This window comes from Panthera tigris, chromosome A1, assembly GCF_018350195.1.
Source record: "Panthera tigris isolate Pti1 chromosome A1, P.tigris_Pti1_mat1.1, whole genome shotgun sequence".
NCBI lineage: Eukaryota > Metazoa > Chordata > Mammalia > Carnivora > Felidae > Panthera > Panthera tigris.
Window position 1 is genome coordinate 88,644,433 of NC_056660.1, and position 144,179 is coordinate 88,788,611.

General features: G+C 41.5%; 2 protein-coding genes and 1 long non-coding RNA gene across 15 annotated transcripts; 1 reads left to right on the plus strand and 2 right to left on the minus strand.

Annotated features, from left to right (window-relative positions):
* Nucleotides 1-29,576: 29,576 nt before the first annotated feature.
* Nucleotides 29,577-49,831, minus strand: MGAT1 (alpha-1,3-mannosyl-glycoprotein 2-beta-N-acetylglucosaminyltransferase). Of its 6 annotated transcripts, none has more exons than XM_007083046.3 (3): nt 49,715-49,831; nt 48,165-48,596; nt 29,577-32,196 (listed from the first exon to the last, which is right to left on the minus strand). In XM_007083046.3, the coding sequence occupies exon 3, from the start codon at nt 32,071-32,073 to the stop codon at nt 30,730-30,732; it is 1,344 nt and encodes a 447-aa protein (XP_007083108.1). In that variant the 5' UTR covers nt 32,074-32,196; nt 48,165-48,596; nt 49,715-49,831; the 3' UTR covers nt 29,577-30,729. The 6 variants fall into 6 exon arrangements, with proteins under 6 accessions (XP_007083108.1, XP_007083106.1, XP_007083104.1 ...); XM_007083044.3 differs by having other exon boundaries at nt 49,712-49,831; XM_007083042.3 differs by lacking the exon at nt 49,715-49,831 and adding an exon at nt 49,446-49,564.
* A 142-nt stretch (nt 49,832-49,973) lies between these two features.
* Nucleotides 49,974-75,613, plus strand: LOC122237346. 2 transcript variants are annotated; one of them, XR_006215787.1, is made up of 3 exons: nt 49,974-50,274; nt 66,229-66,394; nt 75,449-75,613. It is a non-coding gene; the product is annotated as an uncharacterized LOC122237346 (long non-coding RNA). The 2 variants fall into 2 exon arrangements; XR_006215788.1 differs by having other exon boundaries at nt 49,974-50,239.
* Nucleotides 75,614-88,083: 12,470 nt separating this feature from the next.
* ZFP62 (ZFP62 zinc finger protein) lies at nt 88,084-100,799 on the minus strand. 7 transcript variants are annotated; one of them, XM_042981547.1, is made up of 4 exons: nt 100,493-100,552; nt 98,870-98,976; nt 92,887-93,175; nt 88,084-91,955 (listed from the first exon to the last, which is right to left on the minus strand). In XM_042981547.1, coding segments are annotated over exons 3-4 (2,784 nt in total). In that variant the 5' UTR covers nt 92,888-93,175; nt 98,870-98,976; nt 100,493-100,552; the 3' UTR covers nt 88,084-89,172. The 7 variants fall into 7 exon arrangements, with proteins under 7 accessions (XP_042837481.1, XP_042837489.1, XP_042837496.1 ...); XM_042981555.1 differs by lacking the exon at nt 100,493-100,552 and adding an exon at nt 99,822-100,482; XM_042981562.1 differs by lacking the exon at nt 98,870-98,976 and having other exon boundaries at nt 100,493-100,509.
* Between the last annotated feature and the right edge of the window lie 43,380 nt (nt 100,800-144,179).

The window sequence follows — 144,179 nt, forward strand, 5'->3', positions numbered from 1 at the left end:
CAGGCAGATCAAGGAGGTGAGCTGGCTCCCCTCCCCCCTGCCCCTGGCTACAAACAGCCAAGCACCAAACTCTGGGATAGGAGGGCTATTCTCCTTTGCGATATCTGATGCTTATGGCTGGTAGTGAGCATGGGACTGAGTGGGAAGCCGACACCTGTCCCTGAGTGCTTTCTTAGTAAATTCCAGCTGCAAGTCTCCTAAGAGTGAATGAAGAGGCAGTCAGAAAGACAGAAACAAAGGGAGAGGATATGACTGCAGCCAGAACCAAAAGGCATTCAATATTTCCATCAAATGTGAATGCAATCATGTGGAATGGAGATGTTTATCTTCATTTCCCCTAGGACCACCAAAGAAGCCAGCTTCCTGCCAATATGTCTGGCCCAGTCTCCACACAAGCAGCTATCGACATGACCCCTTCCAAAGCCCTTATGCTCTGGATGTCTATGTAGTCCTGAAACTAAAAGGTCAGGGACACTTTGGCTCCACCGGTCCCAAAGTCACACGGGCTGGACCAATTGGACATCTGCAGCTGGATATAGTAGTCTGAAAGACTGAGTTTTTATGGACCAGAAGACAAAACTTGATGGATGAGAAAGCAACATCACGAAAGTGGATGCACTGAGGGCCAGAGTTTTTCACGTTCAGAAGAGCCTGACCAGCACAATGAATTCATAATATGTCTTGGTTAGGAATCACAAGAACATTTGGATGTCCTTTGGAGCCCTGTGAGCAAGAAGCCCACATTCTCCCTTAAGAAATAGAGTGGGGTGGCACCTGGGTGGCTCAGTCGGTTGGGTGACCAACTTAGGCTCAGGTCATGATCTTGCGGTTTGTGGGTTGGAGCCCCACATCAGGCTCTGTGCTGAATGCTTGCTCTGAGCCTGGAGCCTCCTTTGGATTCTGTGTCTCCTTCCTTCTCTGCCCCTCCCCCACTTGTGCTCTGTCTCACTCTCTCAAAAATAAAGAAACGTACAAAAATTTTTTTAAAGGAAATAGAGGGGAAATTTGGCTTTTGGTGTCCATCATATTAGTAGAGAGGGGCAACACTGGCTGTGACATGTGAAGAATGTGGAATGTGAAGAATGATTATCGCATGGAAATGTGATAATCAGATTGTGGGAATTAGGCCTCAGTGTCTATTCAAAAGCATTGAAAAGTTATTTTTAGCAACATGGCGGAGAAGCAGGGGGATCCATATGTCACACGTCTCTCAAACAAAGAAGTGTAGAAGCCAAAGGACTTTGAACTCCAGAGCCTGGGAGGAAAAGAGACTGAATCTACTAGGAAGAAAATTGGAAATCTGGAAAAAAGATAGGTGGGTAACTGCGAACTGGGGGAGATAAAAAAAAAAAGCCCACGTGGGCAAGGAGGGGAGGGACCCCCTTCTGCGGAGAGACAAAGGGAAGAGAAAGAGCAGCTAGGGAAGTGCAGGACCTTAGCTGAACATGAGAAAGACCTTGGTCTGAGCCTGAGAGGGATCTCTAACTGTGGGGCTTTCTTCGGACTGGGGCCGGCTCCCTGTTCGTGCACCTGGGGTGGAGGGGAGCCAGCCCTGGGTGCGGTGGTAAGCCAGAGTCCTAGTCTGCAGCTGGAGAAAGTGGCTCCCTCCCTGGAGGGCTGCATGACAGCACAGAACCTGCCTGCATCCGCCACCCCAGATTGCAGTGGCCCGGCTGAGGTCTCAGTCTGCAGGAGGATAAGGCGGCTGTTTCTCTGGAGGGCTGTGGGAAAGGACAAAGCCTGCCTGCGTCCACTACCCCGGGGGCTTGCGGTGAGGGAAGTGGCTCTCAGTCTGCAATAGGAGAAGTCAGTCCTCCCTGAAGTGTGGAGGCACAAAGCCAGCTGGGACCACATATCGCCGCACTGAGAGGCACTTCCCCAACACCAGAGCGCATGGAGTGAGACTTTGAATCCTAGCCAAGCGCGGGTCAGGGGAGTTGGTGGAGCGAGAAGTACCACCCCGCCTGCGCCCACGGCACAGTGAGGATGACTCAAATGGAGTCCACCGGCTCCGGCTCCGGCTCCATGGAGAAGAGACTGGGAGATCACCATTCCCCCCCTCCCCCCACCACCAAGGCGGGGCCTCAGGGAGCACTCCCAGGCCCCATAGTGGAGGTGGGTTTAGAATACACCAAACCACACCCCCTTGCACTGGATAACTGCACATCCACCTGAATAGCACAGACCCTGCAGACAGCTGTTCCCGACAAGCGATGCAGCATTGCCTGGATTAACACTAAGCCAATTCTGGATACATAGATATATTCTCCCCCCACCCCATTTCTCCTCCTTATCTCTTCCCTCCCCTAGGCACGTTACTCTGGTTATTGGTCTGTCTAAACAGGCATATTTAATCCATTGTCTTGATACATGTTCTACACCTCCTTCTTTACACTCCTTTCTCTCTCTCTGGGATAATCAAGCCATATAGTTTCTCTGTCTGAGTAATTTTATCTTCGTTTCATTTTCCCCGCCTCCTTCTTTATTTTCCTTTCTATTTATCTGGATTGAGCCTTTTAATCTCTCTGCCTAATCAACATTTATCCCCCCCAATCCCCCAGCCCCGCTCCTGTTATTTCTCTCTTTGTATATGCTCTTACATCAGCACTGCCTCCACCCTCTTCTTTACTTGTAGTCGGTGTTTTGGGGATTTTTGTTTTTAATATTTAGGTTTTTGTTTCTGTTTATTTGTGTTATTTGTTTGTGTGTTTTTGTCTCCTGTTTGTCTATCTGTTTTCCTTTACAGGGCTACTCCAAGGAACAAGTCAAAGCACACCTTGTGGAGGGTACAAAATATTACTACGAGTAGGGTAATAAAATAACCAAATTCACAACATCAGAGAGCAAGTAACAATGCCTGAAAAAACACTTCCTGAAGGACCAGGCTCTAGACAGTGTATGACCCTCCTTTCATATAGCAATGCTCACAGGTGCAGAGCACACAAGCTTTTAAAATGCATAAGGGACAGAAAACTAGGCAAAATGATGAAATGGATTAATTCTCCTCAAAAGAAACTCCAGGAAGTAGCGACAGCTAACAAATTGACCAAAAACAATTTAAGCAATATAACGGAACAAGAATTTAGATTAATAGTCATAAAATAAATCACTGGGCTTGAAAAAAGCATAGAGGACACCAGAGAATCTATTACTACAGAGATCAAGGGACTAAAAAATAGTCATGATGAATTTAAAAATGCTATAAAAGAGGTGCAAAATAAAATGGAGGAGGCCATAGCATGAATTGAAGAGGCAGAGAATAGGTGAATTGGAAGATAAAATTATAGAAAAAGAGGAAGCTGAGGGGCGCCTGGGTGGCGCAGTCGGTTAAGCGTCCGACTTCAGCCAGGTCACGATCTCGCGGTCTGTGAGTTCGAGCCCCGCGTCAGGCTCTGAGCTGATGGCTCGGAGCCTGGAGCCTGTTTCCGATTCTGTGTCTCCCTCTCTCTCTCTGCCCCTCCCCCGTTCATGCTCTGTCTCTCTCTGTCCCAAAAATAAATTAAAAACGTTGAAAAAAAAATTAAAAAAAAAAAAGAAAAGAAAAAGAGGAAGCTGAGAAAAAGAGAGATAAAAAAAATCCAGGTATATGAGGGGAGACTTAGAGAACTAAGTGATGCAATCAAATGGAACAATAACCATATCATAGGAATTCCAGAAGAAGAAGAGAGAGAAAGGGGCTGAAGGTATACTTGAACAAATTATAGCTGAGAATTTCCCTGATCTGGGGGAGGAAACAGACATTGATCCAAGAGGCACAGAGAACTCCCTTCAGACATAACTTGAGTTGATCTTCTGCATGACATATCATAGTGAAACTGGAAAAATACAAGGATAAAGAGAGAATTCTGAAAGCAGCTAGGGATAAACATGCTCTAATTTACAGAGGTAGACCCGTAAGAGTAGTCATGGACCTATCTACTGAAAGTTGGCAGGCCAGAAAGGAATGGCAGGAAATCTTCAATGTGATGAACAGAAAAAATATGCAGCCAAGAATCCTTTATCCAGCAAGCCTGTCATTCAGAATGGAATGAGAGATGCAGGTTTTCCCAAACAAACAAAAACTGAAGGCATTCATCACCACTAAACCAGCCCTACAAGAGATCCTAAGAGGTATTCTGTGAGTGAAATGTTGCAAGGACCACGAAGTAACAGAGACACCACTACAAGCATAAAACCTACAGACATCACAATGACTCTAAACCCATATCTTTCTATAATAACACTGAATGTAAATGGACTAAATGCTTCAACCTAAAGACATAGGGTATCAGAATGGATAAAAAACAAGACCCATCTATTTTCTGTCTACAAGAGACTCATTTTAGACCTGAGGACACCTTCAGATCGAGAGTGAGGGGATGGAGAACTATCTATCATGCTACTGGAAGTCACAAGAAAGCTGGAGTAGCCATACTTATATCAAACAAACTAGACTTGAAATTAAAAGTTGTAACATGAGATGAAGAAGGGCATTATATAATAATTACAGAATCTATCCATCAGGAAGAGCTAACAATTATCAATGTCTATGCACTGAATACAGGAGCCCCCAAATATATAAAACAATCACAAATATAAGCAACCTTATTGATAAGAATGTGGTAATTGCAGGGGACTTTAATACTCCACTTACAGCAATGGATAGATAATCTAGACACAGGACCAATAAAGAAACAAGGGCCCTGAATGATACATTGGATCAGATTGGCTTGACAGATATATTTAGAACTCTGCATCCTAAACCAACAGAATATACTTTCTTCTCGAGTGCACATGGAACCTTCTCCAAGATAGATCACATACTGGGTCACAAAACAGCCCTTCATAAGTATAAAAGAATTGAGATCATACCATGCACACTTTCAGACCACAATGCTATGAAGCTTGAAATCAACCACAGGAAAGTCTGGAAAACCTCCAAAAGCATGGATGTTAAAGAACACCCTACTAAAGAATGAATGGGTCAACCAGGCAATTAGAGAAGAAATTAAAAAATATATGGAAACAAATGAAAATGAAAATACAACAATCCAAATGCTTTGGGATGCAGTGAAGGCAGTCCTGAGAGGAAAATACATTGCAATCCAGGCCTATCTCCAGAGACAAGAAACATTCCAAATACAAAATCTAACAGCACACCTAAAGGAAACAGAAGCACAACAGCAAAGACACCCCAAACCCAGCAGAACAAGATAAATAATAAAGATCAGAGCAGAAATAAACAATATAGAATCTAAAAAAAAAAACAGTAGAGCAGATCAATGAAAGAGTTGGTTTTTTGAAAAAATAAACAAAACTGATAAACCTCTAGCCAGGCTTCTCAAAAAGAAAAGAGAGAGGACCCAAATTGATAAAATCATGAATGAAAATGGAATTATTACAACCAATCACTCAGAAATATAAGCAATTATCAGGGAATACTATGAAAAATTATATGCCAACAAACTGGACAACCTGGAAGAAATGGACAAATCCTAAGCACCCACACACTTCCAAAACTCAATCAGGAGGAAATAGAAATTTGAACAGACCCATAACCAGTGAAGAAGTTGAATAAGTTATCAAAAATCTCCCAAAAAATAAGAGTCCAGGACCAGATGGATTCCTGGGGAATTCTAGCAGACATTTAAAGCAGAGATAATACCTATCCTTCTCAAGCTGTTCCAAAAAATAGAAAGGGAAGGAAAACTTCCAGACTCATTCTATGAAGCCAGCATTACTTTGATTCCTAAACCAGACAGAGACCCAGCAAAAAAGGCGAACTACAGGCCAATATCCTGATGAGTATGGACGCAAAAATTCTCAATAAGATACTAGCAAATCGAATTCAACAGCATATAAAAAGAATTATTCACCAGGGATTCATTCCTGGGCTGCAAGGCTGGTTCAATATTCACAAATCAATCAATGTGATACATCACATTAATAAAAGAAAAGATAAGAACCATATGATCCTGTCAATCGATGCAGAAAAAGCATTTGACAAAATTCAGCATCCTTGCTTAATAAAAACCCTCAAGAAAGTTGGGATAGAAGGAACATACTTAAACACCATAAAAGCCATTTATGAAAAGTCCACAGCTACCGTCATCCTCAATGGGGAAAAACTGAGAGCTTTCCCCCTGAGATCAGGAACACGACAGGGATGTCTACTCTCACTGCTGTTGTTTAACATGGTGTTGGAAGTTCTAGCATCAGCAATCAGACAACAAAAGGAAATCAAAGGCATCAAAATTGGTAAAGATGAAGTCAAGCTTTCACTTTTTGCAGATGATATGATATTATACATGGAAAACCCGACAAACTCCACCAAAAGTCTGCTAGAACGGATACATGAATTCAGCAAAGTCACAGGATACAAAATTAATGTACAGAAATCAGTTTCAGTCTTATACACTAATAATGAAGCAACAGAAAGACAAATAAAGAAACTGATCCCATTTACAGTTGCACCAAGAATCATAAAATACCTAGGAGTAAACCTAACAAAGATGTAAAAGATCTGTATGCTGAAAACTATAGAAAGCTTATGAAGGAAATTTTTTGGAACAGCTTCAAAAGAATAGGTGTTAACTCTTCCTTAAATATTTAGTAGAATTCCCCTGGAAAGCCATCTGGCCCTGGACTCTTATTTTTTGGCAGATTTTTGATTACTAATTCGATTTCTTTACTGGTTATGGGTTTGTTCAAATCTTCTGTTTCTTCCTGTTTCAGTTTTGGTAGTGTATGTTTCTAGGAATTTGTCCATCACTTCCAGATTGCCCATTTTATTGGTGTATAATTGCTCATAATATTCTCTTACTATTGTTTTTATTTCTGCTGTGTTGGCTATGATCTCTCCTCTTTCATTCTTGATTTTATTTATTTGGGTCCTTTCCTTTTCCTTTTGATAAAATTAGCTAGTGGCTTATCAATTTTAATTCCTTCCAAGAACCAGCTTCTGGTTTCATTGATCAATTCTACTGGTTTTTTTGGTTTCAGTAGCTTTAATTTCTGCTCTAATCTTTATTATTTACTGTCTTCTGCTGGTTTGGGGTTTTGTTTACTGTTCTTTTTCCAGCTCCTTAAGGCATAAGGTTAGTTTGTGTATCTGAGATCTTTCTTCCTTCTTTAGGAAGGCCTGGATTGCTATACACATTCCTCTTATCACCACCTTTCCTGCATCCCAGAGGTTTTGTGTTGTGGTGTTATCATTTTCATTGGCTTCCATGAACTTTTTAATTTCCTCTTTAACTTCTTGGTTAGCCCATTCATTGTTTAGTAGGATGTTCTTTAGTCTCCAAGTATTTGTTAGCTTTCCAAATTTTTTCTTGTGGTTGATTTTGAGTTTCATAGCATTGTGGTCTGAAAATATGCACGGTATGATCTCAAACTTTTTGTACTTCTTGAGAGCTGTTTTGTCTCCCAGTGTGTGGTCTATTCTTGAGAACATTTCATGTTCAATGGAGAAGCATGTATATTCTGCTGCTTTAGAATGAAATGTTCTGAATGTAACTGTTAAGTCCATCTGGTCCAGTGTCATTCAAAGCCACTGTTTCCTTGTTGATTTATTGATTACATTATCTGTCCATTGCTGTGAGTGGGGTGTTGAAGTCCCCTACTATTATGGTATTACTATCAATGAGTTTCTTTATGTTTGTGATTAATTGATTTATATATTTGGGTTTGGCGCATAAATGTTTGGCGCATAAATGTTTACAGCTGTTAGGTCTTCTTTGCGGATAGACCCCTTAATTATGATATAATGCCCCTCTTCATCTCTTGATACAGTCTTTATTTTAAAGTCTAGATTCTCTGATATAAGTATGGCTACTCTGGCTTTCTTTTGTTGACCATTAGCATGATAGATCATTCTCCATCCCCTTACTTTCAATCTGAAGGTGTCTTTAGTAAGTGGGTCTCTTGTAAACAGCATATAGATGGATCTTGTTTTCTTATCCATTCTGTTACCCTATGTCTTTTGATTGGAGCATTGAGTCCATTAACCTTTAGAGCGAATACTGAAAGATATGAATTTATTGCCATTATGTTGCTTGTAGAGTTGGAGTTTCTGGTAGTGTTCTCTGGTCTTTTCTAGTCTTTGTTGCTTTTGGTCTTTATTTACTTGTTGTTGTTGTTGTTGTTGTTGTTGTTGTTATCTTTTCTCCCCTCAGAGAGTCCCCTTTAAAATTACTTGCAGGGCTGGTTTACTGGTCACAAACTCCTTTAATTTTTGTTTGTCTGGGAAACTTTTTATCTCTCCTTCTATTTTGAATGACAGCCTTACTGGATAAAGAATTCTTGGCTGCATATTTTTCTGATTCAGCACACTGAATATATCCTGCCACTCTTTTCTGGCCTGCCAAGTTTCTGTGGATAGGTCTGCTGCAAACCTGATCTGTCTTCCTTTGCAGGTTAAAGGCTTTTTTTCCCTTGCTGCTTTCATGATTCTCTCCTTGCCTGAATATTTTGTTAATTTGACTATGATATGCCTTGTTGATGGTCGGTTTTTGTTGAATCTAATGGGAGTCTTCTTTGTGCTTCCTGGATTTTGATGTCTGTGTCTTTCCCCAGATTAGGAAAGTTTTCCACTATGGTTTCCTCACATAACCCTTCTAACCCTATTTCTCTCTCTTCCTCTTCTTGGCCCTCTATGATTCTGATGTTGTTCCTTTTTAATGAGTCATTGATTTCTCTAATTCTTAAATCATGCTCTTTTGCTTTAATCTCCCTCTTTTTTTCTGCTTCATTATTTTCCATAAGTTTGTCCTCTATATTCTGATTCTCTGTTCTGCCTCATCCATCCTTGCCACCATGGCATCCATTTGAGATTGCAGCTCAGTTATAGCATTTTTTATTTCATCCTGATTAGACTTTACTTCTTTTATCTCTGCATAAAGGGATTCTAATCTATTTTTGACTCCAGCTAGTATTCTTATTATCATGATTCTAAATTCTGGTTCAGACATTTTGCTTGTATAAGTCCCTGACTGTCATTTCTTCCTGCTCTTTCTTTTGGGGTGAATTCCTTCATTTTGTCATTTTGAAGGGAGAAAAAGAACTAATGGGGTAAAAAATTAAAATAAAAAATTAATATTAAAAAATATTAAAATTAAAAACTTAAAACACACACACACACACACAATCGAATAAATGATGCTATATCCTGGGTGTGGTTTGGTTTGGGTGTTGAAAGGGGCTTGATAGATTAGAGAAAGTAGGGAAAGAAAAAAAAGGAAATCATTTGAAAATTTTAAAAAATGAATACACTGAAGTAGACTAAAATGAAATGATGGAAGTAAAATAGAATTTAAAAAAATTTACACAAAAGTTAAAAATATAGTAGAACAAAATTAAAGAAAATTTTTTTAATAAATTGAAAATAAAATTGAATTTTTTCTCTTTCTGTATTCAAGAAAAAGAAAAGAAATGAAAAAGAGAAAAAAGAGAAAGAAGAAAGAAAGAGAGACATTGAATAGATGGACCTGTGAACAGAGTGAAATATGACTGAAATTACTTCGTTTTCCTCTAGAAGTCCAACTATGAAGAACTTTATAGTCCATAAACTAAGCAGGTGGAGAGATTTGTGTTCCTGAAGAGCGAGGTTGGCCCAGATGGACAGGGCTAGTGTAATGGCTCCACTCTCCACTAGATGGTGCTGCTTAGCTTACTGTGGTGGATTGTTGTGGCGCTTGTAGGTGCGTATGCACATTCGTGAGAGCAGTGAAAATGGCATCACCCAGCTACCCAGTCTCTAGTATCAGAACTCTGTTCTCCCTGATCAGCAATGCGTACCCTTCTTTATCTTCAGCTTCTGTCCACTCCCTGCTTTTACACAGTCCATGAACAAGTCCCAGGCAACACCTCCCTCCTGAGTTTTGTTTCCGATGTGGCTGTTTTTCCCAACCCCTTACTTCTGAAGGACTGCGGCTTTGACCCATTCTGTCCCTCTGCCAAGGGTCTCACTGAGCAATGGCCAGGTGCCGGCCGCACCCAGGAATGTTTGCTTGTCTGTGCTGCTGCCGATGCCCAGAGACTGTGGCTGGGTGCCAGCCCACCCCAGAAAAAGTTCACAAGATAGTTAAAAGCAGCATTTCAGGAATTATGGAAAATCACAACACACATCTGGCACCAGGCTATACCCTCAATGACCTTGTTCCAGCACCAGTAGATGTGGTTGTTCTCCCGGGTCCACTGGTGCCTTCCCTTTGGGGTACCCACACAGCCTCTACCAGGTGTCCTCCCAGCAGGGAAACCACCTCTCCCCATGTGGTCTGAAGAACCCAGGACTCCACTCTCCTCCTGGGGATTCACCCTTGCCACCAGAGCACTGCCAGGTATCAAGCTGTGGAGTTTCAGTCTCTGCGCTCTCCTGTTTCTAGTCTTAATGGAATTTAAACCCTCTCACTTCTCCTTTCTCCCTCTTAATTCAGTCCCTGCAGCTGTTTCCACGTTTCCCCTTTCTCTCCAGCTGCTTTTTTTGGGGGGTGGGGTGCTTTTCCCATATTCTCCCCCCTCCCCGTCTCTGTCCTCTCTCCCATGCAAAAGCAGCTCCCTGCCCTCTGTGGCTTCTCTCCTCCCAGTTTACCTCTCCACACTGTGTACCTGCTGAATTCTGTGTTTCAGGTTGTGCAGATTGTTGTGTTAATCCTCATATCAGTTTTCTAGGTGTGCAGGATGGTTTAGTGTTAGTCTGGCTGTATTTCATGGATGGGAGACACACAAAATACTTCCATGCTGTTCCACCATCTTGGCTCCCCCCTCTTTCCATTTCTCTTTTTTGGAACACTTTGAGAATAGTAGATATTAACTCTTCTTAAGTGTCCGGTAAAAAAAACCCTGGGAAGCCATCTGGCCCAGGACTCTTATTTGTTGGGAGATTTTTGACAACTGATTGAATTTCTTTGCTTGTTATGGGCCTGTTCAAATTTCCTATTTCTTACCATTTGAGTTTTGATAGTTTGTGAGTGTCTAGAAATTTGTTCATTTCTTCAAGATTGTCCAATTTGTTGGTATATAATTTTTCACAGTATTTTCTTACAATTGTATTTCTGTGGTGTTGGTTGTGATCTCCCTTCTTTCATTTGTAATTTTATCTATTTGTATCTTCCCTCTTTTCTTTTTGAGAAGTCTGGCGAGGGATTACCAAATTTGTTTATTCTTTCAAAAAACCACCTCTTCATTTCATTGACCTCTTCTGTTCTTTTCTTGTGTGCGGGGCGGGGGGGGGAGGAATTCTACATCATTTATTTGTGCTCTAATCTTTATTTTCTTTCTTCTGCTGGCTTAGGGCTTTATTTGCTGCTCCTTTCTACCTCCTTTAAGTGTAAGGTTAGGCTGTGTATTTGGGACTTTTCTTGTTTCTTGAGATAGGCCTGAATTGTAATGTATTTTCCTCTTAGGACTGCCTTTGTGCATTCAAAGGGTTTGGACTGTCTTGTTTTCATTTTCACTTGCTTCTATGTATTTTTCAATTTCTTCTTAAATTTCCTAGTTAATCCATTCATTCTTTAGTAGGATGTTCCTTAACTTCAATGTATTTGAAGGCTTTCTAAATTCTTTCTTGTGTGGATTTCAAGTTTCATAGTGTTGTCACCTGAGAATATGTATGGTTTGATCTCAATCTTTTTGTACCTGTTAAGGGCTGTTTTGTGACCCAATATGTGATCTCTTCTGAAGAATGTTCCATGTGCATTTGACAAGAATGTGTATTCTGATGCTCTAGGATGAAATATTCGGAAGATATATTTTAAGTCCATCTGGTCCAATGTGTAATTCATAGCCATTGTTTTCTTGTTGAGTTCCTACTTACATGATCTGTCCATTTCTGTGAGTGGAGTTTTAAAGTCTCTTACAGGGGCACCTGGGTGGCTCAGTCGGTTGAGCGTCCGACTTCGGCTCAGGTCATGATCTCACAGTCCGTGAGTTCGAGCCCCACATCGGGCTCTGTGCTGACGGCTCAGAGCCTGGAGCCTGCTTTGGATTCTGTGTCTCCCTCTCTCTTTGCCCCTCCCCTGCTCATGCTCTGTCTCTGTCTCAAAAATAAATAAAAACATTTTAAAAATTTTTAAAAATAAAAAAATAAAGTTTTTTACAATTATGGTATTATTATCAATAAGTTTGCTTATGTTTGTGATTAATTGATCTATATATTTGGGTTTCCACATTGGGGGCATAAATATTTACAATTGTTAGCTCTTCCTGATCAATAGACCACTTAATTATGATATAATGCCCTTCTTCATCTCTTGTTACAGTCTTTGTTGTAAAAATCTAATTTGTCTGATATAAGTATGGCTACTCCGTCTTTATTTTAGCTTCTATTAGCATGATAGATTGTTCTCCATCCCCTCACTTTCAATCTGCATGTGTTCTTAGGTCTAAAATGAGTCTCTTGTAGGCAGCATATAGATGGATCTTGGTTTTTTATCCGTTCTGAAACTCTATGTCTTTTGATTGGGGTATTTAGTCCATTTACAATTAGAGTGATTATTGAAAGATATGAATTTAATGTCATTGTGTTATCTGTAGAGTTGCTGTTTGTGGTGATGCTCTGGTCCTTTGTAATTTTTGCTGCTTTTCCCTCACAGAGTCTCCCTAGAATCTCTTTCAGGGCTGATTTAATGGTCAACAGGCTCCTTTGGTTTTTGTTTTCCTGGAGAAGTTTATATTATATTCTTTATGACAGCTTTGGTGGATAAAGGATTCTGGCTGCATATTTTTCCTATTCAGCATATTGACTATTTCTTGCCACTCTCTTCTGGCCTGTCACGTTTCAGTGAACAGGTCTGCTATTAACCTCATGAGTCTACCCTTGTATGTTAAGGACCATTTGTCCCTAGCTGCTTACAGAATCTCTCTTTATCTTTGTATTTTGCCAGTTTCACTATGATATGTCATGGTGTTGACATGTTTTTGTTGATTTTGAAGGGAATTCTCTGTGCCTCTTGGACTTCTATGCCTGCATCCTTCCCCACTTTAGGGAACTTTTCAGTTATAATTTGTTCAAATAAACCTTCTGCCCCCTTTTCTCGCTTTTCTTCTTCTGGGATTCCTGTGATACAGATATTGTTTCATTTCATGAAGTCACTTAGTTCGCCAATTCTCCCCTCATGATCTAGTAATTTTCTTTCCCTCTTTTTTCAGCTTCATTATTTTCCATAATTTTATCTTCTATTTCACCTATTCTCTCCTCTGCTTCTTCAGTTCTCACTGCCACTGTGTCTAGTTTATTTTCCATTTCAGGTATAACATTTTTTTTTAGTGATAAAAATTCATTTTATTAAAAGATATTTTCAGAGCTAACATTTTTTTAACCTAAGCTTAAACACTTTATTTGCTAGTCATTTGTTAAAATAGGAACCATTTTACAGGATATCAAGGTAAAGCATATTATTTATTTTATGAACCCAAAATACATGCTGAGTTTTCTTTTGCTCTATAAAATCATTAATATGTATAGATTATAATTCATAATTCAATTGTCATTTAATAGCATTGAATTTCTATTTTATACTATCATGACTTCAACACACGGCAGTTTTCTAAAATGTGCTCAAAGTGGAGTGTATTTATATAATAGATGAAATATTATAGCTGTTATGGTGATTGGAATTGAATAGATATAGTATATGTAAAAAGGAGGGGTAACAATTTACAGTCATTTGATGTTGGTAGAAGCATTTTGATTAATATTAGTACTTTTCTTTTTTTTTAATTTAATTTTTTATTTTTTTTAATTTACATCCAAATTACTTAGCATATAGTGCAACAATGATTTCAGGAGTAGATTTCTTAGTGCCTCTTACCCATTTACCCCTATCTCCCCTCCCACAACCCCTCCAGTAACCCTCAGTTTGTTCTCCATATTTATGAGTCTCTTCTGCTTTGTCCCCCTCACTGTTCTTATATTATTTTTGTTTCCCTTCCCTTATGTTCATCTGTTTTGTCTTTTAAAGTACTCATATCTGTGAAGTCATATGATTTTTGTCTTTCTCTGACTGACTAATTTCACTTAGCATAATACCCTCTAGTTCCATCCACGTAGTTGCAAATGTCAAGATGTCAATACTTTTGATTGCCGAGTAATACTCCATTGCATATATATATACCACATTTTCTTTATCCATTCATCCATCGATGGACATTTGGGCTCTTTCCATACTTAGGCTATTGTTAATAGTGCTGCTATAAATATGGGGGTGCATGTGTGCTATAAATATGGGGGCTATTGTAAATAGTGCTGCTATAAATATGGGGGTGCATGTGCTGCTATAAATATGGGGCTGCACGGGGTACAGCACACCTGTATCCTGTGGATAAATGCCTAGTAGTGCAATTGCTGGGTCATAGGGTAGTTCTATTTTTAGTTTCTTGAGGAACCTCCATACTGTTTTCGAGAGTGGCTGCACCAGCTTGCATTCCCACCAACAATGCAAAAGAGATCCTTTTTCTCTGCATCCTCACCAACATCTGTTGTTGCCTGAGTTGTTAATGTTAGCCATTCTGACAGGTGTCAGATGATATCTCATGGTGGTTTTGATTTGTATTTCCTTGATGATGAGTGAAGTTGAGCATTTTTTCATGTGTCGGTTGGCCATCTGGATGTCTTCTTTGAAGAAGTGTCTATTCATGTCTTTTGCCCATTTCTTCACTGGATTATTTGTTTTTTGGGTGTTGAGTCTGATAAGTTCTTTACAGATTTTGGATACTAACCCTTTATCTGATATGTCATTTGCAAATATCTTCTTCCATTCTGTCCGTTGCCTTTTAGTTTTGCTGATTGTTTCCTTTGCTGTGCAGAGTTTTTTTATTTTGATGAGGTCCCAGTAGTTCATTTTTGCTTTTGCTTCCCTTGCCTTGGGAGACGTATTGAGTAAGAAATTGCTGCGGCAAAGATCAAAGAAGGTATAGCATTTTTTAATTCATCCAGTGAAGTTCTTAGGTCTTTGATCTCTGCAGGCAGGGGTTCTCTTGTGTTTTCTATGCTTTTTTCAAGAGCAGCTATTAGTCCTATGACCATTATACTAAATTCTTGTTGAGATATATTGTTTATATCTGTTTTGAGCAGTTCTCTGGCTGTGATTTCTTATTGACCTTTCTTTTGGGGAGAATTTCTCCAGCTTGTCATTTTGGCTGTTTCTGTCTTTTCCATGTTTTGAAAGTTTGCTATGTGTCTTGCACCTGAGAGTACTACTATATTAAAAAGGGTCTGTACACTGTCCAGGGCCTGGAACTCCAGGAAGTGTGTCTGGTGTATGTTGCATTCATTCTGTTGTTGCACTTTGGCTGCTCTTTCTCACTGGTCCGTCCTCTGCTGAGCTCCTCCTTGCTTGTAGTGGTGCAGTGTTCAGACCTTTAACTACTTGTGCTTTGATTTGTTTGTTAAAGTAACCCTGGGGGGGAAAGGATGGAGGAAAGCCTGATTCCGTAAAAAGAGAAAAAGGAAAGGGGAGAAAGGAAAACCAGAGAATCAAAAAACTATAAGACTTATTCCAGATAAAAAGAAAGGAAAATAAAGAAGGAAGAGAAAAGATGGAAAAAGAACAAAATAAAAATGCCTGATCAAATATATATGTATATATATTTATATAATAAGAATTGACAAAAAAACAAATCAGAAACTATGAGTCTGATTCCAAAAGAAAAAAAGAAGAGGGAGGGAAACAAAAGAAAAAAAATTTTTTTTAATTTTTTTAATAATAAAAAAAAAGCCCAGTTGTCTGTTGGTCCCTGGGGCTGGTGGCTGTGCTGGTGTGGAAGAAAGACTGGCTGAGTTTGGTCAGTCAATCTTGCTCCAGCTCTGGTAAATAAGCAGTTGCCAGGCATGGAGGGGTGGGGTTTGGTGTAAGCTTGTCCCACCTCCACTGGGGGTCACTGTGCTGCTCTCTGAAGTCTAACCCTAATTGGCGTTGGAGGGAAAAATGGCCTCACTCCGATCTCTTATCCCTGGATTGGGGCTCTCAACCCATACCATTCAGGCAGCCCTCATAGAATAGCAAGTGTGGCCTGCTTGCCCTGCACTACAGTTATCCTGCACCTTCCACTTGGCTTTCAGCTGGGAGTCAAAACCTCATGTCTTAAAGGCCCCCACACCACACAGACCCTTCTCTCTTTATCTTTGTATTTTTCCAGGTTCAGCATCTCAAACCTGCTGATGAAAGACTGGCACCTGCTGGGTCTTTTGTCTATAGAGAGGCAATAACCACTCTTCCCAAAGTACTCTGGGAGGGGGTCTGGTCTCTCCCAGTGCACTACAGAGATCTCTACCCCAAGCTATGCACTCCAGGAAACAACTCCCTCCTCCCCAGAACAGTGTGCCAAGGCTCATCTCCGGAGAAAGTTGCACACTTTCAAACCCTCCAAGTTTCAGGTCCAAAGGATGTTTGCCAAAAAGAACTGGCACTCTCCATACTTCTCATTCCCCAGTCTGTGGTCCAGAGAGGTTTTCCTCTTGTGCTAACTCAGTGCCACATTTTCACAACCCTTCTTTCACTCCCCTATGTCTTTCCACTCCCCTGTGTCTTTTCCCTCCCCTCTGTGGCTATGATGTTTTATCTCCCCCAATTCACATATATGCACCTTGATCCTGACAGGCTATCTCCCTCCATTTCTGGAGATCCTTCTGCTGCTCTGCAGATCGATTTCCTGGGTATTCCAAGTGATCTGACTGCAATACACCCATGCTTAAGGGAGAAGGAAATTCCAGGTCTCCCTACTTCTCTGCGATCTTAACTCCCTCCAATCTATTTTCTTTCTAGGGACCTGCTCCATCTGTCCTGAAGCTATCTAGAACCCTACTTTAAATCACCTCATTAACATAAACTCAGGTATGATTGAAAGGGGCTCATTTTGAATAACAAAAGACATTCCTATCACTCAGGAAATTCCAAGGGTTTTAGGAGATTCATGCCTGGAGACAAAAAGACCAAATGTATTTTTGTCTTATAACACAGAGAGTTAAGTTTCCCATCCCTCAAGGTATTGGCTCCTATTCTAAGCTTCCGTGAAGCCTCAACTGTTGCCAAATCTTACTTGAGGACTGAGCATGAAAGAATGGAGTAGAAAAGGAGGATTTCTGTACTTTTCTAGAGCATCGGGAGCTCCTTTTCTCATCCATGAGCCAGAACTAAAGCGTTTCTCTTGGAACAGGTCTGTACCCAGTGTCTACTTTCTTAATTGATGGCTGCTTTTAAGGTGACTATGGTTGGTGTTTATGCTTACTCTCTAAAAAAGGTTGTATCCTAGTTCTAAAAAGGTGTACCTTTTTAGATTATATTTTAAATTTACATGAGAATTTTGAGGTTTTTAGGTAAGTTTAAAGTTGAACTAAAATTCTGTTCTGGGTAACCAGCTATCACCAGGCTCATTAGGCTTTTCACCTCTACCTACAAATCTTCTCAATATTTTGCAACATAGATGAGTTCATCCTGTAAAGATTGTTCATAAGTAGCTCATCTGGTTTGGGGCAGGGGACAGCTAGCTTAAGTTCTCCTTGTTAGGTTGTTCTAGCTAATTCATTACACAAAAGGGACCATGGGTAATCTTTGCTGTGTAGGGCTTTTAATTTTTCTTTCATCTTTCCCTTATGATACTTTATAGAGCCAAGTTAAATTTCTATCTCCTATACTTTTAAGATTTAACTAAATGTTTTGATTTATTATCCTATATTAGTTGAATTTATAGTTGTTTGGACTAGTTTTGGCTCAAGATGGTCAGTTTGATATGAAATCTTCTGTCAGCCAGATGCTTTATTTAAGCTACATCTTGTTTATCCAAGCACAGTTTCCTGTATGCTTACCTTGTTACGACTTGTCTCCTCTTGTGGTTTTTATAGTTTGAATAGGTTGTCTTTGAGTTTTGTCACTTGAGGAGGGTGATGGGCAGTGTGTGTGTGCTTCATGGCCCAATTCAATTGAGATCTCCATTCTCAATTTACTACTAAATCCTCCTTTAGTTCTTAGTTTCATAAGGACTTTCGTGGAAAATATTCTAATGTAGAATATGTAGCGCATTACTTCCCACCTCATAAGTTACACCTTGACCTAACTTTTTTATGTTAAGATACTTGTGCTTACTTTTCTTCCTTTTTAGGGTTTGCTGAAGATGGCGGTATATACACTGGATTAGCAAGAGGTATTGAGGTTTATTGATTATAGAACAGGCTCCTCTAGGGGGATATAAAGCACCGCCAAGTCCTTTGTGTTTTAAGCTGTTGCTAATAGTTCTCTGGTGGATAAATTTGTTTGGCTAATTATCTAAGTTTAGGGCTAAACATAGTGGGGTATCTAATCCCAGTTTGGGTCTTAGCCATCCTGTGGTCGGAGATATTAAAGTTACTTTCGTGTTGTATTTTTATGTTAGCTGTAGCTTTTTACAGCCTAGTTAACATTTAACTTTAGTGTGGGTTTTCTCTATAACATGCTTTACGCGGTAGGTCTATTAGTTCGGGTTAATCGTATGACCGCGGTGGCTGGCACGAAATTTACCAACACTTGTTTAATATGGCTTAGTCAAACTTTAATTCTTGGCTTAATTTTTATCACTGCTGTATCCCGTGGGGGTGTGGCTAAGCAAGGTGTCATGAGCTGCAGCAGTCATGTGATTGATACCTGCTCCTTTAGATCATTAATGATTTAGAGGGCATTTTCACCAGTGTGGGAGGCTTGCATGTGTGATCCTATTAATATGGATCCTATTAATATGGAAAGGCTAGGACCAAACCTTTGTGTTTATGGAGTCTGGCGACTCATCTGGGCATTTTCAGTGCCTTGCTTTGTGTATTTAAGCTACATTAACAGGGGGTGTTGGGTTAGTTAGTTGGTTGATGGGGTTGGTTGTGGGAGAATATTGCTCAATGGGGACAAATTAGAGCCCAAGGTTGCATATCTATAGAGAGCTGTGGATCGAGGTGTTATACTGGTATTTTATACTATGATTTTGGTGCATTTATAAGTTTTCATACTTAGGCCTTATGTTTTGATGCAGGTTTAGTCTTGTTTTTGGGGTTTGGCAGGGGTTGTAGTACATTAAAGTTGGAGGATAACAGAAGGGGGAAAATAATGAACTCAAGGTTAGTTCCAAGTACACTGAACTTTGCTCTTCTTCCCTAATCTGCCTATTTACTTTTTAGTGTTTTCAAGTAGCTGGTAAATGCAATTTGTCCAGGCTTTATAATTGTGTTCAGCTCTCTTAACTCTGTCTGAAAGACAGAATAGAGGCAGCTCATTCCATGTTACCCTGAACTGGAACCACCCTTGAATTTTATATGTATATATATGATTTTTTTTCTGATAAAGTTCTTCATTATTACTATTATCCTCCCAATAGGGGCTTTAATGCACTTTAATTACCCAATAACTCCTTCCCAATCTTATTTATTCTTCTTGAATGTTAGCTTAACTCAATAAGATTATTTAAACACATCAATTAGTAATTTTACATTAAATTTACATTACTTAAATTACCTCATTTAGTAATATCTATGCTCACCACTTCTTTTCATTCTATGCCTTCTTTCTGTAATTATATTCCTTCTTGCCAGAGTACTATCCAAGATAAAGCCAGATACAAGTTAAAAGTTTTATTCAATAATAGATTTTGAAATAGGAAGGAGGGTCCTGCATGAACTGATTTCAACTTCACCGAAAGAGAAGGCTGGAAACTATTTAAAGTTCAGGGTGTGTTATGGGAAAGGCGGGGAGAGGTAAGAAGAGCAGTTAGTCCATGTGGGTAATCCACCTGGATTTGTCAAGTGGCACTTATCCAGAGGAGAAAGAAGTTCTAGCATGTTCTAGCATGCTTGCTGACTGAGCTCATGAACTCAGAGCTCATGGCAAATCCTACCTATTTATTCTCTAACTATTCTATTAAAAAAATGTATCTGGTAAAAAAAAAAAAAGTACATTCTGAAAAGATCCTTATCATTTTACTAATATCAAGTATATTTGTATATAATAATGTCTATTAGTGTTTTGTTGATTTAACAAAGCACTCATCTTCAATCAAATTAAGAACTTCTGTTTATCAAAATCACCACTGAGAAGGGAAGCCACAGACTAAGAATATATATGTGCAGTAGGTATAAACAACAAAGATGTTGTATCCAGAATATGTTTAAAAATTTTTTTAACGTTTATTTATTATTGAGAGACAGAGAGAGACAGAGCATGAGCAGGGGAGGGGCAGAGACAGAAAGAGGGAGACACAGAATCCGTAGCAGGCTCCAGGCTCCAAGCTATCAGCACAGAGCCCGATGTGGGGCTCGAACCCACAAACCGCAAGATCATGACCTGAGCTGAAGTCAGACACTTAACCGACTGAGCCACCCAGGCACCTCCAGGATATGTTTGTTTAAACATTTATAAATCAAAAGACAAACACCCCATTTTTTAAAACAGGGCAAAGATTTGAACACTTTCCAAAAGAGGATATCCAAATGGCCAGTGTATGAAAAAGCTTGCATGGCCTTATCCATGTCTGAGTTCTAAATGTTGCAAACACAACTCACTTTTCATGGTTTTGACCTGCAAATTTATTTTTCCATCCTAGACCTCTCCTCTGAGATCTTTACCCATAGATTAGACTTACTCGCTGGATGTTCACATAGGCAACTCAAAATAAAAATTGTTCAAAGGTGGGGAACCTGGTTGGTTCAGTTGCTGGAGCATGAGACTCTGGATCTCAGTGTTGTGGGCTCAAGTCCCATGTTGGGTGTAGAGATTACTTAAACAAATTTTTTTTTAATGTACAAAGGTTAATTCATTATCCTCACACAATTCATTTCTCAAATTTTCCCCATAACTCTAAACGGTACTTCCTTCTATTTACCTGCTCCTGCAAGAAATCCAAGAGTAACCTGCTGGTTCATGGTTCACCTTTGATATGCATTCTCCTCTTCATCTTTAATAATAGAGTACTACATCATGTTTTATTTGTGTGTGAATTAGTTTATCTATCTATAATATAATGAACACTGACACAAGAACTACATATTTCTAACAATTTACATATGTGTATTGTACCCTGTCCCGAAATTCTGCACTGTCCTGTCCCCACACCAAATACCAATTTTTATCAACGAAATGTCTATAAAAATTACCTTAAAGTGGTTTTGGTTTTCCCTGATAAAGTAATTAGGGATAACTTCATATATTTACAGGCTAAAAACTTTTCCTCTTTTCAGAATTACATGTGTCATGTCTTTTGCCCTTTTTCGACTGGAAAATATGTTTGAATACTTCTGAATCTGTAAAAGTTCTTTATCCTTTGTTTTAATCCCTGTCAGTAATATATATTACAATGGTTATTTTGTAGCTTGTGACTTGTTTTTTTTTCACTTCTTAAAGGCATATTCAGATGACTACATTTAATTTTAATGAGGGATCTGAGACCTGTCTAGACCGGGCTCATTTTTATTTCCACATATTTGGAATTCAAAAAACTCTGTGTGGACTGGGTCAGGGAAGTTGTTTGGGACCCATTGAAAACTGGTATGACATTGTGGGCAGTAGCAGAGGTCAGATACTTAAGAGGGAAGTTATTTAGCAGAGGGAAGATGACAGCAGGTCCTGGTTAGCTTAAATGGAGAGCACTGTGAGAGATATCTCTTCTAGACATCACATCTTGGTTCTCTGGATGACCAAAAGAGCAGAGAGCTCAGTACTGTTACACATTCCATAGCAAGAGGTTCTGGAGACATTTGGGAAGGAGCTGTCTGAAGTAGAAAAAATGAGGCAATGAGAAGACTTTTGGCCAAAAAATCTGAGAGCGATGTAGTTGTAGTCCTATCTCTTCATTGGACTTCAGCCCGCTCTAGATTGATGCTTCCAGATTTGTGATCTTCAAATGCCTCCTTCCCTCTTTCACTCCACTCACCACACTCCTATCAAAGCCAAACTATCCCTTAAATTTCCCCTGCTAGAAAGAGTATGACAGTAAACCTTGAAATTTACTTTATTCATTTACCTGTAAAATCACTTCAGTTCCTGTCTCACATGGGATGGAGGCAGACAAGGTAATTAAATATGAGCTCAGTGTGATGGCTATTTGGAACTTGAAAAGAAACAGGCTAAATACTGAGTTGGGAAAGAGATGGAGAGAAGTGATATTCTTTTTATAAATCTTATAGAGACCTTGTTATATAAATGTGAATACTTGAATATGCTAATATTCAATGAGACATAAGTTGGTAGATAAAAGAACAAAAAAGTGAAATGAATTTATTCCAGAGGACCCAGGAGGTGCAAAGTATAAACAAGACCTGACTGGGGGCACCTGGATGGCTCAGTCAGTTAAGCGTGTGACTTCTGCGCAGATTATGATCTCACAGTTTGTGAGTTCGAGCCCCATGTGGGGCTCTGCGCTGACAGCTCAGAGCCTGGAGCCTGCTTGGGATTCTGTGTCTCCCCCTCTCTCTGCCCTTCCCCCACTTGTTCTCTTTCTCTCTCTCTCTCAAAAATAAACATTTTTTAAAAAGCCATGATTAGAGAAAAAGGGATAAAAAGGATGAACCAAAGAAGAAACAGAAAAAGAATCTAAGAAAAAGAATCTAAGAAAATCATTAGTTTGGTCTGGGAAGACAGGTGTTTGGAACCACACATATCTGTCATCCTGGAGTGGAGAACTGCCATGGACTGGACTGGAGCCTGTGTCCATCATTTTGGGCCTCAATTCAAGGGAGTAATATAGTCAAAACAGGCAAGTCAGACTAGGTTTTCGAGGTGAGGCCTCTCCCAAATCTTGATAAAACCCCCAGGTATGGGGCCATGGGGCTCTGTTCTGCAGTTTCAGAAACTCAACTTTCTTCATTCATCCACAAGTAAGGAGTCTGAGGAGTCAACAACTCAAACCCAGAAGAGACTATGTAAATCAAAATCCCAATACCTGACAATTCACCCAGCTGTCAGTAGAGGGCACCCCTGCCCAAGAAAGACCAAATTCAGAGAAGAAACTTGCTCAACAAACCATCAAGTTAGTTGGTTATGGGTAAACTTCGTTTTCTTTCCTTTTTCTTTTCCTTTCTTTTCTTTTCTTTTCTTTTCTTTTCTTTTCTTTTCTTTTCTTTCCTTTTCTTTTCAGATCTAGAAGAGTTTATTTTGGAGGAGTGTATTATTTTCTATTTATTTTTCTATATTTTACAAGACCTATACTATGAGTATATATTACTTATATGAACAGGAAAAAAAGGTTATTTGAAAATAAAATTCATTCATCAACTTTCTGTCAACTGGTACAGAAAATTATATGTATTTGTCATATGACAAATATTAATTGTCCTATCATCTATATGAGACTTCTTGGTACTTTGTCTTTCAACTTCTCTGGGTTTGAGAATTTTCATAATAAAACTTTGGGGAATATCTTGAATATAAAATTGAGAAAAGTTTTGGGAGAAAAAAAGATTCACATCGATTAATTCAAAGATCACTTCTATCTAAATAGTAGAACCAGTCTCTTAGATAATGATACTCTCACTCCTAGTATTGATGAATAAATGCTTTAAAAATCTTATTCTCAAAGCATTTGTTTAAAAATTCCCTTCTGATTACATAAACTCTTCTAACATTTCAATGACAGAACATAGTACCTAAGCATACTGGGTAATATTGTCACTTGACAAATTACCCCAAAACTTAGCATCATAAAACAACCATTTGATTTTTGCTCACTATTTGTGGGTCATCAATTCAGAAAGGGTTGACAGGGTAGTTGTCAATTTGGGTGTCCCATGTAGTTACACTCAGATGCTGGCCAGAGCTGCAGACACCTAAAGGCTCCCAGCTGGGTATAAAAGATAGCTCACTCACATGGCTGTGCCTCTCTGGCAAGGCAGTTTCAGGGTCCATTAGACTTCTTACATAGCAGGTCTACATAGCTTGTGGCTCCAAGCTTGAGCAGTCCAGCAAACCAGGTAGCAACTGCGTCCCTTTTCATGATCTGACCTCACTCCTGCTGCATGGCTTTATGGGGGCCCAGCTGACTGATCCAAAAGTGTGTTGCTCCTAGTATTTTCCTCTGGGAAGGCATTGAGGGCTTGAGTGAGGCCTGATCACCACTCACCTACTCCATTTGGGGCTGAGGGGCTTCTCTTTTTTTCTAAATAGAAACTTTGAAAAATAAGCAAACACTATCTTCAAGAAGGGGTGTTTGACAGGTTTTGCTGTATTGCTTGTGCCCAGAGAAGGCTGACCCATCTTACATGGTAAGAGAAGTTTTAGGGGTGCCTGGGTGGCTCAGTCAGATAAGCGTCTGATTCTTGGTTTTGGCTCAGATCATGATCTCATAGTTCATGGGATCATGCCCTGCATTGGGCTCTGTGTTGACAGCACGGAGCTTGCTTGGGATTCTCTCTCTCTCTCTCTCTCTCTCTCTCTCTCTCTCTCTCTCCCTCTCCCCCCCCCCCCACCCCTCTCCTACTTGCACTCTAAATAAATAAATAAATAAATAAATAAATAAATAAATAAATAAGTTTTAGCTGAACATATAGCTGCCACTCTGTTTCCTTAGTCTCTCCTGAAATTTGGGGAACAAGAGCAAGATCTTGTGAGTGGGAGATGAAGGAAGGTCTTATACACAGATTCTGGGTTTCATTCTAAAAAAAAAAAAAAGGAGGCTTGTCTTCTTCTCTTTTCCTCCTTCCTGACTGGAGCCAGAGCACCATCTTTGGGAGCTGGGAATCACGTGTTGAAGACAGTAGGATGACAAATGAAAGACACTCTCTGGTGGGTGTGGACATGCTGTAGTAGCCCAGAAACACCACTTGGATTTTTGAGCAGGTAAGAAATAGACCATCTTATTTAGGCCATGATCATGTTGGGTCTTTTTCCAGCTGCCAGACTAATACCCTATCAGATAAAGGTCCTCTACTTTTAATACAGGTGTACAGTGCATCTCTGGAGACACACAGATCCTTGAGTACATGGCTTAGGCAATGGTCACAAGAATGTAAATCACTTCTCCTTCCCTTAGAAAGAAAGAGCGATAGGAATAATAACAAAGAATGGGGATCAGTCAGAAGGTACCAGGCCCCTTTTCCTGGAGGGTCTCCCACAACAGTGCAACCAGCAGGCAAAGGGGCCAGGAAGGATGTGAGGTATACACTCTCAAAACACTAAAGAAAATATCTGCTCCTTTGTCAATAAGCATTTCTGGGGTGAAGTGGCCTTTAAGAATTTCAGATGTCATGTGTGACCCTGGGAAAGCCTAGTCCCCTTAAGCACATTGGTCATGCTTCTCACAGAATCCGCTAGGATTAGGGCCCTAGGAGTCTTAAACTCTGATCCTCTCTGGGTCAAGGCTCCTAATGCACTCCTCAAAACCTCCCCATCATCCTGCCCTCTCAAATCCTCTCTGTCACTGTCACAAGTTCATTCTTCCAGGCCTAGGGTGTGCCAGAAGCCCTGAAATTTCCCACATTGTCACTGCCTTTATCCTTAGAGGAATTATAATTTGATTCTGCTGAATAGTTACTTTTTCCAGCAGACTGGTATGTCTGTGTGATCCAGTTCTGGCCAGGGAGCTGTAATCAGGCTGTTGCTGACTTCCAGGAACACTGCATCAAGAATCCAAAGAATCCACCTTTTGCCCTTCTTCTTTTCTCTTTCTTCCTGCCTAAAATGTAAGCATGATGGCCAGAGCTCCTGCAGTCAGAGTAACACCTAGGAGGGAAGCATCATGCTAAGGAGTGAGACAGAGAGACAGAAGACACGGAAACTACCTTGCAGCCTTACACCACCTAGCTCTCACTTACATAAGGTACTGTGGTTAGACTTTTCTGCTGTAAGTAGCTAAATCAAGTTCAATATACTGTCTTATCATTTTAGAATAAAGAGCCAGATTTCAAATGAGCTGAAGGGACAGTGGAAGGGAGTAACAGCCTCAGGACCACCAAGGGCCCTTTGTCTCAACAGCTATGCCTGTATCACTCTGCTTCCTCCAGATGCATACAAAGGGGAACAAAAGGTAGGATCAAAGATGAAACTGGGTAAAAGAGAGCACCAGAGATGGAGATTTCTCTAGGACTTGAACTGTTGCTTTCACACATATTAATCTTCACAATCAACCCAAAGGGAGGCACTAGTGTCCTCACAGGAAGAGGCTCTGGCAGGACAGATGGCTGATCCAGAGTCCAATGTACAGGCAGTGAGCCAGAGCTGGGTTCAGCTTACATCCTTCACATGATAGGACCAAACCACCAAGCCACATCTTCCTGCCTCAAAACAAAAGATGTGGCACTCCTCTCCTCGCCTCTGCTCCAAGTATAAATTCTCTGTGACTTGCCCAGGTTGGACAGAGGGTAGATAGGAGGACAGATGGAGGTTCAAGGGCCCCACTGGAGGCAAACCACTGATCTCTACAGAAATCCTGCCAGGAACCCTGAAATCCATCATTTATAAAGATAATTAAGAAAAAGGGGAAATTATTAAAATTATGGTGAAGGTAAATATTTGACATGGCTATGATATAATATATAGGGTATATATGTGTTTAACTCATATAAAGCTAAATAAATATTTCTGTATTTCTATGGGTTTTATTGATCAATAAATGTTTTATTTATTTATTTATTTATTTACTCACTTACTTATGCAAGAAAGAAACCTGGTATGTATAATGTATAAACAGAGGTGAGGGGGAATGTGGAAGTGTGAATGTTTTTATTATCTGCTTTCTGATTTTTCTGAAATGAACATGTATTGTTTTTGTAATTAGAAAAAAAGTAAACTATACCTTTCATTTTAAAAGGGCATTGTATCTGACATTAAATACAGACCCTTCCAACCCAGCCAGGGCCCCAGCCTCAGACCCTGCTCCCTCTCCTAAGTCCTCTACTGTGCCCTGGTCCCCATGTACCACCTCTAGCCTTTGCCCCTTAGCTCTGGCAGGATTCTGAACACACCTGTGTGGGTCAATTGAAAGCTCAGGGAGAGCATGGTCAGAGACCATCCATTTGTCCACACTGAAGGTGACTCACCCCACAAGTGATGACCCAGATGACCCAGGATGACCCAGGATGACCCAGAAAAGAGAGAAGGCTGTTAAAAGTAAACAATAGATCCCAAATGGAGTCAGTTGTGCTAATCCCATGACACCAAAGAGGGCTTAATACCAAACCTAACTGCAGTTTCAATCTTCCCCATGAATGTAATCTTAACCAGTTTGGAATTTCCTGATCAGCACTGATGAGGTAATCTAAATAATAAGATCCTTTTGTTCCCCAAAGTGAGGTGACTTTGCCCCCCCAATTTTTTTTTTTTTTTTTTTTTTTTTTTTTTTTTGGTTTATGACTTCCTTGTCCTGCCTTTAAAAACCTTCCCTTTCTATAGCCCTTTAAGAACTTTCTACTTGCTAGACAGGATGCTGCCTGATCATGAATCATTCAATAAGGCCAATTAGATCTTTATAAGTTTCTTGAATATCTGTTATTTAACAAGAGCAAAGTCCAAGAGACTGATGGAGGGGAGACTCACGGAGAGAAGGCAGAAACAGCGGTTCTTGGTACCAGGAGCAGGAGGATGGCATGAAATGGAGGAAGGACTATGGGTCACAGGCAGAGGCAGAAGTGCCAAGGCTAAGGCCAGTGGTGGCCTGGCCCAAGCAGCTGCTGGGCCCACATGCACACCGCATCCCTGTAAGGCCTTCTGTAGGCAGCTGAGACCCCAGATGCCACTCGGGCAGACCCTCCACCTGCACAGCCTGCATTGGCCATACCAGTAGGTCACTGGCTGTTTCAGGGAGGGCCTACCTGGCAGGGGAGCTGCAGTGAGCTAGATGAACTTTTTGGAATTACCTTTAAATCTCTGAACTCAAAGTTAATCCTGAAACATTTAATACATGGTACTTTTGTATTTGGTAACATCCCCAGGAAGATCATGGTTCTTTTTTTTTTTTAAGTGTATTTATTTATTTTGAGAAAGAGAAAGTAGGAGTAGGGGAGGAGCAGAGAGAGGGAGAGAGAGAGAATCCCAAGCAGGCTTTTTGAGGTCAGTGCAGAGCTGGATGTGAGGCTCAAACTCATGAACTGTGAGATCATGACCTAAGCCAAACTCAGACGCTTAACAAGCTGAGCCACCCAGGTGCTCCAGAATCATGGTTCTTAATGGATAGCAGCCCTGCACACATGAACCACACCTGAAGATGACCAGAAGAGGAACAGGACCAGGGATCCCTGAAAGTTCTCCTTGCTTCAGGAGAAACCTGAGAAATCAGTCTGTATCTTTAAGACTGGCATCTCCTCTGCAATCTCTCCCAGAGGGCTGCCACTGCTCATGCTACCAGCCCAGGCAGATTGTGTGCTGCTTGCCAGGACGTCCAGTACCATCCACCACTCTGGGGCCTGAGGGAGGAGGCCAGAGTACAAAGGAACCTGAGAAGACATTCTTGGAGGAAGGCAGTAAAGGATATAAAAGGAACAGTCTAGTATTAGGTGATACTTAACAGCACAGGCCCTAGTCAAATCCACCACTCCATCCTGACCAGGTGGGTGATTTGGGGCAAGGGAATCTCTATGTGCCCATTTCGTCACCTCTAAAACAGGAGCAGTTCTTACCACCCACAATTGCTTTGAGGATTAAATGAGTTGATATTAATCACAGAGTGCTCAGAACAAGCCACCTGGTGAATAACTGTTTAATACATTTAGTGCTAAGAACATGGAGTTTGGCAGCCAATGTGTTGTGTCAGGCAGGATCCGGTGCTGCACTGGTCCTCTTTTCCTATCTGCAAATCATGGATAATGAGCATCTCCCTCCCAAAACAGAGTTAAGTAATCCATCTAGGAGCACATGGGAAGACAAAACTAGTTCTACAAACATCTGAAAGTTTAAAATGAATGTCTGACCCTGGTTCCCATAGCACACTCCACATTCCTAAGCCCAGGAAAAAGGCGGCCAGAGTTGCTCCCTTTGTGCCCAGGTGACCCCATTCACTCCACAGCTCACATGTGTAAAGCTCCAGAATGGTATCTGTCAGCAAAGCCACCTACTCAGGGTTTTAAATCCACTAATGAATCATTAAAAAAAGTAAAAATAGTGAAGAACAGAAACTCTCAATGTATTACACATAAGTTTTAGGAAATGTTTATCAGTTACATGTATATTGTAGGTGGCAATAAAAGGCATTCTCACTGGGATCATGGTCAGGACTCTGAGTGCCACTGCCAGAGCTTACCTGGTATCAGCTCTGCATCCAGAGCTCAGGGCCAGGGCCAGGAGGATGCCCAGGAAATGCATGACCACCAGGGGGCACCCAGCACACAGCACCCACTCTGTCAGGGACTGCCAGGGTTCTCAGGCCAGGCTTTCAGGCTGACAGCAAGCTCAAGCCCACCACAGGTTCACAGCCCAACTCCAGAGATTAGCAGCAAGGGAACTGTAGCCTCAGACCCTCTCCACCTCCATGCCTGGCCTTTCTTTCACACCCAACCCTCCCAGCTGTCATCTTCCGGTCATCTGCTTTCCTTCCTTTAGCTGATCCATTTCCTCTTGCCCAACCAGCCCTTTCCCTCAGTCCCTATTCTCCCTTCTTTTTCCTCCTTCCTCTAGCCATCACCTCTCCACCCCCTCCTCCTGTGCTAGGACACAAACACATACACACAGTTTTTCGGACAATTTAGCCTTTATTTTTGAAAATAATTCTGTAGCTTCAACTTTCTTCCATGAACCGAGGTCAGGCCAGAAGCAAAAACACACACATTGCTCTCCAACTTGCCATCCTCATCCTAATCTGAGCAGATAAGGATATGCCCCGGAGACAGCGGAGGGAGGCAGGAGCCATCCTGCTTGGCTGTTCTACCTCACCCTGGGAAGGCCACCAGAAACCACAACCTTTAGGGAGGAGCCTGTGCACCAAACCCCAGGGGAAAAGGGACACAAGGAGCTAATCTCTCTTCCACAAAGCCAGCATGAACCTCCTAGAGCAAAAGGGAAGGGATCAATTTTTAGAAAGGTCAGGATCCAGGAACAGAGTCTGTTTCTTTGAGGCAGGATGAGGGAGGTATGTCCCAGCACACCAAGGCTTTCCCCCTACCACCTTTCCCCCAACTTCTGCAGACAAACTGAGGAGACGTCTTGCTTTCCCCCTTCAACTTCTCATCTTAGAATCACAAATTGTTAAGCTGCAAGGAAAGAAGAGCAGAAAGGAGGTCAGGGATAAGGAGAAGGGTAGAAGAGAAATAAGAGTAGGTGGCAGTAAACCCTGAAAGCCTAACAGCTCCACCCAGACTCTGATGATGAAACCCCTTTGGTTAGTTTCATTTTGGCCACAGATAAGTCCCCTTTTCAAATAACCCAGCAACCCCTCAAATTGGGGGAAGGTAGGGGTGGGGAGCAGGTATAGGAGGTGAGCTCACACCCTGGCTGGAAGAGCCGGGACAGGGGAAAGAGAGCTGGTCAAGAGAACTAAAGTTGCTCACCTCTCTGCAGATGCTCTAGGAGAAAACCTGGAACATGGAAGTCTATGGCTCCAACATGCCCAAGTCTCTCCCCTACCACACGGTGGTTTCTTGCTTAATACTGCTCGACATATCCCAGGAAGTTTCCCCTGATGTGATCCACCCCCCTTGAGAATGGGAGAATAACCCTCACCTTATCCTCTGTGCTTCTGAATGCCACTCAAAAAAAGAAGAAAAAAAGAAAAAAAAAGATAAATGTACCCAAGAGAGACACACAGAGAGGGCGATGCAGCCTAAGGACACGGTCCCATCTCATCCCATGATATGGCAAGGAAGGAGCCCAGGAGGAACAGGCACCGCTAATTCCAGCTAGGATCATAGCCATCCCAGGTCTGTGGGGGAGCCAGGTGGACACGGCGGCCCCGGAATAGGAAGCTGACAATGCCCCGGTAGCCAGCCCTGGGAACACCAGACTTGAGGTCATCCATGACGCCCAGGGCTTTGGCAAAGGCCTTGAAGCTGTCCCTGCCTGTGTACTGCACCCGCACCTCCCCCAGCTCGTTCTGCTCACTGGTCCTCACTTTCTCCACCTGCAGCAGGGGAGCCCCATAGACACGGGCAAGGAAATCTCGGTCATAGGTCTCCTGCCGCAGATATGAGAGATCCAGCTGGGTGAAGGGCACGAAGTGCTGGTTCAGTTTGATGAACTTGAGGTGCTGGTCAAAGAACTGCCCGTGGCTTACACCCTTGCGGCCAAAGGTCATCGTTCTGGAGATTTCAGGTCGCACACAGGCCCGGCCCTGCCGCTGCTCAGGCCTTCGCATCCAATCATCCCAGAAGGCCCTGGGCCACTTGGGCTCCAGCTCGGCCCAGAGCTCAGCCAACAGCAGCCAGCCCAGGCCAGGAAAGAAGTCTGTGCGGTAGAGCAGCTCTGGCTTGCTCGAGTCCACCATCTGCTCCTTGCCATTGTCATTCCAGGCAGACACACACCAAAGGGAGGGGTCAGCCTTCAGCAGCGGGTAGGTGGCCTGGAAGTACTCGAAGAAGTCTGGCGCCACCTCCAGGTCATCCTCCACCACCACAGCTGCTGAGAACTTGAACCTATGGAAGACCTGGCCCAGTGCCCAGCGGTAGTGCCGTGCAATCTTATAGTAGCCCTGGAACTTGCGGTGGTCGGGGGGCACCGCAATGTTGCTCAGGTCTGGCTGCCGGATATGCGTGACAGCACTGCCATAGGAGGCGATGACCTGGGCTGTCTCCTCGTGCCCGCAGTCCTGGCTGACGATTATGGGGAAGTGCTCAGCCGAGGGCCGGTAGTGCAGCAGCTTGTCCAGGCAGCGCCGGACAGTGCTGCGGTCACAGGCAATGACCAAGATGGGGATCACGGCTGGTGGTGAGGACACAGGCACACGCGGTGGAATGGGTGGGGCAGCAGTGGGCACCCTCCACCTCTGGCTCCACCGAGCATGATGCTCCCTGATCTGCTGCAGCAGCCCCCTCTGCCTTTCCAACTCCACCTGCGCGTCCTCGGCCAGGCGGATCACCTCGCGGGTGAGGCTGGCGGGATCATCATCCAGAGAACTGTCAGAGGGCAGCCGGCCAGGCGCTGGGCGTGTCCAGAAGAAAAGAAGCAGCAGGGCATTCCAGGCCACAAAGAGGATGGCGCCCCACAGCACAAGCCCTGCAGACTGCTTCTTCAGCATCCTGGCCCCCGAGGGGGTGGCAGGCAAGGGTGGGGCTCAAGGCTGCCCTTGGCTTGCCTAGTTCACTTCCACAGCTCTAGGGATGCTTTCTCTGGACCTCAGGATTAGGAAGCAGCCATGCACCTGAGAAGACAGAGAAAACCAATCTTCATCACAAAAGCATGGGGCTGTCCTAGGGGGAGGAATGCAGGATGGGAGAGGAGGGAGCCCAGGAGGTGGACTCCAGAGCTCTCTTAGAAAAGAACAGCCCATCTCCTAATCTGGGATGAATGGGGAAGGACAACATACTCTCCTCACTCCAAAAGGAGTCCATGTGTCCTCAGAAAAGCAATGTGGTTTGAAGGGAAAGTAGAAAGTGATGTTGTAAAGGAGGAAGCAAGGGAACCCCACTTTCCCTTCCATACCTGACAGATTTCATTTCCATCTTCCATCCAGAGTTTAGGGGCAGGAGTGGAGGGGAGACCATCTGACTCTCATTCCTCAAATCAAACTGCTCAATGATTATTGATTTAAAAACTCTAATATCACACCTCTGGGCTAAAATCAACACCCTACCTAAAAAGGAAGCACTAGAGACATTCCTACAAAGGTCAGGGGCAAACTAAGCTGCCCACCATGTATATGACTAACATTCTGCTACAGGGATCAGCCAATGTGAATGGGCTACAGAAGAAAAAAGCAGAAGTGGAAAAAGAAACATGACTATCTCTATTTATTGCTACTGTAAGAATATGCCTGGAAAACTGTAGAGAATTAATGATAAAACCACCCCAAACAACTGAATAACTGAGCAAAGTAGCAGGATATAAACATTAACATGCAAAAATAGGCTTCAGATAAACAAAAAATAACTCATTAGAAGAAACAATGGATGAGAAAATCCTATTTACCCTAGCCATGAAAATGATAAATTAAGAATAAACTTAAGAAATATTCAAAACCTACATGAACAAGATGATAGGTCCTGAAAGACACAAGAGGACTTAATATCCCTTGTTCTTAGTTATGACACCTCAACATCATCAAAATCTGAATAAAAATCAATTTTCTGGGAGCTAGACAAAATGACACTAAAGTTCATGTGAAAAAAATAAACATACAAGATCTAGAAAAATAATGAAAATGAGGTGTGAAAAAGAGACTAGCCCTACCAGCCATTAAAATACTACATATTACACAGCTTCTATAATTAAAACTATGTGAAAAATAAACTCAAAATGGATAAAGGACCTGAATGTGAGACAGGAAACCATCAAAACCCTAGAGGAGAAAACAGGAAAAGACCTCTCTGACCTCAGCCGTACCACCCCCAAAGGCAAGGGAATTAAAAGCAAAAATGAACTGTTGGGAACTCATGAAGATAAAAACCTTCTGCACAGCAAAGGAAACAATCAACAAAACTAAAAGGCAACCAACGGAATGGGAAAAGATATCTGCAAATGACATATCGGACAAAGGGCTAGTATCCAAAATCTATAAAGAGCTCACCAAACTCCACACCCAAAAAACAAATAATCCAGTGAAGAAATGGGCAGAAAACATGAATAGACACTTCTCTAAAGAAGACATTCGGATGGCCAACAGGCACATGAAAAGATGCTCAACGTCACTCCTCATCAGGGAAATACAAATCAAAACCACACTCAGATATCACATCACGCCAGTCAGAGTGGCCAAAATGAACAAATCAGGAGACTATAGATGCTGGCAAGGATGTGGAGAAACAGGAACCCTCTTGCCCTGTGGGTGGGAATGCAAACTGGTGCAGCCGCTCTGGAAAACAGTGTGGACGTTCCTCAGAAAATTAAAAATAGACCTACCCTATGACCCAGCAGTAGCACTGCTAGGAATTTACCCAAGGGATACAGGAGTACTGATGCATAGGGGCACTTGTACCCCAATGTTTATAGCAGCACTCTCAACAATAGCCAAATTATGGAAAGAGCCTAAATGTTCATCAACTGATGAATGGATAAAGAAATTGTGGTTTATATACACAACGGAGTACTATGTGGCAATGAGAAAGAATGAAATATGGCCCTTTGTAGCAACGTGGACGGAACTGGACAGTGTGATGCTAAGTGAAATAAGCCATACAGAGAAAGACAGATACCATATGTTTTCACTCTTATGTAGATCCTGAGAAACTTAACAGGAACCCATGGGGGAGTGGAAGGGAAAAAAAAAAAAAGAGAGAGAGAGAGGTTAGAGTGGGAGAGAGCCAAAGCATAAGAGACTCTTAAAAACTGAGAACAGGGGCGCCTGGGTGGCTCAGTCGGTTAAGCAGCCGACTTCGGCTCAGGTCATGATCTCGCGGACCGTGAGTTCGAGCCCCGCGTCGGGCTCTGTGCTGCCAGCTCAGAGCCTGGAGCCTGTTTCGGATTCTGTGTCTCCCTCTCTCTGACCCTCCCCCATTCATGCTCTGTCTCTGTCTCAAAAATAAATAAACGTTAAAAAAAAAAAAAAAAACTGAGGGCTGATGGGGGGTGGGAGGAAGGGGGGGGGTGGGAGGAAGGGGGGGGTGGGAGGAAGGGGGGGGAGGAAGGGGGGGTGGGAGGAAGGGGGGGTGGGTGATGGGTATTGAAAGGGGCATCTTTTGGGATGAGCACTGGGTGTTGTATGGAAACCAATTTGACAATAAATTTCATATATTTAAAAATAAATAAATAAATAAAACTATGTGATAATAGTAGGTAAATAGATTATCCAAAGGAATACAATTTAAATTACAGAAATAGATCCCAAAACATATAGAAACCTAATATACGATACAGGTGATATTTAAAATTACTAGGGCAAAAAATGTCTTATTAAGAGTGTAATAACAACTATATAGCTATTTGGAAAAATAAAATTACATCTGTGCAAAAGAATAACTTCCAAGTGGATTAGAGATCTAAATATAAAAAATATAACTATACAAGTGCTAGAAGAAAATATGGGTCAATTCCTCTATAACCTGGGTAGGGAGAAAGGCTTTCTAAGTATGATTCAAAATCTAGATGCAGTAATAAATAAAACATTTTTGCATGATAAAAACACCATTAGCCAAGTCAAAAGACAAACTGGGGAAGAATATCTGCAATATACACACAAATATACAAATAAAAAGCCAATACCCTAAGAGACAAAGAACTTTTACACTGAGGAGGTAAAAAGCCAAAACTCTGTCTTTAGACAAGGGCAACTCACAAAAAGATACTGAAATGGTCCTTACACATATGAAAAGATATTCAAGTTCACTTATAACAGAAAAATGCAAATTAAACTATATTAAGAATTTCTCACCTATCAGACACAAAAATTCAAACCCTTGTCCTTGTATTAAGAGTGTCAATTGAAAGACACAAGTTCTTAATTTTAATGATAATCAGTTATCAGGGGTTTTTATCTTTTATGGATCATGCCATTGGCATTGTATCTAAGAAATCTTTGCCCAAATCACAAATATCTTTCCTTGTTTTCTTTTTTAGGTTTTATAGTTTTAGGTTTTACATTTAGGTTCATTTTGAGTTAATTTTTGTATATAGTATGAGGTATGGAACTAATGTCCTTTCAGAGCATTCTGGCAGTTTGTTAAAATGCTAAACAGAAGACAACCATACCACCAAGTCCACTCTTATATATATAGTCAAGAGAAATAAAAACACATGTCCATACAAAAATTATCTGGAATGTTTTTGCAGCTTTATTCATAATCGCCAAAAACTGGGAGAAACCCAAAGGCAATCAACAGAGGAATATGGATAAACAAATTGTGGTTTACCTGCAAAATGGAATAATATATAGTAATAAAAAGGAATAAACTACTGATACACACAACACATGGATTAATCTCAAAATAACTGTGATATGTGAATGGACAAAAAAAGAGCACATACACTGATTCCACTTAAATAAATCTCCAGAAAATATAAAATAATCTATAGTAGCAGAAAGCCAATCGATGGTTGCCTAGGCATGGAGACAATGAGGACAGTGAGGGGAGGTATCACAAAGGAACAAGAGGAAACTTTGCGGGTATGGATGCAATTTATTCTATGTCAATTATACCTCAATAAAACTTTTTCTTTAAAAAAAAAAAGGCAATATTGGGTTAAATGACAAAATTGGAATATAGACAAAGTATCAGTGTTGATCAACTGAGAGCCATACTGTGGTCATGGAAAATAATATCCCAATTCTTAGGTAAATTAGATTGAAGTAATTAGGAGAGCCAAGAAAGCAACTTCTCAAATGGTTCAGAACACAAATATCATGTATACAGAGAGAGAGAGAGAGAGAGAGAGATCAAATGCATCAAAATGCTAATAGGTGAATCTGAGTAAAGGGATTAAAAGTGCCCTTATACCATTTTAATTATTGCACCTTTTTTGTAAGTTTGAATTTATTTCCAAATAAAGTTTCTTAAAATCGATATGGGGACATGGCCCAAAGTTCTGACTAGCTTTGTCCAATATAGCCCAAGTTAGGCACATCAGTAGGGGCAACTAAAACAATCCCTTTGTCCTGAACTCCCTAATCATTCAATGACATGTATCACACACCTGCTGTCTGCCAGGCTTTGGGAAGGGACTGGGACACACATCTTACAAGAAAAAGGCATGGTCCTACCAACCCTCTCACTCTATCAGAACCCACTATTTGGAAGAATCTACCACACCCTCCAATTCCCAGGTAGCTGCCATAACAATCCACACAACTCTGTCCCTGGCCTTCCCACTTCTGGTCTATACCCTTCACATCCTAAAGCTTCAGGTATGTGCCCTCTTGTGCCCTGCTGCTCTGCCAGCTACCCCTTGCCTCACAGCCACCAAAAAATCTGGGCTTCTCTGCTAGTTACCCTTTGCCTCACAGCCACCAAAATCTCAGATTCCAGATCTCATCTCTGTACTTCTGGGCTCTTGAGCAGGCAGATCCAGTGTTAAAGGACCAAAGTATTGATCCTGAAGGGTCTCTAAAGGAACCTAGATTCTGTCTCCCTTCTGGGGGGACTACCCCAGTCCCTGCCAGCACCACCACCACATGTTGTCCTCTGAGAAACCATCTACCCCACAACTCCATAGCACCAGTCTCCTCAGAAAACTCAGGTCCATTTCCGTTTTACTGTATCATTAAATTCCCATGTTGTCAGTGCTCATATACAAATCAAGGTTTCCTAGAAAAAGAGAGAGACAACAGATTTCCAGTTTCTTCCTTGCTGCCACAATGTGGTCCATGTTGGAACTTTCCCTCCAATCTTACGGCCAGGATTCCCTATCCCCCAAATAGGGAGGTATTTCTCCTGTCTCCTAACTGACTAGGCAGGAAAAGTCTTTAGATAAAGGGATGGAGGAAGGAAAAGAGACTGAATTCTATCATCTGAAATGTTACCTCAAGGCTGGAGGAGCAGAACCATCTCTGACTTATCCATGAGCCACCTCAGACCAGCAAGCTCTCAGACTGGTGTAAAACCCCAAGGAACACCATCCTCACAACCCTGCAGATGACAAGTAAAAGCCTTCACTCTTCTCCAGACATTGGGAATTAGGTGGCCCACATCCACTTCCAGAGGCCTCTGCTCACCTAACCTTCTAAGCCATGCAGATCAAAGCAATTTTCTCAGTCCCTCAGAGGACTGGATTCTTAGCAAATCTGTAAACATTAAGAGTGGCTGGATAGCCCACAGGAAACCGCTGTTCCAGTCCAGTCCAGGCCTCTACTTTAGCCCTCAGGCCTTAGTTTGCCAGACTATGACCATTTTTTCTAAATTGTAAAACAGAACTTGTTCCTCTTTCCATAAGAGAACACAATACCCCTATTCCCAGGCTCCACTGCTTCTCTACACAAACTTACCCAGAGTCCCAGAGCAGTTTCCTACTGCTTCTCCACATATCTCCAGGACAGGATCCTCTGCTCTATATGGAAGTTAATGAATGGTGTGTGCATACACAAGCACATGCACTCCCCAGGAGCTGGCTGTGACTGAGGGGTGATAAAGCACCAAGGGCCAGCCCAGCCTGTAGCCAGCAAGCCCACACACTCATCCAGAAAGTGCCGCTCTCAGTCCTACCATCAGGAGTAACAAGGGCAAGCCAAACAGCTCAGGGCAATGTGTGGTACCACCCCATGTTTTTTCACATCTCTAAAACTCAATCTTCTCACCTCTAATATGGAAATAATAATAATAATAAGATAGGAATCAATCACTGGGTTGCCGTAAGGATTGGGTGAGATAATCTGCGTCAAGTATTTAGAACAGTGCCCAGTTGTGATATAAATGCTAACCACTTATTCCTCTGTTCCCTCTCTAGCTGGCTGGCTCTCTTTGCTCCACTCTACTACATCCTTCTGGGCTACAAACACATAAGCCTGCCTCAGGGCCTTTGCACGTACCTGTATGACTGGTCTGATCTTCCCTCTCTCCTTCACTTGGTGTACTCTGACTCATGTCTCTGCCAGGGAAGGTATCAGACAATATGAAGTCTATCTCCCCTTCACAAACACTGACATCAGTGCAATCTCTTGCTCAAGATCTATAAAGTTCCCTCAGCTACAAGCTATTCAGGATGGGACCAGCTCCTCCACTGCAGCCAAGCAGCTGTGCTAGGATCTTGGACCATCAAGAGATTTGCCGATGACCTAAAAAGTGACTATTGTGTGGATGTCACTCACCCACAATTCCTTAACTGCCATTCCCAAGCCCAAAAAGCACCAAAAAATTGAGTTTTCTACACTCATTTGGCAGTAAAACCTTTGGTGAAATCTGATGTGATCTAATGTAAGACTATTTATAGCATTTATTTATCTCATTTAGTGAGACTATTTATACATTTTGCCACAGAAACCAAAATGTTGGATTATGGTGTGCTGTTCCACATTTTATACTACATCATAAACGTACTAGATCATCTTTTTAAAATCCAAAAAAATCCTGAATTCTGAAACATATCCAGCCCAAGCATTTTAGAATTATGAAAATGTAAGAGACAGCTACTCATTCACTGCCATAGTTCCATTTCAAGCCCACAAACCTTTAAATTGAACCCTCTTTCCTTATGAAATACTGTTTTAAGCCTGAACTCTTGATATAGTTTCTCAGCTAGTTTACCCATCGCTAATCTCACTTCCCTCTAAGCAACCTTCCCAAAAGCAACAGAGCATCCTTCTTAAAGTGCACACCTCGTCACAACACTAACCTGCCTTAAAAACCATCAGAAGCTACCACTGCCCACAGAAAACTCAAATTCATTATGACATGCAAGGCCTTCACAGAAAATTATCTCAAACATCCTTTTTTCAACCTCACCTCCAATCCCTAACCCTATGAACCCCACACTCTGGCTTCAGCAAGCTACTTACTTCCCCCAAAGAGTACACTTGTATGCGCTGCAGTCTTTGCTCCAGCTGTTCTTCATCTTGAGACATTACCTATGGCCCCAGTGCAAGCACTCAACACATCCATAACATCCCAGGCAGAGCCAGCCAGGCCTTCCCACGACTACACTCACACCACACTCTCTCCACACCTCCTGTTTCTCCCCTCCACACTGTAACAAAATCTGTGGTTGTGCTTACATGCCTCTCACCTTACTCCTTAGGAAAAAGTCTCTGTGACCTCTAAGCCTATTACAACTCTTGGCACATGTATGAGGTTCAAGTGGCTAGATGGGGGACTGCTTGCATTATTAGCTAGATCAGGGAGAAAGAAGACCAAATCAGCAGCACAAGACTGAAGGATTCCATTTTCCAAAGATGATCACCACATAACCCATCCCACATGCTTTTCTTACAAAGATGTAATGCCATTCCTCCCACTAGAGGTGGGGGAGATGGGGTCTATGTTCCCTCTCTTTGATCTGTGACTATGGAGAAAGTAACCATACATGATTTGCAAAACTAGTCCATGAAAGGCAATAGTTTCCACCTGTTGCTCCTGAGATGCCTGCTGTTTGAATGCAGCCATAATGATTAGAGGAAGCCCAAGCCACATGGACAGGACACCTATAGGTATTCCAGCTCACAACCCAAACTAAGGTTCTAGTAGACAGCAAGCATCTGAAAGGTTTGATCCCAGCCCTGGCCACATCTGACTTCAACTGCATAAAAGACCATGACCAAGAACCACATAGCTAAGATAGGAATAAAATGATTCTGTTGTTTTAAGCTTTAATATTTTGATGTGATTTGAGATACAGCAAAAAGTATCTGAAATAATGAGTAAAAGAGAATCTAAGTAGCTTTGATAAGCACAGCCCAGTGTTCTTCCTGTCCTCTGTGCTCACGCCCCAAGTCCAAGTTGAGGCCTGCCTCAACTCATATTCCTTTCCTTATTAGAAGCTATTGTTGAATAAAAACATTTAATGGCTTAAATCAATAGCAATCATTTATTCTCTCTCATAGTTCCAACAGGTCAGGAATTTGGACAGTGAAGCATAGAGGAGATGACCTGTCTCTACTCCATGATGTCTAGGACCTCAGCTGGAAGACTCAAAAAGCTGGGGCCTGGCTTAAAGGCTTATTCTGTCACATGTCTGCAGGTTGATGTTAGCATGGTTAACTGAAGTGCTGGCTGCAACACCTCCACGTGGCCTCTTCACGTGGCCTGGGTTTCCTCTGAACTTGATGGCTGGGTTCCAAAGATGAGTGTTCCAAGAAAGAGAGTAAACCAGGTGAGACTATATCCTTTTCATGATCTAGTCTTGGATCACTTCTGCCTACTCATAGGTCAGAAGAATCATGACTGCCTCCCCATACTCAAAGGGAAAAAACCACAGATCCCACCACTGGTGGGTGAGAACAAAGTCCAACTGTAACAACAAGTGGAATGGGATATTGATGGGGTGACTATTTTGGGACAAAACAATCTGCCACACCTTCCTTTTCTAAAATAGAACAATAGTCTTTTTAACCCTGACCCAAGTTCCTGAGGTTCTGTTATTAATGACATTTGCCTGCAAGGCACAGAAATCAAAATTAGTTTTGATTTGCTAGAATTTTTACACTCTTTTAGCCAAGTGACACATCTGATCCACACTACCAAGTACAAAGACATCTGCACTGTGGTGCAAGATGAGTGAGCATTTTGGGTGTATAAAACCCTCAGCAGGCTATAAGCAGATCCCACCAATCCCTATGGGTCTCAATTTCTTCCTCTGAAGGACTGCCTAGAAGCTGTGAGATCCCTAACACTCTGATTCCATGGTATTACCTCTGTAGCTAGTCCTCCATCTCTGGCAAAAATATCCCTTAAACAGCAGAACACCGGATAGTCAACTTCTCTTTGTGAGCAATAATGGAGAAGTCATACTTAGATTTAAAAAAGTATGCAAGTTGAAGGAATGTTGACAGGCTTTCCCTTCTATCTTTATCTTGCTTAGTATGTTAAAAAGCACTGCCTAAAAAACCCAAAGGATAGAATACACCACAGATAATGGAGACCAAACTGAATTTCATTATGAGCCCTCTGCTAGACTCTTGCATCATGTATAAGGCTCCATAATTTCACAAGAAATGAAAAGAAGTCAGAGAAGATACACTAAGTAATTCAAGAACTTACAGAATAAGACCTAGGAGGAAGGGATGCGGGTTATTCATCCTGAAAAAGAAAACACTAAAAGTATGATGTTGGTGTAGCAAAAAGCATGATGGACTGGGAAACCAGGTAACCTTGGGCAGGTCACTTGACCCACTTGTTCCTTGGTTCCCATAATTTGAACAGGGATAGAGTTGATTTGGCTCTTCTCCACGTTCCCTGGTTTCTAATGATGAAAAGGACAGCAACAATCTCCTCAATGTCCCAAACAGGAAATTAGTTTAACTTGTCACATAGGCCATTGAGGTTAAACATAACTACAATACTAACTCTGAGAGAAGGACACAGAAGCAGGAATCCAGGAGAGCACAATGGTCTCCAATAATGGGGTCAGACAGGGGTGATTCACAATGAGAGGCAGACTCGGGATGTAAGCATCTAAGAGAAAAGGCTCCGTGGTCTGAAAACTATTACAAACGACAGAAAATAAAGCTGCATCTCTCATTTGGGGACGACCTAAAGCAAAGAGTAATTAAACAGGCCACAGGATCAAGGGTTAACCAAGGTGGAGCCTCACCCTGGGGCTCACTGTTCAGTACAAACACAGATCAGCTGGCCACACAGCCCCTCTGCTCCACAGTTTATAAGATTCGGGGGAGAGGGGGGGGAAGGCCTGCACGTCTCAGGAGGCCCCAACTCCACACACGTGAGCTAACAGGAGGAAAAAGTTTTCTTTCCAGTTTACGTATTTTCACATTGTGTCAATTCTTCCTGGAGGCTGAGGAGAAAGAACCCTAGTGGAAGGGACGCTGGGTGGGGATTGGGGAAAGGCCACCTCCCATTGCCGCTCCCCAAACCCTCTGCAGCAATCCCACCCCCTCTGGCCGTGCACCCACGTACGCCCTAAGGCCGAGTTTCACAACCGCTTCCCTCCCGGTGGAGCCTGCCCGCCCTCCCTCCAACAGCTGGAGGCCCGGATTCCGAGAGCGGAACGCGGAGTTCGACTTCCCGGCTAGAGAGGGGTGCGCGACCGAAACCCGGGGCGGGCCGGGCCAAGTCCTCTCTGAGGCTCCCGGGCACCAGGGCTGTCGGGGAACACGAAGTGCTCGGAGAGGAGCAGCTTCTCAAGCCGGGACCTGAACTCCTGGAGCGCCCTCTCCACTCCCGCGGGGCCTCCTTCAGTTGGACCTCCATGCCCTCCCTGGGACAAGCCTCAGAGCAGACAGACGCCGACGTTTCAGGCCCCTACTCACCAGGTTCTCCCAACTTCCCGGCCCTGAACCTGGACCGCCCCGGGGCGCGGGGAACAATCCCGGTGCCCCGGCGCGTTCCAGGCGCTCGCGCGGGTGCCGGCGCCGGCGCCTTCCTCCCGGCCGGCCCTTCCTACACGAACCGGACCCGCCCGCCGGGCGAGCAACGTGGCCCTTCCCCAGTAAGGGCGGGACGGGGAGGGCCGAGGGGCGGGACCGGCCTCCCTCACTCGCCAGCGGCCCCTTTTTCCCGGGCCCGCCTCCTCCCTCCGCCCGACTCTTAGCAATCACCCTGGATTTCCTCAGAACTTGATGGCTGAGCATCCCAAGTTTTCCGAGGTTCTGAACTTCAGGAGGCCCTGTGTTGGCATCTGTTACCACAGGGACCTTCCCTTCTCCCAATCGCAATCCCACGGGTCCCCACCCACACCTTCGGACCCCTCCAGTGGAGACGTCTGGAGTCTTCCCCTTCGCAGCCCCAGAGCTTGGAGCCTCATGGAATTGAAGGGGAAAGCCCTGGCTAAGGTAAGGCCAGGCAGCCGGAGGGTGCGTTCACCAAATCCAAGGCCAAGCGTCTGGGGCCAGCTCTCAGCAACCTGCTCAACGCTGGCTTCCGGGAAGGAGGAGTTGGGGGCAATAGGTCACAGGGTGGAGGGCTATGAGAACAAAAACCAGGGTGCCAAAAAGGAAGCCAGAGAGGAAACACCTGCTGCCAAAAGCAGAAGAGGGCCAGCTGTTGTTTCTTTTCTTTTTTTCTTTTTTAAATACTTCCATTTTGTTGTTTTTTTCCTTTCGAGGTGGGGAATGAGAGCTGTTAGTTCTAAGTACAAGAGCAGAGACAGACTTGTTCCTGGGGTAAGAACCATCAGACCTAAGGAGTAAAGGACTTAATCACAGGATTTTGTGGTAGCCCTGTGAAAGGGGGTGAGGGAGCACCCTGGAAGAGCCTTGATGTCTGTATCTGACCCTGGGAAGTGAGGGTGGAGAACTTAGAACTACTGGCTACTCAAGCACATGACTTTTCTGAAAAGGACTGAGTCCAGGGCCAGCCCTACCATGTGACCAGGACACACTCTGCAGGCAACAGGCCCTCCCCCCAACCACTTCCCTCCTGTGTTCCAGAGCACATAGCAGGCAGAAACTTAGCAGTGTGTAGTTACTGACTGATTTTGCTAACTTGTTTCTACATGAAACTAGGAATTACCAGGGCTCTCGGAGAAACAAAAAGGCAGGGCATGCCCAAAAGGCACCCCATGCCTGGGGCTGAAGAAATAAACCAACTGCACAGAGGCCTCCTCATGAAGGACCCTCCTAGAAGCTCTGAAGAGTGTACATTAATCATTCTATTCTTCAGATCAAGAGTGTGAATATCAAGGGTAAGTGACAACCAGCTGACAGTTGCAAGACCTAGTGAGGAGCATGGCCATGTTTTAAACCCAGGCATCCCTGCCTCCATAGCTGGCACTCATTCCTTCCTATCATGCTCCCTTGCTCTGAGATGGCTGTGTGTCCAACAAGACAAGTGCACAGTGGGGCAGGAGGGAAGTCCTGGTAGAAGCAATTGGAGACTAGCCTGAAGGAGCAAAGTGAGAAAAGAGCTGACACCTGAGAGGCTGGACATGCGTGTATATGCACGTGCGCGCGCACGTGTGTGTGTGTGTGTGTGTGTGTGTGTGTGTGTGTCTAAGGATTCCAGCTGAGCTGATTTCATGGACCATGGTAGGAAATGCAAGCCCACGCTCATGTGCCAGCCAGCAGCCATGGTCTCTGCACTTCTGCCCTCTCTTTGTTTTCCTCATGAAGGGAGTTGGGGAATATGGAAGGCCTACACACTCACACTCCATGTCAAAGTAAGAAGGAAAAGGATAATTCCTAAAACTGTAGAAAGTTGGGAAACACTGGTTTGCAGATCCAAGATATCAGGAACTAAAATCACCCTCCAGGACAAAGGACACAGTGGGATGCTGAAAGGTAGGGCAGACCAACCAGCCCACGAGATGTCACATTCCCACCTCTAACAATAATCCTTCTCTATCTAAGGCAGCTCAATGGGGAAAAGAATGGGGGACTGTTTGTGCACTGTAACTCACACCCAGTGACTACTGTCCTTTGTTGAAATTCCAAGGCTCACAGGAAGATCTTAGGGTAGAAATTCCCCAACTGCAAAAGAACTGTCCCAAGCAGAAAGAGCCTGGTTAGTAAATTGGGATGGGCTGAATTCTTGGATGAAAACAAGAGAAAACATTTGGTATGAGAGGCAAGAAGCCAGGGTGGTAAGTGCCAAGTTGACCTGGGAAAAAAGGCCCAGGCTTTTGATGGACATTTCATGAGGAGGTACTATGGAGGAGATAAAGGGCAGAAATAAGGAGATAGGTGCCTGGATTCTGGGAAACTGGGATTCGAATATCTGAAAATGGAAGAAATCCAAAGATCTGGTCACAAGATAAGAGAAAATTAGAAGGGAAAATACTGTATCCTGCCCACCCCTACTACCTCCAAAAGAGGACTGGAGAGATAAAGAGAAGGAAGTGAAAATTATTCCAACTTCCCTCCCAGAAACCATGCCTAAGATATCCTGAAACTTTTTACAATTTGGAAAGAATTCATGCTCTGAACTTAAGACAGATCTTTGCTGGAAACCATCAGAAGAAGTAAAATCAAAGTTTTAAATCAGTGTTGTGTCTGTTTTTCCCTCTCCCCTTCTCACAACATTCCCACTCCCCATGGAGACCTAGAAACACAGCTCATCAAGATCAATGACCAGTCAGCAATGTCTGTGAAATGGAACTTTTGGTTAGCTCTATGCAATTCCTTTTGGAAGACAGAATGGTATAAATAAATTCAGTTAAAACACACACACAACTTTTAGTTAAGTCTATCATTAAGTCTTAAGGTCCTGGCTAAGTGGCCTGAGCATCCTGGTAACCCTATGAGAAGGCCAATGGCTGTCTCATGACAGGATCAGGCAGAGCACAGGACTAGTGCTTTCAGTGGAAATGACGGGAGAGGAATTCTGGCTCAGTCTAGGGAGGAAATATGTCTTACCAGAGAGGCTGTCTGAAAGGGCACTGAATTCCCCTCCCTGAAAGTTTACAGCAGAATCCAGATGGCCCTTGACAGGTCAGATGCTGTAAAAGCAGCACAGAACTGGGCAGGGGATTACAGGGTCTGCCTCTCCACACTTAGGCAAACCCTTTGTGCTCAGGACTTCTGCAGCTTCCCCTTACATACAACTGGGGAAATAATCCCTGCTCTCTCTTCCTCACAACAATGTGGTGATGGAAAACTGACACAATAGCCTGGACATTTCACATAACATCACTACAAACACAGCACAACTCTGTGGTACTTTAAGTGTTTCGAAGCACTCACAGGCCTTCCAGGTAAGAAGAGGGCTGCAGACGCATCCTGGGACCACATATCCCTTGCAAAGACTGGCATCAGGAATTTGCTGGGCCAAGTTGAAGGAGGTGACATGCCACCCTGAAATCCAGACCTTCTAAAGTAGAAGCTCGGCCTGAAAGGGGCTGCCCCAGAGAAGGAACAGCTCACTACTGGGGGAAGGCAGGCAAGAAAGAAAGGACAGGAAAAAAGAAACTAACTTATAAATACAGGATTTTCAGCTTGCAAATGAACCTAGTTATTGCCTCCAGCCCCCAATGAATGTGAGGTTCAGGTGGTTACACAGCCAGTAAGAGGCAAAGAGATGCTAGAAGCCAAGCTTCCTGCCCCACAACCAGGCCATTATACCCCACTATCTATCAAAATTCCCAACACATCTCCTTTCTGTTTGTTGTCGCTGTGAAAAGCAGGTATCTGGCATAGATAAACTGGAGTTCAAGGTAGGAAAGGGAAGGAGATAAGAAGGTAATTATGAACAGGTTTGCTTTAAGTGGAAACGGAGCCTGCAAAAATATAAAGGGCTAAGAGATAACAGTCTGAAAAAACTGTCATCTAAAAGAACAGGAGAGGGGCACCTGAGTGGCTCAATCAGTTAAGTGGCCACTCTTGTTCACCACTCAGGTCATGATCTCACAGTTCATGGGATTGAACCCTACATCAGGGTTCCATGCTGACATTGTAGAGCCTGCTTGGGATTCTCTTTCTCCCTCTCTCTCTGTCCCTCCCCTGCTGATGCTCTCTCTCACACACACAATAAATAAACTTTAAAGAAAATAATAAAGTGGGAAACAACACCTTCTTTAAAAAAAAAAGAGCAAGAGAGAATACCAGGATATGGCAAAGGAAGAAAAGGCCAGTACTTACTCCAAGAAATGGAGCTCAGTCTCCTAAATACACACTTGGCCCTTAGATTTATCTTTCCTCCACCCCTCTTTAATCTGCTACCTCAAAGAGGCACACTTATCATAAGTGTGGAGAACCCTGAGGGCTAGAATCCCTCAATCACCTTTGCCACTTGATGATTCAGGTATTGTTTAAGAGCAACAGGATGAGACATTCAGGGTAGGCTTTTAATTGAGGACATCCAAGGCTTTTACCAGTACACTAATTCAATAAAAGAGCAGAATTCCTAATTCAGAGGTTTTTTTGTATATAACAATTATGCAAGCATTATCAAGCAATGTCAATGGTATTATTTCATAAGTACATGGCCCTGGATACTTTCCAAAATCTATCATTTCGTTTGCTCCCTGTAACAACCTGTGAGGGACCTGTAAAGTTACTTATCTCCATCTTGCAGGTGAACAGAACACTGGCAGAGCTTAAACCAACATATCTAGGGTTGCACACTAAGAAAGCAAGAGCTAGAACAAAAATCCAACTGATCTCAAACCTGTGTTCTGTCCCTGTTATCTGCACGAGATTTCATGGTCTAAACACCTTATAGGGGGAGAAGGAAGAAAGACAACTTAGGAAGTTATCTAGACCATTTTCTACCCTCCCCCTCAAAGGCAGTTCTATTCAATTAGTTCCCCAATACACAGCAGCCTCCTTCTGCCTGGGTAATCCGTTCTAGTCTTATTTAGCCCTAAATGTGTTGACTCAGTGTTCAAAAGACTCTTATAGATAATCTAACCAAGCCTCTCTTCAGAAGCTGAAATTATTTTCATGTTCTCCTGGGCCTGACTTCACAATTGCCATTGCCTACAACCCCTTACAAGATACTCCTTCTGCCTGGATAAAGAGAGGCTGGGAACAGCCTCTCTAAGAGAGTGAAAGAGAGGTGAAGCTTCCTCTGTACCCATCAGAGTAAGGGTTCTCATCAGGCACTTCATAAATGGCAGCATCCCCAGACTTGCCCTCACTCAACATTTTCTGCACAAAAGCAGTAAGACACCAAGTGGGAAGTGAGACAAGAACCTTACCTTTCTTCTCTTCTCTCAGCTGCTCCCCTGGAGATCATCAAACCCCCTTCCAGTACTCCATTTCAAAAACTTTGAATCCCAAATCAGATACACCAAACAAAGTGCAGCTTCTCTCCTGTTATCCAGGTCCAAAGTCCATGGCTGAGTGGACTCTGAGGGGGAGGAGTCTGGGGGGGAAGGGGTATGTCCAGGCCCCTCCCCCCCCAATGCAGGGTTCAGTGTCCCTCCCAGGGGTCTGTTACATTCCTTCATTCAGCTGGCTTATTAAGCTCAGAGTCTGGTGTTGGGCAGATCCCAGGTTCTATCCCATCTCTTGCTCAGGGAAGGGAAGTCATCCACTGTGAGGACTGGCCTTTCTGTCTTCTGCTGGGGTTCATGAGAAGAAACAGGCCATAGAACCAGCATGGCCAGAAGGCTGATTTCAGTGTTAACCTGTGGAATATTTAAACATTGTGACACTCTCTAATCTATTATATGCCCAAATGGATTCCTAAGACTTCTTAACTATTCTTTTACTCTGCTCTATCATCAAAATACCAAAAGCACTAACAATGCATGTAGATGGTCTTCTAAGAAATATAGAAAAGAACATCCTCCTCCCAGCTCCTTCTTGTCTTGTTATTACCATACACTAATCTCCTACATCTCCCAAGCTTCTTAGAGTGTTCAGTGTTTTCATCGTCCAGCTCTCCCTGAATGAACTAAATCCATTCCAGACCTAGATGCTGGCACCTTCCCCATGCATTCTTTGCTCTTTTCCCTTCACCCTCGCCTCCCCCTCTGCATCCAAAACTGTGCCAGGGATGGAATTCCCAATCTCAGTCAAACTCCTTCCCGAGGCCACTGAGAGCACTCTCCTGGAACAGAGGCCTGAGTCCTGCCAGCAATAGCTGCACAGTGTTCTAATTTTGCAGTCCGGAAGCCCACCCGCGTCGCCCCCTCTCTTCTAAGTTTATTCTAAACACACACACGCGCGCTCACACACACACACACACACACACACCGGTCTCCCCCTCCCTTCTAAATTTATTACTAAACACACACACACACACACACACACACACACACACACACACACACACACACCCTTCCTTCCTGTAGGGGCGTGGCGTTCACATGAACCCCCCCGCCCCCAAAATTTAACTCCTCCCACCCTCCTCCTCGGAACCCAGTGCTCCGCATTCAATGAGGAAGGGAGTGACACAGCGACCCTCTCTAGACTCTGACACCCACCTCTCTGCCGCCCGGACGACCCTCGCCCAATCTGCGCTAAGTTGTTACCTGGATCCCTCCCGCCCGGTCTTAGCAGGAAGCCTCGGCCCTCCCGAGAGCAGAGTCCAGGCCCCAGGTTAGGTCCCGAAAGCTGGCCCAGGCCCCACCCCCTCGACCCCCGGCGGCCAGGCCCTCCCCTCGCGCTCCTTTCCCCCCCTCCCACCATCCGCCGCAGCCACTTCCGCCCGTCCTCCGGAAGTGAGCGAGAGGCAACTGCCACCTCCCCACATCCCGCCTTGTTCTTCCACCACACCCCCCTTGCTCCCGCCTATCACCACCGCCACCACAGGAGCGCGGGATGTTGGCCTGCAGGGTTTGAAGCTGTTCTGCAGTCACTGTGAATAGGACCGGAGACGAGGTGTGAGCAGGACCGAGTCTGGAAGAGAACAGAGATGAGGGCCAAAGTAGCTGCCCTGCAAGAAGGGGCGGGGCAGAGAGTCCGGCGAAGGGATGGGGCGCGCGTCACTTCGAGCCTCTTGGTAAGAAGAGCGCATGCGTCACGACGCCTCGGCCTGTCGCGAGAGTAGAAGCCGGTGGGCCTGGCGGGGTAGGACTTGGGCAGGAAGGGGGTGGGGCAGCTTGGCCCTGGTGCCCTCCTGAGGTCGCCTAGCAACAGCCTGCTTGACCTACGTGCTGGCAAAGGCCAAGGCAGCGCCCCTCTCCGGTCGTCCGTCCTCCCGGTGAGAAACAATTGAGGAAGCACTGAAGCCAGTATTAACCGTTCCAGTGCTGACAGCTCTGTGGCAGTACCAAAGTTTTATTTTGTTCATCGCTTACTTATCCTCGCTACTTCTCTCGCCTAGGTAGGACCTTTCATTGCGTCAAGGGAAAGAAAAGGGTAAGAATACTCTAAAATGAGTGCCCCACGCCTTCACTACAGCCTCCACGCACAGTGTGCGAAGCACTTTACATGGTTTGCCACCCCTTGCACAGCAGACAGGTCAGCCTGAGGTTGCACGACTTAGGATGTGGTAGAGACTGGACTCCCAGGCTGTAACACTACCCAGTACTGCCGCTATCACGTTCCACCGGAGACCTCTCCCCGAAGAAACATTTCCACTCCTGCGATGGACTGCCAAGTTCCAAAATTGCCCTGGTAGCTTCTTTTCTAAATATATTGACCTGACTTGCTCTTGAGTTCAACTTAAATCCAAGAGTAGCTACTAATTTTTGGAGTTCATATGTCATCCCCTTAATGACATGTTCTAGAATCTTGCCAGGACTATGAACGAATTGGCAGCCTGTTTTCCCCTCATTTTTTAAAACACTGACCTAAGCTTCCGTCTTCTGGCATATCTTATGAGATACTATGTTTTATAAGAAGGAATATATATATATATATATTTGGTCTTGGAATATATATATATATATATATATATATATATATATATATATATATATATATATATATATATTTGGTCTTTATTTCATTCCTGGCTCAAAGTTCCTAAAACCCTTGGAATTTCCTAAGTGGTAAGAGCACTAGGAGCATCTTTTGTTCTAATATTTGGCCCACTGACCGTGGTCCTGACATAGGGCTTGTGAAACTTGAAATTTCCTAGGTGATGGGAAAGTCCTTTGTTCAAAAGAAGCCGCTCTGGGTGGGCTCCTAGACAGCTCCTAGATGAGGGTTAGTTACTAGAGGGACAAGACATGATTCTGTGGAGATGGAAAAAGGGCTGAAAATGGGGTTACTGATTGATCATGCGTAAGTGATGAAACTTCCATAGAACTCCCGATAGTCAGGTTCCAAGAGCTTCCAGGTTGGTAAACACATCCATGTACTGGGAGACTGATGCACCCCAACTCCACTAGACAGAACTCCTGTAGTTGGCACCCTCCCACACCCCACCCCGTATATCTCTTCATCTGGATGTTCATCTGCATCCTTCATTATATTGGTGAATGTAAATAAGTGTTTTCCTGAGTTCTGTAAGCTGCTCTAGCAAGTAATTGAATCCAAGGGGAAGAGATCCTGGGAACCTCCGATTTGTAGCTAAGACAGAAGTTGTGGGAAACTTGGGGACCTGCTACTTGTGATTAGTATCTACAGTGTGGTCAGTCTCATGGGACTGATCCCTTAACCTGTGGGATCTGATGTAGCCAGCTGGTATCACAGAAGATTGCTTGGTGGGGGCGGGGAGGGGCAAACCCACTCATTCGGTGTCAGAAGTATCAGGAGTGAAGGGTTCTTTATGAGAAGGAAAGAAGACACATGAAAGAAAAGTCTGACTTGTTTGACTCTAAGCTGAATCCAAGAGGAGCTTTAGCTAATTTTTGGAGTTCATACGCCGTCCGTTTAGTGACATATTCTAGAATATTGCCAGGACTGTGGATAGATTTGCAGCCCCGGGTTTTTCCCCCTTTTTGAAAACTGGAACCTAGGCTCCAGTCTTCTGGCTTAGCTTCTATTCCTGTGATTTCTGCAGATTCCCAGCTGTAATTAATTTGCATATTTTCAGTACTGGGAATGTAATAATTGCTGGGTCAGGAGTCTTGAAATGATTTATTGGGAAAGACATCATCATACTATTAGAAACATTCTCTTTTTTTAACAATGTTTTAAATTTTCTTTATTTTGAGAGGTAGAGAGCAAGCAGGGGTGGGGCAGAGAGAGAGAGGGAGAGAGAGAATCCCAAGCAGGCTCCATGCTGTCAGTAGAGAGTCTGATGTGGGGCTGGATCCCATGAACTGTGATATCATGACCTGAGTGGAGACCAAGAGCCAGACTCTTAACCGACTGAGTAACCTAGAAATGTTTTGAAAACAAAATTTATATTGCTACTACATGCAAGCGTAATAGGTCCACAAATAAGTTCTTTCCCCAATTTCAAACCTACTCCATCCAGCTGTCTTTCTCATCTGAATTAATGGCAACTGCACTTCATTTACTCAGGCCCAAAGCTCAAGAGCCATCCTCATACCTCTGTCACATCCTCTACCCAATCAGATTTTGTTGGCTGTACATTCAAACTATACCTAGTGTCCAACACCTCATCATCCCCACAGCAACCTCCATCCCTCACCTGATCAACCAGGTCTCTCTGCCATACTCCCTGACCCCCAGTAATCTAATCTTCATACAACAGCCAAAGGGATCCTGGCATTTCTCCACTCAAAACCATACAGTGTCTCCCCAGTTCACTTGGAATAAAAAGCCTGAATCCTTGGCCTACAGAGCCAAACACCAACTAACTGCTGATTATCTCTGACCTGCTCTCCCTTTGCTTACTTAATCTGACTCAGGCCCACTGCCTTCATTGCTTTTCCTTGAACCCATTTCAGGTTCTTTGCACTGGCTGTCCCCTTTGCTTATAAAGCTCTTCTAGATATTTCAGATATTTGCTTAATTCACTTCCTTACCTTTTTCAAACTTTTTCTCCAATGTCACCTCAGTGAGGCCTTCTCTGACCAACCCATTTAACCCTCCTCCTCACTCACAGCAGTGCCAGTTTCTCTTACTCTGCTCAAGTTTTTCCATAGCACTCACTTATCAACTAACATATTTATTATGTTTACTACTTCTTGCCTGTCCACACCTGCTAGAATATAAGTTCCATGAGGGGAGCCATATTTGGCTGTTTGATTCCTTGCTGTATCCCAAGTGCCTATCTCTTAGTAGGTACTCAACAAACATTTGTGGAATAAGTGAACAAATAAATGAACTTGAACAACTATTTTCATGATAGAGTTTTCCCATCCCAGCCTTTCTCACCTGTAGATACATGACATAGTTATGGGCATAGTATACATTATTTTGCATTATTAATTTTTTCCATACCATAGATACTGTCGACATTTCTAGATATTTGTAATTAGAACCATTTTTGCTTTTTAAAGATACTCAGATTTTTGCATGCTTGTTATAACAGTCAAACAGTATAGAGTAGTGTCAAGAAAAAGTTAATTATCTCCCTTCCTCCACTAATCACACCCTGCTAAGAGGACTACTTTTAAATTTAGTGGATATCCTTCCAAATATTTTTCTTAATGTTTTATTTATTTTTGAGAGAGAGAGAGTGAGTAAGAGTGGGGGAAGGGCAGAAAGAGAGGGAGACACAGAATCCAGAGAAGGCTCCAGGCTCCAAGCTGGCAGCACAGAGCCCTACGCGGGTCTCAAACTCATGTACCGCATGTACCTGCGCTGAGGTCAGATGCTTAACCGACTGAGCCACCCAGGCACCCCCAAATATTTTCTATACACACATATAAACATGTAATAGGTACAGATTTTACAGTTCAAAGATAGGTTATGCCTGAATTATAACTGTATTTTCTATAACTCAAGTCACTTTTAATTCTAGGCCTTATTACCTCTGATGGCAAAAAACCTAAGTCTAATTAATTCAAGGTAAATGCTGACACTTTATGATTTGTTTATTTATTAATGTTCAGTTACAGTTTAATCCCAGTGAATTCAGAATTTATTAATGCCTTTTCTATCCTTTTACCCTCACATAATTACCTGTTTTTTAAAAATTATTTTAAAAGAGGGGTGCCTGGGTGACTCAGTTGGTTAAGCATCTGACTTCAGCTCAGGTCATGATGTAGCTGTCCGTGGGTTTGAGCCCAGCATCAGGTTCTGTGCTGACAGCTCAAAAATAAATAAACATTAAAATTGTTATAAAAGAAATGGACATGCATTACGGAAAAGCAGTAAACCATAAATAAGCAAAATGGAAAAAAAATCCAGAAGTAATCAAGCCTATATATATATTTATATATATATATATTTGTTCCATATATATATACATAGTTAGAATCATAATTAGCTTTAATTGCTTAATATTTAATATTTAATTGCTTAACATTTTTCCATGTCAAAAAATATACTTCTATGGCATTTTTAATGACTGCTTGGTATTCTATTATACAAATGTACCATAATTACAATCCCTGTTTTTTGTACATTTGGGTTGTTTCCAAATTTTCACTTTTGTAAAATTACTTGTAGCTAAATCTCTGTGGACATCCCTAATTATTTTCTTAGTATAAAATACTGAAACTGTTGTCAAAAGGTGCCCTCGTTATTGAAGGTTTTTGATGCTACAGAAGGGTGGCACTGCTTTGACACCAGTGGGCAGGATGGTCCTTTTCTCTACACCTGCCAACACTGTCTTTTCATTCTTTGTCATCTTTACCAACCTGATAGAAGAGTGGTTTTGTATTGCTTTTAAGTTATGTTCTCATTACTAGTAAAGTGGAACCTGCTTGTATACATCACTTTTGTGAATTGTCTACTTGTATCTTTTGCTCATGGGGACTCATCTTTGTGTCACTCCTTTGCTAGAACTCTTATATAATATAAAATAAAATATTGTTACTTGTGCTGCAAATATTTTCCCAGTTTGTTACTTGCCTTTTAAATCTATCTTTGTGCTCATTTGATATTGTAGAAGTCAACAGCAGTTAGGCCAGAGGTCTGGTCTTGCTGCCTATGCTCTGCGTTCAGAATAAATTAATACTTAGGAGTAAACTAGAGACTTTTGTATCTGTTTTTGCCAATGTGGTATAAGGAGTGAATAATGGGACAGGACCACAATCTCCACACAGAAGGCCACAGAATCCCCAGGTGAAGGAGGAGGCATTGGGGGATAATTTGTGTGTTCTGGAGAGCAGTGATACCCAATGCCTTCCTAGATTTTTGGAAATCTCAATTTTAAATGATCTGTCATCCCTATTTGTTATCCCTATTGATACACACGTAATTATCATACCATGATTCTTCTGTGTCTGGTAGAGATAATCCTTACCATGGGCATGTTCTATCTTTGTCTTCTCTCTCACTTTCTCTTTGGCCTGGTTGGTATTCTTTCTTAAAACATCCTCTTTAATGTCTGATTCATTAGTCACCATGCCATTCTCTAAACTCTACTCCCTTCATTAATTCCAGGAGGTGAAGGTGGACTTTTCTGGAACACTGAAGATGGATATTCCCCACCCCCTTTTTTGTGTTCCTTGTGGCCTAAAAAAAGACCCGGGGGGGGGGGGGGGGGGCGGGGGTCAGGAGGGCCAGAGTTGCACTGCAAATACAGGACTGAAGAGGATGTGACAAGCTCAGACATCACCATAGCTAAGTGTAAAGCTGGACTTTTTACAGACACTAAGGAATCCTAGTAAAACCTAGAATATTAAGCAGAGACTTGAGATGAAGGTTGGATGGCAAGTGGCAGACTCTGGGGATTTCAGTTCAGTCATGGGATGAATGCTATTTAAGTACACTTAAAACCATAGCACTTTCTTCATTTCACAAAGAAGGATGCACTCATCATCTTGTATCTGATTTTTCCATATTAAATTGTATTATTATTTTAATTATTTTAATTTTGAGCATTTCTCCCCAACTGGATTATGATCTTAAGGACAGAGACCTGTTTACCTTAAAACACTCATATATTTCTGTGTTTGTTTAATTCAGTTAACATTTACCTGCCAGCTCAGATCCTGGCTTCTCTGATTTCTGTGGTGGAAGATTTGGTTTCCTTTTCCAAGGTGCAGATAATGAAATCTATCCTTTACCCCTGGCAAAGTATTCATGAGGATCAAATGAAACCAAGGCTGTGGGAACTCATTGCTCATTTACATTGCTGCAAAGAGCAATGTAAATATCTATGGGGTTTAAAAGTTTACAGATAGCAATCAGAAAGTGCTAGCATGCTGGATCACATTGAGTTTTCATGGGAGATCACTTAATGCCCTCTCTATCTGAGAACAGAGAAAGCCCTGAGCACCTACCTTATCCCCCTCCTCCCTTACAAAGCTACTCCTGTTTCTCACCTGGACTGCCCCTTTCTCAGGGCTCTCAAAATGTGATTATGCCATAGTGAAAGCTGGTCTGCTTTTGAGTACCTTTCTTTAACAATTACAAGTTCTGACTACTTGGTTTGTTTAAAAAAAATTTTTTTTTACATTTACTTATTTTTGAGAGACAGAGCACAAGTGGGGGAGGAGCACAAGTCGGGGAGAGAAGGAGACACAGAATCCAAAGCAGGCTCCAGGCTCTGAGCTGTCAGAACAGAGCCTTATGCGGGGCTCAAACTCACAAACCATGAGATCATGACCTGAGCCAAAGTCTGACACTTAACAGACTAAGCCACCCAGGCGTCCCACTTGGTTTGTTTTTAAATCTGTGAATTTGCATTTAAACCATGAGCATTTGCTCAGGTCAATATTTCCTTAGACCAGCTCCATTAGTGAGAATTGTTTGGCTACCTCGTGAGTATAAAAAACCTTGGATCCTGATGCCAGGAGGGTGAGGTTTTCCTGTACTGAGCTCCACAGGTTATAGGGGTAGCTGGGAAGGAAGAAGAGATGTAGAAGGGAGGAGTCAAGGGAACACAGTCCAAAATAGTAGTGCCTTTTGCCTTCAGGATAGATCAGTCATGGGGAAAGAGGAGACTTACTCTCAAGAAAGAACAGAGAAATTTACAGGAAAAAACTGAAGACATTTCAGAAGTACTGAAGTAAAGAGTGTTTACAGGGATGTAAAATTAATCAGGAGTAGTTGCTTTTTAAGGTCATTTAAAGGGGGTAAGTGGGTCACCAGCAAGGTCTTAAAGGGAAGGAGGAGTAGTTCCTGGTTTGGGGTCATAAATGCCTTACTTCAAGCAGAACCAAGCTCAAACAGGAACATTCCTACTCCTTATAATCTAAACTGGTTTTGGTGTCAGGGTGCCTGGATTCTAAAGGCCCTGACTGCAGTGACCAGCTTTCACATACCCCAACCAAATCCTTTAAAGCTTCTCCTCATATAGGAGCAGTTGAAAGTACTTGGAAGAAAACAATTACAACTATTAACCTCAAACTATGCTATAATTATAACCTTATAATTCCTTTATCTTTTTTGAAATGGGTTTTATTATTTTTTTATTTCTATTTTTATTTATTTTTTGAGAGACAGCGTGCAAATGGGGGAGAGGGGCAGAGGGAGAGAGAGAACCTTAAGCAGGCTCAGTGCTCAGAGTCTGATGTGGGGCTGGATCCCACAACCTGACCTGAGTCAAAATCAAGAGTCAGACGCTTAACCAACTGAGCCATCCAGGCACCCCTGAAATGGGTTTTAAATTAGAATAACCATTTCTGATTATTGGAAACATTTTAAATAACTTTTAGTAATAATATTTATTAGTCATAAAAAGGAAAGGACATACATAAATCTTTCAAAAGTCCATCTCTGATCTTTTGCTAGATATGTTTGCTTTCTTATATGTCCCCTGGCCCCGCAATAGGCTACTTCAGAATAATGGAAGAATGTAAGTTAAAGGCAACCCAACATCCCAACAAATGCTCAGTAGGAATTGTCTGGAAACTGTTTAGGGAGGTGGGGGGAAGAAGCCACAGGCTTCTGGGAGTTAATCCTTTTCTGTGCCTGCCACCTCCCAGTTTTCTCACTGCTGCATGGCAGTTACCTCTGTGTTGTGTCACACACTGATTCATTCCTAATAGCTATTAAAGGACTGACTTTTTTAGGTGATTGACCCTCCTAAATAATCAGACCCACTTGAGGTCATGTCTGTGGAAATAATAGCAAGCTTGCATGCTTGCATTCTAACATGCCTTCTTGAGTGGGCAAAAAACAATTGGAATTTCAGCAGAGAATTGGGTGTGATATCTGAAATGGATCAGATATACTCATCTACAATTTAGAGTGAGAAGAATATTCCAAGAAAAAAAATTAATTTACTTTTTTCTGGGCTTTGACAATACCTGGAATATCACAGGCATTTCATTCCAGGGAACAGACCAGGGATCTTAGGTCTGAGGTACATGGAGACTCCAGATTCATCTCCTCTCCCTCAGCCTGGGCTGTACTTCTTCCTTCTCTTCCTCCCCCAAAGTCTTCAGAAGTCTGTTATCATCAGCTCAAATGCCACATCCTCTTTGAAACCTCAGTAGTTGTCAGTACTGATTCTTCTTTACCTTGTATTGGAATTCATTATGGTATAACTGTCTTACTCCTTTCCATATTCTTCAGTTACACCCAACCCCCAGCAGTATCTGGAGAGACTCTAGGGGAGTGTGAGTGGCTATAGGCTAGTCGTGAGCAGCCAGAGAGGAAACCCAAGTTTTAGTGAAGTACTATATGAAAATGCCGCCTGGGAAGGTGTGGTATCAAACTTAAGAAAGGTTAGAAGAGAGATACAAAATGTAGAAGATTTAACCTGATAAACATGACATAGTAAATGAGGCAGGACTTCTGAGCTAAAATCTGAGTGAAATTTACAGATTTCAGTAAACCAAACCCCTAAAAAGATACACAGCCAAGAAAATGTTAGAAACTAGGTTACAAACTGTACAAGTTTCAACCTAGAGGGCTAAGTTTGTTGAGTAATGGAGAATAGTATGGGCATTCTAAGAACAGTGCGGTGTTTCCCTATTAAAAATGTAAGGAAGTGCAACCTGAAAAGTAAGTACTGGAAAGCATGAGTTTAGGCCTGCGGAGAGACACTATGGCACAGCTGTGTCATGTACACTCAAGAGCCTGTTGCCTTGGGTTCATATGCCAGCTCTACCACAGAGCTCTGTGCTGTGGGCAAATTCTTAACCTCAATGCCTAAATTTCCATACCTGCCAAGTGGGAAATGAATAATGGCCACCTCATGGTATTCTTGTAAAGACTGGAGCAGCTGTCAGCAATAGTGCCTGGCACTTAGTGAATACAATATCTTGTTATTTTATTATATAAAATTTAAATAATCTAGTTGGTTATTTATTTGGAACAAGTAAGGAAACTTTAGGGATAATCTGATCATAGTTTCTGTGATTCCACAAATGATGAAACACAGTGTCATTATGTGACCTTTACAAGTCACTTCAAATGCATTTTATTATCTACTAGTCTCTTAGGGTCATCCCTAAATGGCTTTTTTATGTATTCAGATCTTGACTTCCAGTATGGTTCTTGAATGCAGGAACTTGTGTCTTAACCTTATGTGTTAAGGCACACATAGCAGAACTTAATAAATATCTGTGAGGTTTTATTTTTTTAATATGGGATTTCAAATTTATCCCAGGGTCAACCATTTAGACATTAACAATGATTAGTTTTGTTGTACTGCGTTTTTTAAACCCACTTGAAAAGACCCAGACGGCCCTGGCAGAAAGGTCTGGATAAGAAAGTGTTAACAAAGGGAAGGAAGACCCCAGAAGAAATTGTGGCATGGGCAGCATGTCTTGAAGCATCTTGGCAATCAGAGGGAGGAAGATGTGTTTATTAAAAAGGTGTAATGAAAGCAAAAGGAAGGGACAACAAGGATCATGGCCCATACTTTTCAACTCTCTCTGTCCACCTGCAGCCGACTCCACTTCATGTACTGATTCCACAAATGTGGAGCCCTGACCTCAGGCTGGTTACAGCCCAATGAAGAAACACAGCAAGCCTTATAACACAACACAAGCCATGGAGAGAGGCCCTGTAAGGCCCCCAAGCTCAAAACTCAGAGCCCAAGCTTTGACCAAGAGGTGAAATTTATTCTTGCCATTAACCAAATGTTATGGGAACAGCCAGAACAACTTGAATAGCAGGAGGTGGAGAAGATCCTAGCACTTCCCTAAACCATCCATTTGTGAGCAATTTCAAATAATGACCAATTTTTCTGGGGAGAGGAGTAAATGAGAAGAAAAACCAAGTCCAAAGGTCTTGATTCTGAGGGGATGAAGAGGCTTGGCCTGTGTGGACAGATAGTGTGCTTTCATGGAAAGGCAAGACTTTTCTTTGAGATATACAGGATTGGAAGCAGGGAAGAGGCTAAAGATGTAGGCTGGGGAGGAGTGGAGTGGGAAGCAATTCTCTGTCCTCCCTATAGGCCCTCCTTTGTGGAAAAGATCACTTGTAGAGATTGGAGTGGCTACAGGAAATAGAGACTGGGATTCTGTTGAAAAACTGGATAGGGATGGCGACTGTCCCTTTGTCTCTGAGCTAGAGGTGGCAGTGGAACAGCCTGTATCCCTGAGACTTAGATGCCAAGGTTCCAGGGTGACCTGAAGGTCAAGTGGACACAGCAGGAGCAGCATTTGTGCCACATTGTCTCCCCAGTGCCATGTCTAAGCAAGTGCCCACCAGATGAGAGAACCCTGCAGGGGGCTATAGGGTGAGTATCCAACAGTTAAAACTGAGGAGAGCAGAAGGAGACTGAGCCAAAATGTGCCCCCTCCCAAGAGCAGGGCCCACATGCAGTCCAGCCTAGATCTATTCTTAAGATTTAGGACATTCAAGGTAAAGGGAAACAAGGTGTGCAGCCAGCTGGATTCTCAGATACAATATAAAACACCCAGTTGCATTTGAACTTCAGATGAACAAGGACTTACTGTTATTGCATGGAACATACACTAAGAATATTCATTGTTTATCTGAAATTCAAATGTAACTGGGCATCTCGGTTTGTTTGTTTGCTTTGCTTGGCTAAATCTGGCAATCCTAGTGACATGTCAACATGCTAAGTGAACCTGAACAGTTTTGAAGATGGAATTAAAGCAGTAGGGGCAACTTCTATAAATAGCACTGAGTCCTCCAAGCTCCAGGGTTTGGTTACTGATTCTGAGGTGATAGTACCCTATCCAAGCACTGAGGCCCTCTTCCTTCTGGGAGCTTTGGGACAAAAAGAGAAAATAAATATTCTACACAGGCTAATTTGATTGATCAGCCAAAGCAACAGGCAATAATAGCATAGGGATTTCACACAGCCAGTCTTACAGATTGTGAATGCAGGCATGCCAGCATTTGGGGAAAGATAGGGTATAGAGTAGAGTAGGTTAAGGGGAGAGGATCAGAGTGTTTTGCCTATATTATGTCTCATGAAACTTTGCATCTGTAAGTGAATGTGTGTATACATGGCTAACAATATTTCTTACTATAGTCAGGGTCCAAAATGTTTGAAAACCACTGCTAACTAAGATGTTGTTACTTGCAGGATCGTATTATGAAAACTGTGTTGGATCCAACTGTGTTGGATCAACAGCCAGGATGAGTTTGCTTCACACTCACAGGTGAAGGTGAGCTTTGTCCTGTTCTGGAAAAGTCACCTTCTGGAACTACCTTACCTTTTCATGGAATCTGCAGTCTCTTGCATATATGGATCGCTAGTGCTTCATTTAAAGTGGAGTTCTTTCATTTTGCTGCAGTCACTTGCTAAAAACACACACTGGAATCCAGTATTGTACCCAATCTTGGGCAATAAACATAATAATGTAAATATATTATATAAATGCAATAAATAATATGGGACTAAAGGCACTGTCCAAATGCCCTTTAAAATTTATTTTATTTCCTCCTCTAAAAGGAAGGTTTTTGAACTTTAAAATCCTTGGATATGATGGGTCACCTGGGTGGCTCAGTTGGCCCAGCATAGGACTTCCACTCAAGTCATAATTTCATGGTTTGTGGGATCGAGCCTCACATAAAGCTTTTTGCACTGACAATGCAGAGCCTGCTTCAGATTCTCTGTCTCCCTCTCTCTGCCTCTCACCTGCTCACACTCCCTCTCTCAAAAATAAATAAACATTAAAAAAAATCCTTGGAGATTACCTGGTGTAATTCCTCAGAACTATCCCAAATGGTTTTGAAAGAGTCATTATTTCTCTCATGCAGTGAACATATTATGCTTTTACTTAGGAAGAGGAAGAAAAAATGTTTACAGTCTCACTTTGAACTTTAGAAAATTCCTGTAACAATTAGCTCTTGATTCAGAAATTATAAATAAAACTGTTTTATCATCCAATGTTACTGAAACATTGTGTCCTGTGAGTTTTAGTCTGTATTGTTCCAGGAATTTAATTTTTATGTTGCACTCTTTTGTAAAAAAAAAAAAAAAAGAAGCTTATAAATCCAAAGCCTAAATATTTATTGTCCTACACCAATTGCTCTGATCTCCAATGTCCCTCCAAATTTTTCATTTATCAATAGATGAGATGGATTTGCTGTGCTTTTTTAGTGGACAATACCAAATACACCTGGATCTGAAACTGATCCTGACTGTAATTTTGAAAGGCATATAAAGGCTTGAAGCTTCAATGTCTTTAGCTGTAAGATGGACATAATAAAAGTACCTAACTTGTAGAGCTGTTATGGGATTTATATGAGAGAATGAATGTAAAGTCTGGTGTGGCAGAGAATACTATATAATTCACCATTTCTGTTTCCTCTTCATGAATGTGAGACATATTTTCAACCTTCCTTGTATTGGTTTGGGGCTATGTGACTGGGCTCTGGCATGGGCTGTTTCCAGCCCTGGCTACCCAGCCTGGCTACCATAGAGGACCTATGTCCCAAGTCATGTATTAAACACAGGATAGTGCCCTAAACCACATAGGACTTTATGTAAGCAAGAAACCAACCTTTATTTATAAAGATTTAGGGTTTCTTTGTTACTGCAACATTGCCTGGCCTACCCTAATACACTTGATATATATATATATATATGACAGTAAATGAATTTCAGCATTTAAGGTATCTGTGAACCAGTATGGAACAATTCCTTGGATATATGTTATTAAGAAAAAAATCTAGACAAAGAACAAGAATATATAGTATTCTTCATTTTGTGTAAGAAAGAAGGAGCAATTAAAATATATATTTGACTCTTGAATAACACAGTTTGAACTGCATGGGTCCACTTATACATGGATTTGTTTTCTATAAATACAGTACAGTATAGTAAATCTATTTTCTCTTCCTTATGATTTTCTTAATAACCTTTTCTCTAGCTTACTTTTTTATAGGAATATAGTATATAATACTTATTATAGTAAGGTATTAATAGTTAAGTTTTGGAGGAGTCAAAAGTTGTATATGGATTTTCAACTACACGGGGGGGTCAGTGCCCCTAACCCTCGTGTTGTTCAAGGATCAACTATATCTATGTATTTGCTGATTTTGGCAAAAAGAAATACCAGAAAGGAGAAACCAGAAATTAATGAAAATGAAACAGAGTGGAGAGGATAATGCATGGGAGTGAGGCTTCTGTGACTAAATGTGTTGATGCAGTGTTGATTTTTGAAGCATGTATTTTATATACTCTGAAACAAAAGTACATCAAAAGGGAAATGCCTTAAGCCTGGACCTTAAAAGAAACTAATGACCTAATTCTATATAAAATTAGTTACTGAACCAACAATTAACGAAAAAGTTATTTTAGGTAATTTGAACACACCACTCTGACTATAAATACATTAATATTATTGGGAACCAAGAATTTTCAATATGAAAGAGAAAAGATAAAATATAAAAAGCATTTTAAGAAAAATGCTATTTAATAATGCCAATAACAATATGAACACACACACACACACACACACACACACACATACACACACACACACACACACACACACACACACACACTCCTAGTTGTGTTCCTGAAGAGCCCAGAGGCAATGGGTAGCAGTGGGCACAGCTAGGCCCCATATCTTGCAACTTCTGATGTAATAATTGGTTCAGGCAAGAATAATCAATGAGTACTAAAACCATCACATAAAAAGTAGTTAGGGGCGCCTGGGTGGCTCAGTTGTTAAGCATCTGACTTCAGCTCAGGTCATGAGCTCACAGTTCATGACTTTGAGTCCCACATCGGGTGAGCACGAGCTCTTCTGGGTAAAACATGAGCCCAGGTGAGCCCTGCTTCTCTCTCTCTCTCTCTCTCTCTCTCTGTCTCTCTCTGTCCCTCTCTCCCCCTCTCTCTGCCTCTCATGGGATTCTCCCCCCAGCCCCGCCTCTTGCTCACTTGCACTGTCTCTCTCTCTCTCTCTCTCTCTCTCTCTCAAAAAAAAAAAAAATCAATTACAAAAAATAACTTAAAAAAAAAAGTGGTTGGGCAATAGGATATTCCTATAAGGGCGAAGTACCACTCCACATATCATTACTAATTTCAAAGAAAAAGATGTTCCTTTGGTATTGGATACAATGTATGCCCATCCCCACAGATGCATTTGGCCCTGCCTGCCTTTCAGGACCCACTTGCCCTCCTGGGTAAAGAGGTCCCAATGATGGTTGTAAAGCTTCAGCCTCCATCTTGTCAGCTCACCTCCTACAATGATGGACATCTTTGCCTTTGGCAAGATTGTCATTACACCTGCCAGGTGCATAGAAGCTCCTATATCCAAGTCCAACACAGTGGAACCCACAGAAGCCCTGGCTTTCCCAGTGGCTGCCTGGAGGCATTGGCAACACAATCCAGAAGTACTATTAGTACACTGTGGGCTTTGTGCCAGAGAAGGACTCCACCCAGATGTAGTGGTGCCACAGAGCACCTCCAAAGATGTCCCACACGACCAAGTGAAGCTGCTTATGAAATCATGGCCAGCTTGGCAACAAACTACATTGTATTCATTTTCCCTCCCTTTCTGCCCCCGCCTTTTTTTTTTTTTTTTTTTTTGCATTCATATGATTGTACCTCTCATAAAGCATTAGCCTGTGAACTTTGCCTCTGTCTCTGTTTCCAGGCAGATACTTTTCCATGGAGGTTAGGCAGTCACTTTCTCAGCCAAGTAAGTCATCATTCTTAGCATCACCAGTAGTGGGAAAACCCAATGTACGACCATCCTCATGAGATGCCTCTGAAGTATTCCCAAAAAAAAAAAAAAAATTTAACCTAAACCTGATCAAGCCTTCAGACCTAACTTCCATTTTAAGGACAATACAGTCTTAAAAGTAAAAGTTAAAGAACCCCATCTGGAAGCAATCAGACAAATGAAGAATGTGTGACTTTATTTTTTTTAATGTTTATTTATTTTGAGACGTGAAGGAGTTGGGAGGGGTGGTGGGGGGCAAGCGGGAGAGGTCCGTGCTGTCAGGACAGAGCCCTACAGGGGGTTTGATCTCAAGAACCACAAGATCACGACCTGAGCCAAGATCAAGAATCAGACACTTAACTGACTGAGCCATCCAGGTGCCCCAGGAATGTGTGACTTTATATAAGTTACCTGGCCTGGACTCTTGAAAAGTCAACATCATAAGTCAAAACCAAACAGAAGTTAAGGTGGGGGGAGTTTCCAGATTAACCTCCAGATGGAATCCACAAATCTTGATTAGATCATGGGGGAATTGCATAGAAATCTTTAGGAGACAATTGGGAAAATTTAAATATGGCTTTGATATTAGTTATGATTATAGAATGATTATTAATTTTCTTAGGTGTGATAGTGGCATTGTGGTTATATAAGAGATTACCCTTGTTTTTAGGAGATTCATGCTGAAGTATTTAGAGATCATGATGTCATATTAATAACTTATTTTCAAAACTGGTGTGTTTTGGTATATGGGGAGAGGGGAGAGAAGGAGAAAAAGCAAATATGGTAAGACATTAACAACAGCTGAATCTAGATGAAAGGCATTTGTGGTTCTAGCCTTTCAATATTTTTAAGTGTTTTTAAATTTTCATAATAAAAAGTAGTAAGATAAGTACAAAAACCAAAAACAACAAACAAACAAAAACAACCTAAGTAAAATTTAGGATATATTTGTATTTGAAGAATTTTTTTTTAAGTTTATTTATTCTGAGAGAGAACACAAACCAGGGAAAGGCAGAGAGAGAAGGAGAGAGAGAATCCCAAGTAGGCTCTACGCTGTCAGCACGGAGCCTAACAGAGGGCTGGATCTCATGACCTGAGCCAAAATCAAGAGTCAAAATGCTTAACCAACTGAGCTACCCAGGCGCCTCATTTGAAGAAATGTTTTATTTTCCTCAGTTCAAGTAAGCAGCCACTACTTTATCAGGGACTAATTCATCTACCTCAAAATGGATATTTACACCTAAATTGCTGTGCTTTTGAAAGCTTTTTAACTCTTGAATATTTCCAGCAGTTTCCTGGGTAGAAGAAATTTGATGCCAATTCTGCACACCCAAATTCCTGGCAGATTAATCAGCAAGTAGTACAGAGAGCTGCTTTCTTTAAAAAGCTTCATTTATCACTCAAACTGTGAATGCTGAGATGCCAAGGCACTGTGAAGAAATGATCCTTTAGAGGTAAAGTTTGATTGATCTGGTATATGTATCAGTACTCTTTCCATGCATTCCAAATCTTGTATATAATGCAGATTAGAATGGCAGCTTTTTCTACAGTTATATAGGCAACAAACACTGATTAGCTATTAAGTATGGCAAAACATTTATTTCAGGCTTCTATTATTAGCACCACCCTTGACTCACAGAGAAAATTCTTCCCAAAGTTTTGGTTAATGTGACAGTTTTATTTGTTAAGACACAGTTTTCCTTTATCATCATTCTCCCACACAGAACCGACCCTCCATTTCCAAGATGCCTCCAGACCAAGGAGTTCCCAGTCTGTTCTCACCATTCCAGTTGGCCCCAGGTCAGCCTGTCTCTAGGGCTTCCGTCCACAATACAGTCCCAGGAAAATGCTTCCCATTACATTATGTTCATGCTAACTAAACTGGCTAGGCAATGCCCTGGACTTCTAAAGGAGTTCCCCACAGGATTGAGTTGTCTTTGCCCTGTCCAGGGAGGAACCCCTCTCATATGCACAGAATTCTCGCAGTACACTAACGTGTGTTCTTCCCTTTAACAGTAGAACTCCTCAGTTAAGGCTGAACTCATGACCACTGCATTAAGATTCTGCTGCATTTATGCTGCATAACAAGCACCCCCAAAATCTCAGTGGCCTCCCCCAAAAAAGCCATTTATTTTTCTTGCAGTTCAGCAGAGACAGCTCTGCATCAGTCCATGGACAGATTTAGGGTTGGCTTCACTTGTCTCATCCTCTGAACCAATAGCTTCCTGGGGCAGGCTCTTCTCATGCAGGGCGACAGCCATGCTAGTGGGGTAAAGAGAAACACAAGAGGCCACTTATGGCCTTGGCTCAGAACTGACACACTGTTACTTCTGCCCACATTCCCCTGGGCATCATTAGGGTATGGAAGTACTCTATACCATGAGGAACCTTGCCAAGCGCTGGGAGGGGAAGATCAATGGCAAGCAGATAGTGCAATCAACCTCAGCCTCCCTTATAACTTGGTGTGTCCTTGCAACTAAATTCTGGCCAAAGGGATGTGAGGGAAAGCAATGTGTGCAACTTCCAGGCCTTGTACTTGTAAGGACTGGACACACCCTAACTTTCCCCTGCCCATCAGCTGAGGACATGGTGGGGCTGCAGCAATCACCTGGCCCAGAGGTAGACAGCACAGCTGTCCCTCCAATCCTAGCTCTGGACTGTTATATGTATGTCATTTACATTGGTGGATTTTTGCATTGCTGTTATGGCTTCTGAGCACCCTGGCTAGTACAGCATCCATTCATTCTCTCAGTGAGTATCTACTGAGTGTCTTCTTTGTGACAGGCATTGCTCTAGGCCTGAGAGGAAGTATTAGCAGTCTGCATCTTGACTGTGGTGGTGTTCACACAAATCTTCACCTGTGATAAAATTGCATAGAACTAAATAACACACACACGAGTACAAGTAAAACTGAGGAAATCTGTACAAGATCTTTGGCTTGCACCAATATTGACATACTAGTTGTGATATTATATTACAGTTTTGCAAAGAAACTAGGTAAAGGATCTCTGTATTCTTTTATTTTTATGTTTATTTATTTTGAGAGAGAGAGAGAGAGGGAGGGGGGAGGGAGGGGCAGAGAGAGAGAGGGAGAGAGAATCCCAAGAAGGCTCCACACTGCCAATGCAGAGCCCAATATGGGGCTTGAACCCAGGAACCATGAGATCATGACCTGAGCCAAAGTCAAGAACCAGTCTTAACCAGCTGAGTCACCCCAGAATCTCATGGATCTCTGTATTCTTAACAACTGCTTGTGAATCTAATGATCTCAAAATAAGAAGTTAGAAAAAAAAAAAAAAAAGACTAGGACTTTGGTCTCTTTGTGCTTACAGTCTAGAATGGTATCAAAAGAAAATCCAGAGAGACTTACTTGGTATGAATATTTTATTGAGCCAGAAACAAACTATTTGCAAACAGGGAGACTTCAAACCAAAAGTGGGTATAGCTCAATTTATAGAGCATGAAGAAACACATTTGTTTTCTACTGTGATTGGTTACTAGAAACTGATATTCTTTTTAGGGTAGAAGCACAGCATAAACGTACTCATATGTAGTTGACTAGGAAGCTATAGGTTATGCTGACATGAAGAAGGCTTAAGTTTTGTTTAAGGTCAGAGTCAGCATTTTGGAAAAATCAGGACAGTTTTATGTTTTGATTACGTGACTAAGAGTGTTGGGCTAGAGGTATATTCAAACTGTGGGCTCCACTTTGGTCTTTCTTTAACCATGGGAATCAAAAGATTCAAAAATCAAAAAGTCACTGATGACAATCTCTGCATGGCAGCAGCCGCACTTCAACCATCCAGATGACAACAGTGTCCTGAAGTCTGCAGAGCACAATTAAATAAAAGAACTCAGGGCAGAGCTGCCAGGCAGGAGTGCTCACTTTGGACTGTGAAGTGAGAGAGATATAAAGTTCTTTGTTCTTTAAGTAGGGTGTCCATGTAAGTTATCATCAAACTGAGACACCTGTGAGAATAATCACGCTGGCACAGCTTGTGTAAACAGATCGTTTGGTTAGTCTATTTAAAAAAATTTTAATGTTTATTTATTTTTGACAGAAAGACAGAGCATGAGTGGGTGAGGGGCAGAGAGAGAGGCAGACACAGAATCCGAAAGGGTTCCAGGCTTGGAGCTGTCAGCTCTGACCTGAGCCAAAGTCGGACACTTAACCAAGTCACCCAGGTGCCCATGGTATATTTTAAAAACATTGTATCATTGACTCTCTTAGTTATAGCAGCCTCTCTTTTTCTAACTAATACGGAGACTAATGGATGCTGCCTTTGTCAGCACCAAATAGCGTAAGAGGAGGGAACCAATAAGCCCCAAATCTCAGTGAGTTAATTGTGCTTAAAAGGCTTTTTCTTGGGGCACCTAGGTGGCTCAGTCAGTTACGTATCTGACTTTGGCTCATGTCATAATATCACAGTTCGAGGGTTTGAGCCCTGTGTCGGACTCTGTGCTGACAGCTCAGCCTGCTTCTGTGTCCCTCTCCCTTTGCCCCTCCCCTCCTCATGCTCTCTCTCTCTCTCTCAAAAGTAAATAAAATTTTTTTTAAAAGGGTATTTCTTGCTCATACAAAATTTAATATGGTGCTGGTGGCCCTCCTCTATCTTCTAGTCAACTCATTTTGAATATGGACTTCCCAGATTGCTGGAACAGTAGACAAGAGAGTTGGAGGATTACAGAAATTTTTGTGGGCCAAGCCAGGAAGTAGTTTACATCACACCACCCACATTTCATTGACTGGAGCTCAGTCACATCATCACCCCTAACTGTAAAGGAGACTGGGAAAAGTAGTCCTCCTATAAGTCCAGGAAGAGAAATTCTGCCACAGATGCATCATTACAAGCTGGGAGAGGGCACTAGTGTGGCCTCAGCATCTTTAGATTGACTCCCTTACCCCTTGGTATACGTGGCTATGCCATTCCCAGAGAAACCACTGAAGCTGCAAGAAAGCAGTTCAGAATAGCCTATAACAGTGAATTGACTTCACTTTCTCTCTGGTTATTTTGGTTTGTAATATACCACCATTCATCTCTGGGAACACTGTTTTCTTCCCTCTATTTTATAATCCTCTCTCCCTCTGTATTAGATGGGTTTTTTTTTTTAATTAAAAAATGTTTATTTATTTTTGACAGAAAGAGAGCATGCATGTGAGCAGAGGAAGAGCAGAGAAAGGAGACAGAGAATCCAAAGTGCGCTCCATGCGGAAAGCAGAAAACCCCATGTGGGGCTCAAACTGTCAGAACTGTGAGATCATGACCTGAGCGAAAGTTAGACACTTAACCGACTGAGTCAGCCAGTCACCCCATTAGATGGGGTTCTTAAGAGACACAGACAGATATAGATAGATATATAGATAAATATAGACATAGATGATATAGATATAGATAGAAAGATATATATGATATATATATGATATATATATATATGAGAGAGAATGATTTATTTTAAGAAAGTGGCTTATGCAATTATAGAGGCTGGCATGTCCAAGATCTGCAGGGTGGGCCTGTAGGCTAGAGACCCAGGGAACAGTACTGTTGCTACAGTTCAAGTCTGAATGTCCAATGCTGGCAGAATTCCTCTTGGCTCAGGGGAGGTCAATCTGCCTGGTCTATGCATGCCTTCAATTGATTGGATGAGGCCCACCCACATTATGGAGGGTAATCTGCTTTAGTCCATCAATTTAAATGTTAACCTTTCCTCTGAAAACACCCTCAAAGAAACATCCAGAATGATTTTTGACCACATATCTAGGCACCATGGTCAGCTAAATTAATGCATAAAACTAATCACATGCTCCAAGGCCAGTTTTTAATACTTTATATTTCTTGTCAAAAGTGGAAGGCAGGGTGATATGGGGGTAAGGGTCAAAGCTGGGTTCAAATACCTAATTTTACTCTGAATTCCAGTTTCATTTATAAAATGTGAATAAGAATGTTTACCTTGAATAAATCTGTAAAGATTAGATATCATGTATGTGAGACACCTAGACCTATTGCTAATTCATAAATGAAGGCAATTAAGATTTCAGTTTGAACAAAAAGTCTACTAAACACTTTACATTTCTTCTTACAGTTGCTTTTTTATTTGTAGGTGACCCTTGACCTTTTTCATTTTCCCTGTGAAGTTTAGCAGTATCTCAACAGGAAGCTCCTTGCCACAGTGTAACACAGTGTATAGTTCTCATGTGGTTTCACCATCTCCTGGTACTCAAGTTGCCAACAGTCAGCTGTGTCCTACTTTTCCATGACCCATCACTGACAACCCATGTAATGTCACATGTTTGAACAACTTATTTAGGCATGTCAGAGAAAATCCAAGGGGAAAGAGGATTCAGGAAGAATTGTAAAAATAAATAAAAGGTAGGAGTTGGCAGGAAATGATTTAAGGAGAAAAGGAAATAGAAATCAGATTTGCTTCTAATTTCCTTTGTGTTCTTACACCATTTTAGAATTTAGCATCTACATTTATGACTGATTGGATGAACCAACTCTTCTAATCCTCTCATTCAACAAACCTACAGATTTCTTTGTTGGGGTGGAGTTGAGGAAGTTTTCAAAGTGGGCCAAAGCCACATGGGAACATGTGTCAAAAGTGAAATGGTCTTCCATAAGTTGAGCTTCAAGTAGGTAATGCAGAAGTTATCAAACAGCTCCTTTGAGCTCCTTGGTCTCCTGGTTAAGCAACTGGCTGAGCCACTTTCAAAAAAGACCCAAACACACTGGCTTTACAAGACTGGCCTCTGTTTCTCTTTCAGATGATAGCACAGTGGTGGGTAGGTGGGTGGTCCAGGGCAATAGTTGCTCTGCTCCACAAGGTCATACTGGGTAATGAATGAGGCTGAGATGGTGGCTTTACATCACCATTGCATGATATCTACCTGTGGGTTCATGATGTCACTCCAGCTGTCCCCGTTCCCAGCCAGGTGGAAGAGGCAAAGTAAGTAGAGGACTAAGAGCTTCCTTTTTAGGGAATCACCTGACAGCTGCCCTTTTACTTCTGCTCACATCCCATTGGCCAGAAACTTGAAGAGAAGCTGGACATATACCCTGACAAAACTCTGCTGGGTGGGGTCTGATTACTAAATGGAACAAGGAGACACTGGGTGCCTTGGAGTACTTAGTAGTCTTTGCTGTACCTGGTTCTTTGGAGGTGATTCAACTCTCTCAGAAGAATCTGTTAGACCCAGTGGGCAAACCCCCAATTCCCCACTCTACTAGAAAACCTCTACTTCCATCTATTTGGGAGTACTATCTAAATTTCTATCTGAAAAATGGATTTCTACCCACAAAAACGTTTGAAGACCAGTTTACAGATTAGTGTGCCACGGTAGAAAGAGAAGCTCACATCAGTGAAATAACTTTAGCCAGAGGACCTTGTTACACCTTGGAGCTGTTCTTCCACTCCCTGGCCGCCACCATTCTGACAAGCAGACCCTGAGGCAAGGGAGGTGGGGAACTATAAAGAGCCAGGCTGCACCTCCTCACACAGGAGGCCCATTTGCTTTCCCACCTGATCCCTCTTCCACACTCAGCACTAGACAGTTCTCAATCTCAGGAGAAAATAAGAATCCCAAGATTGAAAATCCCATCTTGCTTTGAGTGCAGTCACTGGGGGACATGTGGTGGGGGTGGTGCTCAGAATCAGGGAAATGGAGATATACACAAGCAGGATTAGGCCATCTGGATTTGCTAACTGGTGTTTATGGAAGCAAGGCTCCTACCCTCCTACAGAGACTGGGAGACAGGGACCTTATCTGCAAGTGTTGGCTGGAAGAAACTAAATTCTTCTGGCAGCTTTAAGCTTTCCCACGCAAGAACTGCAGGGGGCTAGAGTGGACATCCCAAGCACATGGCCTTGAACTATTAGAAACTATGCTAGTGTTTGTTCTAGTCTCTTAATGCAGGGCTTGGACGGAGTGGTTAGTGCCAAAGCTCTTCTGCAGCGCTGACAGCCCACGCCTCGTCCATACAGGGGATCTTTGTGGGATCGGGTCCAGAACAGCATGGCCCTTAGAATAGGGAGAGTGAATCAGATTCAGGGCTTCCCTGCTCACAGCGCCACACATCCCTGCCTTCTCCAAAGCACCCCCGCTGGGGTGGAAATCTTTCTGGGCATAAGCTGGGATAAGAGGAGCCTTGGTTGCCATTACCCATCTTCTTGGTTGTCCTTATGGCTTTTGTATTTTGGTTGTCCTCACGTTTTTACAAATTAGAATGGGCCTGTAGTCACCACCTGGGTCCCCGAGCTTCCTAGAGCGGCTGAGCAGGGAGCAGCCTCCAGGTCACACTTCTGACAGCGCCAATAGCTTTGGCTGCGCTGCGGGCTTGAGCTGGGACCGCTGGGCGTGGCCCCGAGGGCGGGGCCTGGCACCCCAAGGAGCTTTACGGAAGCGACCACTCAGGCTGTCTTTGGAGCTCTAGCCCCCTCCCTAGTACACCTCACTCCTCAACTCTTCTCCATACCCCACCTCCAATCCTTACCTTGTCCCCAGAGCACTTTCCTTCTCTTTCACACACGACCTTGACCCACCCCACTCACCACTTGTATTTGCTGGTGCCTTTTAAGTTCAGCTTCTTTCTAGCAGTGTGTCTGCTTGTAACTTTCTTCTTCCTCCTTTGCTGGGTAATGCCTACTCAGCCTCAGCCCTCAGCTCTCAGCCCTCAGTTACAACACTGCCTTTTCATTTTTGTCTTTCCCTGAGCCCCCAGACCAGGTCAGTCCCTGCTCCCTCCCACCTCTGGACTTCTCCCAAAGTGAGGCCTCAGTTGTTTATCTACTCTCATGAAGTCTCACAGTGAAAAGAAGCAAAGGAAGAGAGAAGTAGTTTGTTTGATGGCACAGCAGAGTGAAGGCAAGGCTGACTCAACACTGGGGGTCAAGGCCAGCATGTTTAAAAGCAGAAGCTAAGATGCCATTGGAGAGGAGAAAAGTGGTGAGGGCAGTACAATTGAAGAAGGAGACCTGGTTTAGAAAAAGCAACAAGAAAGAAAGGAAAGTATGCCCACAGAGACAAAAGAAGCAGGCATCACAGGTATTAGTAGTGTACCTGCCCTGTACCTGTTGTTCAATAAATGCTTGAATGGGAGAGATAAAAACTGTGGTTGTCTATTTCAGATGATCTCAGTCTTCTTAGGAAAGTATAGTTAAGTCTTATGCAATATGGACATTGAGTGTCAAGGGACTATGAAGAAATATTCTCATTTGTTGGTGTATTAGTTAGGCTTGACTAATAAACCAGATCAAGTACTATAACAAGTAGACCCAAAATGCAATGGCTCTATGATGTAGTTTCTATAATTTAATAGTTTAAATTTAATTGAATTTAACAGTCCAGAATGGGTTTTCAGGTCAGTGATTATCCAGGCTCCACACATCCTCTAAAGTCCTGAGAATGAAGAAAGAACAGGAGGAGCATGCATAGGAGGTTCTTGCAAGCCTGGTATGGAAGGAACACACAATACTGCTCACATTCCTTTGGAAAGACCTTAGTCATGTGGCCTCACCCATCTGCCAAAAAGAACAGAAAATGTAGTCTAGCTGTGTGTCCATAGAAGGGAAAACAGAGTTTGGTAGACAGCTACTGGTCTTCACTATGGTAGGCAGAGTACTGGACTCTGAAGATGACCTAATCCTCAGAACCTGTGAATATATTGCCTTACATGGCAAAAGGGACTTTGCAGATGTTTGAAATGAGGATGTTACATGTTGTTATACCTTGAGTTTAAAATGGTTTGTGTCCTGACAAGAAAAAAATGTTCCAGATATGGTCAGATTTTACCCCATTAGGGCCCCTGGGCACTAAGGTGAGCATCACTGTGATGTGCTTCTTCTCTGCCCAGATGCCATCTTGCTTCTTTTTTTCTTTTTGATGCTGTCTTGCTTCTGACAAAATTTTGAAGCTGGATAACTAAATGAGGAACTTATTCTAACCCTATAATGGGTGTGTGTTTATGGCACCTTTCCACAAGTCTGCAGCCCACCTGAAATACTGCAGTTTGGAACTGGCTAAAATAAAGAGTGTCAGGAAGGTGGGAGAGGTGAGCTGCGATCCCCAGGCGGAGGCCCTACAGCAAGTGGCATGGGCCCATTGAGTCATCAAGGCTGTGTTCTATGCAGAAGTTTTAGTATGGTGTTTGTCCACCATCCCTTGCTCCTGACTGATTAGGCACTGAGGCACAGTTAGTCATAGAGAGTCTTAGAGAGTGCATAGGCCATGACAAATCAGTTAACCTCAGAGACAGCTAAGGAGCTGGTGGATGAGGAAGGCCCTCACTGGTCAACATATCCAGACAAGAGAAACAAGCTAACATCTAAAGTTCTAGATGTGGGGGGTAGTGAGAGAAGAACTGGGAAGTGATGTAACTCTTCCCATAAAAGTGGCTAAAAAACTTTTTTTTTTATGGGGAGGAGGTGATAAGATCATAGGAAGAAGAAAATGTTAGTTGTAGTATTGCTATTATAGTATTTCTATTGTAACATGATTTTATCTTTATTTTTAGAGGAAAAAACCCTCCTGAAAAAGAAGCTGGGACCTAGGAGCTCCAAGGATTGTGCTCATTGCAGTGCTCATTGTTTTGTTTAAATTGTATCTTCAGAGGACAAGGTCTAAGAAATAACTTTTTTTGGCATAAGTGACTTCAGAATGAAAAATTTTAAATATGTAATTGGAATGGTTTCAAGATGACTTAACTATTAGTAAATAGCTAACATCTGTATCTCAGATATTGTTTTGTGGAAGGAGAAGATGAACTTGCTTGCTAACAGGCCAACTAAAATAAAATTGGGAGGATGGCAGTGTGCACCCCAAAAATATGTTATCAAAAAATTATTTACTGGGGTTCCTGGGTTGCTCAGTCAGTTAAGTGTCCAACTTAGGCTCAGGTTATGACCTCACAGTTTGTGAATTCGAGCCCCGCATTGGGCTCTGTGCTGACAGCTCAGAGCCTGGAGCCTGCTTCGGATTCTGTGTCTCCCTCTCTCTCTGCCCCTCCTCTGCTTGTGCTCTGTCTGTCTTTCTCTCTCTCTCAAAAATAAATAAACATTAAAAAAACAAAAAAAAATTATTTACTAAGGCTAGAAGTCTTGGAGAAGGGATTCTTTTTTTCCAATTTTTATTCACTTTAGAATCCCAGCTCCTGAACCAAGTTCCCTTTTGCTGAAAGTTAATACAATATAAAGGAGAGCTGTAGGCTGTGAAAAACAATTGTGTAGGAAGTTGTAAGGCCCAGGGTTGAGAGACTGGCAGACAGCAGTGTATCAGTCAGGCTCCAAGTAGGAAAACAGAAACCACTCTAAGTATTTGGACAGTGGGAATCCAACACAGGGAATCTGTGACACACTCAGAGATCAGCATCAGAGAAAGCCACTGCCAAATGTCATCAGATACAGCTTTTAAAATAATGTTCAAGGAGGGGTGCCTAGGTGGCCCAGTCAGCTAAGCATCTGTCTTCAGCTTGGGTCATGATCTCATGGTTCGTGGATTTGAACCCCACCTTGGGTTCACTGCTGTCAGTGCAGTGCCTCCTTTGGATCCTCTGTCTCCTTCTCTCTCTGCCCCTCCCTCACACACTCTTTCTCTCTCCCTCCCTCTCTCTCTCTCTATCCGTCCCTCCCTCCCTCTCTCAAAGATAAATAAATATTTAAAAATTAATAAATAAAATAATGTTCAAGGAAAGTAAAGACAAATTTGAGAACTTGGCATACTATAAAAAAGAAAACAAATGGAAAGTCTCAAACTGAAAAACAGACTATCTATTTAATGGCAGATTACACAGCAAATGAGAGACTTAGTGAACTAAAATAGAAGTTATATCCAGAATGAAGCCTGAGCAGGGAGTGGGGGACAGAGGGATGGAAATGGCAGGTTAATAGACATAGGAGATATGGTGATAAGGTCTAACATGCCTTTATTGGAGTCACAGAAGGAAACAGAAAGAGAAGGGATTAGAGATAACATTTGGGCACACAAACAGCTGAGAATTTACCAAAACTGAAGATACAAATCCACAAATTTAAAAGCCCAAAGAATCTGAAGCAGCATTACTAGGGGAAAAATCCACACCCAAACATAACATAGTAAAACTGGAATAAATCAAAGACACAGAAAAAAACTTAACAGAATGCATTAAACAGGAGGATGAGCAGCTGACTGCTCACCAGCCAGTGTAGCAGTCAGAAATTGGTGGCTTGATGCCTCCACTGTGACAAAAGGATATGACACTCAACTTAGAATTATATTCCCAGAAAAAAATAACTTTTAAGAATGAAAGTGGAATAAAGCTATGTTTAGGCAAACAAAAATTGGAAGGTGTTAGTTACCATTAACAGGACAGAATGTCATACAGTATGTTTTTTGAGACAGCAGGAAAATAACTCCACATGGGAAGTTGAAGAGGCAGAGAAAAAAATAGTAAATATGTGGATAAATCTCAATAACTATTTGGTATAGAGAACAATAATAATGTATTTCGACACATATCTGTATACTTTATATATACATAATTAAATTCACAAAAACAATAGCATATAAAATGAGACATAAATGAGGTTACAGTATTCTAAGATCCTTTCATTGTCTAGTATGATGATAAAATTCCAATTAGAATTAGGTTTTTATAAATCAAGAATGGATCTTCTAATTCCTTGGCCATTAAAAGAAGAGAAAAAGTGTGTAACTTCCAAACCAATAGAAGGAAAGCCTGAATAATAGGCTAATTGTAGTAGAATCCTAACAGAATTCTAACCCGATCTTTAAGCAAAAGGCATTACTACAGATAGAGGCTTACTTCATAAAATTTCAATTCACCAGGAAGATATGACAATTCTATATGTTTTTAAATTGTTTTAATGTTTGTTTTTTTTTTTTTAATTTTTGAGAGAGAGAGACCTAGACAGAGAGGGAGACCTAGACTCTGAAGCAGGCTCCAGGCTCTGATCTGTCAGTGCAGAGACGGACCTGGGGCTTGAACCCACAAACTGTGAGATCATGACCTGAGCTGAAGTCAGACAGTTAACCAACTGAACCACCTAGGTGCCCCGACAATTCCATATTTGCATGCATCTGGTAACATGGCCTCAAATATATAAAGTAAAATTCATAGAACTATAAGTAGAAATGGATAACTCAACAATTGCTTCATTAATTGATAGAACAAGCAGATAAAAATCCATTAAGAGCTGAGAAGATCTGAACAATACATTACAAACTTGATCAAACGGCTTTATCTAGATCAGTGCACCCAGCATCTCCAGCACACATTCTTTTCGAGTGCCAGTGGAAACCTCACTGAGATCAAACATGTGCTGGGCCATAAGCAAATCTCAACAAATTTCAAAGGACAACAATCATACAGTCTGTTTTCTGACCATAATGCAATCATAAACTATAACTAGGAAGTCCTTGTACATTTAAAGTTTTTAAAGTACGTTTCTAAATAATCTATGCCATCTGTTGTGACTATTTGTGCTTTCTGTTCTTTCTTCTTTATTACATCAGAGATTTGTCAATTTTAGCATTCTTTCCAAAATACTAACCTTGACTTTTGATCCCTTCTATTGTGTTGTTCTCAGTTTCATTAATTTTTGCTCTTGTTTTTGTTATCTCCTTCATTTAACTTAAAAAAAAAGACAGAATTTAAAAAACAGATCATTAGTCAATTTAACAATAATGTTTCTATAGAGATTTGCAAAATGCAAAATGCTCTTTCATGAATCCTTAAAGCAACCTTATGAGTTGGGTCTTTCTCCTCATTTTACAGATGGGAAAATTATAGACAGGAAAAGAAATAAATTATAATTGTTGCATTCACTGGAATACTGGCCCTAAGGTTTGTATCCAAGACCAGAGGAATTTCTCCTGCTCTCCTCCAGGGCTTTGCCCTGTCAACTCCAGGACCTCCTCTTAGCCTTTGAGATCTTAAGGGACACTCACCCCCAAACATCCATGGTTACGATGGTAGAGGCTTGGCTCCCACCAACCCTTTCTGCATTAATCTCTAGTCCATCTATTTCTAGGAAAACACAGGGAGGTGGGGGGGGGGGGGAGCAAAATGCATATAGATGAGTGGGCAGGCTGCCTAAGCTGGAGAAGCAAGTGTGAAGCAGCCTTTGTCCTACCCAACACTCTTAGTCACTGGAGTAGAGCTGGAGGCTTCTTCTGCTGACCCCTTTTCCAGCTTGAAAAAGCAAAGCATGCTTGCTTAGAAACAATGGATTGCTTGCTTAGAAACAAGATACTGCTGACTAACCAAATCCAATCATTTTTCTGGAATCTCATCTTAGGTTGCATCTGTGTGTGGGCTGGTCCTAGGGAGATTTTCTTGGCTTTCAGATGGGCTGCCTTCCACTACCTGAGAGCATCCTGTTGCTGGAGTCCTGGGACAGGGGCCACCACATGGCGAGACTTTCTTCACACACCTTTATGCTAAAGCTTCTCATTCCAGGCACACTTCTGAGGGCTCTAATAACACTAACTTCTCCAGGCAGGCCTCATTACAATCTAGGAGGTTGCTGCTATTATTATTCCAATAAGAGATAGCTGAGGACACATGACATAAAACAGAAGACTTAATTACTTGCCTAAAGTCATCTGGGAGTAAGTGAAAGAATCCTTATTTGCATCTGGGCTTCATGGTTGAAAGATCATGTTTTGGTCACTACACTTTGTAGTCTCTCTACAAGGGATTCACACAAACTCCTTCCTGAGCATAACTGATACTATCCACAACCTGAGAAGAACTCCCAGGGCTAAATGGAAACACTCAGTAGAAAGAAGAATTGAGTTAAAATTTGTGATTTCCTTCTCCATGTCTCCATCCTGAGGCACTCAGCTGAGGCTGGAGAAAAAGCATGAGAAACCTCCCAGCCCAAGTAATCCCCTGGAAGCAATTGTACCCAATTTCTCAAGGTCCTGATGCAGACTTCAGGTCCCCACTGTCTGTCCTCATCTAACTGGTCCTCAGTTGACCCTCTCTCCTTTTTGAATCCCATGAACGAAAAGTTCCCTTGCATTGCATGACTGTGGTACTCAGTACCATTTCACCCCTAGAGTCTCTATACATAAATACATACATACATACATACATACATACATAAATGAAATTATTTTTTCAAGATTTCACTTTCAAATTCACTAATAGAAACAGAGAGTACATGTCTATGGAAGGCTTTTCCATACTCACTCTTCAACGTTTTTTGTTTTTGTTTTTAATTTATTTTTGGGACAGAGAGAGACAGAGCATGAACGGGGGAGGGGCAGAGAGAGAGGGAGACACAGAATCGGAAACAGGCTCCAGGCTCCGAGCCATCAGCCCAGAGCCTGACGCGGGGCCCGAACTCACGGACCGCGAGATCGTGACCTGGCTGAAGTCGGATGCCCAACCGACTGCGCCACCCAGGCGCCCCTCCATACTCACTGTTAATTAAGGTTTCTCCTTCCTGCTTCCCCCCAGCTTCTCTCTCCTCTATCTTCTTGCTTCTCATCCTTCGAGTTCCCTAAAGACTGAACTCACTCCATAGTCTTTCCCAAACTTCCCACATGTATAAGTTGTGAGACCTTTAGTAAGTTTTGGTAAGTTACATTTTTTTTTTTTTGCAATTTTTTCATTTCACGTTAATATTTATAACTTATTGTAATGAAATTGTAATATCTTACTGTTTTAATACTGGTAGCATTTATAACATCAAACTTTAGAAATTCTGAGACCTCATGGGGCGCCTGGGTGGTTCAGTCAGTTAGGTGGCTGGCTTTGGCCCAGGTCATGATCTCACAGCTCAAATGAAGGCTCCTGAGTTCAGGCATGCATCAGGCTCTGTGCTGACAGCTCAGAGCCTGGAACCTGCTTTATTCTGTGTCTCCCTCTCTCTCTGCCCCTCCCCTGCTTTCTCTCTCTCTCCTAAAAATAAACATTAAGAAAAAAAATTTTAAAAAAAAGTAATTCTCTGAGACTTCAAGCTACAAAGGAAATGGGTGCTTTATTCAAATGGTTGCAACAGGGAAAGTTCTTACAGGAACTGTTTCTCCAAACATGGGAATGAGAGGGGTTTTATAGGGGAAATAAACAAAAGCAAATGTCCACAGCAGTTTTGGTGGGCTTTGGTCATGTAGGTATCACAATCTTTCAGAAGTGAGTTGTGTTTCTTTGTGATTTGGCTCATCTTATGTTAACATTCTGTTCTCATAATTGTTGACTCAAGGAATTTAGAGGGAGTGGGTTATTCTCTCAGTATCAGGGAGTCACGGGGTCAGTGCAGATTCAGAGAAGAAAAATTTTGTAGTTCTCCTTATTCCCCCCTTTTTATTCCTGACTTTGGTTATTTTTCTTTTTTCCTTAATCAGTCTCACCAGAAGTTTGTCAGTTTTATTATTAGTCTTTTCTGAAATACAGAAACACACACATTTGATTTTGTTGATCCTCTATATATTGTATATTTGTTTTTCTCTTTCATAAATGTCTACCTTTTATTACTTTCCTATTTTAACACTTTTGGGATTTATTCTTATTGTTCTGTTTGAGATGGTGCTTATGTGATTAATTACTAGGTTTTCTGATTTTCTTAAAGATCTTTTTAGGCTCTAAGTGTTTCTCTAAGCCCTGCTTAAGCAACATCCCACTGGTCTTGATATGCAGTATTCAGTTCAAAGTATTTTCTTCCTTGGAACCATGATTAACAAAAGTATTTATAGGGGCACCTGGTTGGCTCAGTCAGTTGAGCATCTGACTTCAGCTCAGGTTATGATCTCACATCTCGTTGAGTTCAACCCCCATATTGGGCTCACTGCTCTCAGTGCAGTGCCGCTTGGATCTTCTGTCCTCCTCTGTCTCTGTCCCTCCCCTGCTCATACTCTCTCTCTCAAAAATAAATAAAACATTAAAAAATTATTTATAAATTTCTGAATATAATGGGGACGTCCTAAGTATCTTTTTATTATTAATTTCTAATTTATACTCAAGGGAACAAATTCTGTATGTTTTCAGTTCTTTAAAATTTGTTGAGGTTTACTTTATGGTCCAGCATATGGTCAGTTTTTTTTGCCCCAGCTTCACTGAGATAAAATTTATATGTAGCTCATGTAGATCAATTTTTGAAAGTTTAATGTGTGCTTGGAAAAAAACATGTATCCTTAATACATCGGTGCAGTGTTCCATGTATATATCCATTAGATTGCTTGTTAAATCATAGTGTTAAAATCTGTAACTTTACTAATGTTTAACATTCTTGTCCTATTAATTACTGAGAGAGAGGTATCAAAAATCTCTCATCGTGATTATGGATTTTATATTTCTCCTTTCAGTTCTGCATATATTTGCTAACTCTTGAGCTATGGTATTAGGTAGATGCTAACTTACAACTGTATGTCTTCCCAGCATTTTCTCTTCCCTGGACTTTTGTCTTTAAAAAAAAATTTTTTTTAACATTTATTCATTTTTGAAAACAGACAGAGACAGAGTGCGAGCAGGGGAGGGGCAGAGAGAGAGGGAGACACAGAATCTGAAGCAGGCTCCAGGTTCTGAGCTGTCAGCACAGAGACTGACACGGGGCTCAAGCTCACAAATTGTGAGACCATGACCTAAGCCAAAGTCGAACGCTCAACCGACTGAGCCACCCAGGCACCCCACCTTTTGTCTTAATGTAATGATTCCTTTTATCTTCAGGAATATTTTGTGCCTTAAAGTATGTATTTCATCTAATATTAGCAGAGCTACAGCAGTTTCTATTGGTTACTATTTCAAATAACTTCCTCCCATTCTTTTACTTTCAAATGTTGTATGTCCTCATATTTAAGGTGAGTCTCTTGTATGCAGCATAGCATGGGGTTTTATGTTTTTGTCCTGTCTACTATAGGGTGAATGTTTGTACTCCCCCAAGATTCACATTTGGAATCCTAATGCTCAGTGTCTGAGTGTTAGGAGGTTGGGTATTTGTGAAGTGATTAAGTCATGAGAGTGGTGCCCTGATGCATCAGTGCTATTATACTAGACACTCCCCCGCCACTTCCCAATGAACTTCCCACAATGTGAGGGTACAATTAGAAATCTGAAATTTGCAAAAGAGCCCTCACCCAACCATGCTGATCTCCAACCACTCTGATCTTGGACTTCCAGCTTCTAGAACAGTGAGTTCTAGAACAACATTTCTGTTGTTGATAAGCTACCCAGTCTGTAGCATTTTGTTACAGTGGCCTGAACAGACCAAGACATTGTCTGAAAATCTTTGTTATTTAAATTAAATGGAAATATTAACATTTTGGCTTAAGATCTACTTTTTTCCCTTCTCCTACCCATTTTTTTACTTTCCTTTTAATTTTTAAAATTTCATTTTTGCTTTACTAGTATAAAAATATACATTCTATTTTATGATTCCCTAGATTTTACAATATGTATGAAATTAACCAAAACCTTACCTCATACAATAAATTCTTTTTACTCTCCCTTCACAGATATTATTGTTGTCTGGTGTTGTAAGTCTATCTTAACAACTGTAAATCTTTATTGTTTTGTATAAAATGTTTATTTACATTTGCCTACATATCTCTTATTACTCTCTTTGCTCTTCATTTCTTTTTGCATCTCAGAACTTCATCTGGGATCTCTTTCTGTATTAAAATGCGTTCTTTAGAATTGCCTTTAGTGATGGTCAGCAGGGGAAAATGAAACAAGTTTTGTCTTAAAATGTGTTTATTTTGTCCTCACTCTTTTTTAAAAAAAAATTTAAATTTATTTTTGAGAGACAGAGCACGAGTGGAGGAGGGGGCATGCAGAGAGAAGACACAGGAAGCAGACTCCAGGCTCTGAGCTGTCAGCACAGAGCCTGATGTGGGGCTCGAATTCACAAGCTGTGAGATCATGACCTGAGCTGAAGTAGGACACTTAACTGACCGAGCCACCCAGGAGCCCTGAAATGTGTTTATTTTGTCCTCACTCTTAAAAGATATTTTCAGTGGGTATAAAAGCCTGGGCTGACAGCTATTTTCTGTCTTTATACTCATGTTTTCATTCCACTCTGTCTTCCATTGTTTCTGGGAAGTCTGTTGTTTAAAGGGAATATTTTTTCTTTAGCTGAAAAAAAATTTTTTTTTTTCTTTTTCTGCAGTTACACTATGATGTATGTAGGTATGACTTCTGTAAATGCATTCTTTGGGCTTTTAAATCTGTAGAGTTGTATTTTTCATCAGCTCTGGAGAATACTCAGCTTCAGTCCCTTTCTTTGCCCCTTCTGTCCTTGCCTTCTGAGACTACTATTAAATATATATATAAAACTTCCCAATGAAACCTTCCCTTCTCTGTGTTTTTACATATTTTTTCTAACCCCACGCTGGATTTTGGATAATTTCTTCACCTTTATCTTTCAGTTCACTAATTCTATTTTTAACTTTGTCACAATCTGTAGCCAAAGGCATCTTTAAATATTTTAAAGGTTTTTTTTCCACATATATACTTGATAATATGTGAAGTCTATGTGGATCTTTTTGCTGGTTTTGTCATATTGCCTTTTTTCCTTGTTCCTGACTGGGGGAAAAGCTTAGGAATTTCCTGAGCTTGCACCAATGGGTTAATAAGGCATAAAGAAATAGGAAGCCACAGGATGAAAGCATCCAAGATTAGGTAAGTAAGATTAGGTAAACAAGGCAAAGCACCCCCAGTATAGAACAAAGGTATAGGGATAGGAAACCTCAGGATGAAAGCATCCAAGATTAGGTAAACAAGATTAGGTAAACAAGGTAAAGCACCCCCTGTATAGAACAAAGGTATAGGAATAGGAAACCTCAGGATGAAAGCATCCAAGATTAGCAAAAGGAGATTAGGTATTCAGGGTGGAAATTTAGTACAAGCCCCCAATTTAGTACAATAGCAAAAGGCTGCTTTCACAGTTAAGGACCAAAATAGGTAAACAGGTAAACAGGGCTATAAACCACAGCAGGGTGAGGTTGCTTGGAGCAGAGCTAATTAGCAAAAGAAAGGTGCCTTCTTGACCCTGAGGTAACAGGCTGTCTTGTCTCCAGAACTAGCTAAGATAAACAGATGTGGCTTCTTGCCTCTGGTAAACAACCTTCTGCCCAGCACCAGGATTTTGTTTTGTATTGACCCAAACCCCTAACACCATATATCTTCAAACCCCCCTTTCCCTCACACCCATGAGCTAATGTTCACGGTTTCATTGTCTCTTTGCGCACGTCCATTACGCTTGTAAACCTTCTGATCCTAATAAAAACAGAGCAAGGCCCCTTACTCCGAGCTCTTGTCTCCTCCTGGACATTAGCCCCTCTCGCATTTTAATCTTGTGTCTGTTTTCTTGCTGGACAAGAGAGAACTCCAGACCCAGAGTCTAGGACACCCAATTATCCCTGCTTGCTTATTAATGGCTCCCAAAAAATTAAAAGTTTCCCTGAGGTCTAGATTGAGCAATTCCTCTTCCAAAGATGCCTTGTATTTGCTTTTGCTGGCAAAAGGGCTGGTCATTGACCACAAGGTGTTAGGGATATATTCTTTCCCTTTCTTTGCTATTGCTCTGCTCAGTTACAAGGCCACTTTCTCTATAGTCTCCTGGGACTGAGAGATGGATTTATCTTGAGGATGTAGCACATTGGGAACCCAGGTTACCTTCAGAAAGTTCTAAGATTCATCACCACGGGTAGGTCTGGGCCTGACCTTGTCTCACTCACTCCGTGTGACCAGGTAAGCGGGATCCAGCTGTGCTGCGTCAGCAAACAGTTTAGCACATAAGTTGCTTTGGTGTTCCCTTCACTGATGACAAGATCTCATTTTTAAATCACCATGTGTTGAAACTACACGTTTTATCCTCAATGCTTTCTTCAGGGGAAGGGGAGAGCATGCCACCTACATTTTAAAAAATGCATTTTTGGGGGGCACCTGGGTGGCTCAGCCAGTCAAGTGTCTGACTCTTGATTTCAGCGCAGGTCATGATCTCACGGTTAGCGAGACTGAGCCTCGTGTGGGTTGCCATACTGGGTGCAAAGCCACCTTGTGATTCTCTCTCTACACCTCCCCCACTTACACCTGCATGTACACTCTAAGTAAACTTTAAAAAATGCACTTTTTCATTGTTTTTGGTATGAAATTGACCCAGACAACGTAGCCTACCTTTGCCAGAAGGTACTACCCTGCCTTTTCAGTGTTAGTTTTTCTCTTACAGACTTTGAGGTTTTCCAGTCCAGATCTTTAGATTTATAAACTTTATTTCTATCCTTCTAGCGTTTGCCCATGACATTTTACCACACATAGTTCACTTAAAATCCAGAGTTAAAAAGAATCTTGACCTCCTCAGAAATAATATAAGCACTTTAGGCCACTTTTAGGCATATCTTCCAGCTTTACCTACTATTGTCCAACATTTCAATTCTATCTTTAGCCCTTTGAATTAGACACTGACTTAAAAATTAGTCTTTCGATATCCTCTATGTTGGCAAGTTTAATTTCCTTCTTGCACATCAGGTATTTTCTTTGTAAAGAGGTGGGGGATGGTGTTCCCTGAATGAGCTCAAGTCCTGAAGTGAGACTGAACTGGCACAGTTGCAACACAAAGTCCACCTGGGACAACTGGAAACTCAAAAGACCCCTCCTCATCTGAGATGAGCTTGAGCAGCATGTTATCTGGCCGTAGATGGAATGAAGGCCTAGGCCAGGAGGCCCTGAAGCCCATTTCCTGTGGGTCAGTCAGTGCAGGCCTCAGTAGGAGCGTATCCCAGTGCTTAGTGGGCTGGGGCACTCAGAATCCCCATTTGAATGGTAACCATCCTCTCCCTTATTTCACTTCTCTCCCAATAGTAGGTGGTACATTAGGTCCAAGTGGAACTCAAATAGGTGGGTGTCTGTGGGGGACAGGGGCTCAAGCCCCTGGTGGTCTCAGGGGAGTGAAAGATGGATACCTGGTGACTCCTTGGAATTGATATTCTATGGCCTCCCTTTCCTCCCACTATGTACCAACCCTGGAGCCACCAGCCACTTTGGAGGATGTGTGAGCTTTTCTGATGATTTTAATCACTCCTCCCTCTCTTTTTTTGGTAAATATTTTTTTGGGGGGGAGGGGCAGAGAAAGAGGGAGACAGAGAATTCCAAGCAGGCTCCACACTATTAGTGCAGAGCCCCATGTGAGGCTCAAACTTACGAACCATGAGATCATGACCTGAGCCAAAATCAAGAATCAAATGCTTACCCAACTGAGCCATCCAGGCACCCCATCCCATTCCTCCCTCTTTATAAACCCAATTCAGTTGTCCCACCCAAATATCACTACCACCTCCTTCTTGCCCGTTGGTGGTGGTCACCTTCCTCTGAGCAATGCGGTTCAGTTCAGCATCCATTAGTGTGGTTTTTGCTTGTGGAGTTTCTCCCTTACCTTTATTTACTGCTGCTGCCTAGTTCCCAGGACAGGGGATTATAACTGGCAGATATTCAAAGAGCATTTGCTGGATAAATTGCCAGTGTTCCATGTAGAGAAGGACTGAGAACATGTGTGGTTGTGACATTCCAAAGTGGAGTTGAGTGGCGGAAATGGTCTTTCCTTCCTTTTTCTAGACCCATCCTCCCTCCTTCCATCAAAACTTACTGGTGGAGGCCTGGAGACAAAATGAAAGAACTGTACTCTTAGAGTGAAGCATGGAAAAATATGTGAAGGTAGAGCAGGGCTAGAGACAAATCCTAGAAAGCCAGGAAACTAGCTAGAGATTGTGCTTTTGTAAAGAGAGTGGATTCTGGGGCCAGAGAGACAGGACTAGAATTCAGCCTCTATAGACAGACCCCACCTGGAGTATTCTTCAACAGCGTACTTAACTTTCAAAAGACTCTCCTTTTACCCTTTGAGTTACCTGGTTAATATAAATAATATTTTGTTAATTTCTATCTGTTCCCAAGAGAACTATTTCTGTGTGGTGACAGATCAGTCCCACAGCCTGCCCATTCTTAGGAGCTATGATCCAGCCCCAGTATGAGGATCAATCCATTTTGCACTTCTCCTGGTGAAGACACCACCTAATTTCTTGTGAAACTGAGCTACTAGACCTGTGGTATAAGTCTCCTGCTGCCCTCCCTGCATTGGATCTGGTCTAACTTACCCCACAAAGATGACAAATGGCTTTCGCTGCCATACTGCTCCATCTGAAGTCAGTCACAGTCTGTTTACTTTTGAGGAATTTCTTTATTGGAGTTCCATCTTACCTCACCACAACCATCTGGCTCTTCATGGCCAAGAAAGAGTGAGCCCTGAACATAGTATTCATAACATTTTACAACAGACAAGACACACATGTAGTGCATGAAATCTTTACAATAACACATTCCAAAACAATCAAACATTTAACAGGATTATTAAGCATGAATTTCCTCTGATCCCTCGATTATCAACAGCTACTCAGCTTTTTAGCTCTTGCAATACAATGACCTTCTCAGCATTCCTACTCATAGGAATCCCTGAGTCAATGATTTTTGTGCAGGTGCAAATTCATGAAGACCTGTTCCATTAGTTATGTAATGTGCTGAATTTCTCTCTATGGTAGAACCTTTCATTTGTAGCACAATGTGTGAAGTTTTCACTCCTCACACTTCATCATTCATTGAGGGGGCTCATTTGAAATTTTTAAAAAGTTTTGTCCATTCAACTGATGTATCACAACATTACAACAGTATAATCCAATCAGCTTGCATTTTTAATGACTCTATTTCCTATTAGATTCATGTCTACATTTTCCACTCTTCCTACAACAAAACCCAATTTTGTTTCAAAATGTCATCACCCCTCACAAATTATTCAGTTATATCAAGCTTATACTTCACGATCACTCCTCTTAAATATATATTCCCTGAAGCCTATCTCTCCCTGAATTTGCCTGTTGGAGGCCATTCTTGTATTTTTTCCACTGACCAATGTATAATTGGGATTCAAAGCTATAGCTGAATTTCCCCCATTTCTATTCACACAATTTAACCAAATATGAACTTTCTGATAGTGACTATATGACTTCTAAGTGAAGTCCTTTCCTTATCCATATGCTTTATGTCCAGAAATGTCTGCTTACTTTGAAGGTTTTTCAAATACTCTGTCACTTTGATAGGTTTTATCCCCAGTATCAACTATTTTGTGTTCCATAAAGGCTCAACTACCTTGACATTGCAGGCTTCCTTGCTGGCTATGACTGAAGATCATACTGAAGAGTACTCAGTTTCATTTATACTATGTAAATTATAAGCCATGAACAAATACCTCATATTCATATGATATTCATACATTCATAAGGTTTTTCTTCCATTTGAGTTGAGACTTGGTAAGCTCTGCCTCCTATAGATATGCTCATCTTGGTCCCTTCCAGAGCATTCCCTCCCTCATGAGTTCTCTTCTGTGATGTGTCACTGTGACTTCCCACATTTATCACATTTAAAGATTCCTCTCCAGTATGGGTTCTTTTATGCTTGGTGAGATTTGATCTGATATTAAAAGCCTTCCCACACTCATTACATCGGTATGGCTTCTTTCCAGTGTGGATCCTTTTGTGTTGGTCAAGAACTGATCTGTAATTGAAGGATTTCCCACACTCACAATTATAGGGCTGCTGCCCACGGTGGACACTTTTATGGTTAATAAGACTTGAGTGTGAGATGTATGCCTTCCCACACTCATCACATTCATAGGGTTTCTCGCCCGTATGAATCCTTTTATGCACTGTCAGGCCTGAGCTGTTCCTGAATGCCTTTCCACACCTATCGCATATATAAGGTTTTTCCCCTGTGTGAATCCTCTTGTGTTGAGAAAGGAGTGAACTGTAATTGAAAGACTTCCCACAGTCAACACATTTGAAGGGTTTCTCCCCAAGATGGACTCTTTTATGGCTTAATAGAGTTCTGCTTGAGAAAAAAGCTTTTCCACATTCATCACATGTGTAGGGAGTCTTGCCAGGGTGGGTACTTTTATGGTTAATAAGGCTTGAGTGTGAGATGTAGGCTTTTCCACACACATCACATTCATAGGGCTTCTCCCCCGTGTGGATTCTTTTATGCACTTTAAGGCTTGAGTTGTTTCTGAAGACCTTCTCACACCTGTCACATTCATAAGGTTTCTCTCTAGTGTGGACCCTTTTGTGTTGAGAAAGGAGTGAAGTGTAATTAAAAGATTTCTCACATACATCACATTTGTAGGGCTTCTCCCCAAGATGGATTTTTTTGTGGTTTATAAGGGTTCGGTATGTGATGAAAGCTTTTTCACACTCATCACACTTATAGGGCTTTTCCCCAGGGTGTACACTTTTATGATTTATAAGGCTTGAGAGTGAGATGTAGGCTTTCCCACATTCTTCACATTTGTAAGGTCTCTCCCCAGTGTGGATCCGTTTATGTACTTTAAGGCCTGAATTATTTCTGAAGGCTTTTCCACACTCATCACATCCAAAAGGTTTTTCCCTTGTATGAATCCTTTTATGTTGTTCAAGGGCAGAGCTGTAATTGAAAGACTTCTCACAATAACTACATTTATAGGGTTTCTCCCCAAGATGGATTCCTTTGTGGTTTTTAAGGCTAGAGCGTGAGATATAGGCTTTCCCACAAACATCACACTTATATGGTTTTTCCCCAGTATGGAGCCTCCTATGGACTTTGAGGCCTGAATTGTTCCTAAATGTTTTCCCACACAAGTCACAAACATAAGGTCTCTCTCCAGTGTGAATGGTTTTATGCTGAAGGAGAAGTGAGTTATAGCTGAAGGATTTTCCACAATCCTTACATTCATGAGCTTTCTTCCCAGGGTGAATGCTTTTATGAACTGCGAGGCCTGAGCTATAGCTGAATGCTTTGCCACAGACCTCACACTTGTAAGGTTTCTCTCCCGTGTGGATCCTTTTGTGCACTATAAGGCCTGAGCTGTTCCTGAAGGCCTTCCCGCATTCATCACATTCATAAGGTTTCTCTCCAGTGTGGATGACTTTATGCTGAATGAGGAGAGAGCTATAATTAAATGATTTCTCACACTCATCACATTTATAAGGTTTATCTCCAAAGTGGATGCTTTTATGGTTTAGAAGTGTTCTGCAAGTAATGAAGGCCTTCCCACACTCATCGCATTCATAAGGTTTCTCGCCTGTGTGTATCCTTTTGTGGACCCTAAGGCCGGAGCTATTACTGAAAGTTTTCCCACAGATGTCACATTCGTAGGGCTTCTCCCCTGTGTGGATCCTTTTGTGGACTCTGAGACCAGAGCTGTTCCTGAAAGCCTTCCCACACTCACCACATTCGTAGGGCTTCTCCCCTGTGTGGATCCTCTTATGCTGGTCCAACACAGAACTGTAATTGAAGGATTTCCCACACTCATCACATTTACAGTTCTTCTCCCCAGAGTGGGTGCTTTTATGGTTTATAAGGCTGGAGTATGACATGTAGGCTTTCCCACATTCCTCACACTTGTACGGTTTCTCCCCAGTATGGATCCGTTTGTGGACTCGAAGGCTTGAGCTACTCCGGAAAGCCCCTCCACAGTCATCACACTCATAGCGTTTTTCCCCAGTATGCATAATTTTATGTTGAACAAGGCGCGAATTGTATTTGAACGATTTCCCACACTCCTCACATCTGTGTGATTTCTTAGCAGCACTGGTTTTCTGCTGTAGACCAGGATGAGAGTTTCCATTAAGGTTCTCCACACATTTGTCTTGTTCACTGCTTATCTGTTCTATAGGGACAGTCTGGTGTGTAATATGTTTTGAGCTTGGATACAAGCTTTTCTCAGATGCCTCATCTTCCTGTTCCATCTTTATATTTGCTGTGTTCTTGGCTTTGCCAATCTTTTCCCTGGTGCCACTTTTGTCTTCCATCCTCCTTTTTCCCTCCGGATTTTCCAATTGACTTTCTACCTTGCTATCCCAATCACAAGTTTCACCAACCTTAGATTCCTGTATATGATCCTTGTGAAAACCTTCCACTTTTGGCCACACAGATTCTGCATTTCCATCATTTTCATACTTTTCAGGTGATTCCTCATTCTCAGTGCCCCTCGTCTTCAAATGTGACACTAAATCAAGAAAACGAAAATGATACCTGTTCACTTTGTTTAGAAGACACTGGAAAAATTACATCCAAATTCACTCATTCACTTGACATATATTTACTGACTGCATGCTGTGTGATAGGTACCATTTTTAACTGCAGGGAACAAAAAGGGACATGCCAAGATTTCTACCCCTGTGGAGCTGATGTTAAAATGTTAGAGCCTTGGATTTTCAATGGAACAAAGAGCTTTTCTATTCTTGCATGACAGTTTAGCAGGAGGGCAAATGAAATGGGTTGAAATGATGCACAGGACCACAGACGATCATCACCTAGTCATGAAAAAACAGAGGGTAGAACAAATCTCTGAATAAGAGGAAACAGAAAGATTAATAAGACAAAAGGTAAGAATACATAATCAGCAGAACTAAACAGATAAAGCTAAAAAAAAAAAAAGAGAAGAAATTAGCACCTAGGTGGAGGTACTCGGGAGATGGTAATGAAAACATGAAGACAGTCATGAGAGACATGAGAAAGAAAGCAAACTACAGCTTCGTGGAGTTGGTTTGGCCTGCTGGACTTTCCCTCCAAGGAAAACCTGACCCTGGAAAGTGGGTAGTCAGGGAGGAATTCTACATGGAAGAGCATGCTCCATCCAGCCTGCCAGGCAAAGATGCATCATTTTTACTTTATGAACAGACTAACCGCAGTCAGAGCATATCAAAGATTAGAAGCTAAAATGCAAACCACCAAGCAAAGGAAATACTACTACCTGGATTCAAATACTTAACCGCATGATCTCAAGAAAGTGATTTACCCTCTTTGTGCCAGTTTCCTCATCTGTAAAATGAGGGCAATGGGGCTAACATGAATATTAAGTGAGATAACATATATAAAGTGTTGTGAACAATGCCAACTACTTGGTGAGTGCTATATGCATAATTATTACTACTTACTGAGGTCGGGTTATTTGATTGGAGTTGGAACCTGGGTATAAAGCACAGGACTCAGGAAAGGTAAATTCCTTCCTAGAACAGATTTTAGGGCTCAAGCAGGGCTTCTTTGTTCCTCTTGAAAGTACTCTCTACTTGTCTCTACTACTTTGGGCAGAGTAGTTCATGTTGCTGAAATGTGAGGGCAGGCAGTGGAATCCCATAATCATCAGCTGCAGCACATCTTTTATCAGGGACCATGCTCCATCATTCCCTTTGGCCTTGGCCCATCCACCTCTATTCATCTTCAGCCCTCAGGAAAGAAAGATGTTCAAGTTCCTATAGCCATAAAGCCAAATCCTCTAAAATAAACATAAAAGGGGCACCTGGCTGGTAGAGCATGCAATTCTTGGTCTTGGGGTCATGAGTTCAAGCCCCACATTGAGCATGGAGCCTACTTAAAGTTAAAAAAATAAATAAACACACAAAACTTGATAGAGAAAAACAAAAAAGGAAGGGCTATAAGGGGGGGACTAGCCATATTAGGTATTAAAATATACCAAAAAGCCTCTATAAATAAAGCAGCATGGTACTGGTGTATGGCCAAATGGAATAGAATAGAAAGTCCAAAAATAGTCCTAATTACACACAGAAATCAAGCATATGATAAAGATGTCAGATCAAATTATTGAGGCAAAGATGGTATTTAGAATAGTGTTGGAACAACTATAAAACCATTGGAAAAAGATAAAATCAGATTCATTCTTTACACCATACTCAAGAATAAACTCCAAATACAGCAGATCTCTAATTATAAAAATGTGATGCCATACAAATACTAGAAGGAAACATGAGTGAATGTTTCTATAATCTGATTACAGAAAAAGTTTTCAAACTATGACTCATATGCAATAAGAGAAGATTGATAAATTTGTATAAATACAAATTACATGTCAAAAATGCTATAAGCAAAATTGAGAAATGGCAAAAATGAAAGAAAATATTTACCATGTGCATCATATAGAGGGGCTAATATCTCTCATACAAAAAATTTTCAAAAGTTGAAAAATATAGACTAAAATTCCTACAGAAAAATGTTCAAGAGAAAAATTTGCAGGAATGAACAATTCACAAAAAGAAATATTAAAATGTCCTGCAAACATGTTTTCAATGTCACTCATAAGAGAAATGCAAATGAGAACTACACTAAGATACCATTTCTCATCTGTTGTATTAAAAGCTTGACAATACACTCTGTTGGTGAGGCTGCTGTGGAAACAGGCACTCTCATATGTTAATGGGAATGCAAATTGGCATAAGCCCTGTTGAGGGGCATTGGCCAATATCTAACACAACTGTGTGCATTTACACTTCAATCCAGAAATCCCATTTAGGAATTTATACTGAAGATCCACTTCCAACAATACAAAAAAGCATATGTGCACAAAGCTATTCATGGTAGCATTATTTGTAACTACAGAATTTGGAAAACTACCTAAACATCCAAGCATAGAAGATCTATTAAATAAACTATGGCACATAATCACAATGGAGTACTAAAAAAAATTAGGAACATCTCTATAAATTGATTGAGAGGGAGCAATTTTCAAGATGTAAAGAGGAAAAAAGCATACATGCTACCTTTTATATATAAGGAAGAAAAATAAGAAAATGAGCATATATCTGCTTATCTTCATAGTAATGAGAAGCCAGAAATCAGTAAAGCCCCATTACCTGTAAATGGAGGAGTGGGGAGGACAGTGCAAAATTATAGGGAAGACAGACACTCTAAGAACAGCTTTTTGCACAGTTTTTATTTATGGAAGCATGATAATATGCTGCATATTATCATGACTAAAATTAAATCAGTGAGAATTACAAAAAGGAAAAGCAGCTAAACCAGAAAGCAAATGGAAACAAATGAACTCATTTGTGTTTGACATGAATACTGTAACCACAGGAAGGGAACAAAAACAAACTGTAACCTGAGGAAGGGAACAAAAAGAAACAAACAACTAACCCATGTAACTTAGGCACACAATTATTACATAATATGTGACTATATACTTTTCAGTCTTGGGAAGGAGGGGGTGGTGGGGAAGCACTGAAAACAACACTTTTTTTTTTTTTTTTAATATATGAAATTTATTGTCAACAACTGAACACTTTTTAAGCAGGTTTGTTTTCTGCAAAGATTGGGCAAAGTAATTTTTTAAAATTATTATTATAATTTTTTAATGTTTATTTTTGAGAGAGAGCACAAGCAGGGGAGGGGCAGAGAGAAAGGGGGACAGAGGATCCAAAGCACGCTCTGTGCTGACAGCAGAGAGCCCAATGCAGGGCTCAAACTCACAAACATGATCTGCACTGAAGTCAGAAGCTTAACTGACTGAGCCACCCAAGGTGCCCTGTTGGCAAAGTAATTTTGAAACAATTTTAGATGTGGTGGGGGATTGAGTAAATATGTTGATTTAGTTGCAAGCCAAGGCTCTCCTGGAGGAAGAGGAGACCTAAAAATATGGAATAGGGGAAGACAAGAAAGAACCTGTAGGGATGAATCAGAGATCAGTGTGAATTCATGATTTCTAAACATATATATGTGTGTGTGCACATGTCTGTGTATTCACAGGAATTCACATATTCCCTAGCTCTCTGCTGAAAAGCCAAGAAGTAAAAAATATCTTAGTGGTAATAAGCACATCCAGCACCCTGTTCTTAGTCTCTACGACCATTACCTACTAAAAGGAACTATAGCTCCTCAGAGAAATGGCAGATTCTAGGCTAGGGCAGGATACACACAAGGTGAGCTGGGGCATCTTGTTATGCCAACAAGTAAGGAGATGCTTAAAAATGACAGGACATGTCATAAGACCACAAGCCAGCCTGGCCACGCATTTTAGGCTCCATAATAATTATGTACAGTAATGAATTACATACCATTGAAAATGGGATTTCGTGAGTCCATACATAAACAGGGGAGAAAGAGAAGCTGCTTACTTACAGGAGAATGCCAGGGCCAGTTAGTATATGTGGAGAAAACAGTAGAGTTGAAAATAAATTAGTATTCTGCAACTATCAGAGCAAAGACTGGATCAGGGCAGAATTATCACTGGATTCTAAATCTACGGGAAATTTTGAGAAGGTGCAGTACATATGCACAATCTTAAAATATTCACCCCAGACTGAAAGGGAAAAATAGTAATTATACAGTAGAGAAATTAGACAATGTCTTGGCCAACTGTGGTAAATTAATATCACCAATGGAGGCAGATTGACATTATGTGCTTCCCGAAGTGACATCCTGAGGACACATCGCCTACAAGAATGCAGCACTGAGCAGTTTGCCAACCTTTGTTAGATAATATCAAGGAATCAGAATTTAGGATGGTATGATAATGGCACTGTGGCTGTTAGAAGTGTCATTTTTGTTTGTAGACTGAAAGTATGTTAGAATGTAATGGCATTATGTCTGAAGTTTCCTTTAAAAAACTTTAATAAAGGAAAAATACAAAGGGAAAGATGAAACAAATGTAGCAGAATTAAAATAATTATTGAAGCTGATCTATGGGTGTATGAAATTTATTGTACTATTTTACTTTCCTGTATGTTTAAATTTTTTCATAATAAAAAATTAAAAGAAAAAAGATCACTCATACTAGTTTCAGTGGGCAAATGAATTAGAGAGAACCGAGTCCTGAAGTCTGGGAGGAGGTTACTAAAGCCAATCAAGAAGACTCATGTGCCCTATCAAAATATAGCATTTTACACAGAGCTAGAACAAACAAACCCAAAATTTGTATGGAACTACAAAAGACCCTGAATAGCCAAAATAACTTTGAAAAAGAAAAGCAAAGCTGGAGGCAGCACAATTCTGGACTTCAAGGAATATTAAAAAGCTCCAGGAAACAGAACAGTTATGGTGCTGGCACAAAAACAGACACACAGATCAGCAGAACAGAATACAAAACCCAGAAATGAACGCACAATTATACGGTCAATTAATCTTTGCCAAAGCAGGAAAGAATATCCAAAGGGGGAAATGACAACCTTTTCGAAAAATGGTGTTAGAAAACTGGACAGCAACGTGCAAAAAAATGAAAGTAGACCACTTTCTTACACCATACACAAAAATAAATTCAAAATGGATTTGAAAGGCCTAAATGTGAGACAGGAAACCATAAAAATCCTAAGGAAGAACACAAGTACTAACTTCTTTGACATTGGCCATAGCAACTTATTTTCAGATATGTCTCCTGAGGCAAGAAAAACAAAAGCAAAAATAAACTATTGGGAATTCATCAAGATAAAAAGCTTCTGCACAGCAAAGGAAACAATCAACAAAACTAAATGGCAACCTACAGAATGGAAGAAAGTATTTGCAAATTACCTATGTATGGATAAAGAGTTAGTATCCAAAACATATACAGAAACTTAACATCCAAAACATGAATAATCAAATTAAAAAATGTGCAGAAGACAGGCATAGACATTTTCCCAAAGACACACAGATGGCCAACAGACACATGAAAGGATGCTCAACATCACTCATCATCCAGAATGGCTAAGATTAACAACTCAGGAAACAACGGTGTTGGGGACGATGCAGAGTAAGGGGATCACTTTTGTACTGTTGGTGGGAATGCAAACTAGTGCAGCCACTATGGAAAATAGTATTGAGGTTCCTCACAAAGTTACAAATAGAACTGCCCTATGATCCAGCAATTGCAGTACTAGGTATTTACCCAAAGAATACAAAAATACTAACTCAAAAGGATACATACACCCCCATGTTTACAGCAGCATTATCTACAATAGCCAAATTATGGAAACAGCCCAAGTGTCTGTCCACTGATGAATGGATGAAGAAAATGTGGTATACATATAAAACGGAATACTACTCAGCCATAAAAAAGAATGAAATCTTGCCATTTGCAATGACATGGATGGAGCTAGAGAGTATTACGCTAAGTGAAATAAGTCAGTCAGAGAAAGATAAATATCACATGATTTCATTCCTATGTGGAATTTAAGAAACAAAATAAATGGGCAAAGGAGCAAGAGAGAGAGAAAGGGGGGGGGGGAGATGAAAGAAAAGAAAAGTTCAAGAAACAGACTCTTAATTAAAGAAAACAAACTGGCGATTACCAGAAGGGAGAGGGATGAGGGATGGGGGCAATGGAGGGATGACGGGGCTTAAAGAGTGCACCTGTCATGATGAGCACAGGGTGATGTATGCAAGTGCTGAATCACTAAATTGTATACCTGAAACTAATATTACACTGTACGTTAACTAAATGGAATTTAAATTCTTCTCTAACTCCTCTCTAGTTGTCAGCAGGAAGCATGACCCAACAGTCTGGTAACATCAGTCAAAAGTGCTAGCTTTAGAATGCCATCTGCTCCTTCCAAATTACACATCCTACCACCTCTGAACTCCTTGGTACTTGTCATTCATGCTCTATCAATGCCCAAAAAAGCCTCTGCACATAAGAACCTGCCCTTAATTCTTGCTGTCCCTGCACAAAAGAGTCAGATGCCCCTTCTTAAAGAGACTGGACAACTCACAAAAGAATCGTGGCTTACTCTGGCCAAAAAGTCCTGCCTATTAACAGGCTGTAATGAGCCATGCATCAGCAGCTACTCTAGATTTCCAAACATTCCACAAGTTTATTTGCCATCAAGTGTCACATCAGGATTCTGTACCTTAAGTTCTTTTTATATATTTGGCTTGGAAATGACCAAAAAAACAAGACATGTGAGCACAAAATTCTTACCAATTCAGAAGAAAGAATACCTAGGAAATTGGAGAATGAGACAGATGAAAGATGGAATCAAGGAATACAGATGAATAGAGAGAATATGTGTGCTTTAGTTATTATTGCATTTAGTTTATGAATATCAGCATTGTAAACAGTTAACATGAGTTGGTTCTATTGCTTAAAAGTAGAAATAATGATGAAAGGTGATTTTTCCTTAAAGTAAAAAATGAAATAGAACATTCTCATACCTGGTAGTGGTGAAGAGATTTCTAGTCATCCTGAGGAAAAAGGTAAGCAGAGGAGATTCTGAAAGGGAGACTGAGAGATTTTCTGAAGCTAAATGGGCAGAGACTGGCTGGAAGGGAGTCATTAACAGAATTAGATTATTAGGCTAGCATAAAGCTAATAAGCATCATAAACACAAGATCAGGAGAGAAAACCTACTTGGTCTTATTTGTTCTTTAAGCACTCTACACGAACTGTTATAATAATGATTTGGCATGTTTAACAATTTACCAGTAACTGGCTGAGTTAATGTAAAACAAAAATTATTTTGACTGATCTCTTCTTTAAAAACCCTTGCTAAAGTATGTCCTAGTAGAACCTCATTGAGTGCATCATTGATGAAGTAACAAAAAATTGAAAACAACCCAAATGGCTCCAAACAGATCTAAAAAATTATAGAATATTAAAAACACTCAAACAATAGTCAATCTGTTACCACAGTGCTGTTTTGTTGTTGTTTTCAAAGCTCTTTGTATTCTGATGATGCCTAAAATACAGAAGGAAAAAAGCAAGGGGACAGAACTTTGGAGCATACCCTATCACCTCTGTGAAAAAAGGGGAACTAACTACATTCACATTTGCCCAGTATTTGCATAAACAAACTGGATGGTTACACTCTAACAAATGTAACTGTCTAGGGGTTTGGGCATGAGAAGATGACTGAGCGGGAGCAAACCTTGTCACTGATAACTGCTTATATTAAACATCTAAACCATAGGAGTATTAAATATATTAGTAAACATATTTAGAAAATTATTAACAAAACAAAACCCTCGGGCTTTCAAATAGAAAACAACCTAGTGGCCACCTAGTCTAAACGTTTTTAGAGCAGCACACCCAGCCCTGGCACTTCCCGTTCATCTTTCACATCCCGGTTGTCCCTGAGTCTAGAAGCCTCTTCCATATTCCCCCTACCTAGTCAACTCCTCAACTTTCAGAGTCCACGGCAAGCCACCTCCTCTGGTCGTACCCCAGTCGGTACATGGGTGAGCTTCCCCAGAGCAAGGGTCTGGAAGCTCCTCCCCGGGGCTGGATCCGCACCTGTGGCTGCAACCTCTCAACTTCCCAACCAAGGGAAGGGGGGGGGGGGGGGGGGAGGGGAGTACTGAAGCAGATCACCCCTAGGGGTCCCTCTAACGCTCGTAATCACTCTCACGTCCTAGGGCCAAACTTAACTGTAAGGGGGAGTCACACCAGGGGAATTATTTTAACGGGCTCATGTCCAGGACTCCCCTCCGGCCCGAGAAAGCAGCGAATAGTACAGAAAGACAAGAGCCAGGCCCCAGTCTTTCTCCGGACGCTGGGCAACCCCAACCCGGCTCTGGCCGCTCGGACGGCCGGAGTTGGGGCCCAGAGAGAGACCAGCCTGTTCCAGGGGCACGCCCCACACCCCTCGGCTGGCCTGAGGTCTTCCCTCCGCTCCACTCCCCCCGGAACCTGCCTCCTGAGGTGTGTATAGGAAGGGGGAACGCTTCCCTCCATATCCCGCCCAAGACCCAAGGGGCAGCCAAGACTTGGCCACTAAGGGAAGGGCGTGGCAGGCGAGGGCCCGGGGCGGAAGCGCGGGCAGCCGCGAACTCACGTACTAGCTGTGTAGCGGCTCCGCGGGAGCCCGGCCGCCGGCGGGACAAAAGCACGGACGGCCCGGCCGGAAGGGCCCGCGCTGGCTCTAGGGCACTTCCGAGTCCTCTCTGGGAGGCTGGAGGACGGACTCGATGATATTTCTCCGTTCGGGCACGTGACCCGTGGTGCGTTCGGAGGGCGTGGGCGCGGGGCGAAGCTAGTTTCTGTACTGCTTTGTAGCCGGTTTGGGGCCGCAGTCGGGAGACCGGAGGAGACGCTTCCAGGTTTTGTGGACTTCATATTCCAGGGTGGGGATGACAGTAAGGCAAATGAGGGGCTAGGTAGAATAAACACCTAACGACTCTACCTGAACACGGAACACTTTACAGAGTGAGGCGCAGGGCCGCCCCCGGGGGGAGGCGGAGCTGAGCGTCGAGTCGGTGGGCTCCGTCCGCCCCCTCCGAGAGGTAGGCCGGGGGCAGACGCGGCGGCCCGGAAGAGCGTCCTGCGAAGCGCCTGGGCTTTGGGAACGCTGGGCGCGGCGGAAGCGCCCCAGGACCGGGCTGGAACCCCGGCCTGGAAGGACTTTTGAAAGAGATCCTTTTTTTTTTTTTTTTTTTAAGTAACATCTGCATATTTTTCATCTTAGGTTTACGTAATTGCAAAGAAAAATTTTTGGCACACTGTGCTGACATTTAAAAAAACAAAACCTCTTATTTTAGACGAATACAATGGACTCTGAATCCACAATTTACTATCATTCGCTTTTAACGGAAAATTTACATCATTTCAGATTTTTCCTTGAACCTATATTTTATGTCCCTCATGAGATTTTTATTCTCACCTGAAATATTTTCATTCTCACTGTTAGCCTAATGTAAAAAAGTTAAATGCTTTAAATTGTATTGTTTTCTCCAGCATCCATCTTCGTAACGGAATCAGAAGTTTACGTATTTTTCTCACTCAAGTGTTGTTTTCTGGATTATTAGCAAAATTATATGTATTGCTAAATTTCAATGATCAGTTCTTAGACTAAAGGTAAAATGTTTTGGAAGCAAACTTTTAATAAGATCGATATTTGAAAACAGTTCAAGTTATGCAAAGTACTTGGGTGAATTTCGCTTATCGCTGTAGTGAGCCGGTATTCAGCATCAATTCTGTGTCCAGTTTTTATTCTTTATGTAGGTGCAAGGTAAATGGAATAGAAGGTGCTTCCTTGTAGCAATGGGTTCTTGATCTGCTTCGGCTCCATGCAAGAAGGCGCAACTCAGAGTGAGTCTGGGCCAGTGTGAGGTGTGTTCTGTTAGAGAAGAAGGGAGACCATAGGAAGGAGCAGGGCCCCAGGCCCTTCTGAACGCAGCACAGGTTTAGGGAAAAGCACTTGCTGGAGTTAAGAATTGAGAGTTGATTCCCCTACATCTACCCCAATCGGTATAGCCTGGCCAACATACAGAGCATTTGAAATGTGACTAGTGTCGTTGAAGATCTGAATTTTTAATCACATTTCATTTCAATAGCCACACGTAGCTAATGTCCTCTGTATTGGACAGCATTGCTGTAGAAGTTGCTGCAGGCAGTGCCGCCAGAGGAATTCACATAACCAGATTAAAGGTTGTCGGTGTTAGTTAGCCTGCCACCCATGGCAGGGAAGACTGGATTTTTCTCTTTAGGCAGCAAGGTGCCTAATGTTTATGTCCAGGTTGGGAGGTTTTGCTCAATGAAAGGTAGTGGGGGGTGGAGGTGGGGGGTGGGGGGATCATTGGGAAGCCACATAAATCATCTTAATTAAGGTGATTTTTACTTTAACTAATGGTTTTTCCTCCATGAGCTTTGTCACACTTTAGACACCTTTTGTTTGGCCTGTGTCTACACACACACACTACCCTTTTCCAGTACCTGTGTTTTATGGGTATCTACAAATCAGAGCAGAGTGTGTAGATCTGCACTGATCAATATGGAAGCCATCATTTATATATGACTATTAAGCACATGAAATGTGGCTAATCTAAATTAAGATGTGCTGTAAATATAAAATCCACATCTGATATCTAAGATTTAGTAGAAAAAGAGAATGTAAAATGATATTTTTAATGTTAATTAGATGCTGAAATAATATTTTGGTTTTATTTGGGTTAAGTAAAATAAATATATAATTAAAATGAATTCCACCTGTTTCTTTTTATTTTAAATGTGTATACCAAAAAATTGGAAGTCACAAGACTCACATTACGTTCTATTTGACAACGCGGCTCTAAGAACCCAATAGGTACAGCTATGACCTCCTGAGGTTGCTCTTGCTTTCCAGCTCATCTGTCTCCTTTGAAGTAGTTCAAGTACAGATTAATGTTAAGCTATGCCCACAGGGGCTTACTTCCAACTCCATTTTTAGTCATTGAATTGGGTCACAAATTATTAAAATAAAAGTTCCCCTCCCATTTTAACATATGTACCGAGCTCACTATAATTTGGAAAAGAAAGAAAAATTAGGAAAACTAACTACTTTTAATCCTGCTACCTAGTGACAACCACTATTAATGTCTAACTTCCTTTTCTATTGCCAATTTGCAGATCTTTTTCAGATGGTTGTAATAGCACTATAGATGCAATTTTTATAGTGTTTTTACAAATATTATACCATACAATTTTCCATGTAACAACTCTTTGTGATATTCCACTGAACTATGATCTCCTTAACTCTTCCGTTGTTAACCAATCTTTTCTGTTGGAAAGAGGTTCTTCCCAACTGAGTCTCTTTAAAAAATATGATTCAGTGCTCTAAAAATAGTGTGCAAAAGCTTTTTGAGAGGGAAACAACAAGAGGCTCTTAACTACAGAGAACAAACTGAGAGTTGATGGGGGAGGTGGATGGGGGTGGGGTACATGGGTGATTGGTATTAAGGAGGACAGTTGTAATGAGCGCTGGGTGTTGTATGTAAGTCTTGGAATAGTTGGCAAGAAGAATAAAGAATCAGACAAGGATGTAACCCATCACTGTCATTATTTCCTACTGCAGCTGGAAAATGAAAAAAAGCAAAAGATGAACTAAACTTATGGAAAGATTCTTGGATGCACTATTTGCATGAGTGGAAAGATTCGGTATCAGAATGATGTCAGTTCTCTCTAGATCAATATTTAACTATGATCCCAGTAAACAATAGCAACAAAATCTTCTTAAGCAACACACAATTGATTTTAAAGTTCATGTGGAAAAATGAAGATTGATTGTTTCTAGCTAGGAAATGCCTAGGAAAAAAAATACAAGTGACCACGGGGAGGGGGGCGGTGGGGTACTATTACAGCATATTAACAAACTGGTGTAATTCTAGGACACAAAGCCTAAAAATAAACCTAAATAAGTGTTTAGTATCTGATAAAGGTAGCATTTCAAATCAGTGGGAAACAGGTGGTATAAGGACAACTATGAAGCATTAAGGAAAAATAAGGTTGGATTTAAAACACAAGTCTTTATACCAGAGTAAACGCCAGATGTATCCAAGATGTAAAATGTGCTCTCACTAACAATCCATAAAAGTAATAGAAAAAATACTGCTGCTTCCCCACCTCCATAAAAGTATTAGGAAAAACAAAAAACAAGACCACACTACACACCCATACACAGGAGATTTCTTTGATCATATTGGAGTGGAGAAGGTTTTGTTTTGTATTCTTTTCTACCATTACACAAAATCCAGAAATCATAAAAATAAAGAGTAATTCATATACATAGAAATAAAATATTTTTGTATGGCAAAACCACCATAAGTAAAAAAAAAAAAAAAAAAAAAAAGAAATGACTAATGGAAAAAATATTTGGTTTTTATATCAAAAAGGGTAAATTGGAGGAGCTTGGAAAGATGGTGGACTAGGAGGACCCTGAGCTCACCCCATCCCATACTTATAACCAGATATCATCCACATACAAGTCAATAAACCAGAGAGCAATCTGAAGACTGGAAGAACAAACTCCACAACCAAATATGGAGAAGAAACTGCAGCTGAAAGGTTAGGAAATTCAGAAAGGTAGAGGGAGGCTGCCCTTAGTGAGGGAGCTATGTGCATGGAAAAGGCAGAGAAATGGACCCTCACAGCAGGAGCTCACATGGGGCACACTAGAGTGTATTATGCTAAGTGAAATAAGTCAGCAGAGAAAGACAAATACCATATGATTTTACTCATATGTGGAATTTAAGAAACAACAGATGAACATAGGAGAAGGGGGGGAAAGAGAAGAGAGGGAAACAAACAAGAGGCTCTTAACGACAGAGAACTGAGAGTTGATGGGGGAGGTGTGTGGGGGATGGGCCACACGGGTGATTGGTAGTAAGGAGGGCACTTGTGATTAGCACTGGGTGTTGTATGTAAAGTCATGAATCACTGAATTCTACTCTTGAAACCAATACTGCACTGTATGTTAACTAAAATTTAAATAAAAAGTAAAAACAAAAAACAAACAAAAAAACACAGAGGGGCAGAATTGCTTGAGTTTGTAAAAACAGTGGGACTTGGGGCCTGGAACTTGAAGTCAGCTCTCTCAACACTGGGCAGGCTCTCTCAACACTGGGCAGGTTGGGAGGGTGAGTGATAGCTGGGTTGCCACCCTTAAAGAGACAGCAGCCTGTGTGGAGAGGCAACATGAAAACAACAGTTATCGCAACACCAGGGGCAAATGGGAGACAGATATGTTCACACTGCTTTCAGAGTGTGTTAGGAGATTTCTCCAAAAACAGGGGAGCTGGCAGGTGTCATTTTTCTTCCCCAGCCCCAACATAAACACAGAGTCACCTGTGGGAGACAGGGCTGCACAAACACTTGCTACCTAACTTTCCAGCAGTGTGCCAAGCCCACAAGTTCTCCTAAAGACTAGCCCACTCCAAGCCTGCTGGCCTCGGCCCTGGGCTTGGGGTAAATTTTATTAAAGCCATGCCAGCATCCCACCCAGTCACATGGTGCACAGATGCCACAGCACATCCTGCCCAGCCTCCATGCTACGCCCAGCTGAGCCTCTCCAGCCACTGTCCCACACCATACCTGGCCATTGATATGCGCCATACCCAGCCTTGTGCACATGGCTGCCCTGGCACTTAGCCTCCAGCCACTGCAACACTTCCAGGGATCTGTCATAGGACTAGTGGCCCAATTCAAATTTTGCTTACATTTCTGCCCCACTCCCAAATTCCACAGCAGACACACCCCCTCAGAGCTGGCCTGCCTGGGTCCTACTAACACTATAGAGACTAAGCATAGCCCACAACAGGAAGACTGTCAGCAAAGAACAACTGCACTGAAGGAAAAGTGACTGAGACCCAATAGGGCAATAAGCATTACACATAGGATATTCACTTGAAGTGCCAGGTTCTGGTGAACAGAAGACACTATACTACAGGGCAGGCACTCCAGGACCTCTTCGTAAAGTCACTACTTTCAAGAGCAGAAAACATAGCTGACTTTCTTAATCTACATAAACAGACACATAAATGAGGAGAAAGAGCAATTTATCCTAAATTAAAGAACAGGACAAGGGCATGGCCAGAGATCTAAGTGAAAGAGATGTAAGTAAGATGCCTGATAGAGAATTTAAAGCAATGATCATAAGAAAACTCACTGGACTTGAGGAAAAAGTGGAAGACGTGAGTGGGACCCTTTAATACAGAGATAGGAATAACATAGCAGAGATAAAGGGCATAATAAATGAAAACATGCTTGATGGAATGAACAGCAGGCTAAGAAGCAGAGAAACAAATTAATGACTGAGAAGACAGAATAGTGGAAAGTTATGAAGCTGAATGAAAGAGAGAAAAAGGAATTGTGCAAAAACAAGAATAGACCTAGGGAACTCAGTGACTGCATCAAACCTAATAATATTCATATTATAGGAGTCCCAGATGAAGAAGAGAGAGAAAGGGGGGCAGGAAATTTATTTGAACAAATGATAGCTGAAAACTTCCTTAATCCAGGGAAGGAAATAGATCCAGATATCCAGATCCAGAAGGCACAGAGAACTCCCATCAGAATGAACAAAGACAGACCCACACCAAAATATTTGTAATTAAATTTGCAAAATATGGTGATAAAGAAAAAAATTTAAAAGCCACAGGACAAAAAAATCAGCAACTACCAACAGAAAACCCATAAACCTACAGGAGATTTTTCAACAGAAACTTGGTAAGCTAGAAGGGAGTGGCATGATATATTAAAAGTGCTATACACGAGGGTTACCTGGGTGGCCCAGTTGGTTAAGCATCTGATTTCAGCTCAGGTTATGACCTTGCAGTTCGTGGGTTTCAGCCCCTTGTCAGGCTCTGTGCTGACTTCTCAGAGCCTGGAGCCTGCTTCAGATTACGTGTGTGTCTCTCTCTCTCTGCCCCTCCCCCACTCAAGTTCTGTCTCTCTTTATCTCTCAAAAATACATAAACATTAAAAAAAACATTTTAAAAATGCAAACCCTAAAAACACAGATATACCATTTTTGTCTTATCATAATAGCAAGTATCAAAAACTTTAATAACAGATTGTGAGCATAAGAACAGGGGGGAAAGCCCTCACTTTGCCCTGCTGTTGGGAGCGCAGACCCTCTCAACCTCCAAAGAGGTACTTGGCAGTGTGGTACTTTGCTGCATCAGTTCTACTCTAGAAATTACACACCCATGAAATGCTGTATGAAAATGTCATTCACTGCAGCATTTTTAAAAGTAAAAGATTGAAAAACAAAAACCTGAAGGCCAAAGTAAGGAAGTTATAAAATAAATTATTGTAGGGGTGTCTGGATGGCTCAGTTAAGTGTCTGAGTCTTTTTTTTTTTTAAATGTTTATTTGTTTTTTGAGAGTGTGAAGCCCACAACCATAAGTATAGAGCTCTTTACACACTTGCCTCCTCAGAATTAGGTTTTAGGAGGTTTGTTTTTTCCTAAATTTGCAGGCAAAACAAAAAATCATATTTGGTGGTTGAATTTGCTTATCCTTTCAGTGATATCCAGAGACCACCTCCCCTCCTTAGATCTAGTGTCATCTTAAAATCTTTTGTGGAATTTTTGCTTACCATAGGAACATATTCTGTATCAAAGAAATTCACCTTTTGAACTTGCCATAAATAATGCTAATGTTTTTAATGTCAGTGAGTTCCTTTCACAGATGGAAGATTTAAATGGATGCATAAAATGTGTGTGTGCAGGTACACTGCTGAGCTGCCAGAGAGATAGGAATGAACCTGGAGATACCTGAATTATCAGAGGTTCTTAGGGATTACTCACAGTCCCTGAAAAAGATCTAGAAGTAATAGTAGCCCAACTACCATTCTCATTTTTGGGTCCTGTGCAAAAGGGGGTGTGTCTTTGTTCCAGAAGTCCTGACTGAAACTACAATGATAATATTATCTATAATGATAATTAACAATAGTGAGCACTTTTATGGTGCTTATTTTGTGGCAGGTTCTGTTCTAAGTAGTCTGCATATATTGATATTGTAAAGGGCAAACATAGCTAGCCTCCTGTAGCCCAAGAGTAAACTATGACTTATGTAAGCTTAGAAGGACCCCAGAGTATGAGATGCTGAACCAGTGTTTGTTTTGGGCTCTCATAGAAGTGCTGCTCCTGTTCCCTAAATATTAGTTCTGCTTAAAACCACATTTGCTGAGGGGCACCTGGGTGGCTCAGTCGGTTAAGCGGTTAAGCGTCCGACTTCAGCTCAGGTCACCATCTCGCGGTCCGTGAGTTCAAGCCCCGCGTCGGGCTCTGGGCTGATGGCTCAGAGCCTGGAGCCTGCTTCCGATTCTGTGTCTCCCTCTCTCTCTGCCCCTCCCCCATTCATGCTCTGTCTCTCTCTCAAAAATAAATAAAACATTAAAAAAAATTAAAAAAAAAAAAACACCACATTTGCTGAGTTACCGAGAGATAAAACTCACTCTTAACTGCTTGTTTGAGCTTCTGTAAACCTGCTTGGCGTAAACACCCTTCCCCATTCTCGGGCCCCTCATCCTGTTCGAACTAGATAAAAGACTAATATTGTAAACAACATGATTCAGCTTTCAACTAGCTAGAGTCAACAAGTTATATTTTACAATTCTTCAGGATTGTGTGATTGGTGCCCGCCCTTTCAAATTGCCACCCTTTGCAACCCGAGTGGTCGATACAGCCTACATAAGACATTCCCAAAGCTTGTTTGGGGCCAGACTTTCGGGACCTGTTGTATTTTCCCGTCTGGCCCGGCCGTAATAAATTTGTTTTGATCCTGTTTTTGCTGTCCAGAGTTCATAAGTGATCGCAACCTACAACAATATACTGCTTCTTAACAACTATATATATGGCAGGCACTGTATATATAACACTGTTCTACAGGTAAGGAAACAGAGAAGGTAAGTGATTGCCCAAGGACACACAACTGGGCAGTCTTGAAGCTGGGATCTTTAACATCTTTGAAATGTTCTGTCCTGAGAATGTCTTTGGCACTTTCTGGTCCAAGCCCAACTTCTTGGTCTCCTCTTGGAGATGCCATTTTTCTCCCATTGTCACTCACAGACTGGAGGGCACCAAGACCAAGTAAGAGGTCACTGAGATGCCACCCAGGCCTATGCCAACTTGGTAGGAGGAAGGAAATGTTTTTTAAAAAGAGACAGAATTCAACTCCATGTTGTACACATGGACTAACTTAGTTATATGAGACCTTGGGGAAGTTGAAAACCAGAGGAACTGTGCTTCGTTTTTCTAATTTGGAGGGTGAGCTCTTGGAAAATGACATCCTGCTCTAAAGTGCTTCTCTTCCAATCAGTATTGGGCTCGGGGTTTCTTATGGAACTAGGTAGCTATGTAAATCTGCTCTGGTACTTAACTTCTCAGCTTTCTCATGAGGAAAATAGGTAGTAAGAGTACCTACTTTATAGGGTTGTTGTGAAAATTAAATTATTATATGTAAAGCACTTAGAACATACCCTAAGGCCTGCCATACGCTAAACACTATATCAGTATTAACTAGCATTGTTACTGTGGTCATACTCCTGCAGACTTTGGGACCTGAAGGGAGTGGATCATCCCCCTTCATTCACTGGGGAAGAGGCAGGACCCGAGGATTTTGGAAGTGAGACTTTATGCTGGGTCATAGGTTGACTTCTTCCTCTCCCGGGATCTGGTTCTTTTGTAGCCCAGAGAAGCACTCGGGGAGCAGGCCAGGAGCTAGCTGGAGGTACCTGGTAGGGGCCCAGGGTCTGTAGCCAGTGGTAGGTTGTTCTCTCAATACTGAAGTCTTGTGAAATGTGATAGCTTGGTCTTGGATGGGCCATAGAAAATTGTGGGAAAGGCTCAGGTCCATTTTTGTACCTGTATGGTGGGCATCACAGTCCCTAAAACTCTGGTGATAATCTGTCTATTCAAAGCACTGTAACTAAGCTGAAGGGGACAGAAGTGTAGAAATGCACACAACCTGGACTGGTCCTGGGAAATATATGGAATACCTCAATGACCCAGAGACAAGAACTAGAAAGAGGCAATGGTTTAGTCAGGATGGGATAGACTAGGTGGCAGTAACACATAAACCCTCCATCTCAGTGACTGAACACAAGAATGTTTATTAGTTGCTCATGTAAAGTTCTATGCAGACCAGACTGTCCTCCTCCATCTTCCAGCCGTAACATCTAGAATATGTGGACTTCACTATTGTCAGTATAGGGGAATAGAAAACTTGAAGAAACTATGGGATATTTTTAAGGGGCAGGCCTAGAAGTGCCTTATATCACTGAGGCCCATGTCTCTTTGGCCAGAACCAAGTCACAAAGCTCCATTCTAACTGCAAAGGTGGCTGGGAAGTGGAGGAGCTTGTGGGTATTTGGTGAACACTAATAGTCTTGCCACAGTCAGGTAATCCCAAAAAGTGGGAAAGAGAGAGGCCCTATGGCCACACTGTACTCTTGCACCACAAGCTGTCATCACCAAATGGGGTGGCCAGTGAGGCCTCATCTATTACATGGACTGGTGACATTTATATTCAGGTAGCTCAGGAATCTTTCATTAAACTTTAGAGAGTCCTTTCCCCTCCAAGACTCACTTATGTTGTCTTTTAATTTATTTTCTTTATATTTTACTGTTTAATCTTTGTATTAGTTATCTGTTGCTGTTTAACATACTACTTCTCAAAACTTAGTGGCTTAAAACAACAAACATTATCTCACAGTTTCTTTGGGTCAGAATTTGAAAACACCTTTTTTTTGAGAGAGAGAGAGAGAGAGAGGAGTGAGCAAGCACATGCATGCTTGAGGGAAGGGCAGAGGGAGAGAGAGAAAATCCCAAGAGGGCTCCATGTTCAGGGCAGAGCCTGTGATGCAGGACTGTATCCCACCACACTGGGATCATGACCTGAACTGAAATCAAATGTTGGATCCTCAACTGACTGAACCACCCAGGTGCCCCAGAATTTGAAAACATCTTAACTGAGTGGTTCTGACTTTAGGTGTCTCATGAGACTGTGGTCAAGATGTTGGCTAGGGCTGCATCAGTTTGAAGGTGTGCCTGGGGTTGAAGGATGTTTCCAAGATGGCTCCCCACATGGCTGTTTGCAAGTGACCTCAGTTCCTCACCACGGGTCTCTCTCCACAGCCCTGTTAGAGTGTCCCCTGGCATGGCAGAAAGTGATCAGAGAGAGAGCCAGGAAGAAGCCATGGTGCTTTTTATGCCCTAGTCTCTGAAGCTGCCCTATGCTATTTGTTAGAAGCAAATCACTAAGTCCAGCCCACACACAAGGAGAGGGGAATTAAGCTCCATATCTTGAAAGGATGAATATAAAATAAGTTATGAACATATTTCAAAACCACAACAGTTTTCCTAGAATTCATTTTAGAACATGAATTTCCCTCCCCTTCAAAGAGCTGATTGCCCCATTACTACTTACTCATTGTTTATATCCCCTACTGATTTGCAATACTTTATTTTACCATATAAATTATGATTTAGAAAAGGTTCTGTTATGGGCATTGTCCTGTCTACCATTCTCATGTCCAAGTAGCATTAATTATTGCAGCAGTCCTACAACTAACCCAGACCATGAATTCTTAGTATTCTAAGATTTAGACATATAAGTGATTGCTCTAGACACAGTATTCAGTGCAAAAGCAAAGTGGTAGCATGGGAAAAAGGGGGAGGTGGATAGGAAAGCATCCCCAGGAGAGAAAGTTAATGCCATCTATCCTTGTGGGAGTAGCAACTAGAGCAGGGCAGGCAGTGATCATGCCCAGGATGACATAAACCAGGTGTGTGTGTATATGTGTGTGTGTTGTGCATGTGCCTGTGTTTTGAAGGAAGAGTTCCACATACAGGACTTAGTGATAGATCAGACTGTGGGGAGGCGGCAGGAAAAATTGCAGTTGGATCCCGTCTTTGGTTAGAAATCCTAAACTTCAGTTCCTGGGACTTCATTCTTCAGGCGTGGGGAATCATAAAACATGTGAATCATGAAAACAGCAATGTCTCATCTGCGTCCCACAGAAATGTCCCTTGGTCCAGTCTAAGACAGGGCACTGCATTGAACACTAGGTCAGAAGATGGGCTGGTAGAGGGCAGGGGGTGGCACAGGCATCATCTGTGAGCACATCCAGGACATTGGCCAGAACCAGTGTAGGAGGGTAAGGTGAGTCCTCTGATTGCAACAGGGAGGGGACCTGCTCTTGAAATGAGTGGTTTCCCCCCAGGATCTGGGCGTATCCACATAGCCACCAAGACTGATGTCAGTACCAGGACCACCATCCCCCACCTTGAGAAGTTTCGATTCAACCATGCAAAGAGTCCATGGCAATGCATCCTCCCCCCAACCCCAAGAGACACAGAAATGGGAGAAGAAAGTCTGTCATCTGGGAATGAAAGTATTAAAGTTCAGGCATAATAAAGAGAATCAAGTTTTAAAAGATAAGCCAATAAATTGTGTACACAAATGTGATTGAGTTTGTAACCATCCCAAACCCCAAAGATGCAAAGGGTGCAGTCTGAGAGAGGCAGGGCTAGATGGGGATTTTGTGAACTATGCCTGATACTGTTGTATCCCTTAGGCATTCCATCTCCCTTCTTGGCTAAAAGAGCCCCCAGATTATTAGCTCAGATCAATTATGATTCATATAAGATAGCCAAGCACAAGGATTCTTATTCTGCTTTTCTTGATATTTAATTTCCCAACCAACCCCCACCACCTCTCCACCTTCTTGCAGCCAAAGGTCAAGGTGAGCATTGTGGGCCATGGAGGTGGTTGGGGGGAAGTCTGATGTGGATTCAGGAAAGATTTTTCTTAAAATAAAAAAAAAAAAAGGAAACCAGCACAGGAGCTGGTTGATATTGCCTGTTCCCTCTTCTTCCTGCTTCAAGGCCCATATGATGACTAGAGCTCCTCCTGTCTTGCTGTTACCATGAAGCAGCACATAGGAGGATCTAAAGGCAACTGGCTGGTGATGGCAGAGCAGAAAATTGGGGCGTGATGGTTAGTTTTGTGGCAACTTGACTAGGCCATGGGGTGCACAGATATTTGGTCAAACATTACTCACATGTCTGTGAGGGTGTTTCTGGATGAGAGTCACATTTCAGTTGGTAGCCCGAGTAAAGCAGATTACCCTTCCTGATTTGGCTGGCACTCATCTAATTAATTGAGGGCCTGAACAGAACAAAAAGGCTGACCCTCCTGCAAATAAGAGAGAATTCTTCCTGCCTGATGGCCTTCAAACTAGAACATTAGCCTTTTCCTCTATCTTTGGATTGGAACTGAAACAGTGGCTTTTTCTGGGTCTCAAGGGTGCTAACTTGTGCTGATCTTGAGACCTCCTGGCCTCCATAATTGCATACGCCAATTTCTTATCTGTCTCTCTCTCCTCTTGTTTCTGTTCCTCTGGAGAACTCTACTACGTAGGGTAAGCCTGATTCTCCACTGATGCAAAGATAAAATGTACATAGAAATATTAAAGCTACAGAAATATAAAGTGTTGGGAGAACAGACCCAGGTTTTCCATGGTAACACTACTCAGACTTTGCAGATAGTAGGGGGGGTCTCTAGCATTCTAAAAGGGATGGATTTGTGAGCTTAAAAGGACTTTATGACTCACTTTGAATTGGTAACTATGCATCACAGGTGTCAAGGAGAAAAACCTTTCCTCTGTTGTCTATTTAGTGACTAGTAGCATGTGAAGTCAACTCACAAAAGACAAATTAACAGGAGAAAACGGCATACAATTTTATTCAAATTTCACAGAGGAGTACAGGGAAAAGTTCAATTGCAATGTTAGATTTGAGAGCTTATGTAACTTTCTTACAGGAAAGATGTTTTCGCTTTCAAGGGATATAACTAGGAAATATAAGGAGGAACCGATGAAGATAAGGGGCAGGCTTGCTTATGCAGACTTATCTGAGGTTCCTACTCCACCTCTGGTAAGAGGCACTCTTCCTGATACAGCTGCACACCTTCATGGGAGGAAATTTATGCCCTGCTCTTAGGTGCATGTGGGCACAGAACTCTTTCTCCATCTGGTGATTCTCAAGTGACTTCAGTTCAAAACAATCCTTATGCCAAAGTGCCATATTTAAGGGTGGCACATTCTGGTTCCCCTCAGAGGCTGAAATGGCCACATGAAGAATGCGAAATTCAACAATCTCTTCTTTTTACCTCCTTCCCCCATTTAAACAACCCTTCAACTTTCCAAAGGGTAAAATAAAGCAAAATTCCACCCTGCCACCATGGAAAGTTTTCTTCTCCGAAAAGGACGCCGCGGAGCTCACACTGTAGGTGCAACTTCTCGGATCCCAACCAGGGAGCCGCAGAGAGGACAGGGCAGTCAGCCTTCCGGCCAAACTCCCGCCACTTCCCCTCTACTCCACCTTAGGGTTAGGCGGGCCAGCCACCTCGCGTTCTGCGCGTGGGTCCGCAACCTGCAGAACTTGTAGGCGCCCCGGCAGACAAGTGCCCGTCCTTTTCCCCCTGCAGCCACGTAGCCCTTGCCTCCGCCTCGGACGACCCGTGGTCCTTTGGCCTGGCTTTGCGCCCCCGGAACCAAGGCAGAGGGGATGCTAAGGAGCAGCGCTCGCAAGGCCCTCCAGCGCAGTTCGGATTCCGCTCTAGGAGGCCGGGCGGACCGCATCTCACTGGTTCTGGCGGCCCTGCTGCCCTTTGACGCAGAGAAATTAGGTTCTTGGTTGGAGCTCTTAGTTTAGGATGTCTTAGAGTTAAACCTAAAACGTAGGGCGGCTGTAATACTGTTAGGAATGGTAATGTATTAAATAGGAATGGAGAAATAAAAGGTTTGTAGTTAAGAATTTGTATAGTCATACAAATCCCATTCTGCGCACAAACTGGAGAAATGACTGATTGGGGAGAGAGTGAGCCTCACACGCCTGGCCCAACAAGAGGAATTAGGGTCAACCTGAAGCAACTCTTTTTGGGGGAACTGATTTGAGCTTCGGTGACAATTATAAGTGCAATGGACTGAAATACTAAATCTACCAAATGATAAGGGCACTAAAAAATACGCAAAACTTCATTTGGTGCTAGGGACCCACGTCATTGTTTTGAAAACTGGTAAATAAAGAGAGAGAAAATCAACATATGTTCTGTATATGAGTATACTCAAATACTTAACGAGAAGTTTCCTTTATAATACTTAACTTATAATCAGTGGGGTGAGGATGGGGTTAGGATTGCCATTGAACACAAAGGATCTGCTGCTTAGGGTGCATCAGCCAATAGACCAGCCCAAGTTTGGGGCAGAAACTTTTTTATTACTTGCAGTAAGTAAGGAGACAGGGAGATATTTCTCAAAACACTGAAGCTTTTATCCAATGTGCGAGAGTGCAGGGGCAGAGTGTTTGATACATTAGGAAATTAATAACTATTTTGTTGCTTAGCCACTTTGGTTCAACTGCATGCTAGCATGTCAACATGCTAGTGCATATATTGTATGTTCAAAAAATAGCAGAAAATCCTACCCATAGGAGGAGATCTTAGTATTATAATGAGTTAAAGGGGCCTTCTGTGCAGCATCTCAGCTCCAATCTGGCTGAAACTAGCTCCAAAAATGTATGGGTTGGAAAACCTGGCCAACCTTGGTAGCAGCTATTTGTTCTGCAAAACAGAGATATTCTTTACCTGTTTCTGTATCTTCCCCCTCCTCCCCTCTGCAGATAGCTTACAGCCCTCTGATCTGAGTAACCTCCCATTGTATCCTAGCTAACAGGATGTCATTGCCCTGCTAATAAATGGATGGATGTAGGCAAAGTAAAAACAAACAAAAAAAACAAACCAACAAAAAAACGACTAACCAAACAGAGAAACCCTGAATCTTGTCAACCCACTAGTCCCAGTTACCAATTTTCAAGAAATATAGAAACAGAGAAGCATGTTAAAAGAGATTCAGCCAGTCTGTGCTGTCAGCATGGAACCCTCTTTGGATCCTCTGTCTCCCTCTTTTCTGCACCTCCCCTGCTCACACTCACTCTCTCTCAAAAATAAATAATAAAACGTTAAAAAAAAGACAGAGATTCAGCCAGTAACATACAGACTAGGAGACTACCAGAAAAATGTCATTTTCTTTCACAAAAAATTGCAAGGAAAAAATAAAAGGAGAGAGAACGAACAAATTAAAAGATACTCCAGAGATATATCAACTAATTATAATATTTGGAATTTATTTGCCTGCTGATTAAACATATAGACCAAATATATCTATATGTTGTCTGTGTAAGACAGTTGGGGAAAATGAGAATAATAACTGGATTTGTATTTATTATTTATTTATTTATTTATTTTTCAATATATGAAATTTATTGTCAAATAGGTTTCCATACAACACCCAGTGCTCATCCCAAAACGTGCCCTCCTCAATACCCATCACCCACCCTCCCCTCCCTCCCACCCCCCATCAACCCTCAGTTTGTTCTCAGTTTTTAAGAGTCTCTTATGCTTTGGCTCTCTCCCACTCTAATCTCTTTTTTTTTTTTTTCTTCCACTCCCCCATGGGTTTCTCTTAAGTTTCTCAGGATCCACATAGGAGTGAAAACATATGGTACCTGTCTTTCTCTGTATGGCTTATTTCACTTAGCATCACACTCTCCAGTTCCATCCACGTTGCTACAAAGGGCCATATTTCATTCTTTCTCATTGCCACGCAGTACTCCATTGTGTATATAAACCACAATTTCTTGATCCATTCATCAGTTGGTGGACATTTAGGCTCTTTCCATAATTTGGCTATTGTTGAGAGTGCTACTATATACATTGGGGTACAAGTGCCCCTATGCATCAGTACTCCTGTATCCCTTGGGTAAATTCCTAGCAGTGCTACTGCTGGGTCATAGGGTAGGTCTATTTTTAATTTTCTGAGGAACCTCCACACTGTTTTTTCTGTTTGGTGCAGAGTGGCTGCACCAATTTGCATTCCCACCAACAGTGCAAGAGGGTTCCCGTTTCTACACATCCTCGCCAGCATCTATAGTCTGATTTGTTCATTTTGGCCACTCTGGCATGAGGTGGTATCTGAGTGTGGTTTTGATTTGTATTTCCCTGATAAGGAGCGACATTGAGCATCTTTTCATGTGCCTGTTGGCCATCCGGATGTCTTCTTTAGAGAAGTGTCTATTCATGTTTTCTGCCCATTTCTTCACTGGGTTATTTGTTTTTCGGGTGTGGAGTTTGGTGAGCTCTTTATAGATTTTGGATACTAGCCCTTTGTCTGATATGTCGTTTGCAAATATCTTTTCCCATTCCGTTGGTTGCCTTTTAGTTTCGTTGGTTGTTTCCTTTGCTGTGCAGAAGCTTTTTATCTTCATAAGGTCCCAGTAATTCATTTTTGCTTTTAATTCCCTTGCCTTTGGGGATGTGTCAAGTAAGAGATTGCTACGGCTGAGGTCAGAGAGGTTTTTTTTCCTGCTTTATCCTCTAGGGTTTTGATGGTTTCCTGTCTCACAGTCAGGTCCTTCATCCATTTTGAGTTTATTTTTGTGAATGGTGTGAGAAAGTGGTCTAGTTTCAATCTTCTGCATGTTGCTGTCAAGTTCTCCCAGCACTATTTGTTAAAGAGGTTGTCTTTTTTCCATTGGATGTTCTTTCCTGCTTTGTCAAAGATGAGTTGGCCATACTTTTGTGAGTCTAGTTCTGGGGTTTCTATTCTATTCCATTGGTCTATGTGTCTGTTTTTGTGCCAATACCATGCTGTCTTGATGATGACAGCTTTGTAGTAGAGGCTCAAGTCTGGGATTGTGATGCCTCCTGCTTTGGTCTTCTTCTTCAAAATTACTTTGGCTATTCGGGGCCTTTTGTGGTTCCATATGAATTTTAGGATTGCTTGTTCTAGTTTCGAGAAGAATGCTGGTGCAATTTTGATTGGGATTGCATTGAATGTGTAGATAGCTTTGGGTAGTATTGACATTTTGACAATATTTATTCTTCCAATCCATGAGCAGGGAATGTCTTTCCATTTCTTTATATCTTCTTCAATTACCTTCATAAGCTTTCTATAGTTTTCAGCATACAGATCTTTTACATCTTTGGTTAGATTTATTCCTAGGTATTTTATGCTTCTTGGTGCAATTGTGAATGGGATCAGTTTCTTTATTTGTCTTTCTGTTGCTTCATTGTTAGTGTATAAGAATGCAACTGATTTCTGTACATTGATTTTGTATCCTGCAACTTTGCTGAATTCATGTAGCAGTTCTAGCAGACTTTTGGTGGAGTCTATCGGATTTTCCATGTATAGTATCATGTCACCTGCAAAAAGTGAAAGCTTGACTTCATCTTTGCCAATTTTGATGCCTTTGATTTCCTTTTGTTGTCTGATTTCTGATGCTAGCACTTCCAACACTATGTTAAAGAACAGTGGCAAGAGTGGACATCCCTGTCGTACTCCATATCTCAGGGGGAAAGCTCTCAGTTTTTCCCCATTGAGGATGATGTTAGCCGTGAGCTTTTCATAAATGGCTTTTATCATCTTTAAGTATGTTCCTTCTATCCCGACTTTCTCAAGGGTTTTTATTAAGAAAGGGTGCTGGATTTTGTCAAAGGCCTTTTCTGCATTGATTGACAGGATCTTATGGTTCTTATCTTTTCTTTTATTAATGTGATGTATCACGTTGATTGATTTGCGAATGTTGAACCAGCCCTGCATCCCAGGAATGAATCCCACTTGATCATGGTGAACAATTCTTTTTATATACTGTTGAATTCGATTTGCTAGTATCTTATTGAGAGTTTTTGCATCCATATTCATCAGAGATATTGGCCTGTAGTTGTCTTTTGTTACTGGGTCTCTGTCTGGTTTAGGAATCAAAGTAATACTGGCTTCATAGAATGAGTCTGGAAGTTTTCCTTCCCTTTCTATTTCTTGGAATAGCTTGAGAAGGATAGGTATTATCTCTGCTTTAAATGTCTGGTAGAACTCCTCTGGGAAGCCATCTGGTCCTGGACTCTTCTTTGTTGGGAGATTTTTGATAACCGATTCAATTTCTTCGCTGGTTATGGGTCTGTTCAAGCTTTCTATTTCCTCCTGATTGAGTTTTGGAAGAGTGTGGGTGTTTAGGAATTTGTCCGTTTCTTCCAGGTTGTCCAATTTGTTGGCATATAATTTTCCATAGCATTCCCTGATAATTGTTTGTATCTCTGAGGGATTGGTTGTAATAATTCCATTTTCATTCATGATTTTATCTATTTGGGTCATCTCCCTTTTCTTTTGAGAAGCCTGGCTAGAGGTTTGTCAATTTTGTTTATTTTTTCAAAAAACCAGTTCTTGGTTTCATTGATCTGCTCTACAGTTTTTTTAGATTCTATATTGTTTATTTCTGCTCTGATCTTTATTATTTCTCTTCTTCTGCTGGGTTTAGGCTGCCTTTGCTGTTCTGCTTCTATTTCCTTTAGGTGTGCTGTTAGATTTTGTACTTGGGATTTTTCTTGTTTCTAGAGATGGGCCTGGATTGCAATGTATTTTCCTCCCAGGACTGCCTTTGCTGCATCCCAAAGTATTTGGATTGTTGTATTTTCATTTTTGTTTGTTTCCATATATTTTTTAATTTCTTCTCTAATTGCCTGGTTGACCCACTCATTCTTTAGTAGGGTGTTCTTTAACCTCCATGCTTTTGGAGGTTTTCCAGACTTTTTCCTGTGGTTGATTTCAAGCTTCATAGCATTGTGGTCTGAAAGTATGCATGGTATAATTTCAATTCTTGCATACTTATGAAGGGCTGTTTTGTGACCCAGTATGTGATCTATCTTGGAGAATGTTCCATGTGCACTCGAGAAGAAAGTATATTCTGTTGCTTTGGGATGCAGAGTTCTAAATATATCTGTCAAGTCCATCTGATCCAATGTATCATTCAGGGCCCTTGTTTCTTCATTGACCGTGTGTCTAGAAGATATATCCATTGTTGTAAGTGGCGTGTTAAAGTCCCCTGCAATTACCACATTCTTATCAATAAGGTTGCTTATTTTTGTGATTAATTGTTTTATATATTTGGGGGCTCCTGTATTCAGTGCATAGACATTTATAATTGTTAGCTCTTCCTGATGGATAGACTCTGTAATTATTATATAATGCCCTTCTTCATCTCTTGTTACAGCTTTTAATTTAAAGTCTAGTTTGTCTGATGTAAGAATGGCTAGCTACCTCAGCTTTCTTGTGACTTCCAGTAGCATGATAGATAGTTCTCCATCCCCTCACTCTCAATCTGAAGGTGTCCTCAGGTCTAAAATGAGTCTCTCGTAGACAGCAAATAGATGGGTCTTGTTTTTTTTTTTATCCATTCTGATACCCTATGTCTTTTGGTTGGTGCATTTAGTCCATTTACATTCAGTGTTATTATAGAAAGATATGGGTTTAGAGTCATTGTGATGGCTGTAGGTTTCATGCTTGTAGTGATGTCTCTGGTACTTTGTCTCACAGGATCCCCCTTCGGATCTCTTGTAGGGCTGGTTTACTGGTGACAAATTCCTTCAGTTTTTGTTTGTTTGGGAAGACCTTTATCTCTCCTTCTATTCTAAATGACAGACTTGCTGGATAAAGGATTCTTGGCTGCATATTTTTTCTGTTCTTCACATCGAAGATCTCCTGCCAATCCGTTCTGTCCTGCCAAGTTTCAGAAGAGAGATCAGGCACGAGTCTTATAGGTCTCCCTTTATATGTTAAGGCACATTTATCCCTCGCTGCTTTCAGAATTTTCTCTTTATCCTTGTATTTTGCCAGTTTCACTATGATATGTAATGCAGAAGATCGATTCAAGTTACGTCTGAAGGGAGTTCTCTGTGCCTCTTGGATTTCAATGCCTTTTTCCTTCCCCAGTTCAGGGAAGTTCTCAGCTATTATTTCTTCAAGTACACCTTCACCACCTTTCCTCTCTCTTCCTCCTCTGGAATACCAATTATGCGTATATTATTTATTTTTAGTGCATCACTTAGTTCTCTAATTTTCCCCTCATACTCCTAGATTTTTTTATCTTTTTCTCAGCTTCCTCTTTTTCCATAATTTTATCTTCTAGTTCACCTATTCTCTCCTCCGCCTCTTCAATCCGAGCCATGGTCATTTCCATTTTATTTTGCATCTCGTTTAAAGCGTTTTTCAGCTCCTCCTGACTATTCCTTAGTCCCCTGATCTCTGTAGCAATAGATTCTCTGCTGTCCTGTATACTGTTTTCAAGCCCAGTGATTAATTTTATGACTATTATACTAAATTCACTTTCTGTTATATTATTTAAATCCTTTTTGATCAGTTTGTTAGCTGTTGTTATTTCCTGGAGATTCTTTTGAGGGGAATTCTTCCATTTGGTCATTTTGGATAATCCCTGGAGTGGTGCGGATCTGCAGGGCACTTCCCCTGTGCTGTGTTGTATAACTGGAGTTGGTGTGGGGGGCCGCAGTCAGACCTGATGTCTGCCTCCTGCCCACCGCTGGGGCCACAGTCAGACTGGTGTGTACCTTCTCTTCCCCTCTCCTAGGGACAGGATTCACTGTGGGGTGGCGTGGCCCATCTGGGCTACTTGCACACTGCCAGGCTTGTGTTGCTGGGGATCTGGCGTATTAGCTGGGGTGGGTAGGCAAGGTGCACGGGGGCAGGAGGGGCAGGCTTAGCTCGCTTCTCCTTTGATGATCCACTTCAGGTAGGGCCCTGTGGCAGGGGGACAGAGTCAGACCCACTGCCAGAGGGGTGGCTCCACAGAAGCACAGCATTGGGTGTTAGTGCAGAGCAAGCAAGTTCCCTGGCAGGAACTGGCTCCCTTTGGGATTTTGGCTGGGGGATGGGCGAGAGAGATGGCGCTGGCATAGGCCTTTTTTCCCTGCCAAACTGAGCTCTGTCGTCCCGGGGCTCAGCAACTCTCCCTTCCGTTGTCCTCCAGCCCTCCCGTTCTCTGAGCAGAGCTGCTAGCTCATAACCTTCCAGATGTCACGTCCCTCTTGCTGTTGGAACACACTTTGTCCGGCCCCTCCGCTTTTGCCAGCCAGACTCGGAGGCTCTGCTTGGCCGGCGGGCCGCCCCTCCACCCCAGTTCCCTCCCGCCAGCCTGTGGAGCGCGCACCGCCTCTCCGCCCTTCTTACCCTCTTCCGTGGGCCTCTTGTCTGCACTTGGCTCTGGATACTCAGTTCTGCTAGTCTTTTGGCGGCTTTCTGGGTTATTTAGGCAGGTGTAGGTGGAATCTAAGTGACCAGCAGGACATGGTGAGCCCAGCATCTTCCTACGCTGCCATCTTCCCTAGCCACCTGGACTTTTCTTTAAATATATGAAATTTGTTGTCAAATTGGTTTCCATACAACACCCAGTGCTCATCCCAACAAGTGCCCTCCTCAATACCCATCACCCACCCTCCCCTCCCTCCCACCCCCCATCAGCCCTCAGTTTGTTCTCAGTTATTAAGAATCTCTTATGCTTTGGCTCTCTCCCACTCTAACCTCTTTTTTTTTTCTTTCTTCCTTCCCCTCCCCCATGGGTTCCTAATAACTGGATATTTGATGATACAAAGTAGGTATTATAGGGACAACTGGGTGGCTAAATAGGTTAAGCGACTGACTCTTGGTTTTTGGCTCAGGTCATGATCTCACATTTTGTGGGTTGGAGACCTGCAGCTGGTTCTCTCTCTTCTCTCTCTACCCCTCACCCACTTGCTCTCTCTCTCAAAATAAATAAGTAAACTTAAAAAAAGTAGGTATTATTAATTTTTCAAGAGATGATAACAGTTATGATTACTATCACATTATATCTCTAAAAGATGATACTCTAAAAGAGTATTATGATAGAAAAAGATAGGAGAAAGGGAGAGGCTAAGACTTGAAGGTCCCTGGTGGGGAAAAAAACATACTTTAAAACATTTCTTCTGGGAACATCTGACCTCGAGCAAACTCCCTCAGGCGTTAAGGTCCTCTTAAGAATGTAACAGACACCACCTACTCCTCTTCAGGTTCCCCTCAAAAATTTGACAATCAAAATATTTAACTGAAATCAAAATATTTAACATAAAACTTATGTTACATGAGGGACAGTATGACTAGTGTGACTCCTCACAAAATGGAATGGAGCCAATCAGGAATGGACAACCCAGCACCTAGAGCTATCGAGCCAGTAAAGGTAGACTTGAGAAGAATGAGGAGGAAGGGATTGGTGGGGGGGGGGGGCAGCGAGAACCTTAAAAACAAGGACCCTTGCCTATAGTTTCCGACATTCACTTTCAAATGTCCCCTCTCTGTAAAGAGAGCTTTCATACTATTCTTTCTTTCTGATCCCATCTTATACTCTAATAAACTTTTGCCTGCTGCTCATTTTATTCTGTGTCCATCTCTTCATTGTTGAGAGTGGAGAGACAATGAACCCCGGGTTTTGAGGTAAAGAATCCTGCAACAGTATCATCTTTTAGAGATATGCACTAAAGTATTTATAAGTAAAATAATGTCTGAAATTTGCTTCAAATTACATGGAGGGTTGAGGGAAAATAGATGGGAATTTAGATGACAGGAGATGCCCAGGAGTTGGTAATTTTTTGAAGCTAGTGATGGATAGATACATTGGGGTTCATTATACTTTACTTTGCATATGTTCTAACATTTCCAAAGTGAAAGTTAAACAGAAGCTGAGGGAAGGTGTGGTTAGGGAAGGAACACACACTTGGACTGTGTCACATCAGCTGAGGGAGGCTGCATAGTTCAGGTCATTCCAATCTGGTAATGATGAAGGAGAAGGCCTTTCTTAAGTGCAGGAGCTTCAGAGGGTGTGTTAAATGAGAAAGGCCTCAATCACATTTTGGAAAGAGGAGAAAGAAATGAAATGAAAGTATTTGGTGGGTTCACAGATGGACCCTGCAGCTTCTTCCTCCAGGGTAGGCCTCTGGGCCTCTGCTTTCACAGCCCTTTTCAAGTTCACAGCAAGGGGTACTCTTGCTGATGCAAAATGAACAAAGCTTTTACAATTTCTACAGAAAAAAGAGAGAAAGAAAGAGAGTTTTATTCCAGCCCAAGTGATGCCAGCTGCCGAAGATACATAATCTTTTTTTATGAATATAATTTATTGTCAAATTGGCTTACATACAACACCCAGTGCTCATCCCAACAAGTGCCCTCTGCAATGCCCATCACCCATTTTTCCTCTCCCCCCTCCCATCCACCCTTAGTTTGTTCTTTGTATTTAAGAGTCTCTTGTGGTTTGTCTCCCTCCTTTTCTGTAACCATTTTTTCCCCCTTCCCTTCTCCCATGGTCTTCTATTCAGTTTCTCAAGATCCACATATGAGTGAAAACATATGATATCTGTCCTTCTCTGACTGACTTATTTCACACAACATAATCTCTTCCAGTTTCATCCACTGCAAATGGCATGATTCTTTCTTCCAGTTGCTGCAAATGACATGATTTCATTCTTTCTCATTGCCAAGTAGTATTCCATTAAATATATAAACCACATCTACTTTATCCATTCACCAGTTGATGGACATTTAGGCTCTTTCCATAATTTGGCTATTGTTGAAAGCACTGCTATATACATTGGGGTACATGTGCCCCCATGCATCAGCACTCCTGTAGAGGATCCACGACCTTAACAAAGAAGAAAGTGCTCCAGAGAAGTAGTATTTAATACAGGGTTATGTATGTTTTTGTTACATCAAGAATTACAAATCATCATGATGAAGGACATTTTAGAAAATTACAAACTTTATTTTATGCTTTTAGTATATGCAAGTTGTAAGCTTCTGAGGTATGGAACAGAACTTACAAAGATTTTTACTCTTATCTTTAGTTTGAAATGTTTCTTTTAGGTTATTGGCTAATGAAGCAGATGGACAATGTGTGCTCAGGGCAGAAATAGAGACCATGCTTTGAAGTTTGGTGAAGTCATTCTGATCTTGTTAAAAGTATAGCTTCCCTGGGAGCCCAGGAGCAGGGCCCACAAACATTAAAATTTGAAAATTTCCTTTATCACTCTCAGGGTTTCAGCTGGCAGATGGTGCCACATCTATGCAGGAGGGAAAACACCAAGAGGTGATGAATGGCTTGAGGTGCCACAGGGGTTCTCAGAGCAGAGTCCCATGTCTCTCGTGCAGAGACCTTAGAATAACTGATGCAGGCAGGACTGGTCTGAGGACACAGAGTGGGTCACACAGGACTAGCAAAGAGGGTCCTTGTTTTCGCTTAGGATAGAAATCAAACTTGAGCCAGGAAGAAGTGAAAGCAGAGTTTATTGAACAGCATAAGCGATAGAGTATAGCTGGCGGAGTGTCTGGAAGACTCAGAAAGGAAAGGAGAATAAGTGTCTCTGTCACTTGAGGTTTATATTGGAAAGGAGTCCAGGGTACGTGTTCCTTCAGGAATCTAGGGTAGGTTCCAATCAAGGGCAAAGAGACAGGTGAACAACAGGTGTTACTTTATAAATCAGCGAAGGTAGGGGGTGCTGATGGCGTTGTCAGCTGAGGTTTGCTGAAAGCTAATGTCCCGGAACATATTTGGGATCCAGTTCTTAGATGTTAGGTGCTTGGGGGCTAGGATGAAACTCAAAGAATGTTAGTTTTCTTGCTTTCCCCTTGGAGTAGGAACATAGTTTCTTTGGTTTATTCAGATGCAAGGTAAAATATAGAACACGAGTAAATAGAACCTCACATAGAAACAGCAAAGAGACAGCCTTTCTAAAAATGGAGTCCCTTCAGTTTTCCTACCTCCCAACAACCACATTCTTCAATCTACACTGGTCTTCCTATTCCCAGAAGGGACATACAACCACAGGAGCATGGCCTTTACAGGTTCTGTACTCCCTCTCAGATTCACTGTGTCATTAGACTAGTCATGGCTCTGAGAATCCTGCAGTAATTATAATTTTATTTAACTCTTTTCCAATTTTTCCCCCATGGAAACCTCTTTTGCATGGGGCACTTATTAATATCTCTTTACCTTGATGGGTTTCTTATCTAAAACCACCTCCTCAATCCCACTGTGCCACAATCCAGACTAGGACTCTGCTTTAGTTTCTCTTTAGCACGTATCAACACCTGACATCACATCAGATGTTTGTCTATTTGCTTCCCCCAAGGCTTCAGTAAACAGCACTACTGTTGAACCAGTTGCTCAGGCTACAAACATGAACTCCTCTCTTTCTCTCTTACCCCAAATGCAATCCATCAAAACATCCTGTAGAAAGTGTGAGAATAAATTTGCAGCCAAGGTCAAGACTCCTATTCCATTTCTGTGAAGTGCAGTGATATTAGTTTCTGAAACAGCTTGTTGCTGTATCCCGAGGCATTCTCAAGACCCTCAACATGATAGTGGAATAAAAAGGTGGAGACATGGTGTTTACATGCATATGTATTTTTTAAAATTTGTATTAAAAATATTTTTATTTTGAGACAATTGTGGATTCATATGTAGTTGTAAAACATAATACAGCAATATCTCATATACACTTTATCTGTTTAACCCAATGGTAACATCTTGCAAAACTTGGACTGTGTCACATCAGCTGAGGGAGGCTGCATAGTTCAGGACATTCCAATCTGGTAATGATGAAGGAGAAGGCCTTTCTTAAGTGCAGGAGCTTCAGAGGGTGTGTTAAATGAGAAAGGCCTCAATCACATTTTAGAGTGATTGTACTCAATCCAAGTACAATATCACAACTGGGTTATTAACACTGATATAGGGAAAGCACAGAATAGTTCTATCATCACAAGGATTCCTCCTGTTGCCCTTTTTAAGCTACACATACCTCCCTGCCGACCCTCACGCCCCTCGCAACTGGCAACCATTAAAATGTTCTCCATTACTGTAATATTGATATTTCAAGAATGCCAAAACAAATCTTATATAGAAGATAAGGTCTGTACCTGTTTTGAGAGATTTATTTCACAGTATTTCTCTCTTGTTGAGCAGTTGTAAGTGGTGTTGTATTTTAAATTTCATTGCCTACATGTTCATTGAAACATAGCCTAAGAAAGCTTGAGAGGGGTGCCTGGGTGGCTCAGTCGGTTAAGCGGCCGACTTCGGCTCAGGTCATGATCTCGCGGTCCGTGAGTTCGAGCCCCGCGTTGGGCTTTGTGCTGACAGCTCAGAGCCTGGAGCCTGTTTCGGATTCTGTGTCTCCCTCTCTCTGAACCTCCCCCGTTCATGCTGTCTCTCTCTGTCTCAAAAATAAATAAACGTTACAAAAAAGAAAGAAAGAAAGAAAGAAAGAAAGCTTGAGAAAGAAGAACAAAATGAGAGGTTATCACAATCTCAGATTTCAAGATATACTACAAAGCTATAGGAATCAAAACATTATGGCACTGGTATAAAATAGACTCATAGATCAATAAAACAGAATTGAGATCCTAAAAGTAAACCCATGTCTATATGGCCAATTGTTCTACAATAAAGGAGACAAGAATGTACAACAGAGAAAAGACAGTCTTTTCAATAAATGGTGTTGGGAAAACTGGACAGCAGCATACAAAAAGGATATAACCAGGCCACTTTCTTTCTTTTTTTAAACTGGGTCACTTTCTTACATGATACACAAAAATAAGCTCAAAAATGGATTAAAGACCTAAATATGAGAACTGAAATGACAAAACTCCTAAAAAAACATAGGCAGTAATTTCTTGGACATCAACCTTAGCAATAGTTTTCTAGATATGTCTTTTCAGGCAAGGGAAACAAAGCAAAAACAGACTATTGGTACCACACCAAAATAAAAAGCTTTTTCACAGTGAAGGAAACCATCAGCAAAACAAAAAAGTAACCTAGTTAGTGGGAGAATATATTTGCAAATCATATATCTGATGGGGGGTAATACCCAAAATACATAAAGAACTTGTACAACTTCACACCAAAAAAAAAAAAATCAAATAACCTGATTAAAAAATGGGAAGAGACCTGAATAGACATTTTTTCAAAGAAGAAGTACACATTAAAAGATGCTCAGCATCACTCATCCTCAGGGAAATGCAAATCATAATCACAAAGAAATATTACCTTACACCAGTCAGAATGGCTAGTATCAAAAAGAGAAGAAATAACAAGGGTTGGTGAGGATGTGGAGAAAGGGGATCCCTCATGCATTATTGGTGGGAATGTAAATTTGTGCAGCCACTGTGGAAAACAGTATGGAAGTCCCCCCAAAATTAAAAATAGAGCTACATATGCTCTAGTAAGTCTACTCCTGGGTATTTGCCCAAAGAAAATGAAAACACTAATTCAGAAAGATATATGCACCCCTATGTTCATCACAGCATTATTTACAATAGCTAAGATATGGAAGCAACCTAAATGTCCATACATAGATGAATGGATAAAGAAGATGTCACACACACACACACACACACACACGCACAGGAATACTACTCAGCCATAAAAAAGAATTCAATCTCGCCATTTGTGACAACATGGATAGATCTAGAAGTTATTATGCTAAATGCAGTATACAGTATTGTCCAGTCACTATGTTGTGCACCTGACTGATTTTTTTGGATTGATTTTTAAAAATTATTTATTTATTTGTTTGTTTTATTTTTTTAATATAATTTATTGTCAAATTGCTTTTTATACAACACCCAATGCTCATCCCAACAAGTGCCCTCCTTCCTGCCCATCACCTACTTTCTCCTCTCCCCCACCCCCATGTACCCTTAGTTTGTTCCCAGTGTTTAAGATTCTCTTATGTGAATGCAAGCTGGTGCAGCTACTCTGGAAAACAGTATGGAGGCTCCTCAAAAAGCTAAAGATAGAAATACCCTACAACCCAGCAATTGCACTACTAGGTATTTATCCAAGGGATACAGGTGTGCTGTTTCGAAAGGACACATGCACCCCAATGTTAATAGCAGCACTATCAACAATAGCCAAAGTATGGAAAGAGCCCAAATGTCCATCAATGGATGAACAGATAAAGAAGATGTGGTATATATATATATATATATATATATATATATATATAATGGAGTATTACTCGGCAATCAAAAAGAATGAAATCTTGCAATTTGCAACTATGTGGATGGAACTGGAGGGTATTATGCTGAGTGAAATTAGTCAGAGAAAGACAAATATCATATGACTTCACTCATATGAGGACTTTAAGAGACAAAACAGATGAACATAAGGGAAGGGAAACAAAATATAAAAACAGGGAGAGGGACAAAACAGAAGAGACTCATAAATATGGAGAACAAACTGAGGGTTACTGGAGGGGTTGTGGGAGGGGGGATGGGCTAAATTGGTAAGGGGCATTAAGGAATCTACTCCTGAAATCATTGTTGCACTATATGCTAATTTGGATGTAAATTAAAAAAAAATTTTTTAAGTAGAACTATGCTATTATTCAGCAATTGCACTAGTAGGTATTTACCCAATGGATACAAAAATACTGATTCAAAGGGGCACATGCACCCTGATGTTTATAGCAGCATTATCAACAAGAGCCAATTTATGGAAAGAGCACAAATTTCCATTGACTTATAAATAAAAAAGTTACACACACACACACACACACACAATGGAAAATTAGTCAGCATAAAAATCAAATTAAATCTTTCTATTTGCAATGACATGGATGGAGCTTAGCTAATGCTAGGCAGAGTAAGTCAGTCAGAGAAAGACAAATACCATATGATTCCACTCATGTGTGGAATTTAAGAAATAAAGCAGATGAACATGGGGGGGGGTTGCAGAAAGAGAAAGGCAAATCATAAAACAGACTCTTACCTATAGAGAACAAACTGAAGTTTGCATGAAGGAAGGTGGGTGGGGGGACGGGTTAAATAGGTGATGGGGATTAAGGAGTGCACTTGGCTATAATGAGCACCAGGTAATATATAGAATTGTTGAAACACTATATTGTACACCTGAAATTAATGGTACATTGTATGTTAACTATATTGGAATTAAAATTTAAAAAGAGGTCCTCAAAAAAGAAAAAGAGTCTCTTATGGTTTGCCTCCCTCCCTCTCTGTAACTTAATGTTGTGCACCTGAAACTAATATGATATTATATGTCAATTATATTTCAATAATAAAAAATATTTTGTAAACTACTTTTAAGTGGATATATTGTAAAACAATTATTGTTGAAACAAAGTTTTCCAGAATGACTTTTTTGATTAAAATATAATTTAAATTTTTAGAATCTTATACATCTAACAAATATATTAGTTAATATGATTTGTAAACTCAACTAGAATAAAAATGTATGTATATATTACATTTAATGCTAATACATACATACAGAAGACATGGCTGTTTCTTTATGAAACTTATAGTATCAACATAATGTTATCAAATCAAATTTACTCAAATCAAGTGAATTTGAAAGACATTTCTATATTTCTTGGAGTTTCAGGAACATGTAATTATATAAGCACTTATTTTTATCCAAGCCAATCAGAATATAGTTTCTTTAAGGGATTTAATAAATTAATTTGGTAATACCATCTGGAGGTGGGAAAATCTCACATATACATAACATACAAATGGACATACATAAACAAACAGGCAGGCACAAATAGAAATTTTATGGCTTTCATTCTAAAATTTTAGCCATGAGTAAGGTGTAAACACAGAATACAAAACTCAATAGTGTGTATAAGCATTGGTACTCACTTCTGTCCTTTATATTTTTATCAGAAATATGTTTCTGCTAACTAGTCTGTCAGAGAAAGACAAATATCGTATGACTTCACTCATATTTGGAATTTAAGATACAAAACAGATGAACAGAAGGGAAGGGATGCAAAAATAATAAAAAAAAATGGGCAGGGAGACAAAACATAAAAGACTCTTAAATATAGAGAACAGTGTTGCTGGAGGGGTTGTGGGTGAGCTAAATGGGCAAGGAGCATTAAGGAGGACACTTGTTGGGATGAGCATTGGGTGTTATATGTAGGGGATGAATCACTGGAGTCTCACTCTCCAAATCATTATTGCACTATATGCTAACTTGGATGTAAATTAAAAAGGAAAGAAAGAAAGAAAGAAAGAAAGAAAGAAAGAAAGAAAGAAAGAAAGAAATAACTGTGTTTCTGCTAGATGGAAGAAGTTATAGTTACCAGATCAATATGGGAGCTTGTTACGGAACCAGGCTGGAACACTGGTGGAAAAACCAAGCGGCACTCTGAGATCTTGGTGGATTGGAGATTTATTTAACACCCGAGGCTCAGAGGAGACTGTTTCTCCAAAGATCTGAGCCCCGAATGTGAGCAGGAAGGGTAATTTATAGTTATCAGCCTCCATATTTGTGTGTGTGTGGCGGGGGGGGTGGTTTTTGCGCATGCAGCAAAGGAAGACGAACCTGGAGGAGGGGTCTCTAAGCTAGAGACCAGAGTTTGTTTTAGTCCAATCAGCCATCTTTGGTGTACTTTATCCACTTCTCCAACAAGATAAACTTTTCACCATATTTGTGGGAGGAGACTTTTAAGATTGTCTTTGCCCTGGTATGTAATGTCACAGAGGCTGTAGATTACATCTGGACTGAGGGGTTGAGGAGACACTGGACATTTGGGTTTCTCCAAAGCCCATATGAGTGGGTAAAATAGCCAGTCTACCTCCAAATAGTTTTTTTTTTCCCCTTTGCAACTTCAAGTGGTTGCTTTTGGAGTCTCTGCGTCCCTTACAGGGAACCCTTACAGGGGAGCACAGAGTTTGAGTGACTACAAGGAGTTGAGGGGCTAGAATGGGAAAGGAAGATCTTACAGGGGTGAGCAGAAGGATGCAAAAGGTAGGGGTATGAAGAGTGACATATCAAAAGATCTCAGGGAGCCACAGGGAAGGTTGGAGGTAGTAAAAGGATGGAGGTGTGAAGGAGATCGGAGAGGATACATCTTAGATGAGATGGTTTAGGGAGATGTTAAGTTTCTCAAAGAAGCCATTGAAATACCAAATTATCCCTAGTAAAACCACCCCAACAGGAAAGGAAGTAAACAGAATGAATGCCATACTGATAAAGCATTACAGTTAGTGAGGGTTTGGGAAAGAGGGATTTCAGTTGACTGAAAAGCTGCTATGTTCTTAATGGCATCTTGCAAGCAAAGAAACTTGCCTTTAACACAGACTTTATGTCTTATGAACAGGGAAGTCTGAGACTCTAACCCAGGCTCCGTTTGCCTATAGTTCTAATTTAGCTTGTAGAATATACTTAGAATCTTAAGAGTAAAAAATCTGCCCTTACTGATGTCAACAAACATGTATTTCAGAGCACTGGATCAGGAGTTAGATTCACCAATAGATTCCCAATCAGTAAATCAAGAGTGAAGACAAAGTCTTCAAAGTTGTGCAGCTGGGGTCACTAGCTAAGTCACTCACATGTAAAATCTGACTTTACATTCCAGATCTGGTTGGAGCTAAGAAGCTCCTTTGTATTTTATTTGTATTGAAAAAACTAACTTATTCTAATGAGAGTAATGCAGGGTCATGTTTAAAGAGTGAAATTGGACAAAAGGCATTGTAATAAAAAGCAACAGTCCTCTAACCTCTTTATCTCCTTCATCTCTTCACTACCCTTCCCAGTCTTTTTGCCCAGAAGGAGAACTTTGTGGCTTTTGGTTTAGGTTGTTCTGTAGTTACTTCCTTATGTCTGTTGAATGAGAAAAAAAGGAAGGGCTGAAATAAAGCAAAAACATTTATTTGAGGTCTCAGAATTACAATTTGAGGAGCATAGATTTGGGGAGCAACAGAAATTGTGTCCCTCTAGCGAAAAAAGTCAAGGGTATCAAAAGATGAAGTGTTTGTATGGGTTTTTACCAAAGAATTTTGGTTGGTGTTGGCAGCAGAAAACTAATTTTGACTGAATATAATTGGCTGCCACTAAACAAAATCTCTTACTGTAGCAAGTTGCAGGTGTTTGGACAGAGACCTTGGAATATTTTCAGGTTAGCCCAGTTTAAAGTTTCTGGTTTCATCTGATGAGAATGTGCATAAAGCCCAGCTCCTTAATGGCCTCCCTGGCTCTCTTTTAAAACCCCTTGATATAAGTGACTCCATTTCATTTTACCTCTCACATGTCTAAACGATGTGTTTATATCACCACACCCTGTCCATTGACTGCTCTGAAGGATCAGGATCATCTCATTTATCCCACCCTGTACCTTCCCACTCCTCTTCCCACTTGACTCTGTTATGATCCTATTTCCTCCCATGGTCACATCTACATTTTTAGACAATCACCTTTCAGTTAAGAAAGTGAAAGGAAATCTTCAGAAATGAAGAGAATCAGAGAAATATATTTCCAAAAGAAATTTATTGAAATAAAATGTGTGAGGGATTTTCAAACAAAATAAACCCAAGAAAATACAGATGTTAGGGCACCTAGGTGGCTCAGTCGGTTAAGAACCCAACTCTCGGTTTCAGCTCAGGTCATGATCTCAAGGTTTTGTAAGTTTGGGCCCCATGTTGGGCTCTGCACTGGCAGTGATGAAGGATTCTCTCTCCCTCCTCTCTCTGCCCACCCTCCACCTCCACAACTTGTTCTGTCTCTGTCTCAAAACAAATAAATAGGAAAATCTGATAGACTCCACCAGAAGTCTGCTAGAACTGATACATGAATTTAGCAAAGTTGCAGGATACAAAATCAATGTACAGAAATCAGTTGCATTCTTATGCACTAACAATGAAGCAACAGAAAGACAAATAAAGAAACTGATCCCATTCACAATTGCACCAAGAAGCATAAAATACCTAGGAATAAATCTAACCAAAGATGTAAAAGATCCGTATGCTGAAAACTATGGAAAGCTTATGAAGGAAATTGAAGAGGATATGAAGAAATGGAAAAACATTCCATGCTCATGGATTGGAAGAATAAATATTGTCAAAATGTCAATGCTACCCAAAGCTATCTACACATTCAATGCAATCCCAATCAAAATTGCACCAGCATTCTTCTCGAAGCTAGAACAAGCAATCCTAAAATTCATATGGAACCACAAAAGGCCCCGAATAGCCAAAGTAATTTTGAAGAAGACCAAAACAGGAGGCATCACAATCCCAGACTTTAGCCTCTACTACAAAGCTGTAATCATCAAGACAGCATGCTATTGTTACAAAAACAGACACATAGACCAATGGAATAGAATAGAAACCCCAGAACTAGACCCACAAAAGTATGGCCAACTAATCTTTGACAAAGCAGGAAAGAATATCCAATGGAAAAAAGGACAGTCTCTTTAACAAATGGTGCTGGGAGAACTGGACAGCAACATGCAGAAGATTGAAACTAGACCACTTTCTCACACCATTCACAAAAATAAACTCAAAATGGATGAAGGACCTGACTGTGAGACAGGAAACCATCAAAACCCTAGAGGATAAAGCAGGAAAAAACCTCTCTGACCTCAGCCGTAGCAATTTCTTACTTGACACGTCCCCAAAGGCAAGGGAATTAAAAGCAAAAATGAATTACTGGGACCTTATGAAGATAAAAAGCTTCTGCACAGCAAAGGAAACAACCAACGAAACTAAAAGGCAACCAACGGAATGGGAAAAGATGTTTGCAAATGACATATCAGACAAAGGACTAGTATCCAAAATCTATAAAGAGCTCACCAAACTCCGCACCCGAAAAACAAATAACCCAGTGAAGAAATGGGCAGAAAACATGAATAGACACTTCTCTAAAGAAGACATCCGGATGGCCAACAGGCACATGAAAAGATGCTCAATGTCGCTCCTCATCAGGGAAATACAAATCAAAACCACACTCAGATATCACCTCACGCCAGTCAGAGTGGCCAAAATGAAGAAATCAGGAGACTATAGATGCTGGAGAGGATGTGTAGAAACGGGAACCCTCTTGCACTATTGGTGGGAATGCAAATTGGTGCAGCCACTCTGCACCAAACAGAAAAAAACAGTGTGGAGGTTCCTCAGAAAATTAAAAATAGACCTACCCTATGACCCAGCAGTAGCACTGCTAGGAATTTATCCAAGGGATACAGGAGTACTGATGCATAGGGGCACTTGTACCCCAATGTATATAGTAGCACTCTCAACAATAGCCAAATTATGGAAAGAGCCTAAATGTCCATCAACTGATGAATGGATCAAGAAATTGTGGTTTATATACACAACGGAGTACTATGTGGCAATGAGAAAGAATGAAATATGGCCCTTTGTAGCAACGTGGATGGAACTGGAGAGTGTGATGCTAAGTGAAATAAGCCATACAGAGAAAGACAGATACCATATGTTTTCACTCTTATGTGGATCCTGAGAAACTTAACAGAAACCCATGGGGGAGGGGAAGGAAAAAAAAAAAGGTTAGTGTGGAAGACAGCCAAAGCATAAGAGACTCTTAAAAACTGAGAACAAACTGAGGGTTGATGGGGGGTGGGAGGGAGGGGAGAGTGGGTGATGGGTATTGAGGAGGGCATGTTTTGGGATGAGCACGGGGTGTTGTATGGAAACCTATTTGACAATAAACTTCATATATTGGAAAAAAAAACAAATAAATAAACTTAAAAAAAAAAAAGATAGATGAGACATGTAACACAAGAAACAGAGATGAACAAAATTTACCAAAATGGTGATTATTACTATAACTGCTGCTAATGCACCTGTAATTTTTAGTGTAATTTCTAGAAACAAGTTTCTACAATGGAAGGAAAATTGTAAAATCATCTGAAATAAAACTTTTGGATGATTTCAACCAAACCTGGGAGTTTGGAGGAGAAAAAGCAGAAAGGAGGGGAAGCTAAATAAAGGCAAGCTCAATATTTTTTTCTCATTCAGAAGTGACTAGCACTTCTAGACATTGAGAAAAAATATGTATAGATGTATAAATTGTTAAGGGTAATTATAGATAAAAATAGGTTATAGAGCTTTCAAACCACTAGAGGGGGCACGAAGGAAGAAAAACTCCATGACCCATCTACTCAGGAAAGAAAATAGACAAGAAAGCGTGTTTCATAGGGATGTAAGATAGGGGAGAATAAGTCAAAGAAAATCGGTAACCACAGTAAATGTGACAAATTAAGTTCTATTAAAATATGACGACTTTATCTTGTGGCAGAAAAAAAATCTTATGTTCTATAATAGATCATTATAATGATGGAAATAGCAGACACCAATTATATGCCAGACACTGTTCAAAATACACTACAGTGTATGTTAACTAACTTGAATTTAAACAAACAAACAAACAAGGGGTGCCTGGGTGGCTCAGTCGGTTAAGCATCTGATTTCGGCTCAGGTCATGATCTCATGGTCAATGAGTTTGAGCCCCACATCAGGCTCTGTGCTGACAGCTCAGAGCTGGAGCCTGCTTCAGATTCTTTGCCTCCCTCTCTCTCTCTCTGCCCCTTCCCTGCTCATGCTCTGTCTCTCTTTCTCTTTCAAAAATAAATAAACATTAAACAAAAAGTATATTGTAACTTATTTAGAGTAATATCTAAAACAAGATCACAGAGAAAGTTTATAAACAAAGGGGTGGGCAATCAAAAAGTATTCTTCCAAATAATTCTTCCATTAAAGAGGAAAACAAAACTACAATTACAGACTACTGATAATAAACAGCAATGAATAAACTATATGTGGGATATGGTCTACAGGATACATAGAGAATAATGACTAGACTTACATTTCATTTTTAGAAAGCAGGAGAAATACAAAATAAATGAGGTCACAGGCATATTAATCAAAATGTCAGAACAAGGATAATAAAATGTCTTCCCCCAAAAGTATGAAAGAAAAAAATCTTAAAGATAAAAACAGCTATCGGGGAGTTCTGGAAGATGGCGGCGTAGGAGGACGCTGGGCTCACCGCGTGTCCTGCTGATCACTTAGATTCCACCTACACCTGCCTAAAGAACCCAGAAAACCACCAGAGGATTAGCAGAACGGAGTCTCCAGAGCCAAGCGCAGACGAGAGGCCCACGGAAGAGGGTAGGAAGGGCGGCGAGGCGGTGCGCGTTCCACGGACTGGCGGGAGGGAGCCGGGGCGGAGGGGCGGCTCGCCGGCCAAGCAGAGCCCCCAAGTCGGGCTGGCAAAAGCGGAGGGGCCGGAGGGACTGTGTTCCGACAGCAAGCGCGACTTAGCGTCTGGGAGGTCATAAGTTAACAGCTCTGCTCGGAAAGCGGGAAGGCTGGAGGACAAAGGGAGGGAGAGCTGCTGAGCCCCCAGACGGCAGAGCTCAGCTTGGCGGGGAACAAAGGCATTCGCCAGCGCCATCTCCCCCGCCCATCCCCCAGCCAAAATCCCAAAGAGAACCAGTCCCTGCCAGGGAACTTGCTCACTCAGCGCAAACACCCAACTCTGTGCTTCTGCGGAGCCAAACCTCCGGCAGCGGATCTGACTCCCTCCCACTGCCACAGGGCCCCTCCTGAAGTGGATCACCTAAGGAGAAGCGAGCTAAGCCTGCCCCTCCTGCCCCCGTGCACCTTGCCTACCCACCCCAGCTAATACGCCAGATCCCCAGCACCACAAGCCTGGCAGTGTGCAAGTAGCCCAGACAGGCCACGCCACCCCACAGTGAATCCCGCCCCTAGGAGAGTGGAAGAGAAGGCACACACCAGTCTGACTGTGGCCCCAGCGGTGGGCTGGGGGCAGACATCAGGTCGGACTGCGGCCCCGCCCACCAACTCCAGTTATACACCACAGCACAGGGGAAGTGCCCTGCAGGTCCTCACCACTCCAGGGACTATCCAAAATGACCAAAAGGAAGAATCCCCCTCAGAAGAATCTCCAGGAAATAACAACAGCTAATGAACTGATCAAAAAGGATTTAAATAATATAACAGAAAGTGAATTTAGAATAATAGTCATAAAATTAATCGCTGGGCTTGAAAACAGTATACAGGACAGCAGAGAATCTCTTGCCACAGAGATCTAGGGACCAAGGAACAGTCAGGAGGAGCTGAAAAACGCTTTAAACGAAATGCAAAACAAAATGGAAACCACGACGGCTTGAAGAGGCAGAGGAGAGAATAGGTGAACTAGAAGATAAAGTTATGGAGAAAGAGGAAGCTGAAAGAAAGAGAGATAAAAAAAATCCAGGAGTATGAGGGGAAAATTAGAGAACTAAGTGATACACTAAAAAGAAATAATATACGCATAATTGGTATCCCAGAGGAGGAAGAGAGAGGGAAAGGTGCTGAAGGGGTACTTGAAGAAATTATAGCTGAGAACTTCCCTGAACTGGGGAAGGAAAAAGGCATTGAAATCCAAGAGGCACAGAGAACTCCCTTCAGACGTAACTTGAATCGATCTTCTGCACGACATATCATAGTGAAACTGGCAAAATACAAGGATAAAGAGAAAATTCTGAAAGCAGCAAGGGATAAACGTGCCCTCACATATAAAGGGAGACCTATAAGACTCGTGACTGATCTCTCCTTTGAAACTTGGCAGGCCAGAAAGGCTTGGCACGATATCTTCAGTGTGCTAAACAGAAAAAATATGCAGCCGAGAATCCTTTATCCAGCAAGTCTGTCATTTAGAATAGAAAGAGAGATAAAGGTCTTCCCAAACAAACAAAAACTGAAGGAATTTGTCACCACGAAACCAGCCCTATAAGAGATCCTAAGGGGGATCCTGTGAGACAAAGTACCAGAGACATCACTACAAGCATAAAGCATACAGGCATCACAATGACTCTAAACCCGTATCTTTCTATAATAACACTGAATGTAAATGGATTAAACGCGCCAACCAAAAGACATAGGGTATCAGAATGGATAAAAAAACAAGACCCATCTATTTGCTGTCTACAAGAGACTCATTTTAGATCTGAGGACACCTTTAGATTGAGAGTGAGGGGATGGAGAACTATTTATCATGCTACTGGAAGCCAAAAGAAAGCTGGAGTAGCCATACTTATATCAGACAAACTAGACTTTAAATTAAAAGCTGTAACAAGAGATGAAGAAGGGCATTATATAATAATTACAGGGTCTATCCATCAGGAAGAGCTAACAATTATAAATGTCTATGCACCAAATACCGGAGCCCCCAGATATATAAAACAATTACTCATAAACATAAGCAACCTTATTGATAAGAATGTGGTCATTGCAGGGGACTTTAACACCCCACTTACAGAAATGGATAGATCGTCTAGACACACAGTCAATAAAGAAACAAGGGCCCTGAATGATACATTGGATCAGATGGACTTGACAGATATATTTAGAACTCTGCATCCCAAAGCAACAGAATATACTTTCTTCTGGAGTGCACATGGAACATTCTCCAAGATAGATCATATACTGGGTCACAAAACAGCCCTTCATAAGTTTACAAGAATTGAAATTATACCATGCATACTTTCAGACCACAATGCTATGAAGCTTGAAATCAGCCACAGGAAAAAGTCTGGAAAACCTCCAAAAACATGGAGGTGAAAGAACACCCTACTAACGAATGAGTGGGTCAACCAGGCAATTAGAGAAGAAATTAAAAAATATATGGAAACAAACGAAAATGAAAATACAACAATCCAAACGCTTTGGGACGCAGCGAAGGCAGTCCTGAGAGGAAAATACATTGCAATCCAGGCCTATCTCAAGAAAGATAAAAACAGCTATCAAAGAAATAGGAAATAATTTCAATAAAACAATAGATTTTTCTTTAAAAAAGCCAATAAAATAAAATTTTTAAAATGTTTATTTATTTTTGTGAGACAGAGACAGAGCCAAGTAAGGGAGGGACAGACAGAGAGGGAGACACAGAATCTGAAGCAGGCTCCAGGTTCTGAGCTGCCAGTACAGAGCCTGGTGTGGGGCTCGAACCCACAAACAGTGAGATCATGACCAGAGCTGAACTCAGATGCTTACCTGACTGAGCCTCCCAGGTGCCCCCAATAAAATAAACTTTTTAGCAATACTTTGAAAGAGAGAAGGAAGGAAGAAAGGGGGTGGCACATTAATATTAGAGACAAAAGGAACAGTTATAGAGTTTTAAAAATCATGAGATTATCATTTTTGTTGCTTTTAAGCCTGCCCCCCGATCTGATTATTAAGTGGTTGGTGGAACCCAAGGTAAAGTGAGCGGGGGCACGAAAGTAGATGGCACTGACAGAGGTGGTGCTGAGAGTTGGGACCCATGGCTGCAGAAATGTTTATGGACCATGCACAGCTTTTGGAGCTCAAACTCTGAGGTTTTAGAAGTGCTCAACTTTCTCTGGAGCAAGGCCATGGAGTATGCTCCTGGGGAGGAGGGAACTGGTCTTGGAGTGCATAGCATGGTGTAGACACCTCTGGGGTGCTCTGAGAGACAACAGTCCCCTTCCAGAAGTACTTTTGGAAGAGTTTATTGCCTCCCCAAAGATAAAATATGCTGCAGGTACCAGACAAAGGCCTTTCATCAGCAGGATGGAGAGGCTCTACTTTGGAGGATCACAGTTCAATAAATGCTGAAGTCAACCACAAGGAAAATTTGGACAACACTCAAATACATGGAGGTAAAAGAACATCTTACTAAAGAATGAGTGGGTTAACCAGGAAATTAAAGAAGAAATTTGAAAATACATGCAAACCAATGAAAATAAAAACACAACAGTCCAAACCCTTTAGGATGCAGCATAGGCAGTCCTGAGAGAAAAGTATATTGCAATTCAAGCCTGTCTCAAGAAGCAAGAAAGGTCCCAAATACACAGTATAACCTTACACCTAAAGGATCTAGAAAAGGAACAGCAAATAAAGCCTAAAGCCAGCATAAGAAGGCAAATAATAAAGATGAGAGAAGAAAAAAATGATATAGAAATAAAAACAAACAGTACAACAGATCAATAAAACCAAGATCTGGTTCCTCAAAAGAATAAACAAAACTGAAAAACCCCTAGCCAGAATTATCAAAAAGAAAAGAGAAAGGACCCAAATAGATAAAATCACAAATGAAAGAGGAGAGATCACAGCCAACACTACAGAAATCAAACAATTATAAGAGAATACTATGAAAAATTATATGCCAATAAACTGGGAAATCTGGCAAAAATGCACAAATTCCTAGAAATTCACACACTACTAAAGCTGAAACAGGAAGAAACAGAAAATTTGAAAAAAACCCATAACCAGCAAAAAAATTGAATCAGTTGTCAAAGATCTCCCAACAAACCAGATTCCTGGGCCTGATGGCTTCCCAGGGGAATTTTACCAGATATTTAAAGAAGAGTTAATGCCTATTCTTCTCAAAATGTTCCAAAAAATAGAAATGGAAGGAAAACTTCCAAACTCACTCTACAAAGCCAGAATTACCTTGGTTCCAAAACCAAAAACCTAGCTAAATAGGAGAATTACAGGCCAGTATCCCTGATGAACATGGATGCAAAAATTCTCAAGAAGATACTAGCAAATCGAATTCAACAGTACATTATAAGAATTATTCATCATGATCAAGTAGTATTCATTCCTGGGCTGCAGTGCTGGTTCAATATTTGCAAACCAATCAAAGTGATATACCACGTTAATAAAAGAAAGGATAAGAACCATAAGTGGTCCTTTCAATAGATGCAGAAAGAGCATTTGGCAAAATACAGCATTCATTCTTGATAAAAACTCTCAACAAAGTAGGGATCGATGGAACATATCTCAGCATCATAAAGGCCATATATGAAAGACCCATAGCTAATGTCATCCTCCATGGGGAAAAACTGAGAGCCTTTCCACTATGGTCGGGAACATGACAAGTGTGTCCATTCTCACCATTCATATTTAACATAGTACTGGAAGTCTAGCCTCAGCAGTCAGATAACATAAAGAAATAAAAGTCATCCAAATCAACGAGGAAGAAGTCAACCCTGACTACTTGCTAATGGCATGATATTCTGTGTATAAAACCCAAAAGATTCCACCAAAACATTGCTAGAACTAATACATGAATTCAGCAATGTCGCAGGATATAAAATCAACATGCAGAAATGTGTTGCATTTCTATACACCAATAATGAAGCAGGAGAAAAAGAAATCATGGAATTGATCCCATCTACAATTGCACCAAACACAATAAGATACCTAGAAATAAACCTAACTAAAACAGTAAAAGATCTGTATGCTGAAAACTATAACTTAATGAAAGAAATCTAAGAGGATGCAAAGAAATAAAAAAGTATTCCATGTTCATGTATTGGCAAAACAAACACAGATAGACATGTGATAGATAGATGATAGATAGATAGATGATAGATAAATAGATGATAGATAGATGATAGAGAGATAAACAGATAGACAGATAGGTAAATGTTAAATAAATCTGTTAAATGTCTATACTACCCAAAATAGCCTATAGCTTTAATGCAATCTTTATCAAAATACCACCAGAATTTCTCACAGAGCTAGAACAAACAATCCTAAATTTTTTTTGGAACCATAACGACCCCGAATAGCCAAAGCAATCCTGAAAAAGAAAAATGAAACTGGAGGCATCACAATTCCAAATTTCAAGCTATATTACAAAGGTGTAGTTATCAAGACAGTATGGTAATGGCCCAAAAACAGACACATAGATCAATGGAACAGAATAGAGCACCCAGAAATTGACCTAGAACTATATGGTCAACTCATCTGTGACAAAGCAGGAAGGAATATCCATTGGAAAAATGCCAGTCTCTTCCACAAATGGTATTGGGAAAACTGGACAGTTACACACAGAAGAATGAAACTGGGCCAATTTATTACACCACACACAAAACTAAATTCAAAATGGATGAAAGCCATCAAAATCCTAGAGGAGAACACAGGTAGCAACCTCTTTGACCTCAGTGATAGCAGGTTCTTACTAGATATCTCGCTGAAGGCAAAGGAAACAAAAGCAAACACGAACTATTGGTACTTCATCAAAATAAAAAGCTGCGGCACAGCAAATGATACAATCAACAAAACTAAAAGACAACCTACAGAATAGGAGAAGATAATTGCAAGTGACATATCTGATAAAGGGTTAGTATCCAATATGTATAAAAAACTGATTAAACTCAACACCCAAAACACAAATAATTCAGTTAAGATATAGGCAGAAGTCATGAATAGACATTTTTCCAAAGAAGACATCTAGATGGCTAACAGACACATGAAAAGATGCTTGACATCATTCATCATCAGGGAAATACAAATCAATACAATGATGAGATACTGACTAACACCTGTCAGAATGGCTAAAACTAACAGCGCAAGAAATAACAGGTGTTGGTGAGGATGCAGAAAAAGGGGAGCCCTCTAACACTGGGGTGGGAATGCAAACTGGTGTAGCCACTCTGAGGAACAGTATGGTGGTTCCTCAAAAAATTCAAAATAGAACTACCCTATGACCTAGCAATTGCACTATTAGGTATTTACCCTAAGGATACAAAAATACAGATTCAAAGGGGTACATGCACCCTGATATTTGTAACAGCATTATCAACAAAGCCAAACAATGGAGAGAGCCTAAATGTCCATCGACTGATGAATGAATAAAGAAGATGTGGCATACATATAAAATGGAATATTATTCGGCCACCAAAAGAAGGAAATCTTGCCATTTGCAATGATGTGGATAGGGCTAGAATGTATTATGCTAAGTGAAATAAGCCACTCACAGACAAATACTATCTGATTTCACTCATGTGGCATTTAAGAAACAAAACAGGTGAATATATGGGAAGGAGAAAAATAAGAGAGAGTGATACAGACCACAAGAGACTCTTAGTGATGGAGAAAAAAATGAGGGTTGATGGAGAGAAGTGGGTGGGAGATGGGCTAGATGGGTGATGGGTATTAAGGAGGGCACTTGTGATGAGCACTGAGTGTTGTATGTAAGTGATGAATCACTAAATTCTACTCTTGAAACCAATATTGCAGTGTATGTTAACTAACTACAATTTAAATAAAATATACAATTTTGAGATTTTTTATTCTTAGTGTATAATAATTCTACTAATTTTGTATGTTACTCTTCTATACTCCAATTTGTACAACTAACTTGTTAGTTTTAGTGGGTTTTTCCTGATTAACCTTGCAAATAGTATGTAAAAGATAATGTCATCTGCATAGGTTTCCAATCTGGAAGCCATTTGTTTCTTCATGTTACATGGTATTCTATTCAGTATAATTTTGGATAGAAGTGGTGTAATTGGACATTCTTCTCTTGGTCATAAACTGTAGCATAAAATACATGCACTTGTTATTTTTAATGGTTTTATAGTATCCCATCTGCAAATAGTGACAGTTTGACTTCTTTTCTAATATGGGTGCCTTTCGCTGTGGCTAGGACTTCAGTACTATGTTGAATAAAAGTAGTGAGAGTGGACATCCTTGTCTTCTTCCTTACTTTAGGGGAAAGTTCTCAGTTTTTCCCCATTGAGGATGATTTTCACTGTGGGTATTTTGTATATGGC

Bases quoted from the DNA above. Each gene is read 5' to 3' on its own strand.
- ZFP62 (XM_042981533.1), bottom strand. From the start codon at position 100,769: ATGAAGTCCACAAAACCTGGAAGCGTCTCCTCCGGTCTCCCGACTGCG. The intron at 91,956-100,492 runs GTACGTGAGTTC...TTCTTGATTTAG, and splicing joins GCGGAGCCGCTACACAGCTA to TGTCACATTTGAAGACGAGG.
- MGAT1 (XM_007083046.3), bottom strand. From the start codon at position 32,073: ATGCTGAAGAAGCAGTCTGCAGGGCTTGTGCTGTGGGGCGCCATCCTC.